The sequence below is a fragment of the Pteronotus mesoamericanus genome, unplaced genomic scaffold (genome assembly GCF_021234165.1).
Source record: "Pteronotus mesoamericanus isolate MK-2021 breed Mesoamerican mustached bat unplaced genomic scaffold, CSHL_Meso_final contig_20, whole genome shotgun sequence".
In the NCBI taxonomy this organism is placed as follows: domain Eukaryota; kingdom Metazoa; phylum Chordata; class Mammalia; order Chiroptera; family Mormoopidae; genus Pteronotus; species Pteronotus mesoamericanus.
Genome location: NW_026555085.1, coordinates 90,971,501 through 91,115,679, shown reverse-complemented (window position 1 = coordinate 91,115,679; position 144,179 = coordinate 90,971,501). Strand labels below are relative to the sequence as shown.

At 38.4% G+C, this 144,179-nt stretch overlaps 2 protein-coding genes across 3 annotated transcripts in view; both read left to right on the top strand.

The window, feature by feature from the left end:
* The window catches only part of FBXO30 (F-box protein 30), a 16,377-nt gene extending 7,025 nt beyond the window's left edge, over positions 1-9,352 (top strand). Inside the window, exons 2-3 of the mRNA XM_054570076.1 lie at positions 1,255-3,298; positions 7,208-9,352. Coding sequence (XP_054426051.1) covers positions 1,271-3,298; positions 7,208-7,411 — 2,232 coding nt within the window. The 5' untranslated portion in view covers positions 1,255-1,270 and the 3' untranslated portion in view covers positions 7,412-9,352. The remainder of the gene's footprint in view (positions 1-1,254; positions 3,299-7,207) is intronic.
* A 37,154-nt stretch (positions 9,353-46,506) lies between these two features.
* EPM2A (EPM2A glucan phosphatase, laforin) lies at positions 46,507-121,241 on the top strand. 2 transcript variants are annotated; one of them, XM_054570074.1, is made up of 4 exons: positions 46,507-46,892; positions 72,195-72,369; positions 111,459-111,700; positions 118,954-121,241. In XM_054570074.1, exons 1-4 carry the CDS (start codon positions 46,592-46,594, stop codon positions 119,229-119,231), a joined length of 996 nt encoding a protein of 331 aa, XP_054426049.1. In that variant the 5' UTR covers positions 46,507-46,591; the 3' UTR covers positions 119,232-121,241. The 2 variants fall into 2 exon arrangements, with proteins under 2 accessions (XP_054426049.1, XP_054426050.1); XM_054570075.1 differs by lacking the exon at positions 111,459-111,700 and having other exon boundaries at positions 118,954-119,152.
* The last annotated feature ends 22,938 nt before the right edge of the window (positions 121,242-144,179 follow it).

Below are 144,179 nucleotides of genomic sequence, written 5' to 3'. Positions count from 1 at the left end.
AATTTGATAAAAGCAGGACAGACCATTAGGTATCTGTAATCCCTTCATGCTATGTTATAGATACTATTCCTCTGTTTAAAATTCTCATTGACTTCAAATTAAAGTCTGAATTCCTTAGAGTAGCGTATAGTACAGCCTTCATGATTTGCCTTATTCCTGTCCAGCCTCATCTGTCACAGCTACCTTGCATTTCACCTTGTGAACCAGCAGCACTGGGAAACTTGAAGTTCCCTGGACATGTTTTGCCAGTTCTTGCTTTTCTGCATTTGCTTATGCTATTACTTCAGCATTGAATGGCTCCCTTCCTTACTGAATGTGTCCCCCACCCCCGCCTTAAGACTTCTTTTCTTTCAAGATTCCTGTGAATTCTTCTCTAGTCCCCACGATTACTGATTATTGTCTTCTCGTACTAACATTTCACTTCTGAAATACTTCTGTAATCACATAATAATGTAACATGGTTTTTACCCTCTCTTGTTACGAGGCACCGTGTCTTACTAATCTTTATATTGCCACACCGAACACAGTGTCTAGTGTTTGGTTATTAATAATAAATAAATGTTTATTTTAATGAATGAATGGAAACTATGGCCCTGAGAAGTAAGTGATTTGTCCACAGCCATAAAATGGAGCCAGGACTTACATTTCCTGGGTAAATTCTCTGAATGTCTTAATTAAGGCTTATTTATTGATTTGTTGTAGAATTTATTGAGACATGTAGAAAGAGATCAATAGATGAAATCTTTAATTAATTCATATATAGAGGGAATAAAAGGGAAAGTTCTTTCTCATAAAGTTCTAATTAAATATTTTCATGAAATTCAAATTATTCTTCTTTAGGAGAATGATGAGGTCTCTGCAATTTGGGGCATATCAGAATCAGTTTAGTTGAAACAAAAAAGGTAAAAGTTAAAGCATTCTCTGAAATTTAAGAGTTAAATATACCATAACTCATTTTTGACATTATTGACTACACAGTATACTAGAATTTAAGTATTTTGTTTTGTAACTTTTGGCCTTTTAAGCATATTATCCGGTATATAAAAATGAACTTTTATGACATTTTAGTTAAAGGCCTGAATTGTTACTTGAAGTGTAAGTTTCTACTTGGATTGATAATTTGTAAAATAAACTTTATATATTTCACTCTAAAATAAGCCAATACACCTTCATGATTTGATTTATATTATCAAACAATTTTAAAATTGACCATTTTTTGCCTAACTTCTATCTTCTTTCCGTCTTAACAACCAGAGCTGGACTGGCCATTATGGAGGAGGAGCTGCAGCATTCGCACTGTGTGAACTGTGTCAGTAGACGGTGTATGACCAGACCAGAGCCTGGGACTTCCTGTGACCTGATTGGTTGTCCATTGGTTTGTGGAGCAGTCTTCCATTCTTGTAAAGCTGATGAGCACCGACTTTTATGTCCGTTTGAACGAGTGCCTTGCTTAAATAGTGACTTTGGATGTCCATTCACAATGGCTCGTAACAAAGTTGCTGAACATCTAGAAACATGTCCTGCAAGTGTGGTGTGCTGTACTATGGAGTGGAACCGATGGCCAGTTAGTTATGCAGATCGGAAGTCATATGAAAATCTAAGCAGAGATGTGGATGAAGTAGCACAATTAGATATGGCCTTGGCCCTTCAAGACCAAAGGATGCTCTTAGAATCTCTCAAAGTAGCCACTATGATGTCAAAAGCAACTGATAAAGTATCAGAACCTAGAGAACAAATATCAGTTAAATCAACTGTTCCAGAGATACCACATGCTAATGGTTTGGTGTCTGTTGATGAAGAATCTTATGGTGCACTTTATCAAGCTACTGTAGAAACAACCAGAAGTTTGGCTGCTGCTTTAGATATCCTGAACACTGCCACAAGAGACATTGGCATGCTAAGTGCGAGTCTTTCTGCTTCTCCAAATGAAGTGAATGAAGAGCAAAATGCCAGAGAAAGCTTACAGAACAGGAGCTTGAAAGACCAAGACCATCTTTATGAGGATGAGACAGGAGCAGTAGGTGGAATTGACCATCGTGACACAAGTCAGAATGCCCAGTCTGAACAGAATGGTTCAAGTGATTTATTATGTGCCTTGAATACCAGCTCTCATGGCGCTTCTGCTCTTTGTAATGGCCTTCCTTTGGAAAATATATGTACACAGGTCATAGACCAGAATCAGAATGTACATGGCGATTCAAAAGAGAGTAGCTTAACAAATGGAGAATGTGTAGCACCAGAATCTTCCAGTTCACTTTCAGTAGCAGCACAACTTAAGGAAGTAATGCCATCTAATCCTTTGCCTAATGGCACCATTCAGCATATCCTCGTATCAGATGATGAGGATGAAGGAGAACTGTGTTGGAGAAAGGTAGACTTGGGGGACTTGAGGAATGTGGATGTCTTACCTCTCAGTCAACCCCCTTCATTCAAATTTCTTTCTAATTCATGTTGGTCTAAACCAAGGGAAGATAAAGCAGTGGATACATCGGATTTGGAAGTTGCAGAAGATCCAATGGGTCTCCAAGGAATAGATCTAATCACAGCAGCATTACTGTTTTGTCTAGGAGATTCTCCAGGTGGGAGGGGTATATCTGATAGTCGCATGGTTGATGTTTATCACATTGACTTTGGAACTCAGACTTTTTCACTTCCATCTGCAATATTAGCTACAAATACAATGGTTGGGGAAATAGCTTCAGCCTCAGCCTGTGATCATGCCAACCCACAGCTTTCAAATCCAAGTCCTTTTCAGACACTTGGGCTAGATTTAGTATTGGAGTGTGTCGCTAGGTACCAACCCAAGCAACGTTCAATGTTTACATTTGTTTGTGGACAGTTATTTAGAAGAAGAGAATTTTCTTCACATTTTAAGAATGTGCATGGTGACATTCATGCTGGACTCAATGGCTGGATGGAACAGAGGTGTCCTTTAGCATATTATGGTTGTACCTATTCTCAGCGTAGATTTTGTCCATCAACACAAGGAGCAAAGATTATACATGACCGCCACTTGAGGTCATTTGGAGTTCAGCCATGTGTATCTACAGTATTAGAAGAACCTGCTAGAAACTGTGTGTTGGGATTACATAGTGACCATCTAAGTAGCCTTCCCTTTGAGGTTCTGCAGCACATCGCAGGCTTTCTCGATGGCTTCAGTCTATGCCAGCTCTCATGTGTGTCCAAGCTGATGAGGGACGTGTGCGGCAGCCTGCTGCAGTCTCGTGGAATGGTCATACTGCAGTGGGGGAAAAGGAAGTATCCAGAAGGGAAGTCATCATGGCAGATAAAAGAAAAGGTTAGTTTAATTTTAATTGTATTATCTCCTTATTTGACATAATAGGCACTTAATAATGTTGCTGAATTAATAAAATTAATTTTTTGATACTGATCATCGTTAAAACTTAAGTCAGTATGTCAACATACTGGGTTTTTTTTCTTGTATAATGGTAATTAATGAAAAACTAGGATAGTTAGAATTGTTCGTCATGATCACATGTTTATTGCCACGCCCTGGAACGAGATTCTAATCTAATACGGTAGAGGCCACTGCTCTTTGTTTAGTTGCGCAGCTCTGTACCTGTTTAGCTCTCCTGTATCAATGCCATTTGTGGCTCCATAAACCATCTTCTAATTTGGGCACCATCTGAAACATTGTCACCATAGGACCATGGGGCAAGCAAGGAGGTTTTTTACTGCTTACAATTGGCATTTTCTTTTCATTCTTGGCAGTTTCTTTCTTAGGACTTGATTTTTCATAGAACTTAAATAGGGAGAGATGAGAAGAAGTTTTAACTACTGTTACTGGTAAGTGACCAGTGGAGTATTTGGGGGAAGGTGGACATAAAAATGGGCGGATGTGGATATGTATTATGTCAAAGTGAGGTAAGAATAAGGCAGTAGGATTTGATATTGTTAGTGGGGACTCTGGGATTCGTACAGTGAAAGAGAGTGTTGCGTTGCGTTGCGTATGGGAAGCTTGAGCTGGGGGTTTAGGCTGACCTGGGAACAGATCCTGGCTCCACCATTTTTTTCCTGTGATACCCTGCTTTGGCTTAGCTTCTGTTTGAGGCACTATCCGACAGAAACTAGAAGGTATTACAAATGTCTTTGATTGTAGGTATTTTCATTTCAGAACATTTATAATATGAACCTTTGCATTTTATTAAGCAGAGGAAAGTTTGATAAATTTCACATTGGTTGCATGAGGTTCATGTTTTTGGCTATTTTGTTTTTACCCTCTTCAGGTTTTCTCTTGCTTCCACTCATTGCTCCAGTTTTCAGAATTTTACCTCTACTTCTCTGCTCTCCTAAGGTTTTGGCCAATAAATGAACACACTAGTTATTTTACTATTTTTTTTTCCAAAAAGGTATTCTGGTGGCAGAAAGTGTCATACTTTTTATATGTGCTGTGTGTACGTGTGTATCTGTGTGCATTTTCCAGACGACTAGGCATCTTTCTCCCATTTGGGATGGAGCATTCTCAGTGGGCCTCTTGGCTTCTTTTTGTCTTTACCCACTACTGCTGACCTACAAAATGAAATGTCTCTGGGGTTCTAGTCCTGCAGAGTAACATATCTACTCTTGATGTTTAAATTGCCGTCATAAATACAGATTACTCATACATCTGTGTCCTGGCCATTTTAACTCCATCCAGACCATTATAAATTGTACAAACATTTACTGGACATCTGCACTTGATTATTTCACAGCTTCATTAAACTCGACGTGTCCAACCTATTCTACTTCTCTATCTTCCTTAATCTCAGAAAGTCGCATTATGTTCTATCAAATTACCTAAACTAGGAATTTGGGACTCCTGGTTGACTCCCATTTTCCCCCTTTATTTCCATATCTCGGTAATCACAAAGTGCTAGTGCATCTCCCTTCCTTACACCTCTGAGGTTTGTTTTACTGTTTCCACTGCTGTTTGCCTGGTTCAGTCTCTCCTGGATCCCTGCAGTAGCCTCCTGCTAACTGGGCTTCTGTTTGCAGTTCTGTTCCTCTTCAGCATAGTCTCTACCGAAGAGCTAGAAGGACAAGTATTTTCTTAAATACAATTCTTACACTGCAGTACTTAAAAACTTTTTACATGTCCATTGCCCTGGGATAGAGACATTCCTTAATGAACATTGAAGATTTTTTATAATCTTGTCCTTAGTTACCTCTTCAATTTCCTCTTGTCACTTTATATTTCACTCACATTTGTTTACTTACAGTTGCCTGAGGCCTTTGAGTATGCTGTCTCTAATACTTACATTTGAGTACTTACACTATGGTAGACAGTGGGCTAATTAATAAGCATTTTACTTTTGTTTATTTAACCCACTGACCCTATTTTGTGGAAGAAGAAATTGAGGTTGAGAGAGATTTCAGTAACTTACTCAACTCTTTATGGCTTCAGACCCAGGGAGCCTGCCTCTGAAGCTGTGAGCTTCATAGCCTTGCTATGTCCTGCTTACTCCTCAGCTCTTAACTTTCTCAAGTTAAGCCTTTCAGAATCTGTCTCTGAAATGTGCAGGGAGGCTCGCTGCTCTGCGTTCTCTTGGTGCCCCATTATGAACACCTCTGCTTTATATACCCCTGCAGAAGCACTCACCATGCTAGTTTGACATTCACTGATAAATTGTGATTTCCCTTCATCAGACTATAAGTTCCCTGGGAAGTAAGTCTCTGGGAACCAACTGTCTACTGCCTAGCATTGTGCCTGCCATATAGCAGGCAATATGTGAGTACTTGATGGATACTCAAATTAGAAATTGGCCCATTACCAAGGAACTTTTCCATCAGGAAATGGGAGCCATCCATTTTTTTCCTGAGTTTGTTTTACCAGACTCGCTGTGTGGAAGGAGGTAGGCTGTCTGCCACCATTGAATCTTTCAGCAAATTCACTCTGCTGAAGCTTAACAAAAACTCAAACTCTTCCCGCAGTTTCATGGGTGTGGGGCATTGTAATCTCTAATGCCTATTGGTAGCTACTCTCTTGACCTTCAGTGACTCCTGGGAACTGAATCTATTTGGGTACTTGATATAAACCCCCAGAAGCACACAAGTAAGTACCCCGTGTGTGAACAGTGGTGACTTCTATTGCCGACTGAAAAGTAATTCTGTTTACAGAGAATTTTGAACATATCTGGCCACTCTAGGAGTCATTAGTGTCATTTCTGGAGAAGCTCTAATGAGTACTGAGGGCTTCCCTCAAATCCACTGCTGCCTTCTAGAGTGACTGCTGTTTACCATGCATTCTGTGTTCTCTCTCTAACTAGACATTGCCTATTGGTGAGCTTCGCTAGGATGCTTAGACCTTGTCTTATTACATTCATGCTTGTTACCTAGGTCTGTCCTGCTCCATTCATCCTTCTCACCTGTGTCCAGGTAGCTTTATGTTTTGAATTGTAAAGATATGAGGGGGCCACAACAGTCATTGCTGGACAAATACGATGACAATGATTCAGGGCTTGGAGCTGCTGAGTGGCCACAAGGGGCAGCAACCTATGTTTTTACCAGCAGACCCAGCAACAGGGATGGCAGGTGAATGTTTGCCCAGAAATGCATTTTACAATGATTTGGAGTAAAATAAAATTCATTTTATAGATGTTCTTTCTATATAAATTTTCAGAAACATTTTGAACAAATTGAGCGCCTGAATTTAATATTACTAAGTACCTTTATAGTATATAAAGAATGGAAAGATAAGGTACCTTGGCACAGTATTCTATAGTATGTTTAAGTGTACTTTGTACAGCGTAATAGGAATGGGAGAAAATGGATAAAAAAAAATAATACTGTATTGTTTATTTCTCCAGACTACAAATGCCTCTATATAGCAATTGGATAGAATTGAAAGAACAGTGGGCAACATGTATTATTTTAGGAAATACTTCTGAATTCATGAAGTTATAATTTTCTAAAAATTGCTTAATAAGTCAGGTTGGATGTGATTTTTAATATTGGTTTTTTTGTCGTTTTCTCTTTGGTTATTACATTTATTGAAGTCATGATGTCATTGAAGTGATTGGTCTTATAAATATTTAATAAACAGATTTGTATCCACATGGATTTACTACTTTTCAATTTTGTAGCTAATTGCCTGAAACTTTACATTGCATATTTCTCTAACAGTAGAAATGTATGTAGTTAGAGCCAGAAGTACGTTTTGATACTTACAAATTGACTTGTTTAAATCTGAAGGAGAATTTTCTTTTAGGTATGGCGATTCAGTACTGCCTTCTGTTCTGTTAACGAGTGGAAATTTGCCGACACCCTCAGCATGGCCGACCACCTGAGGAAGTGCAGTTACAACATTGTGGAGAAACGGGAGGAAGCCATCCCACTGCCATGCATGTGTGTGACACGAGAACTCACGAAAGAAGGACGTTCACTTCGCTCGGTTTTAAAACCTGTACTTTAAGAACTAACTCCACTTGCACATACATGCAAGCACCCAACATAACTTCTTTGTAATATGTGATGCTTTATTAATGTATTAAAGATGACAACTAGCTAAATTTATTTTCACTATGTATATAATGTTTTGAAGTGACATATATTTTTATAAAGTACTGTTTAGTGGGGAAAAAGTTGCCTTAATGTTTGAAGTGTGTGAAATTTTTGGAACTTGCTGGACAGGGTGATTTAATTTTTTGCTACATAATTTTCAGGATTAGTATTTTTAATGGTGTGCATATTTTGGTTCTTAAATTTTTTTGCTTCTTAAACTAACAAGATCCTGACCAAACATATTTCCTCATGTTTTCTGTGGGCTGCAACCCATACATTCAAAAAGCAAAACTTTGATTCACATTCTTGCCGCATACATTTTTCAAATTTAAAAATTCAGTTCATAAGATCATTATAAAGATTTTATTTTCTAGTGCTCCCCTTATACGATTGTTGATGTGTAGATGATTTCTAATATAAACTTACATTATATTTAAAATCATGACTGTTTGGTAATGCCATTTATTATGGTTTAAAAATAATTTACAAAGGTGTTTTCACCTTAGGTATTTACAACTCTCATTCAGAGAGTGGTCCATATACAACTTTCTTTTTTGTTAGACGCCACATCCAAAGACTCATGGCAGTGTGTTATATGACAGGTCAAAGCAAAACAAACAAACAAACAAAAAAGCCTGTGAATTTATTTTAATTTGAAGTTCATGGTATTATTTGCTAGGTATCCGATATTAGTAAAGAAGAAAATATACCTCACTTAAAGTTTGAATTGAACATATTGTGTAAATAAATTTCAGATATTCAGAATGCAAAGGCCTTAACTTTTTTAATAAGCATTTAAAATTTTTGCTTTTTGATGTTCATAAAAATCACAATTATGTTGTTTTAAGACATTTAAAAATGTGAAATTTGGTATCTTTATAAGGTGACAATCATGAAATCCAGAAGCTTGTCGTGGCTGACAATCTCCTTAAAACAGTTCCAGGTTAATTTTCTGTAGACTTCTCTGTCAAAAGAATAAGAATTGGATCTTTGTGTAAAGATCAAGTTATAACAAAAATATTCAAGGACCTATTCTTGAACTATTTTATTATAGTTTTCAAGTTGATGAATATTATTAACCTGATGTGGTCAGTTTTAAAAATGAATATATCAGTATTTAGAAATAAATTGCAACGATGGGGACATGTGTTTAAATAATTTGTTTTAAGTCACTTCTGGCATTTGGTAGTCTGAAATGGTGACAAGTTACCTTGTTATAAAATGTCAAAACTTTATTGTGTGTTTTCTTCCTACATTTGTCCCTGAGAGTGCTCTATTGTTACTAGGTTCCTGATTCCCATATATGGCAATCCGGCTGGGCAGAGGCATTCCTTGGGCATTAGAAAAGAATTCTGAACTGTTTAAGACTTGTTTTGGTTGAATCAAGGCCTTATTACAGTTGGAAAATACAGCCCTAAAGACTGATCAGTTGTTTGGCCTCACCTGTCATTTTAATTAGTAGAATACTTATTCCTCAGTGCTTACACTTTCTTTTTCAACTGAGATTGAGTCACATAACTAGTCTCTTGTTTCTGTGAAAAAGTCAGAAATAAGATCTCAAATACTGTAAAATATAACTCTGCCTTTTAAAGTTTTGCTCGAGAATGTGTCTGGTGAGGATAGCACAGACATTAACTTTTTGTTCTATGGTTGTGCTTTTTAAAGTCCTCGGGTTTTAAGTTTAGACTCCTTGTTTCTGTACTGGATCATGAGACATTTAACATTTTTTTTTCCACCTTATATTTCTTTTACACACCTTTGGCTGTTTTATTTTTTGTTTGTTGTGCCACCATACTATTTTGTTAAAATGTGTTCTTTGTGCAACATTTGTTCAAATTCTAATAAAATTAATATTTCCCTTTATATGGCTCAGTAACTTAAAAAGAAAAACATTTATTTAAATAAAACTTTAATACTTGTTTGACAAATTCCAAGCACAGCCCCATTGTTTCTATAGAATGGGTTTCTGCATGTTATAGGAGCTGCTTGTCAATTGTTACTCACCCGTGTTTTACTGGTGAGCATTAACTTCTTTTTTAATATGGAAAATACACTAGTCAGTTCTCTGTGTTGCCTCAGTGTCTTCTTGAAAGTAATCCCACCTAGGGATATTCAATATCCCACCTAGGGGTATTGAAAGGCTAGAGAGTTTATGGCAATATTATTTTTCTAAAACTTGTTATGCTATTAAAGGGAACAAGTTAGCCTTTTAAGCATGAAAAGATTGTATGTCATCCAAGTAAATTCTCATTTGAAAAGTCTTTGTTGGTTTCTTAGTCTTTGCTATCCATCAAGATAAATGACAGGCATCAGGATGGAGGGAAATAATCTGAATTCACTTTTATCTGCTGCCTCCTTCCCTCGAATGGCCTATTATTTTTCAGTTCTCCCCCCAGCCCTTCTTTCCCTCCCTCCCCTCCTTTCCCTCCCTCCCCTCCCTCCCTCCGTGGGTCCCTCCCTCCCTCAGAAACTCTGGGGTGGGAGCCAGCAATCTGTTTTAACAAAGGCCTTCAAGTAATTGTGATTTGCAGCAAAGTACGAGAACTTAGAGCAGTGGTTTTCAACCTTTTTCCTCTCGTGGCACATATAAAGCAATTACCAAAATCCTGTAGCACACCAGAATACTTACCTTTGCCGATCTGATGAAAAGATAGGTATAATTTTGATTCGTTCACACTGGATGGCTAGTATGTTGGCTGTTGTCATTTTATTAAATTTGACAATCTAAGGGAATAAAGGTCAGTGTTGCCTAAATAGTCAGGCATTGCATGCTTTAAAAATTCTTGTGGCACACGGGCGGAAAATGGCTGAATTAGAAGAAAGACTAGAACGCGTCAGCTGTTCTGAATGATGTGTTATTGGAGCGAGTAACTATGTGTATGTACATACATGTATAACCCTTAGTTTTGAGTTAATGGTTAAGTTAAATGATATATATTGTGTTAATATTATAGCCATATGACAAAATACATTGGTACCGTGGTTGTTTGGACACTTTAAAAACTAGTATTTACTAGTATTTTAATGTACTGTTATTACTAGTGTTTCTTCTGTTCAAAGCAAATTGTAGTGACCTTGCAACTCATAGCTCATTAGCACTTACCATTTAGCCTAGTTATTGTTCTTTCTCTTGTTTAGTGGTTGCAGAGTGATGTGAACGTATTAGATTTCTAGGATAAGTAAAGGGAGTAGAAGTAGACAAATACTATTTGTAGGAATCCTTTCAACTCTTAATGAGAGAGATTAAAGGTTGAGTTGTTAGTTTATCAATAGCATAAAATCTTCTTTGGTCTTTGATACTGTGTTGCATACTCCATCAATATTGTTGCTATTATTCACTTTCCTTAACATTGGATATTGGGATCTTAGTAACACTGAAGATAATGGGGTTTTCAATACAATTTCCATATCCCTTGAAGACAGGGTAGTTTTATTATTATATTGATAACAGATTTTTTACCTCTGGTGATTTGAATGTAATATTTGGTGTTTAGAAGCAAAACACATTTAAGTTTTGCATTTCAACTTAAGAAGACATGGGGCTTATCAATTTTAAAATTTTTCTAAGGAATAGTTATGCAAACATTAAAAAGATGTGTTTGTTTCATGCGTGACACACCACATTGGAAGGTGATATAACTGGGACCTGCAGTGGTGGATGTTTAGAATTGTAGAAAGAAAGCAATTGGCCCTCATTTTTTCCAAAAAGCTGGACGAAGTCTAGGATGGAAAGAATGTGTTTGGCTGGTTAGCTAAATACTGTCCTAAGTAATTTTACTTAACATGCTCATGAAGCCTAGGAAGAGAACATGAGTTACGCCCGTAGAGAAAATCAACTCTTCAGTGACTTGGGCATTGTGTTGAAAACAATTTAATGTGGGTCCTGTTAGGATTTCATCTAAACCGGATTTAAAACAAAAACATTTGACATATGTAAGCAGAGGCCAGCTCTAACAGAGTAAACTTTAAATAAGGGAAGAGGAAGGATTGCTTCTTAAAGTCACCTTTTATGGAATTATTTTCTTTGATTTAAAAGATCAAAGTAAGTTCAAAAGATGTCCTTTCATGTTTCCATTTTATGGATGAAAAAGCTGCAGTTCTCCAAGTTCAGGTACTGATGAGTGTGTGGAGGTATTTGAAAGAAATATGTCCTAACATGGTTCACTTTTCTACCTTACAGAAAGGGAAGGGACATTTAGATACAAGAAAACTACTTTGGAAAATATTTTTGCCTAGAATATTTGGTTCCTAATAACTGTTTTAGAAAGAATTTTGAGTCATACCACAAAGAAAAATAGAAATTATGCATGGTATGTTGCTGTGAAAATCCTTTGCAAAAACTACGGTCTTTGCTGAATTTTTACAAGTATTTTATTGCATCTGTGAGTGGTAACAAATTCTATAAGTTCATTGTTTATATGTATATTTATTTGCATGTATAATCATAAATTGGCCAAGTAGGTTTTAATACATCTTGAGATGTATAATGGAGATACACATTGAGGTGCTTTTTTTTTTTTATCAATACCTTAGGACATTTCAAAACTGATATTTTGTATTCAGAATGATCCACTGTATTATGTGGGGAGTGACTTTTCATTAATTTACTGAACTACAAAGAAATAGGTTACATATATGATTCATGAAATGCTTTATAGAAATAAGGTGAAAACTCATTGATATTAATTTCTATTTTGTATAATTTTTTATCTTTTTGACTTGGGCTGAAGTATCTATTCTTCACTGTGAAGAAGAACGTTTCTAAAGCAAACTGAAAAGCAAGGGAAATATGTTTCTATTTCTTTAACACCAATAAAATCTTAAGCACCCCTCCAAGTAATTTATTAGCCCATTTGCATGCAAATACGGTGATAGGAAATGATTCTTCAATACATAGCTAGTTCTAGTGGTGGTAATAGTATATGTGTTTGAAAGTAATAAAACTGCATTTCTGTTGAACTTAAGATTGAGCAAATCATCAGGTCAAATTATCCTTTCCCAGTACAAGCAAATTCATCAAGTTTAACTTTTTACCTTTTTCTAATTTAAATTGGTAGAATTTTTTTTTCTCAGACAATAGCCTTAAATAGGTTGATATGTGTTGCTTCATTAGTTGGCAGGGGAACTGCCTGGAGTTAAGAGTTCTATACCCCTTCCAGTTAAAGAGTGACATTAATTGTTTCATTATTATTCAGTGGTCTCATATAAGAACAGTAACTCAAAAGACTGAAGTTGAAAAAAGGAGATCCTGCCCTTTGCTCTCCCCTAGTTGCTTTTTTCATTGAAACCCTCCTTTCCCTAATAATTGTCTTCATTGCTTATTTATCACATAAATTCAATTTTCTGACCAGGTGATCAAAAAACCTAAATTAAGTACATAGTTTTAAAAAACTTGTTTTGCTAATCAGCCTATGATAAGTAGCTTTAGTCAGTTAGTGTATATTTGAGTAAGTAAGTTCTTCAACTTTTAAAGTATCTCAGCTCAAAAATTTGTAGTCTTGAATAATTGAAATATCTTTCCATTTTAACCACATTATTTGGTTAAAATAAATCAAACCATAGAAATGGAAAACAAAATAGGTACTATATCCAGTCAGGAGTAGAATTTCCTAGCAAATATTTCATTAGGTCAACTCAATGGCTTTATATCAATTCATAACTTAAAAGGTTGTTACATGTGTTAGAAAGAAATTTGAAATAAAGTGGAAAATGGTATTGATTCCCTACAACATTCCAATAGGTTTGCAATGAAAACTCTGACCTATGAAAATAAATTGCTTTTGAATGATTAATAATTTGGAGGACATACATTCTAAATATTTTCATGCTGCTTTTAAAATGTTACAGATGTATTGTTCATTCGATCAGTGTTTTAAGCACCAATCATCCTGAAAACTTGAATTGCATTCTGAAACATAATTGCACTGACGCATTTACCTCAGATGTTACTGTATTTTTTTTCATGATTTACATTGTTTTCTCCTCAAATGGGAAAGGATATGGCTTTCCTTGAAAAACAGACTAAGTGACAAGCTAGACACAAAAGGCCACATACTGTATGGTTCCATTTATATGAAATATACAGAATAGGAAAATCCATGGAGACTAATCAGATTAATGGTAGCTAGGATCTGGGGAAGAGACTGCTTAATGGGTACTGGTTTCCTTTTGGTCATGAAAATATATCAGAACAAGATGCTGTTGATTGCACAACATTGTGAATGTACTGAATGCCACTGAATTGTACAACTGTGACAGTAATTGGCTTCAATGTCAATGTTCATTTTTCACCTTTTACGTTTCCTTATGATTCCTTGCTGCACGTCTCAATTGAAAGGTTCGTATTTAATATCATGCTTTGAAAAAATGATACAATTTTCAGGATTATTTTTTATAGTTTTATACTTTGTTTTCCTTTTAAAGAGCAAATGCAATGATGTGTTAGATAAGACTTAATAAATTGAACTAATGTATACATTTTGTATTCTTTTGTATTGTCTTGCGGGAAAAAACATTTGAATCTTGGGGTTCGTAGGTATTTCAATGGTCATTTATTTTCTCATTTTAAATGTGGAGAAATCGAAGCTTAGTTTGCGAGGGTGTTCACGCAATAATCACTTATGGAGCTTGTGCCCGGCACTGTGTAGGCTTGGTTCTGGAAGGCTGTGACATGCCTAAAGTTACACAGGAATTACCACTTCTGCCCCTTCCCCTTCCCCTACTCCTCCTGCTCCCCTGGCCTTCTCCGCCTCCGATTCCATTTCTGGTGACTATGCCACATACATGGACAGGTCCCAGAGAAGGGGGTGCTCTAAGCTGAGATTCACTTGAAATAGTTCTTCCCATAACTCTTCCCTAAACACTTCAAAGATATGTTTTTCAGTACAGTGAAATACACATGACCACAAATCTGTTACTTGAGGAATGCATTTATTAACAAGTGTATTTCCATGACTTTGGGAAAGATGACATTACTGGTTCCCCCCACTATTCAAAAGTAGTGTTCCTATGAAACCTTTTGCAAGCTGAAATGGTGTAAAGCAAAGAAGCAATTACCATTAAAAAGTAACTTACCAAATCATACCAAGTAATGCATAAAACCTTGAATAAGACTAACATATAGTGAAGGTAGGAATGATATGATAAACACAGGCTGTAAAAGTAGAAATAATTATGCACAGTGTAGTTTCACTTATTAAAAACACTAATTTCTCCTTCAGTGTAACTTACTGAAACACCATGCTTGATTCAACCAACCATCCATCCCCTTAAGCAACAGACTTTTCATTTTATCTATTCCTAGATGCTGTCTAAGAGACACTGCTACTAGCAGAATTGATAGTAACTTGGGCAGCTTTCAAGGTTTTCTCCTTTTTTCTGTGTGTAAATAGTATGGATAGCCAAATGCAGGTATGTTCAATGCACACACAGCGTTTTAATTTTGCTCACAATAATGGGAACGCTAATTATGTCTGGTTTTATACTAAGCATAACACCCTTACAAACTCTCTTAAGGCTTTTCTGATGCCTTAAGACACATCTTGCTAATGAATGTACGAAACCAATGGGGATAGAGCGCAGATGCAGCACAGATGCTCACAGATACAACGCTGAGGGCCACTGTCAGCTCCAGGTGCAGCTGCCTCTGTGACTGCTTGCTGCAAAACAAATGCTGGACACTGGGTACACAAAAGCGAAAATCTTCAGATTTCTGTTCATTAGCAGAAACAGGTACTGATGTAGGTCTTTCCTAAGAGTGAAGTGGGGTAACATGAACTTTTGAAAAGTGGGGTATACTTGTATTTTAAACCGATTACTTTCTACTGTGTTCTAAAGAGTTGACTTTGGAAAACTGTTGATTGAAATCAACATGAAAAAATGCTAAATTGCTTTGCAAATAACTGTGCCTCTGATATCATTGGGGGTATATATGTCAAACAAGGTGTTCCAACTTGAAAGACAGTAAGTGTAATTACATGAACTTAGAATGAGACTGATAGTGTAAACTATCAGAGTAAACATAAAGTAGATAAGAGGGGACTTGCACTCCAATAGCCTTACTGCCAGCAGCAGGGTCCAAAGAGAGCATGGGAGGGAGGAAAACAATTGTGATAATTCATACTCCAACAAGTTTGCTGTGATTTTTCACTTTAGTTATTTATTTCATTCTGTGGTATTTCTACTATAGTTAGGCCTTTTCCCAAATAGGCTATTTGAACCTATTTTTTTTCATCATCACTTCTCCATCCCCTTTCAGGCTGGAACATTTCCTGTCCTGTTATGTCTCTGAGCCTTGACAGAGGTTTTTTTCCTTTGCCTCAAATTCCCTCCCTAAGTATTTGCCTCATAAACCTTAGTTATTGGTGAGGATCTAATTCTGATGTCACATTTGTTTTTTCCCTGAATCACCCCAAACCAATGAGTCAGGCTTGTCTGTACCCCCATGTCTTTTTTCTTTTTTTTTTGATCATAGCTTTTTTTGTTATTCATCACATTGCACTGCCATTATCTATTTGCTGGTATCTGTATACTATTACTCAGTTGGGGACCCCTCTAGGTACAAACCACATCTTTTTTGTCTTTGGATCCCGTGCCTAGAAGAGGACCTAACACACAGAAGGCATTCAGTAGGTGTCTGTTAACTAATAACATACATGATTGGATAATTTTAATGCTGTTTCAGGTAGCTTTTGCTGCATAACATGCTACTCCAAAACTGTGGCTTGAACCAAATTTAATGAACTCATGATTACTTGGCCGAGCTATTCTCGTCTGGCCTGACTTGACTGATCTCTGCCTGATTGGCTCACACGTCTATGGTCAGCAGATGGGTCAGCTGGAGGTCAGATAATCTAAGACAGGCTGACTGGCACATTGGGTAGCTGGCAGGCTGTGGGCTGGGGGGATGGGCACGAACAGGTCACGTTTCTCATCACCCGTAAGGCTAGCCCGGGCTATTTAAATGGCAGCAGGGAGGACAGCAAGTGAGTGCGCCCCAAGGTGCAAGTCCTTTCCGACCCACTTGTCCCATTTGATAACACCCCATTTTCCCAAGCAGTTATATGGCCAACGTCAGACTTGGGAGTTGGAAAAATAGACTCTACCTTTCAATAGCAGGGAAAGTAAAGTCATCTTGCAAATGAGTGTGTGTGTGTGTGTGTGTGTGTGTGTATAAAAATAAATAAAGAATGGGAAAATCATGTCCATTTAAACACCACAAATGCCTGGGCAATTTCCACATTTGATAGCCCTTCCTCCCTTCTTTAGATTTTTGTGACTATAATCTCTGAATGTTAAACACTAGGGCCAATTCAAAATTATCTTCTGGGTTTTTTTTTTTTTCTTTTTCAAATGGACAAGAGTAAAAAAGCAATGGATTTTATTCTCTAGAAAATTTTCATGGGAATTTCTTGAGAGAAATTAGTCAGAATTAAAAGAATCACATTCTTGAAAGGCCTCTATGTTGAACTCTCTTGGGCTCAAGGGAGGACCAGGAGGTTATCAGACCCTGTAGCTTTTCCACAGTGGTCCCGTGTGATGCAGAAGTGGTGGTGAGATTTTCCCTCAAGGATGTTCACTGGAGCAATATGAGGTGAAAAATGCAAGGCTTGAAGGAAAGATACCAGAGCAGGAGAGTGGGGAAAGGTTTAGGAAAACTTAGGGTCCAGGGTATCTGAAAGGTAGAAGGGGACTGGGAAGGAGACAGACACGGGTTGTTTTGAGCAATGTTGATATAGCTTATGGTGTGGAATCCTTTGATGTTTTTTTGGAGAGAAATCAAGGTTGGAGCTCTTGTTCTGAAACCACTTGTCTCCTGACCTATGCTTCCTTGGATGTAACTCAGTGTAGGGACTGAGCCCCATAGAATGCAAAATATGTTCAGTTTCAAATTAGGGTAATAGTTCTGAAGGTATAACGTCGCTGAATTTGGAGGCTTTGAAGGTGTGTGCGGAGCTGGAGCATTACAGGGCCCGCATTTATGCACACTCTATTTCTCAGTAGCTGCTTTAGCAGTTGGAAGGGTGCGGCACATCATTTTGTGTGAGGACAGCAGGGAAGAGAGGCTCATTGTGGTAGGAAAGTGACTCATTATCCTTTCATGTTTATGGGATCTGTAGTCAAGGTCCATTTTATTGCTGACAGTAGTCTATTCTTTTTCTGTTTCTACTACTTTTGGTAGGCGTTTTGCACTTTTAAATTCTTTTAAGAATCAGCTTTGGCTTTGTTCATTTTCTTCTTGTTTGTCTGTTAAATGCTGTTGGATTTTTTGCCCCTTAGCTTTACTGTTTCCTTTGTTTCTGCCTTGTGTTTAATTTGCTCTTTGTTTACCAGCTTCTTACTGCGGAAACTTAAAACATTGATTTCAAACCATTTCTTTTATAATATGTGCATTTAAAGATATGAATTTCCCTCTAATCATTGCCTCAGTTGTACAGATTTTGGTATGTTGTATATCGTTATCATTCAGTTCAAAAATATTATCTGATTTCCCCTCTGATTCCCTCTCTTATTTATTTAGAAGTATGTTATTAAATTTCCAAATTGGGGGAATTTTATAGGTAGTAGTTGTTACTGATTTTTAATTCCATTGTGTTCAAAGAATATACTCTGCATGATTTCAACTTTTTGAAATTTTTCATGACTTTTATTTTGGGGGCCGGCCTGTGGCCAGTCTTGATGAAAAATCCTTGTATACTTGGGCAGAATGTGGATTCTGCGTTTGGGGCTATGTCATTTGCTAAATGTCACTCACATGTTATATACTTTCACTGACTTCCTTTGTACTTGCTCTGTCAATGACTGAGAAGGGGGTTTAAATCTCCATCTATAATTGTGGATTTATTTCTGTTTTTAGGTCTGTTAGTTTTTGCTTCAGATATTTAGAAGCTCATAATAAGTGTATACTCCTCTATTATTATGTCTTCCAGAGGAATTAATCCTTTTATCATTATGAACTGTGCTTTATTTCTGGTAAAAGGTAAGCTGTGGAAAGGAAATGACATGGAAAATAAAAACTAGGAGAAAGAGGCGTCAGGAAGGAGGGGATGAGTGGCAGCTTGCTAGTTTTAAAAGTGATCTTTCAAAAGCGAAAGCCTCCTTAAGAATATAGCCTTCAGACAAAGGCTTGGAGACGTTAGCCAAGGGGCAGTCTAAGGGAAGAGGGTTCCAGGCAGGGAGCAGCAGAAAGCGTGAATGCTCCCAGACAAGAACGTACTGAGTATTTTCAAGAAATAGCGAGAAAGCCCGTGTGGCTGGAGAGGAGTGAGTGAAGGGGAAACGGGAAGAGAAATGATGAGGAAGCTAATGGGAGACCAGATCGTGTGGAGCCTGGTAAGTTTTTGTCAGACTTCGGCTTTTACTTTTAGTGAAATGGGGAGTCATTATGTGGCTTTGAGCATGACTTACTCCATGCTCTGTGCTGAGTATAGGTGTAGTGGGGCAAGGGTTAGAAGCACCAAAACCTATTTGCAGACCACCGCAGTAAGTAATCCAGGCACAGGAAGGGGTTGCTTTGAGCCCAGGGTTAACAGTGAGTGAATCAGCAACGAGTAAGGAAAAGAGTCAGGGATGATGCCAGGTCTTTTGGGCTGCAGAAATAGAACTTTTATTCCCGTCTTACAACTGGGAAGTGAAGATCTAGCTCAGTAACTTCCCAGAAGATAAATAACTGGGAAGTTAACATTCAGGGAGGCTTCTGTTAAGATTTGTGTCTGCCTGTGGCTGTCAGCTGGAACGGCCACTGTGAGTCTTTGGTCAAAAGGGTGGCAGGCCTGAGCGACAGGCTCCAAATGAAACATTTTGTGGGGTGGGCAAAGGTGGGCAAAACTGCTTACAAAGTAAGCAAATTCTTTAATTAGTAACAAAAGCGCCTGAAGTTTTTGGAAATACTGCTTTAAAATCCATACAGATTATATTACCAAAGGTGATAATGGAATTTTTATAGTCAGCCTCACTGATGTGCTACAGAGAAGATAGATCATGAATCATCTAAGAATATTCACGGGGAGTTTTGAAAGTGAACATCATCAAAAATGTTCTTAATGCAGAAACATGAGATTATAATGCTCTTTCTAAGAAGTGGGTGTTTTAAGATGTTAAAAAGGAAAATAGATAATACAGATAAAATATTGGCATCAAATTCTTCTCACTCAATGGTAATCGCACTTAATATTTAAATTTTTATGTTTCTAGGTGTTTTTTATAAACTTTTTTTGCCCACATGACACTATACAGTAAATATTGTTTTGTGAGTTGCTTTTTTCCAATCAATAATTTCTATTTTTCGTTTCAGGAAATTTTTATTTCACCACTGCCCAGGACATATTCAATTTTTTCCCAATTATTCTGCAAAATGTTCTTTACAGATGATTTGTTCAATGAAGTATCTAATTCTAGCCCACATATTGCGTCTGGTTGTTAAGGATTATAAGTGCATTTTAAACCAGGACAATTCTTTTTTATGACACCAACTTATTGAACAGTCCCGATCAGGCTTCTGCGAGAACCATCTCCTGCTTTTGCCTGATTGCTTCCTTAATCTGTTTTTTCCTGCATCCCTGATACTATCTAAAAGCAAAGTTAAATTGAATTAATCATTTTTGAGTAGACTACATCGTAGTAGATATTGCACTTAGGAGTATTGTTAATATTTTTAAAAAACATGATGACAGTGGATACAATTAACATGAAAAATTATACATCAAGTTATTTCAAATCTCTCATTAGGCATCAGACTCAACTTGATCTTCATGAATTTTTTTTTTTTAAATCAAAGCACCTCAAGAAAAATGAAAGGTCAAACTGAGTTTTCTAATCTTTGTCTTTTTTCTCTTTCTAGTAAAGGTGCACATGAGCAATGAAATAGTAAAATGAAGAGGATCAGGAAAAAGGAGAAAAGCAAGAAAACTTGTTGTTCACAAATTAGATAAAACCTCTGAGAAACATGTATTAGAGTAAAAAGCACAGATACATTTATTTCATTATTTCAAATTTCAATGTATGGGTGTGACATTATTGAGTGTGTCAGAATAAAAACATCAAATAACCTTTCTTCTATGAAAGCAGTGAAAATACTGGCAAATATAGTCAAAATTAACATTTTTATAACTCAGGAAATTAACCAAAAATGCAGGGAACATTTATTCAAGAAAATGGCTGCATCTCAGTAAGAACAGCAAGCTTTGGGACTTTTTTTTGTGATTTAATCTTTATTGTATTTTTTTCCATTACCCGTTAGTCATCTCATACTCTCCTCCCTCCAGCAGTCACCGCACTGTTGTCCATGAGCCCTCTTTCCTTTTTGCTCAATCCTTCCACCCCTCTAACTTCCCCCACCCTTAGCTGCCATTCTGCTTTCTGTCTATGGCTGTCTCTATTTTGCTTGTTAGTTGAGTTTGTTCATTAGATTCCACACATAAGTGAAATCATATGGTATCTGTTTTTCTCTGCAGCTTATTTCACTTAACATAATGTTCTCTGTGTCCATCCATACTGTTGCAAAGGGTAAAATTTTCTCCTCCTTTATAGCAGAGTAGTATTCCATTGTGTAAATATCCCCTAGTTGTTTTATCGACTCATCTATTGAGGGACTCTTGGGCTGTGTCCATATCTTGGCGATTGTAAATGACACTGCAATGCACATAGGGCTGCCTATGTTCTTTCAAATCAGTGTTTTGGGTTCCTTTGGGTATATTGCCTGAAGTGGGATCTCTGGGTCAAAAGGCAGATCCATTTTTAATTTTTTGAGGGATCTCCACACTGCTTTCCACAGTGGCTGCACCAGTCTGCATTCCTACCAGCAGTGCACAAGGGTTCCTCTTTCTCCACATCCTCGCCAGCACTTGTTGTTTGTTGATTTATCGATGATAGTCACTCTGACAGGTGTGAGGTGATATCTCATTGTGGTTTCAATTTGCATTTCTCTGATGATTAGTGATGTTGAGATCTTTTAACATGTCTATGGCCATCTGTATGTCCTCTTTGGAGAACTGTCTGTTTGAGTCCTTTGCCCATTTTTTAATTGGGTTGTTTGTGTTTCCTTGGTGTTGAATTTTGTAGGTACTTTATAAATTTGGGATATTAACCCCTTATCAGATGTTATCAGTGAATACGTTCTCCCATTCTGTAGGCTGTTTTTTAATTTCATAGATGTTTTCCTTTGCTGTGCAAAGCCTTTTTAGTTTGATATAGTTCCATTTATTTATTTTTTTTCTTTTGTTTCCCTTGCCTTGGGAGATATATCCAGTAAAATATTGCTATGAGCAATGTCCGAGAGTTTGCTGCCTATGTTTTCTTCTATGACTTCTATGGTTTCATGTCTAACATTTAAGTCTTTGATAGATTTTGAATTTATTCTTGTGTGTGGTATAAGAAGGTGGTCTAGTTTCTCTTCTCTTCACATACCTGTCCAATTTTCGCTTTAGGACATTTTAAATTTACCCCGATCCTATCTCCCTTCCCCAAGGCCCATGGAAACTAGAAAACCAGCAGCTGGCAATCATGGTGAAAACCAGCAGCCGTGCAGTGACCGGAGGGTCAGGGTGGGTTTGAAGAGAATTCAAAGTCCTCTTCTCAGAGAAATGTAATTATTTAAGCTCTCTGGCAGCTTTCTAGCAAACTGCACTTGTAATGCATGTCTTCGTTTGACCTGATTCAGACCTCACCAGATGTAGCGTGCCTTTCTCCAGGGACATTTATTGAAAATGACCAGTGACAATTGTTTAACTTTGCAGCTATGTGAGGCAGTGAGGATGGGTGGGGCAAATATAGTCTAATGAAAAACTGAAAAGGAAGAGCTGAGGAATGCTATCTATGTCCATAGGGGACTTTGTAAAGCTCTGACATATTATTGGAATCTATAAGTCTACGTGCATACGCAGGGTTGTATGCACACTGGGACAGATCTGAGAAGGCTGTAAGCCCTGTCTGACCTTGAGGCTTTATGCAGGAAGGCTACAATGAAAGTCATGTTCCCCCACACACAGAGGAACATTTGAGAAAGAATGAATCTTTCAGAAAGAACCTAGACAGTAAATCAAATCCACAAGAGGGAAGAGTGCTAGTAAGAATAACTACAAAGATAAATATAAAAGACAGTGTAAGTGTAATTCTTGCTTGTAGCTTCTTTTGCCTCCTAGGAGATAACTCCATAAAACAATCATTAGAAATATGTGTTCATGGCCATACAATGTATAAAGATATAATTTATATAAAATAACAACACAATGGAAAGGGGAGTGAAAGGAGACATATAGGGGCATAGTTCTTATATATGCTTGATATTAAGTTAGTATGAACCTGAACCAGATTGTTATAAATTAAGATGTTGTATTTTTTTACCCAGGACATTCCCTATCAAATTGCCATAAGCTGAGTGGCTTAAAACAATAGGAATTTATTCTCTCAAAGTTCTGCGGCACTGAAGTTTGAAATCAAGGTGTTATAGAAAGACCATGCTCCCTCTGAAGTCTCTAGAAGAGAGTGCTTTCTTGCTTCTTCATAGCTTCTGGTGACTTTTGACAATCCTTGTAATTCCTTGGCTTGTGGCTGCATCACTCCAGTTCCTGCCTCTGTATCACATGGTCTTTTTCTCTGTGTCCATTGGACAGGTCCTCTCCTCTTCATATAAAGATACTAGTCATTGATGTTAGGACGCACCCTCATCCAGTCTGACATCACCTTTGCTTATCAATGGGTAAACATAATTTGGTAAATCCATACAATGGAACATTATTTGCCAGTAAAAACAATGAAGGGCTGATACATTGTATGGTGGTTGAACCTTGAAACGTTATGCTATGAAAAGGAAGCCAAACACAAAAAGCCACATTTTGCATTATTCCGTTTATATGAAATGTCCAGAACAGGCAAATCCACTGAGAAGGAAAAGTTGATTGTGGTTTCCAAGGGCTGAGGTAAAAGGAAAATGAGGAGTTACTACTTATGGGTATGGAATTTCTTTTTGGGGTGGTGAAAATATTTTGTGAATGCACTAAAAAGCCATGAATTTTATGACATATATAAGCTACATCTCAGTTCAAAATGGGGATACACAAAATTCCCAGAGTTTAGTATCAGTAACCTAAATAGGGTTTTGAAATTTTCCCTTGTGCTTTGTTTAGTCTTCTCTTCAGTTGATCATCAATGTTGTATTCTTACAGACAGAAATATTCAGGGCATTAATCTCCTTCATGTTCTGCAGAGTAGCTCTGCCAGTAATTTCCTCATTTATCTTTGCTTTCTCCTGCATTAAAAATTTATCCATGTGTAAAATTAAAAATATACAAAACTGATTACAACATCACAACTCGTAAGCACTTTTAATAATTCATAATCATGCAACAGTAAATGGTTTGGCAATGATAGTCACCCATTAATGAGTGGGGCACAGAAATAGACTTGGGTTATTTGCCATTCTCTTCGTGTTGACTCTAACATCTCCTTTCTGTCCCACTCAATTAAGCATTTCTGGAAAGCCTGGGAATAGAAATGATGTTTGCATAAGGATGAACTTTAAATGGCGCGTTTTTGTCAATCTTTGGATGTTGGACACTAATAGCAAATTAGTTATAAGAGACACAGGAACTGAGAACTTGAAAACAATGCAAGTCTTAGGTTACTGAAATGCTTACCTCCTAAAACCACCTCCTGAACACAGTATCTTTTTATTGTATTTGCATTGCTGCATTGTCTACCATTATTCAGCTCTGCTTTCACCTTTAATCAGTGCTTTCTTGGAGCTGCAGGTGTCACCTTAGGGAAGTGGGTATGATGTGGGCCCCTGGGAACTCCTGGTACCAAAGGTTGTGCAGGGACTTTTAGCTCATTGTTCTCATTGAGGGCCATCCAGGTGGTGATAAGACTGAATGCCAAAAAAGTAGTTTCTAGACAAAACACTAACGGGGATGCAGAGCTACTCAGCTACTCTGTATTCCCTAACTTCTCACCAGGGAGGCTTGCTTCTAATGTCACAGAAAACAGAGGCCTCAGCAAGACAACCTGGCAGTTTTCTAACTACAATTATTCCAGATATTTCTGCATCTGTCCTCATCTTTATTCCCTTTTTCTTTTTTAAAATACTTATTCCTACTTGACTACAAAGTTAGTCTCTTGCATCAGATCTTTGGAGTCCATCTTTATCTCCTACCCTTTAGGGGAAATAAGCTTCATCAATCAGTATTCATTGCTTTGCACATTTAAATTCTACCTCCATACTAGATTTCTCTCAGCATGCACAATAAAAATAATTATATTCTACCTCTTCAAATACCAGAAACTGTCCAATGTGCTTCATTGCCATCTCTCACTGCTGTCCTCACTTGCCTTCATCCCACGATGCCTCTTGGGTCTTCATGCCAAGGCTCTTGAAAAAGTAGCTTACTCTCACTCTATTGCTCATGTCTCATTCACCAGCAACCTTGAGCATTTTGATGTGCCCTGCAACAATGGCAAAGAAGCCACTCTCAGAAGGAGAAGAGAAAGAGCAAAAAATTGGAAATCATGTGAAAAAATAAATAATGAAAGAAAACTTCCTTAATTTAGTGAAGGAAATAGAGATGCAAATCCAGGAAGCACTGAGAGTCCCAATCAAGATGGATGCAAAGAGGCCCACTGCAAGACACACCACAGTTAAAATGGCAAAGGTTAAAGATAAAGAGAGAATCTTAAAAACAGCAACAGAAAAGCAGTTAGTTACCTGCAGGGGAGTTCCCAAGAGACTGTCAGCTGATTTCTCAAAAGAAACTTTGCAGGCTAGAAGGGATCGGGAAGAAATATTCAAAGTCATGAAAAGCAGGGACCTACAGCCAAGATTACTCTACCCAACAATGATATCATTTAGAATCGAAGGGCAGATAAAAAGCTTCCCAGACAAGAACAACAACAACAGAAAAACAAAACCTAAAGGAATTCATCATCACCAAGCCATTATCATGTGAAATGTTGAAGGGACTTATTTAAGAAAGAGAAGATCAAAACTATGAACAATAAAATGGCAGTAAATACATATCTATCAACAATTGATAGTAAAAAACCAAACTAAGCAAACAAGAAGAACAGAGACAGAACCATGAATACAGAAGGCTTTTTGATGGTTGCCAGGTAGCAGAGTGGTGCAGGGGAATAGGTGAAGAGGTGAGGGGATTAAGAAGTATAAATAGGTAGTTACAGAATAGCCGCGGGGATATAAGGTTCAGTAAAGGAAATAGAGTAGCCACAGAACTTTAAACATGGCCCATGGACATGAACAACGGTGACAGGATTGCCTGAGGGAGTGGGGGGTGCTGGGTGGAGGGAGCAAAGGGGGGAAAAATGGGATAACCATAATAGCACAATCAATAAAATATAGTTTTAAAAAAAATCTAAACTTCTTTTAAATTCCACAGTGACTGGGCCAATTGTCTTCCAGTTAACATCTCCTGGGTGGTCTGCAAGTACTACAGTTTAACATGGACAAAGATTTCCTCTTTGTCCAAAGCTTTCCTTTCTGTCTATAAGAATGTTGTTATTGATCAGTTGTTAGCAACACAGATGCTGAGGCTACACCCGTACTCTTCCCATTGAGTTGCCCCTTTGAAGGAATCAAGTTTGGGGGGTGTTTTATTTCCTTTGGTTCTCGAAGAGAGACATTCATGAGACAGACAAAACTTTTTCTTACTAGTAGACTTCTTTTTATAGCACAGTCTGACTCCTTTCTCTGCTTTGCCGAAACCTGAGATTTCTTCTTCGAATATTCTAGTTTGTCATGGGCCGGAGTGCTGAAGGGATCAGTGAGAAAAGGGGGCATGCGCAAGTGCATGTGTGAATACCATTAAATGAAAAATTTGAGGAGAATGGAAAAAATTTTTTATCTTGCCACATACATAACATACAGGTACTTATTTAAATATTTATCTAGAGGTGCAGAGACCTATTGAGCATCAAAACATTTTAAACTTGTCAAGCAGTTTACATTACAGCCACATTGCTGGCTCCTGACAATTAACAGTTGCTAAATAATTTTATTTTATTTATTGAACTGTTTGTCATCAGCCTGTCTGCTTGTCTAGAATTGCCACAGATATTGATTATAAATGACCACTGGTTTAATAGTAATAAATCCAAAGTTTTTACCCCTTATATGTGTAAGGAAAAAGTAAAATTGCTCACAATTTACAGGTTTGTACAAGGAACAGTTCAAATATATCTTTGATTCTAGAATATTTTACTAGTTACAGCATTTTTGTTTATTCAATGGCTTTTTTGTTTTGATACTGAACTATCAAGGTGTTAAAGAGGAAAAGATTAGCAACTATATTACCACATTTATTTGATGTCATATACACTTATCACAATGCAAAATGAGATTATGTGCTTAGGAATTCAAGATGAACCAAGAACAAATTTAGCCTTATGACACCGAGAAGGGGAATTACTATCTATTCATTGCCCTGTGAGGTAAGCAGGACAAGTCCTGTTGTCACTGTCCCTATTTTAAAGATGATGCAACTGAATCAACACCACAAGAGGAGAGAATTCTTCAGTAGGAGGGCTCAGTAACAAGTACTCCCCAAAGGACCTCAGTGATACTCAGCCATTTTCTGGCTTTAGTTTTTCTATAAGAAGTCAGCTGTCAGTCTAGTTCTCTTCCTTTTTGGATTACCTTCTTCTTTTGTCCTGCCTGCTTCTAAGATAAACTCCTTGTCATCGGCGCTCTTTGTTTTCATTGTTCCAGATCTAGGTATGGATTTCTTACTTACCTAGTTTGGGATTCATCATAATTCTTGAATCTGCAGATCTCTCCAGAAGATATGCTGCGCATGGGATCCAAGAAATGTCAATGATAAAGAGGAGATGTAAAAAAGAAAGAGGTTTAATTTATTGTAAGATAGGAGACATAGTAGCGCAAGTCATCCAGTAAAGAAAGCAAATTTGCGATGCCATGGTGGGGAGGGGAGAATGGTGGCAGTGATGACCTTGGGTAGATGAGGGGAGGTGAGATCTCCGGGGGGCGGGGGGAGTTGGCCCGCAGAGGAGAGCTGTCGCCTCACGCAAGAGACGGAAGGCCGAGTGTCCGAGTCCGTGTGGGGTAGGGTAGAGGTAGAGGCAAGAGCTTGTAGAAGTTCCTTTATGATTATTTTTATATGTTCAATAACAATTTCTTCAAGCTTCTCCATATGATGCTAGGTAGGTTGCCATGAAAAAGCAATTTTTGTCGTTACCCCCCAGGGGACATTGGTGACAGCTGGCGACATACTGCTCAGCCCAACTGCAGGAGTACAACTGGTATCTAGTAGGCAGAGGTCTATGATGCTGCAGAACATCCTACAATGCACAGGACAGCCCTGCAAAATAAAGAATGAGTGGCCCAAAATGTCAGAGCTGCTGAGGTTGAGAGACCCTGGTCTAGAGTAGTGATAAGTCAATTTTATCCTAAACGGTAAGATGGTCGGCGTCTCAGGCTTGGAGGCCTTTTGGTTTCGGTGGCACCTACTCAGCTCTGCTGTTGCAGTTGAAAGCAGCCACAGACGCTACACAAACGAGGGGACCTGCCTGCATTCCAACAAACAGCATTTACAAAAACAGGTGGGTGGACCTGTTTGCTGGCCCCAGATCTAGAGGAGTCCTTTCCTTTTTCTGGGAACACCTGAGAAACAGAAGCAGGATTTGGACTAAATATGGTGGAAACCATGATTAAAACCTCTGCATTCCTGATGAATATTGATTGGTGGTCTGTACCTGGCGGGTACTTAGTGAATGCTTTTAAACCCAGACTTAACCTAACTTGTTCGTTCAAACATTAAATATCCTCCAGTCATTTTTTTCCTCTGGGGCGATCTAGTAGCCATGGCACTTATCCGCACCCTTCTCATCTGGGGCTGCTCATCTCTGCTTTTTCCAGTGACTGGAGTGACCTCTCCCCTATCCTCAGGCTTATTGGTGTCCACACACACACACACACACACACACACACACACACACACAGCCAAAGTACATTGAGAGATCATTATTTGTTATCTTTGGTTTATTCTTCTTCTATTATTATTAATCAGCACATACACATACTAAACAGAGCAATTTTTTTGCCATTTTATTGAAAAAAAAAACCTTCACTAATTCTACTTAGGATATGCCAATCCCAAACCTTTTGATATTATAATTTAATCAAATTTATAAGTCATTCAAAATCAAATCTTCACTGATCAGGCAATGATATAATATTCCTTTTGAAGAACTATATAATTAAGTTTATGTTATTACTTTGCAGTTTTCAGAAATTAGAAAAATGCTATCTAGCATCTCTTTTTAAAAGTAATATAAGTTTCTCAGAAACCTGTCATTCTTGATTTTGAGACATGAAGTAATATTGTTTAGAGTTTTCTTCATATGTTATCTTTAGCTTTGCTGGCAATAAAAGAATCATATCTAGGGTCACCAGGAAGTTTTTCTTGACGTTTTTAATATTTTCTCCTGGAAGATGTGGCTTGTATTCCATTTGGGAATTTATATATGAATTCACTACTGAAAAAAATGTCCTTATACCACAGTAATTAATTTTGTCTTTATTTTTAGCAAGGCTAAAGTTCAACAAATGTGGATCCTTATAGCATTACCCTTTTCCCCAGTAAAGAATCATTTTAATATGCTATGAAGGAAGAAAAACAACTAACACAGTTCAACCATTTTCAAAAGAATTATTTAGGAGTTGAAAACTCAGAAAACTAAAAAAAAAATTAAAGGTAGGCCAGAGGATATGAAGATCAGAGAAAATGGTGATTAGCTTATGGAAACAGAAAGGAAAAAAATGGAAAAGAAAAAATTCCTCTGCATGGTAGACAATGAGAAGAACAATGAGAAATAATTTTTAAAACTTCTACTTTCAATGTATCTTGAAAAGGTTAGGTTCACAGGAGTATTATTTCTATGATTTCAAGTTTTCTGCTTCAAAATAATATCAAACTCATACAAGCTGAGCTAAAAATTCATTTGCCAAAGTGAACTTTTGTTATAGCAAAAGGAGAATGGACTTGAGAAGCAACAGAAAAGAAAAATCTTCCATCTGTGGATCTGGAAGTTAAATTCCTCCTCCTTAATTATGATCATCTACATTGTTATACTAATTGATACATATTTTTCTAGATTAATATTGTTTAAATTGACTTCCCAACAATGTGAAATGCAATATTTATTTTCAAATCGTATTTTTTTCCTGCTTCTTAGATTAAATCAACTCCTTGGGTACTTAGATATTAATAATTTAAATTTTTTTAGTTTAATAATATATTTTCAAGAAAAATAAAGCTTCTGTTTTTTAAAGTGGACCCCCAAGTCTCTATTTACATCCTTTTGAATTGTTTTGATAACCTAACATTCCCAAATCTCAGTGCTGTATTTGCTGTATTGATTAATTTAACATCATTTAAACTGAAGCATCTTTTATGAGGTAACAAATAAAATTGAAGTCTTTTCTTTCTTTCTTTTTATTGAATTTATGGGGTGACACTAGTTAACGATATTATACAGGCTTCAGTTGCACAATTCCATAACACATCATTGGTGTCCTGGGTTGTGTGTTCACCACTCCCAATCAATTTCTCCTTCCATTACCATTTATCCCCCTTATACCCTGCTTCACTTCCCCCAATTCCCTCTCCCCCACCCCCGGCCCCTGGAATCACCACACTGTTTTCAGTGTCCGTAAGTTTTCTATGAATATTTTGTACAAAAGTAAAAGGGCATTTGAATCAAATAACCTTGAGTTCAAATATTGGTTCAACTGCTTACTAGCTTGGAACATAAAAAGAATTTACTTAACCACTTAAACTTCAGTAGGTTAACCAGTAAAATGAAATTATAATTTCTAGTTGCCAAAACTTAAGGGGTTTTATTAGGTACTATAACCAAAGCTTGAAGCTCGGTGACCACCATCATTAAATGGTCTCTTCTATTATTATTATCAAACTATTTGAGAAAATCCAACTATTTCTGAGGTAGCTAAACTTTTCCCCAAACATTTTTGCTTTTTTAGTCAGGTATTTTGCTTGTCTAAACACTGAGATGTATTGTAGACTGTTCTATATAAACAAATACTAACCCTGTGAAATTGCTTTGTGCCTAAAATAGTTTTGTTCTGCATATTTCTGCTTGTAGAAAAATTTCACGCTTTCAGTTTTCCAAGTACAAATTGTGAAACAGGTTCTATGGAAAAGAGAATTGTTTTCTGAAGGCAGTAAATATAAGGGAAGTTAGTAAAATTTTTCCTATTTCATCTTTTTCTCCCATGGTTACTTAGCAACCAGCTAAATCTCCTTGGAATACGAAATTACAGTTGAGGTTTGTGTCTTTTGCTAAGTTGAAGATCAAATAGCAGTCACAGTTTTCCAAAAGGGCACCGTGCAAATCTAGTTCATATTACCTCATTGCCACTAAGAGACCAATGTGTTCCCCTTCCTGTTTAGGAATATCATTACGTGCTGTTAGTTATGCATAATACATTCATAATGAAGCCTCTGAGACTGGGATTGTAAGTGGGAGTATGTCTTGTAGCCAACCACCTTTCTATAATACTTAATATGAGCCAGTCCTCCAGAACATTCCTGCATGCTTTCAGAACACACACGCAGACTGTGACACAAATAAGGTAACAGCACATTCTGGTTTGCTGGGATGGATCTAGTTTACATCTCTTGTAAACTAATTAAGGCATAATGATTTTAACCTGTCTTTTCATTCTTAAAATTGACCTGCTTTGAACCATAAATTACATGGTCACTCTGGAATTGAAAAATGTGGAGGCAAGTCCTGAGAAGATTCAAGAAAACTAGAGGCATCCGAAACAGCCTCTGTGAAGAAATGACTAAAGGAACTGGTTTGTTTATTTGTTGCAGAAAAGAGAATACTGAGGGAGATACTTCAATACAGGGGATACTCTAAAAAGAAAAAAATGTCTGACTTCTTCCCTATACAGAGCTGCATAGAACAAAATTCTTACAGTGCAGATGTGCTCTGTAGAAAGTAGAGATTAAGGAAGATGTACACATTGGATTGTTCCCCTGGTAAGCGTTATTGTTTCCTATTTTAAATATTCATTAAAAAACAAATGGAATATGAACATATTATGTGTTCAGTAATTCTACTTCTAGGTATACGAGGTCTGTCAGGAAAAAGTCTAGCCATTGTTAATATAACAAGAATGGTTTGCATGGCACTGATATAATCTGGCAGCCAGAAGTATGAACTGGAATGCACATATGTGAACAATGATGACTTCGCTGTACTAGTCAGTGGGGCCAGGGGATGCCACTGAGTGAGCATGTGCACTGTGTGGCCATCACATTCAAAATAACTGAGTGAGTAGAGCAACGAATCTGCATCAGATTTTGTGTTAAGCTTGACTATCCCTCCACAGCTGTGGTGATTGGCAGCTTCATCACCACAATGCACCCTCTCATTCACCATGCCTCATGCAGAGTTTTTTGGCAAAACATCAAATCACCCAGGTGACTTAGCCCCGCTACAGCCCAGATTTGGCACTCTGCAACTTCTGGCTTTTCCCCAAACTGAAATCACTTTTGAAGGGGAAGAGATTTCAGACCATTGATGAGATTCAGGAAAATATGATGGGGCAGCTGATGGCGACCAGGAGAACTGTGGGAGGTTCTAAGGTGCTTACTTTGATGGGGACTGAGACATCATTGTCCTATGGGCAATGTTTCTTTTATCTCGTATCTTCTTCAGTAAATGTCTCTATTTTTAATATTATGTGGCCAGATACCTTCTGGACAGACCTTGTATACCCTAGAAAACTTGTGCAAATGTACATCAATATATACATTTATTAACCAGGCTATTAATAGCTTTGCTGTTTGTAATGGGACCTAGTGAAAAGAACTCATGTGCCTATTAACAGTAAAAGTTATGGGATACTCAAGTGATGAAACATGCTATAAATAAAAATAATTGACCCATATATTGTTACATACCACCACATGTATGTGTTTCAAAAATGCAATGTTGAGCAAAAGACATATTACAAAAGAATACAGGCGTAAGGTTTCATTTATATAAAATTCAAAAACTAGATGAAACTTATCTTCTTAGCATGAGTGCCCCAAAAGAAAATCGTAAATGAAGGATTCAAGCTCAAGTATTAAGTTGAAACCTGAAGTTACTGATATTGAATCACATTTGATCTACAAAAAAAAAAAAAAATGGTAAGTATGGTTCAATCAAATAGTTTATTTGGAAGGGGAAGAAAAACACTAGGAGACCTGGGGAAAGAGATAAGGATGGAAGCAAATAACACCGGTGCATTTTCAGGCTGATTACCATTGTGAATAACTACAACTTAATCCCTTTTGGGAGACTCAAGGGACCCAGTAAAACACACGCACCATAATTAATTTATGTAGGACAAAGAAACTGAGATATGTATGCACCAGTTCCTGTTAATTTTTGTTGGAGGGATGGGCCAGGGTTTACACAGACTCCACACAGTGTCTCGGCCTACCTCCAATATCTCTAGCTTGATGAGATCAGCTAGACGTATGTCCCCAAAAGCATTGTCATTTGTACCTCAGGCTGGAGCTGCTACAAGCCCCTTTTTTGTTCTGGAGCCAGTCCCAACTGGTAGTCTTCCAAGTTGCCCAATGAAGGGGTTTGAGGCAATATTCCCAAGTGTAGTATATGTTCTACAAAATCCAAAGAGGCTAACTAATGCTCGTGCTTCTTTTTTGGTTTTAAGAATTGCAAGGTACACTAACTTGTCCTTTACTCTCAAGGGGATACGCTGGCATCCCCTGGCCACTGAATCTTTAAATATTCTGTTAGTGTTCCCTGCCCCCAAATCATTGAAGGGATCATTTGAATGCCTCTGGTATGTATTTGCCTTACTAGGACATCCACAGTATTGCAACTTCTTCAAACTCAGTGACAACTATTATGCTATCAAGCATAATGGCTTGGTGGATGTTCTGAGAAATATCAGATGATTGAGGTTCCTATGGGTTATATTGTGCTCAAGAGCAGAAAAGTTATCATAATCCTGGGAAGACTGTGACGTAGTCTGCTGTCAGTCTATCATGATCCCCATGGTTTTTGCAAGGGCTGGACTAGTGAATTAAATGGAGATACAATGGGAACATCATACTGTTGCCATTTCATATGAAACATGAACTTGGTTATTACTCTATGTGTTGAGTTTTCCATCCAAAATATCTTCAAAAAGATCACAGCATGATCCACTCTCAAATTTGAAAACTTGTGTACAAAGAAAGCAAGGAATCACTGGAGTGTAAATTTTATACTATTGAAGCAAATGTTTATCTTTGGTGGAACGTCTACAATTTCACATTTTTTTCCTTTTTTTAAAAATTGGGGTAACATTGGTTAATAACAAGTTTCTTGCAAAGCTATATTCAAGTGCTTTATGTGACCTGACTAAGATTAACAGGTAGATGAAGCAGAGCCGTTTTTTTCCCCCCTAAAATACATGAAAAGCCTTGTTTATCGCATGCCAAATGATGCAACAAAAAGCATGAGAATCAATTGAGAGTGGATATATGAGATGATTTCTGGACTTCCAGTTCTATTTCATTGGTCTAGACGTCTGTCTTTATGCCAGTACCCCACTGTCTTAATTGAAGTTTTGTATTAAGTCTTGAAATTGGAAGGTGTGTATCCTACAACTTTGTTATTTTTCAAGATTATTTTGGTTATTTTGAACACCTTGCATTTCCATATGAATTTTAGAATCAGCTTGTCTATTTTGCAGAAATGGCAAATTAAAGATTTGATAAAGATTGGATTAAATCTCTCAATCACTTTGGGGACTATTGCCATCTTAACGATATTAAATCTTCTAACCCTGGAACATAGGACTTCTTTCCCTTTATATAGTTTAATTTCTTTCAACAATGTTTTATAGTTTTCAGTGTACAAGTCTTACACTGCTTTGGTTAAGTTGATGTTTAGAAACAAAAATGATTTTGTAGGTTGATCTCACATCCTGAAAACTTAATGAATTCATTTATAAGCTCTAAATTGTGTTTGTGTGAATGTGTAAAGATATATTACTTTACAGAAAAATTAGGGCCACATTGTCTGATTTTCTTTCTCCCACAAAATTTCAGATAAAGGCTTATACTCATCTAAGTCATTCAGGGGACATGATGTAGAGCAGAGATACAGCCAACCAAATAAGGACATGTGATATGAGTGAGATATAAACTCTGGGGCTTTTAAGTCATGGATATTTTAGGGATGTTTGTTACCAAAGCATAACCTAATTTTAATTGATACACCTAGTGTTTCAGCCTCTCCCAAAAGGCTACTTGAAGGGAATGTAGAGACAGAGAATATGATAGGGTATGTTTTACAGGCTGGAAGTTGAGAGGAAGGATCCCTCTCAAGCCAAGGGACTGACATGTGTAGCCACCCCCTGGCTAGAGAGGCAAAGAATAGCATCAAGATCAATAGGTTCTTGTTGAGGTGTACGTGTGAGGTATGTGACTGTCTACCTAGAAGGTGAAATAACATATAATGAGATTAAGATTGCTTTTGAACACATTCCAGGCCATACAACTCCTTGGGAAATTCCAAGGTGGGGAGGATGAGGTTTAATATGCCGATAATATATGGAACCCATTACCTTCAAAGAGTAGTAGAAGATATTCTGAAAAAGCTTGCTAGTATATTGTTCATAAAGCCAAAATATCACTGACATTTATTTTCTTGAGACAAATCACTCTTATCGATCATGAATCATATGTATTCCCGTGGGTGTATTAATGACACTTGAGGTTTCCGCACAGCTAGTCCTTCAAGAAAACGATTGAAGGAGGAAACCACAGAAACAAGGGAAAATATGTCTCTGATAATTCTTCATGTTATAGGAATCTAGATTTATAGATGAAAAAATAGATGAGAATCTTAAAAAATGGTTTTATAAAAGCAGTAGTTTCCTTGTGTAACAAAGAATCTGCAACATAGAGATACTTCTGACTCTTAAAAACCTGGAGGTCCAAATACAATGGTTTAAAAAAAAATTCTAACTTGGGATAAAGTGGTAAACTATGTTAAGTTCACTGAATATTAAAGGTATTGATCTGGTGAAATAAACTATGTTTTCATTTATTCTATGCAGGAATTTCTAAACTGAATCATAGAGCCAATTGCTATTCCACGTGAGACATTCAAACTTAATTAAATCACAAAATTATTTTTAGGTGAACTTAGTGGCCCTACAGTGACTATATCAGAGCTGGACATTTATCAAAAATTAAAGATTCTGGAAAAACAATCTTTTCCTCAAAGTGATAATAAGTTACACTTTCTAAACAGAATGTTTTTCATCTCAAAGACATTTACTTAACAAAGCAATCTCATATACTTAACCTGTACTTCAAGAAATTTAGATAATTGAGTGAGATGATTAAATGCTCATTAGTCTTGCCATGATTAATACTGTTTTTCTTGTTAAAGTTTGTGTGGTGCACTTGGATAGTCACTGCCAAATTGATTGTAACAATTTACAATGTTATACTAATTTCTACTGTTGTGGAATAGCATGATTGAACTCATATCTTCATATTGATCCTAAGGTGTATGAAATAGTTCATCTCTTGATTTTAAGTTTGATGTTAATAAGTTGATTAAAGACCCAAGACATTTTTTCTTCTTTATAGAATTACTTCCAACTGTAATATGTGACACTAAGCTAAAGTGCATAGTCTAGAATGTAATTAAGTAAAGCAAAATGTGTTTGTAGTCTAATTGTGTTAGAAGACCAATTTTTGGGGTCCTTATCCCTTGTTACGCTGCAATTACTTTATCGTAAATGTGCTCGGAGATGCCCTGCAGCTGCTTTTGTCGACGCAGTTCCCCAACTTGGAACACCAGTGTCCCCTCCCCTCCCCCTCTTTGTTTTTATCTACTCCAAGTTCTGGCTGCAAGTCTTTCACGACCTGATATCAGAGCCAATCTATCCAGGTTTGGTGCTCAGTCCTCTTCTGACCTTCATGGTGCTTGTCTCTAGCTGTCAGCCATTGCTCTGCGACAATTTAGTGTTGTTAAATTAAAAAAAAAAAAAGACTTTTTTTCTGTGCTGTAACCTAACTTTTCATGTGTATTTATCTCCAGCAACTATACCACAGACTCCCTGTGGGCAAGGATCAAGTAATTGGTGAGTCCTGAGTCACCTAACCCAACACTGCGTACTTCAAAAGTATTTGTATATTATTTGTCAGATGTGAACTAGTTACCTTTTTTTGGAAAGATTTGAAAACCGGTGAAAAGGTTATTCTTCCCATCCACAATTGCCAAGCGCAAATCAGTATCCTAGTGTATTAGGCTAAAGGGAGAAAATTCTTTTCTAGATTCTTACGAATCAGGCTTTATTATCTGCAAGCAGAAATCAATTCCTGCTGAAAAGCAGGGGTTTGAAACTCACATGGCTTATAGGGGTCGCACAAGCTGGTGTATAGTTCATTTGCCTTGTTTTGAAACAACTTTTTGTTTGGTAATTTATACACCACAGATGTCATCCATTCTAAGTGTATGAGACAATGGTTGTTAGTATGTTCACAGATCTGTGCAGCCATCACGATCACTTTTAGGTCATTTTCAACACCCCACCCCCCAAATCCCAGACCTTTCCAGTCACTATCCATTTCCCCTCAGTTTCCTTCTCCCATTCAACTTGAGGCAAACACTAGTCTACTTCTGGTCGTCATAGGTTTGCCTATTCTGGATATTTTATACAAATGGAATAAAAGAATATGTGTTCTTTTGTGACTGGCTTCTTTCTCTTAGCATGCATTCAAGGTTCAGCCATATTGGAGCAGGTATCAGTACCTCGTTCTTCTTTCAGGATGACCAACACGCCCTTGCATGGATATACTACATTTTATCGATCCAATCATTAGTTGGATAGACATTTGGGTTGTTTCCAATTTTTGCTATTATAAATAATGTTGTTTTGAATGTTCAAGTATAAGTTTTTATAAGGACGAATGTTTTCAGTTCTCATGGAAGAGTGGAATTCCTGGGTCACGTGGTAACTCTATGTTTAACCTTTTTAAGGAACTGTCAAATTGCTTTCCAAAGTGGCTGCACTATTTCACATTCTTAGCAACAAAAAATGAGGTTTCCAGTATCTCCACATTCTAGCTATTTTCTTTTGAATGCTTTTATGAAAAACTGGCAAACAAACGAGAACTCTTCGAGTATCAGGATCAACAGCAACTTGGCCACAATTTCCGGGAGAGGATTTGGGCACGGTGGAGCCTGGAGGGTCGGAGTTCAAGTCCATCCCGGGGGAGGCAGCCCCCAGCTTCAGACTGCTGCGACTTAGAAGGCTGTGGCCCTCCTTGCCAAGTCTGTATTTTTTAAGAGAGGACAAAAAATGTGTATATTTGTGTGAAATTATCCAATTCTTCTATTTTCAGCAATTATTTAAACAAAAGTGCACATATACCTGTCAGGCGTGGGCTGCCGTTTTGTGCCCTCTGACACAGAGAAGAGCAGTGGTTCCTAAGGTCACAGACTAGTGATGTTAAGTCCCGGTGGTTACTTCCCTCAGAGCGAATGACAGTTGTTGTTACAATGTCATCACCGGTGTGACCCCTCCCTCTTCTTACCCCCACGTTCCCCACAGGGTGGCTTTGTAAATGCTGCCAGCCTGTGCGTGCGATTGTGTGCGGTGTGGCGGAGGATAGCAGCTCAGTCCGTGGGGTCTTATTTCTAGCTGAAATTGAAGTGAAATGTGTTGTCCGGTTCAGAAACCTATTTCCCTCATCGTAGCCTTCTCTGGCCTCTCTTCAAGGCCGGAAGCATTAGAATTTTTGTTTCCTGTTTCACCCGTCATTCAGTTTCCTGAGCTGCAGGAGGGCTCTGCCATTTCTGGTCAAGTTCCTGCATAACTAGGTCACGGCAGAGAGAGCACAGAATCCTCCCCATGGCTGACCCCCAAAGGCTCTCACTGCCATCATAGTGAATGTTGCAAAGTCTAGGCCACCGCTCTAAATCTATTAATAGTTAGATGCATTCATATTTGTGTATGGAGATGCAGATGTATGATCTCCTAACAGCAGTCATTTTGTTCAGGATCTGTCCCTATGAGTAAAAATATTGAGATTTGCCAAATTGTGTCTAAACAGTTATTCATTTAAAAAAATACATTTGGAGTCAGGGTTTTAGTTTATATAATGCCTTTGTGGGGCTTGGAGTAGTGAAATATGTCACCCGTGGGCACTCTGCACCTGCATGGCTTTATATAGATTTTCCTTGGGACACTAGCCTTACCAAAAAGCAAGTATTTCATGGGAAGAAAGAGGCACTGAGAGTAAAAGGCTTTGTGAATGGAGCGAGGGCTCCCTCCAGCCCAGTGCTTCTGTGCAGTGCTGAGCTGCACCGTCACAGGCCGAGCCCCTGGCTGGATGGAGAGGCTGTTGGGTCAGACACTCCTGCGTGCAAACCCTGGCTCTGTCGCTGATTAGCTGCATGGCCTTAGGCAAATCAATTCATGCTTCAAAAACTCAGGTCCTTTTTCTGTTTAAAAGAGATTGTAACTATGAAATGAGAACAGGGAGAGAATCAAAGAAGATAAGGAAACCAGCACAGAGCCTAGACCATGGTAGACAGAAGTTGAATAAATGGTAAGCTTTTGTTGTTTTTATACATTTTTAAAAAAAAAGTATCCAAAAGTTATAACTAAGGGGTAAGATTGACTGCTCCTTCTATAGGCTGGAGCAGTGTATACCAGGTCCATGTGAAAATTGTTTCAGTATCTATATGATTACATATGCCTTGGCTTATTTAACAGTTTTACTATTGATTAGGACCTTATCCTCAAAGTTACATATTAAATCTCATAGGTGTTTATTTGTTACACAGGCAAGTGATTTCTGTCTGGCTGAGGATATAAAACCCACAGGCTACAATTTTATGGCCCAGTGGGAAATTAATCAATTTTGCATTTAATCTAGTAATCTATTATTCTTTCAGTGTCTATATACACTACATTTTGAATTCTTTTTGACCCATCTTCACCATCCTGCTGCTTCTCTCGTTCATTTACATGAGAGTCATTTTGGAAAATTACACCTTGACAATATTCATAGTACATGCTTGAACAAGTGCATATCTTTGAATAAGTGGCTGGTTGCACTAATTAAAATAGGAGTACAGCTCTTCCTCTTCAAGTATTTCTGCATTTCCAGAGACCCCCTGGGTTCCCAGTAGAACCTCACGATTGGGGGCAAGCCTCTTTACTCAGCTCTGAGTTGTCCTTTCTCTCCTGTTGGAGGTCAGCAGGGCTTTGTTGCAGGTTCTCCTTCCCAGTTACCACCAACCTGCACCTTCCTCTCTGGGAGCCTCTTCTTCATACAGATGATGAAGTAAAAGAATGTTTCCAACCAACCTTTGGCCTGCCTTCCTCTCCCCTTCTCAGAACGAAGCACCCATAACAGTTTATGTGTAAAATACTTTTAATATAAACACATTCAGTGGTTAGGAAGCGTAAGCAAAGGCAAATTACTGAGTGCTCAAAGGCTTTAAAAACACCTGTCAGGTTTGCGCCTCCTGCGCCCCTCCCCCACCCGAGTCTTCATTCTTCATTTGAGTATAAATGGGCCAGCTCTGCTTTCACCTAACCTCTTTTCCTTTTATCAAACTCTTTGATAGTTCCCGTGGGAGTCTCAAATCATCCTTTCCAGCCACCACTCCTTTTTTCCTAGGGGTTGAGTTATCAAGCCCTCTACCCATTTTGAGAAAGATGTTAATTAGCCTGCTGTTCAAGTTACCCCAGACCTAGGAGGATCTTGTTACATCTGAAGGAAGCTCTAAGCTGGCGTCTCTAACCTTGAGGTCCGGCCACCTGGCTTGGCCCTCTCCTTTTCCTAGGAAAAGTCAGTGGAGGTCGTTGACTAACAGGGCACAGGAGTGATGGACCCATTGAGTAGAGGCTCTCAGCTGAAGTGTGGGAGGAGGTGTGGGTGGGTTTTACAATGCTGACAGTGCATTGGGGTGTGTGAGGGAAGGGACAGGTCACTGCTTTTGAAAAGGCATATGGTATGCATCAGGGTAATTTTATACTTGGGGCATTTAAAAAAATATGTTTTATTGATTATGCTTTTACAGTTGTCCCTAATTTCCCCCATTTTGCCCCCTCTGCCCCATAATCCCCTTCCCAGCAACATTTCCTCCCCCTCCCCCCTTAGTTCACATCCATGGTCATGCATATAAGTTTGGCTTCTCCATTTCCTATACTATTCTTAACCTCCCCCTGTCTATTTTGTACCTACCAATTTATGTTTCTTAGTCTCTGCACCTTTTCTGCCATTCTCCTCCTTTTCCTTCCCAGCTGATAACCCACCATGTGATCTCCATGCCTATGATTCTGTTCCTGTTCTGGCTGTTTGCTTAGTTTGTTTTTGTTTTTGTTTTTTAGGCCCAGTTGTTGACAGTTGTGAGTTTGTTGTCATTTTAACAGTCATAGTTTTGATTTTTTTTTCTTAACTAACTCTCTTTAACATTTCATGTAATAATGTCTTGGTGATGATGAACTCCTTTCACTTTACCTTGTCTGGGAAGCACTTTGCCCTTCCATTCTAAATGATGGCTTTGTTGGGTAGAGTAAACAAGGTTGTAGGTCCTTGCTTTTCATCATTTCAAATACTTCTTGCCAGTCCTTCCTTGCCTGCAAAGTTTCTTTTGAGAAATCAGTTGATAGTCTTATGGGTACTTCTTTGTAGGTAATTTTCTGTTTTTCTCTTGCTGCTTTTAAGATTCTCTTTTTATCTTTAACCTTTGGCATTTTAATTATGATGTGTCTTGATGTGGTCCTCTTTGAGTCCAACTTGCATGGGACTCTCTGTGCTTGCTGGACTTGTATGTCTATTTCCTTCACCAAATTAGGGAAGTTTTCTTTCATTATTTTTTCAAATAAGGTTTCAATTTCTTGCTCTTCCTCTTCTCCTTCTGGCACCCTTATTATTCAAATGTTCGTTCTTTTGGAGATGTCCCAGAGTCTTTTATAGTCTCCTTTTTTTTTTTTTTTTTTTGTATTCTTGTTCCTTCATTCTGTTCTGGTTGAAGGATTATTTCTTCTTTATGTTCCAAATTGTTGATTTGAACCCTGGCTTCCTTCCTTTCATTGTTGGTTCCCTGTCAATTTTGCTTTATTCACTTAGTGTAGCCTTCGTTTCTTCCCTCGTGCTTTTGCCATACTCAGTAAGTTCTCTGAGCATCCTTATCACTAGTGTTTTGACCTCAGCACCTAATATTTTTGTTTCATTTAGTTCTCTTTCTGGGGTTTTGTTCTGTTCTTTCATTTGGGCTGTATATCTTTTTCTCCTCAATTTGGCAGCCTACCTGTGTTTGTTTCTGTGTATTAGGTAGAGCTACTTTGGTTCTCTGTCTTAGCACACATGTTAAGTTGTATGGGGTGAATCCTTAGGTATTTGCAAGGGCAGGGCAACCCACTTCACCACTTTGTGGCTCTGTATGTGGGGGAGGGGTCGGACAGTCTACAATGCTGCTGACTGGCTGCTGGAGGCTTGCTTGGCACTTGCCCATTTCCGGTAATTTCCCCCACTTCCCACATGCATCTGCACCCTTCTAGCTGATGCCCTGGTGGTGGTTCCTAGAGGGTGTGGGTTTGCCTACATTCTAGGACCACTGGGGCTCTTTAAATGGACTCTACTGAGAGATGGGCAGTTTCTTCCACCACCCCAATTCCCATTGGTGTTTACGGCTGGAAGTCACGATGCTTTATTTTCCCAGAGCTGGAATCCTGGGCTGTGTGGTCTGGTCTGGGGCTGGGATTACTTGCTCCCAAGATATCCCTCCTGGTTTTGATCCAGCACAGTCGAATGTGGGACTGCCCGGTCCACTGGCCACATATTGCCACTGTCTTGCTGCTGCTAACTTGCTGAGGCCACATCGTATCCTCTCTGCCTCAGCTCCCTGTCTCCACCCCTCCTACCTGTCTGGATGAATACAGCTTCTTTAAACCCTTGGCTGTTGGACTTCTATACAGTTTGATTTTCTGGCAGTTTTGGGTGTTTTTTTGTTTTGAAGTTAGTTGTGATCCTTCTTGTGGTTATGCAAGGAAGCAAAGCATATCTACCTATGTATCCATCTTGACCATAGGTTCCCTATACTTGGAGCATTTAAAAAATTAACACTTTAATATTACAGGAATTACAAAGAAGACGCATAACAAAACTGGCTGTTGGTGAGGCACTGACGATTCATTGCTTCTCTCTGTCAGGATGGAATGGGAAGTGGAACCACTGGCATCTTCTGGAGATGGGAGGTTTTTATATGTACGAAAAGGACATGAATTGTTTACATAGTTGAGAAATGTGGGATTTTTGGATAAAGCCTTGGTACAGCTCAAATCTTTCTATTGCTTCAGATTCTCAAAGGGATTTCAAATAGTGTAGCCTACAATTTTCCAACCCCAAAAAGTCAGTCACAGTGTGCAAACATTGCTAAGCTGTAGTCAAATCTCTCTGGAAGGTTTTGTTTGTTCAGTTTTGTTTTTATTTTTTTAAGTTATAAAATTTGAAATAGTGTATTTGACACATTAAACTCTTAGATATGTTCTGATAAGTAATAAATGAATAGTTATAAGGGTCCCTGAACTATTTGGATGAAATGTGGCTTACATCAGTGAGTGTGTATATGCATACACAATATTATAAGGACAAATTTATGACAACCCACTGACTAGTCAAAGATTGCTTCCGAAAACATAAATCTCAAGAGAGCCAAGTAATATCTTTCCCTAAGGGGTCTTTGAAAGAATTAACATTTGAATTGGATCACGAAACTCTAAATTTGAATTTATCACCCATTCTTCAAGAAATATTGTAGTTATATATAAGATAGCACTATAGAAAAGAAATTCAGTAAAATAAGTGGGTCTGGTTTTAAAAAGAATTACCAGAATTATGTTATTCTACTGAGCTGCTTCTTGCTTTAAATTCAGCTTTTCCTCATAGCATCAAGAATCTGACCTCAAATCAATTTCATAAATAGTCCTTTTTACTAAATATCATAATTCTTTGAAATGTAAAAAAAGTCCCATGGGGAACACAACTAGGAAAAAGAGCTGGGCATAACACAACTTAATGACTAGAAAAATTCTTCATCTTGGTTTCTTAAATCTGTGTTTCCATCACCAACAAGATAGGCATAGAAAGGCATCAAATGACCATTTTCTAGGACCTGACATCAAATCCACTCTAAATACCAAGATATTTATGTCTTTATAGACTTACTGATCAGTTTAGATTGCTGCTTATGCAATTATTCTGTTCCATCATTCCTAAGGATGAAGTTAAAGGAAATAATTACAGGAAATTTATTATTTATTAAGAGCTAATAAAGAATAACTCATTTAAATATACTGGGATTTAACTATGTTCTGTAATGATTTTCCATGTCAGATATCAAATTATGCACATTACATGTAATATAATTTTATGTATTATATTTATTTTTAACTACAGGCTGAATGAGTGACTTTTAGCACTGGCTCTATCCCTTCCTTGTTGTGGCCTATTTATTGGACTTTTCTGTGACTGTTTCTTCACATAAAAAAATGAGGAAAACAACAGTAGTTACCTCGTAGAACTAGGGAAAGAATTATATAAGATAATATGAGTATGAAAACCACGTGCTTGGCATATAAGGCTGTCGTAATTTTCATGATTAACAAATTCAAATGATGCATGTAAAGTATGATTGAAGCTTTGCCATATATTCTTTAACCTGTATTTTAGTCTCTTTCTTCTTTCTAGCTGTGTTTTACTTGATGTACAACGTAGCCATCACAGTTGCGCTATCTATAAATCCATGTCACATATTTTGTTTAGGGATACTTCCAACTTAAAATTACTTAACCTCTTTATAATGCAAGAGGAAGAATAATGTCTGTTGAATAAATACATTGTTTTCTTTCTTTTTTGTTATTGTTTTATCTATACAATGGTGTGACAGAGTTTTAATCTAAAAGAGAACTGGAGGATATAAAACAGAAAATTCAAGGACACAAAACATCAGGACTGAGGGATTGATTTCCTGTAAATTCCTGATTTATCACAAACTGATAATTTGGACTTATCATAAATGATAGGGAGTTGGTCAGTGGTTACCTCATATTAAACTTGGGAAATTTTGCTTATGGTTTCCTGAGACATAAACAAAAAATGACCCAGATTGGTTTATCTTGCAAAATAAGCTGAATTGAGTTTTGTTGGTATGACTGGACTGTATTTGTCTGCTCAGGAAATTTTCAAAGTTGGTTTTTGTTTTTGATTTTAAGACTATCTAACTGAACTTTCCCCTCTTTACATTCCCTGCCCATAAATACAGCCTACTCCCAACCCTCAACAGACTTGCCTATAGCTTGCTATAATTTGTGTTTCCCTATTGCAATTCCTCTATTACTGAAGAAAAACCCTCCTATTTTGACAATTTTGAACTTGACTCAGTTTATCTTTTTATCGAGGTTGATAATGGACAGTATTCGTTTTGGAAGAGATGGTGGGAATAATGTCATTTGGAAAGTACGCAATAGAGGCAGCAGACTTTCAACAAGAAAGTCCTAAACTGTCAGCTCCTAGTGTTCTTGCGTGGCCAGCTGACTTTTAATTTCCTAAAATTAGTCTAAGAATATTCTGTAAGAGCAATTTGAATAAATGGACTCACATGCCACTGTGATTTAACGTCTGCTTTGCTAATGAATCAGCCATGTTTGGCCCGCCTTGCTGTCTTCACATTTTTCCTTTGTGTTTATCCTTCAGCTTAGCAACCAAGCAAACACTGAGTGGAATATCAATATTGAAGAAGAGTAAAACATATTATTAATTTACTAATTGTTCTACAGAGAGACTGAGGTTGTATGGTTTACATTTTTGTATTTTCTGTTTTACTTATGATATTGTAAATGCATGACATTTTGGTTTTCTTTCACTAGTCCCAAGCTTTCAAGTAGGAGGTTGCTAAGTGTTTGTGAATATACAAATGTAAGAACAGTTTTAATAAACAATCATAACGTAACAAATATGTAAACAGGACATTTGGTTACCTTATAGCAGTGACAAAAATAAAGCCCTGCCTCCCCTGTGAATAGTTTTCTTTTGACCGAATAGCTATAAACCTGTTTCTTGACATAAAACTGTTTTGAGTTGAAAAAAAAAATGCTTTTACTGAAAGGCAATCTTCAACAAAAGGCTCTATTTTTTATGTCATTTAAAAATTATGAGTGTCACACATTTATAATCACAGAATATTTGTTTTGTTTTACCTTGGAAAGGTAAAACAACCCATTTTACACATACTAAAATGGTACAGTTTTTTTTGAAAAAAGAGATTGTGTTTTATTTCAGGCATCGAATTGGACTAGGCAAGGGAAAAAAATACTGTTTTTCCATCAGCTCTGGGTTCCGAAGGATGCCTCTTCCACCAATGAGAAAAGCTTTGGGATTGGCAGGGTCTTTTAAGATCATTATTTTATATCCACACATTCCAGATAAAGAGCCTGAGGCCCAGAGAGAGCGAGAGAGCCACTGACCTGTTCAAGGCCCGAGCTCTCCAGATACCCAGTCCAGGATCCTTTGCTAACTTCACTATTATGGAGGCTGCTTTCTACATGCCAAATTCTCTTTTTCTTTAGGAACCTCATACAGCTAATTTCCTGTCATTTCGAAAGAAGACTGCAAAACCGCAGGCCTTATTAGTGGTTTTCTTTCCTTTTTCGTTCTTTCTCCGCGTCCCCATCCCCCGCGGAGCCGGGATGGAAAGAAGGGCGGCAGGGTAGGAAGAGGCGGCTGGTTAGGGGCCGCCCTGTTTCTACGCGACAGGCGGGTGGTGGCTCCCGCCGACCCTTTTCCGCGGCCTCAGGTCCTGGCCTGGGCGAGGCCCGGCCTCCTGGGCCGCGTGATGCAGCCCAAAAAAGGTGCAGCCTCGCACGTGTCCCCGCCAGCGCCAGGGCCTCTCGCGTCCAGGCCCAGCGCGCACCGCCCAATCGCCGCGACCGCCTTGCGCTCCGGCCGCGTCTGCCTCCCGGGGACGCCGGGCATCGGGAGTCAAGCCGCCCGCCGCCATGCGGTTCCGGTTCGGGGTGGTGGTGCCGCCCGCTGTGGCCGGGGACCGGCCGGAGCTTCTGGTCGTGGGGTCGCGGCCGGAGCTGGGGCGTTGGGAGCCGCGAGGGGCGGTGCGCCTGAGGCCCGCGGGCACCGCGGCAGGCGCGGGGGCGCTGGCGCTGCAGGAGCCGGGCCTGTGGCTCGGGGAGGTGGAGCTGACGCCCGAGGAGGCGGTGCAGGACGGGGCGGAGCCGGGCCGCGTGGACACGTTCTGGTACAAGTTCCTGAAGAGGGAGCCCGGAGGCGAGCTCTCCTGGGAAGGTACGGGGAGCTGGCACCTGCCCCGAGAGCGGAGCAGGGACCCCGGCCCACACCTGGCCTCGGCCGCCGGCCGGCCCAGAGTTCCCGGCTGCAGTCCTCACGGGCGCTTGGCCTGTCCCTTGACTTTCGAAAGCCGTCCTCCTCTCCGCTGGCCAAAGTCCCACCGCCAGCCGCGAATCCGGCTCCCAAGTCCCTAGACTTTTGCTGTGTCCTCACCCGCCCTCGGCCTCTTAGGTCTTAGAGCTTCTGATCTCTTTCCCGCACACCCGGTACCTAGTTCATTTCCAGTTCATTACCCAGGTCATGCCAGCGTCGCGGGCTGGTTCCCTCCGCCCCGGACACCAGGGCCCGCTTCACCCTCAGTGTCTTTCCCTGCGCCTAGACTGCCCGATCTGCCCCGACGCTCCTGGGTTCACCCCTCAGCTCTGCCTTAATTGTTTTTGTGCCTTCATTTTCTTACCTTATTTACCTAAAAAAATGACCCACTCATTGACCTATGAGAAGCCTGCCTATTCGCTAATCCTCTACTGCAACCTGCCAGTTACTGCATGGTTTTTTTCCTTCTTAGAGAGTGAACTGATCTAACGGCGTTGAGTTTTTCTCTTTTTGGATTTTTTTTTAATCCCAAATATATGACAGTTAGAGCATACCCTGATTTCTTAAAATGTAAAAACAATAATGCTTGTTGTAAAAATAAAATGAAGTAAATGCACAAGGTAAAAAACTGTTTCCTCCACAGATGTTAAGCCCACTCATTGTCCAATATATATATGCGTGTATATACATCATCCTTTACTGTCACTCGACATAGATGTATCTCATTTTTTAAATGGCACCACAATATTCTGCATCTACCAATGTGCATTGAATTTAGGTTGTTTTTGTTTTCCTCTGTTATAAACAGTAACAGCTCCGTTGAAAATCTGTATATAGGGTTACCTTTGAGCATTTGGGTAGGGTAGGTTCTGGGAAATGAAATCGTTAGGTCAGAGTGTAGCCCTAGTTGACATTTCAAGGAAGAGTGCCAGTTTATACCCTAAAACGGTTATGCCAGTGTGGACGCCTGCCAGAGATGTGAATTTAGACAGACCTTTCTTTAAGTGAAATGTGTGCAGTGAAAGATTGGAATGTGTGACATTCAATGGTTGTCAAAACCCAGTGAAATGAAGGTCTCTTTAGAAGTTTATATGACAAAGATAGGCCATTTAGTCCATAATGATGTGGAAACAAAGAATCAGTAAAGAAGATGAGCATTCTGTGATGTGCTATATATCATCCCTGTGCCTCTTTCTGTATCCCACTGGGTTACACGGTCTGGTAGCACTGAACGTCCTTTGGTATTTCCATGCCAGAAATGAAAGTCACCCTTTTCAGCTTTTTTGCCCTTCATTATAGTGTCCTACTATTATTGATAGTATATTATTAATAGTACTATATACTTACTTTTTAATAATAAAATAATCTGATACTTTAAATGAAAAAATTAAAATGGTTAAAAACAAAGATCTTCCCAGTTCTGCTCATTTTCTATTTTTAGCTTTTCTGGTATTCCTTAACTTTGAATAATTTGCTTATATTGTTATTTCTTAATGTAGCAACTTTAACTTTTCTGTATTTAGATTTTTCTGAGTTACCATATAAATAATATATTTTATTAAAATTAGACAATACCTATTTAAACAGGAGAAGCACACCAATCCTCAAAATTTCCTAACTCATTTCACTGTTTGATGAGTAGAAATTGCTTACTTTTTGAAAACTTTTTTTTTTTTTTTTAAAGAATGGGGAATTCCTCTTTTAATTTTCACTGATCTATAGCTTTCTGAGCACAGCTACCTGGGACCTTTTTTTTTTTAATTGAACTCGTATGTTAGTTGCATTGTTTTATATTCCTCTTTCTTGTATATCTGAATCATTTTGTTGGATAGTATCCTCAACTAATTTTCAAGAAACAGTAAATGGAAGATAAACTATCTGAGTTCTTAAATGCCTGAAAATGTCTCTTCTTTGTCCTCACCCTTGATCATTTGGTAGAATATTCTAATCTCAGAATAATTTCCCCCTGGATGGCTTTGCCTTTGTGACTTTCTAACACCCATTGTAGCTAATAATTCTGATGTCAAAATAAGCCCTTTTCTTGTAGTCAATGTTTTTCTTTCTTCTTTTGAAACTTTTAAACTTCTCCTTATAGTAATTTACAATGATGTATCTGAGGGTTATGTGTGTGTGGCTTATTAAGCTCATTTATTTTTATTGCTGAGTAATATTTTATTATATGGATACACCACAGTTTGTTTATTCACTTACCTGTTGAAGAACATCTTGGTTGCTTCCAGGTTTTGACAATTATGAATGAAGCTGCTATAAACATTGGTGTGCAAGTTTTTTTGTATACGTATGTCTTTCCTTTAAAAAGGGTGCCGTAGCCTTTTTTAATCCATTCTTACCAGCTATGGTTAAAGGTTCCTGTTGCTCCATAGTCACACCAACAATTGGTATTGTTTGTTTTTTGGATATTAACTATTTTAATAGGATGTGAAGTGATATTTCATTGTTTTAATTTGCAATTCCCTAATGATAAATAATGTTGAACATCTTTTCATATGCTTATTTGTCATAAGTATATCTTCTTTAATATATTAATGTTATATCTGAGTGTCTACTCAGGTCTTTTCTCCATTTTTAAATTGGGTTGTTTGTTTTCTTATTGCTGACTTAAGAGTTCTTTGTATATTTTGGATACAAATTCTTAACAGATATGTGATTTGCAAATATGTTCTCCTAGTCTGTGACTTGCCTTTTCATTCTCTTAAGAGTGTCTTTCTAGATGTAAATCTTTTAATAAAGTCCAGCTTATTAATTTTTCTTTCATAGAGTGTGCTTTTGGTTTTGAATAAAAAAATTATCTCCAAATCCAAGGTCACTTGAAGTTTCTCCTATGCTATTTTGTAGAAGTTTTTCTTTTTCTTTATTATTGAATTTATTGGGGTGACATTGGTTAATAGAATTATGTGAGTTTCAGATGTACAATCCTATAATACGTCATCTGTATAACGTATTGTGTTTACCACTCTCTAGAAGTTTTGTAGTTTTATATTTTATATTTAGGTTTATAATAAGTTTTGTGTTAATTTTTTATGTATGGTGTAAGATGTGTCTAGTTTATTTTTTATTTTTTTGTCTACAGACATCCAGTTGTTCTAGTACCATTTATAAAAAAATGTTTAATTGCCTTTATCAAAAATGAGTCAACTGCGTTTGCAGTGCATGGGTCTATTTCTGGTCTCTCCATTTAGTTCCACTGATTTTTGTGTCTGTTTTTTTCACCAATCACACTGTGTTGATTACTGTAGTTTTATACTAATCTTGAAATAGTGGAATGTAATGAGTTCTCCAATTTTGTTCTCCTTCATTATTATATTGGCTCTTCTTGGTTCTTTGCCTTTTCATATACATTTTAGAATCAGTTTGTTGGTATCTACAAAATAGCTTGCTGTGATATTTTTTGGAATTGTATTGACTATATAGATCAAATTCAGAAGAATTTACATCTTATGCATATTGACTCTTTCAATCCATGGACATGGGATATATCTATTTAATTAGGTCTTTTATTATTATTTTTTCATTATGGTTTTATACTTTTCCGCCTACAAATCCAGTACGTACATTGTTAGATTTATACATAAGGGTTTTTAAATCTTATTTTAAGCATATATATTTTTTAATTTCAGTTTTAAATTTCAGTTGTTCATTGCTCATATATAGGAAAGAAATTGACTTTTGTGTCTACTGATTTTTGGTTTGGATGCTAGACATTTTAGCTTTACATTGTGTCAAAGTTTGGCTTTTTTTTTTCCCCTAGCAGTTCTTTGTGGATTTGCTTGTTCCTCTTGAGGTTTATCTTGAAGGCTTATATTGCAGCCTCCAGATAACTGCTTGTGTTACCTATTCCTACTTGTGATTCGACTTTGTATTATACCTTGGTGTTGGGTTAGAGAAGAGGGTAGATGGACACATACTGCATGACGGATTTCATCCACATTCCAGCCAAAGTTTGTGAATACAGTGCACTCAATGTGAATTAGATAAACTGAATAGAAGGTCTTCTGAATATGACCTTGGCCCTTTGTTCAGTCTATTAATGAAATGAGTGTGTTTCAAGAGCATAGCTATGCTTACTACACTTGAATCAACCATCAAAGGAATCGTTGAAGAGATGAGTTGAGACTATGCCAACTGGTCTCATAATGCCCCTTCCCACTTTGTTTTCTTCATAACATCCATTTAATGCGTTGTTTCAGTCAAAATGACAAAGTTTTGAGACCATCATCAGGAAGGGCATTCAAATAAAAATGAAAAGCATTATTTTCCCACTCTTGGATTCCAACCACAGTCTACCACATGTACAACCATGTTGTGCTGGACCAAAACAATCCAGGAGTAGATACTGTTGGAGTTTCTCATACCATCTTCCCTGCTACTGATCCTAGTCCTCTGCCAGAAAGTAAATGGGGGCTGAAATGAAAATTTTCCTGCTTTTAAATGACTTGTTCATGTCCCCTAGAAGCAGAATGAGGTTCTAATTTTAGGGAAAATTAAAATATTGTTGCATAATCACAAAGAGGGGAGGGAGACAAGTTATGAAACTCTTTTTTCCCCCCAAACGGTGGTAGAGCAAGTGCAATATTAAAAATGTGTCTTGGCACTTCTATGGAGACAAAAATAATAATCTAGATAAGGCATTAGTGTAAACCAGTGTAACATAGTCTGTGGTGTTTGGGGAAATATAAACCCATATGGTGGAGATTTTGTACTTCATTAAGTATGTTTCTGCGTGTGAAGGTAATGTTCATGGATGTTTGGGATTTGAAAATGAATGAGAAAAAGATTTACCAGTGAGATATGTAGAAAGCCAGAGAATGGATCACTTAATGAGGTGAAGGAAGGTGGAAGCAACGCCAGCTTTCTGGCAAAGAGACGAGCTCAATGGGCCGGGCACGTCTGCCCAACTGGGCCTCCACTGGGCGTGAGAGGTGGCCTCGGTCTCGGCTCTGGCGCGGGTGCCAGGGCTTCTGTTACAGTAAGCTCCTTAAAGTGTTCTCTAAAACCAGCACCAGCAAAAATTGGAATTTTGTTACCTCGAAATTTTCTCAGTTTTCTGCTCTGATGGTGGGGTCCCGGGCCATGTCCGGCCAGCTCAGGTCTGTAGAAGAGCCAGTACACACTGGGGTGAAGTGCTTAACGTTGTCATTCCATGACCTTCATGCTTTTAAATGTTAAGTCCTAATGTCACATTAACAGCGAGCTTTATCCTGAATTGTAGCTAATTAAATCATAGGGAATCAGAGGAATGGCTATTCTAAAATCATTTTCTTTTTCAGTTTAGTTGCAGAACTGTTCCAATGAGCAAAGATAATTTTTATCATTATTTGATCTCTTTTGCCATCATTTCTGGATGTTATATTTGTAGATCTTATGAATTATTTGTAACTTTGGGAAAAGTTAATATTAACATTGACATTCATGTCTTTTGCTATAGATTACCAACATATTACCTTCTTTACTGATTGAAATCACTAAAAATCTATCTATTTGGTGAGTGTGGCAACAGTCGTATAGACCAGTTCCAGAACCAGAGTAATTTGGACTCCCACACACAGACTGTTTAGGGTTACACTGTAATTTCTATGATTTTAGATTCAGAACTATTGTAAATATTATCAGTTGAATTCTGAGGTTGTGTAAATTCTGAATGTTGTATAAAAAGACATCGGTTCAAAGTGTACCCTTTAACACTTCCTAGTTCTGAATAATTGTGAGAAAAAATTGAGTTGATATATGAGATCTATCCAGAAGGTATCCAGCCATTAATATGAAAAATAGGGACATTTATTGAAGAAGATACAAGATACAAGAAACATTGTATATAGGACAGTGATGTCCCAGTTCCCTGCAAAGTAGGCACCTTGGGACCTCACACAGTTCTCCCAATTGCCATTAGCTGCCCATTGCATTTTCCTGAATTTACAGTCTGAAATCTCATCCCTTTCAAAGGTGATTTTAGTTTTGGGAAAAGCCAGAAGTCACAGGGTGCCAAATCTTGGCTGTAGCGGGGCTGAATCACCTGGGTGATTTGATATTTTGCCAAAAAACCTCTGTATGAGATGTGATGCATGACTGGGTGCATTGTTGTGATGAAGTTGCCAATCACCAGGTGCCCATAGCTATGGCCTGCTGAATCATCTGAATAGTTTGCACAGAGAAATGTTCAAGCTTAATGCAAAATTTCATGCAGATTCCTTTGCTTTACTTGTTCAGTCATTTTGAATGCAGTGGCCACATGGTATGCATGCTCAGTCAATGACATCTACCACCCCGACTGATGAGTACAGTGAAGTTGTTATTGTTCATGCATGTGCATTGCAATCCACTCTTCTTGGTTGTCAGGTTACATGGATGTTGCACAAACCATTATCATATTAACAATGGTTGGACTTTTTCCAAACAGACCTTGTATATGAACACTCTTTGTAAATGGGAATAATAAATATTTGTATTAATAATGTTGAATGAAAATTTGTAATTGAATTTTTATGTTTATTATTTTTGGTTATTTCTCACATTTTATTTGCAATGAAAGGGTATCCCATAAAAAATACTGTTTGTCACAGCATGGATGGATCTAGAGGGTATTAATACTAGTGAAATAAGTCAGACCAAGACTTTTTACATGTTTGGATTCTTGGGTCAATCCCAGACTAAGAGAATCTCTAAGGACAGAGTCCGGAAATTCATGTGGTTTTTAAAAACAGTTTTATTGAGAGACAATTCACATATCATAACATTCACTCCTTTAAAACATACAATTTAGTGGTTTTTATTATATTCACAAATTGTGTAATCACGAACACTAACTCTGCAACATTTTAATCACTCCAAAAAGAGACCCTGTCCTCATTACTAATCAATCTCCAAAACTCACTTCCCCATTCTCTGGCAAAACAAATGCACTTTGTGTCTCTGGACTTGCCTATTCTAGATATTTTTTATAAATGGAACCACATAATACGTGGCCCTCTGTAACTGACTTTTTTTACTTAGCATAATATTATCAACGTTCATATGTGATTGTAGCATAGGTCAATACTTCATGCACTTTTAGTGCTGAGTAATATTGCATTGTATAGATATACTGCATTTTGTTCATTTATCAATTGATGTACATATGGGTTTTTCACATCTTGATAATGCGGCTATGCATATATGTGCATTGTGTAGATATACATTTTCACTTCTTTTTAGTATATTCTCAGAAGTTGAATTGCTGAGTCATAGGGCAACTACATGGTATGTTTACCTTTTGAGGAAGTGCCAAACAGTTTTTAAAAAGTGACAGCACCATTTTGCATTCCCAGCAACACTGTGTGAGAGCTTCAGTTTTTCTGCATCCTTGACAACACTTGTTATTGTCTGTATTTTTTATTTTAGCCATCCTAGGGGGTGTTAAGTGGTATTCATTTTTGATTGGTGTTTCAGAATGACTGGTGATGTGGACTATTTTTTTTCATGTGCTTATTGGCCGTATGTTAGTCAGACGATACACACGTCCATGCACCTTCTTGGAGAAATGCTTATTTGGGTCCATTGCCCAATTTTTAATTGTGTTATTTATTTCTCAGTTATTGAGTTTTAAGAGCTCATGTTTTCTAAAAATCATGGACAGGTGACATTGATACAGATAACCCCTTTATGGGCATAGGAAGACGTAGGGTAGGCAGCTAACACACCTAATTGGATTGAACATTGAAGCTTTTTCTTTGAAGTGCATGAACTGGTTTTGTATGGAGCTTCACTTTGTTGTGGATAAGACAATATGGGTCAATGCTGATTTAATGGGGTTAGCTGTTGGTAGATTTATCCTCCCTTGGCCAGACCTACTACTACCAAGTTCATCTCTCTGTGCACTACCGTTAAGTATAAGTGCTCTTTGAGCTTTTCCCCTCAGATCACCTCTTATCTCAAGCTGCATTGCTTCTTGGGAACATCTCCTTCAATCCTATGATACAGCTTTAGCTCTAATCTCTTTTCTCGGCTCCAGACTTATACATCCTTTTGTCTGAAAGACTTTTTCTTCTTGATTTCCTGTTAAGTACTTTAAACTCAATATAGCTAAATCTCAACCCAAGAACAGCCGCAGCTCAATCGCTCAAGTACATGGAAACATAAGAGCATCTTAGGTTGGGCTGCTTGCATCAGGGGTAGGAGACAAGCATTTCCTAAACCACATCTATAAAGATTTTGATTTAACAGTTCCGGGAATGGCCAAGGAATAAGACTTTTGCAGTTTCCCCTGTTGTTTTTGATTTGCGAGACCACTGTAGGAAATTCTGCTGTGGAAATATTTCAGTTCTCCCTACCTCCCTCCTGCCCACAATCATGCCTTTTTGTTTTCATCCTGTTGCTACTGTTGTAGGTTGGTTCCTTGGCATTTCAGCGGACTTCTGCATGATCTAACTCCTTTGTGTCCCTTGCCTATTCAACTCTCCATCCAGACTGCTACCAGAACTACCTGCCTAAAACACAGATTGGATATATCACGTGATTAAAAATTATTTGATGGTTTCCTAGTTCCTGTAAAGACAGTCTGAACTTCTTAGTATGACCTTTCAGGTGCCTGATAGTTAACTTTTGTCTGCCTTTCTCCTGCCACTTCCTAAAAGCAATCTAAATTCTAGCCACCTAGAGTCTTATTCTCCCCCAACATATAATGCAACTCTTTGCTAGTGCTCTCCCTTTTCTTGGATTTCCGTCAAAACTGTGGCAGTCATAAATCTGCATGAAGCATGCTACATTATCCCATTGGCTTTGGTGCGGTACTATGGAACCCAATCAGAGGTAGCCACTCAGATCTACACAAAACGTTATGATTAATCCACAGCTCTCACACGTGCATATTTGCATGTCTTCAGATTAGGGAACGGGATTAGTATCTTAATCTCTATGGTGAATCTGCCATGGACCATGAGTGGCATTGTCGTTAACGTTGCTTTCTTCTTCCCTGGTAGCTGCCTACGCCATGAGAATTGATTGGATTCGGCACAGAGGCTTTCATTGGAGCTTCTGGTCAGAGACTTACCCTTCCAGCTTTAACAGAGGGAAGGAATAGCATGCACTTCTCCAGCTGGAGCAAGTGTTACTGAGCTATGAAAAATGGGACACCGTTTAGTGAACTCACATATTTTGGGCATGGATAGGATTGATGCATATGCTGGCTCTGTGGTCCCCACTCAACTGGTTGTGGGTTTTACATATATAAATTAGGCAACTGAATGTGTCGATCCTAGGTATAATTTGTGTACACCTGGCTCTGACGCTTCCACCCACCTGGCTATAGTTTTGTGTCTATGCACAATAAGCAAGCCTGCCATGTTGCTTCTGATAAGATGGGCATCCTTCACTGGACATAGGCAGCTCCCACCAGTTTGTGCTGACACACTGCTGTGTCCAGAATGGCACTTAGAGTCATGACTCATATATACAAATATTCTAAATACCTTTCTCTGCCTACTTGTCTTGCATGTACTCATTTTTATCTCACATATCTGAAGCCTAGATATTACAAATCCTTTAGTCTTCCAGATACACCTGTCTTCTGATATTGAAGCAAACTTGCTTGAATTCCCACCCCATGTGCTGACAGATCTGACCTCTTTCCTCTGAACTGAGAACCACCTTTCCTCGGTATACATGGGAAAGCTGGGGTGTGGCAGACTATCCCTGTACCAATATCCATATCCTCTCCCCATGGAGGATTATTCTTTGTTGAAGAAGTATAACTTTGTCATGCGGCCAGCTTTGGTCAAGAAAATGTGATGGGCGATGATGTATGTCGCTTCCTGTTGCTTTGCCTCGCTCTTTTCTCTCTGCTGTTCCAATAGTGATTGCTTTATCTGATGGGCCCCAAATGAAGATGATGCCAATGTGAAAAGAGCCCTTAGCCATCTGCGGGAAACTTCAGCACAGGAGGGAGGTAAACCTTTGTTCTTCTGTGCCACTGATAATTTGGGGTTGTTTGTGATCACAGTGTGCCTCAGGACTTAAAAGCAATGCCTGGCATTTGGCAGGTGTTCATTCCGTAGTTTGTAAATGAATGAACTTGAGCTATGCACTTTCTAGGGCTCTCAAACTCTTCAACTTCCCATCTTCAGTGTGGTCCTGAGCAAGTGAATTTGTAGCACAGGATGGAGGTGCACCATTGTATTAAAGCAATGATTTTCTTAAAAGATATTTGAAGAAAAAAAAAAAGCATTTTATAATTAAAATAGACACACATATGATATGGAATAAAACACAAATATTACACAAAACTTTTAAAAGAAAAGTACATGTCATAAAATTTTCTGTAACAATAGGGTACTACTGCTTTAAGCTGTGTCCCCAAGACCCCTGGAAGTGTTTGATAAGCCTTGATAGTCTCTGAGTCTGTTTTTCCCTGTGTGAAATACAGCATTTGGACTAGACTAGCGAGGTCACAGCCCGTTAGGAGGGGATCCACGGTGCGAGCAGCAGTGAGAGGGGACCCGCGGCCTTGGGCTCCAGGCTTGCTGAGTAAACACGGAACCCACCAAGCCATTTAATCTACTAGAACCTCAGATTCAGGAAAAGATGTACTCATGCCTGTGCTATCCGTCCCACTGGATTGTTTTTTAAGGAATATTTTTGGAAGTATTTGGAAAATTATTAAGCTCTATTATTCCAATTGAAAAGTTACGTGAAATTCTTTCAGTCATTCCAAATTTGAAGATTTTATTTATATCGTAACTCCACTGGGTGGCAGTATTTCATTGTACTCTACTATAATTTTACAGTTTGTATATAATCCCAAAGAATTTAATCATCACATTCTTTCTCAGTGTTTCCTTTCCCCTTTGCTCTCACATGCTCCCTCTATCTCCCAAAACAGTATTGAGAAAGTTATCATTAATTTAAAACAGAGTTAATGACTCTTTTTAAATTACTTTTAGGGACAGTCTCCCTAAGTCTTAGCAATTCAGCCAGAATTTCTGCTTCATTTGGGAAGAAGTGTTACATAGCTTACTTTTACTCAGATGTGAGCAAATTACTTAGCAGTAGGTAATTAAAATTAGTTAAAAATCATATACAAAAATCTTGCCATGGATTTCTTTTGTGAACACTTTAACAATTATTTTTTCCAATAGACTCATATTGACATTTTTGACTGATAATACCAGTGATACCTGTTTTATTTTACAGGCTGAATCCTTTGAAGCCTATGATATGTTTGAGAAGTATTTTATCTTGGTTCCATATCAGTTTACTTTGTGTCAGAATTTCTTAGAGAATAAATTTCATAAATTGGGAAATAAGAAAAGTTCACTTGTAAAGCTTTATAAGTGATTCCTTACTAACTTCTGCTGATACTGAGGTTTCAATGTAAGTGATGGCCTACGTCTGTTAGAATAGTATTGTCCTGTAGTGTGGAGAAAAATTAAACTCTTCAGCAATGCAATGGATTACTTGTTTTCGCTTGTCAGGAGATTACCGGTGCAATTTTTAAACCTCCAAAGTCCCCTGCATTCCACACAAGGGAAAGTAGCTACTTTGAAAAACTAGGCTGTTGGGAAGTTATTTATAAAACCTGGTGTACGTAGAGAAGTCTTTGTTTTTAAATGGCCAACACTTGGTAGAAAATTTTAATCGTTTTGGGCCAAATAAATCTTTTGCTGTTTTCAAGGAACAAAAAAAGAAAAAGTTGTAAATAAAATGATGTCTAAACTTTAATTGGTATGTTAATGAACATTTTATAGCTTTCTCTTATGGTCATAATTTTGAACCACATTTCCTCTCCTAATTTATAGAATAATGATTGGATGTATGCACTGTGTATGTGAGCATTAACTTTTTTGGGGGGTGGTGGTGAAGATGGGACTCATAGCTTTTCACGGATTCTTAAAGGGACTTGTGACCCACATAAAGTAAAAAGAAAAGTGCTGATATTTCATCATCATGACATATTTTTTAATTTGCTTTAACATTGCTTTAGAAGTGTAGCCTCATCAAATATCAACCCTTATTTTTTACAAGGGGAAAAGGAAGAACAGTGTATCTTAGTTTCAGCAAAGGATTTTAGAAAAATATCCCAATTTCTTTGTATACAAATTAAAAAGCAACTGGGGGGCTAGCAGATTAGGTAAGAGGGCGCATTGCAAGTTGCACAGCTGAACCTGAAGTGCTCTGATTAGTAAGTCAGGAAGAACATGAGGGTGAATACAAGTGGCAGATTCTCTGCTGAATCTTTTTATTAGTGATTTAGGAAGCTTATCAAGTTTGCTGATAAAAGAAAACTGGAAGAGATAGTTGTTATTTTGTTTGAGAGAAGTAGTATTCAAAATGCCTAAGTATTCAAAGTAGTCCCAAAGATTGGAATAAACTGCAAAAAGAAATGAATAAAAGTTAAGTCTTATATTTGCATCAATAAATTATCTTATAAAAATTGAGAACTAGAGAAATCTGCCTTGAGAACAATTCAGAGGGAGAAGATTTTGGAGTTTCAATTAGTTTTGGTTTTAGGGAGAAGCTAGCAGATTTTGGGCAGAGATTGGTCAGAATTCGTAGACTAGGTGAATTACTGGAAAAATCAGTGGCTTTGTCTTTGGAACACATGAGCCCATGTGAAGTAACTGTTTTGCAGTCTTGTCTTGAAACATATAGGCCCGAACAAAGCTGTTGTTAAAAACAATTTGACCGTGTTTAGTAGTTCACTTGTTTTGCAAGTCAGTGTACAGATTTGCAAGTGGGCTGGAAGGACTGGAAGAAATAGAAGAGAAGAATAGTAGCTAAGAGTTGTTATTGAACACCAACCATCGTAGGTCCTGTGTTTAATCTTTTAAATGGATTAACTAAATGAATTCACTAACAGTTCTATGAGGCAGATAGCAGTGCTGTGATTCCTTGGTCACAAATGAGAAAACAGAGGCATGTGTTGCTGAAATGACTTTCTCACTACTACTTACAAGCAGTAAGAAGTATAACCTGGCCTGGAGTCCGTGCCTGAATGTTGAGCCCATGCACTTAACTGCTATAATACACTGCCTTTCAGGACAAGAGAATTATGGAACCAGCAGAGAGGAGAGTTTCAACAGAGTGGTCTCTATCACTAAATGCTGCAGGCAGGTAAGGAAACATGAAAAACGAACCTGACAGTTAGGAGATGAGTTCATTTCAAGCGTTTTTTTTTCAGTGGAGTGTTGAGGGCAGATGCCATATTGTAGTGCATTGAAGAACGAATAATAAGGAAGTGAGGTGGTTCGGTGAGGACAGGGCTAGCTAGAGGAAGAATGAGGTTATAAGACATGATGGTGGAGCAGAGGCTACAGGAAAGCTGGACCAGGCGGGGATTTGTGCAGGTTTAAGGCTGAGGATAGAGGAGATGCTGTGTTACAGCACAGAGGTTGCACAAGCCAAATGCAATCAGGTGCTAGACAAATCTCTCTGGCTAATTTTTAACTTTTTAAAAAAAGTACATTAAAATGCCTTTTGTTTTACTGTTGCTTTTTTTACAAATAATTTGCAATTAACAATTTGGTATGTTGGATACATTTGAATTAAATCAGTTAGGGACAGGTGATATCTGAAGAAATGTGGTTTATCTGCCCTGGAGAAAGGAGATGTGTTCAGACCCAGCCCAGTTGCCATCAGTAGCCTAATTAACATTTGTTTCTCCCCACTTGCCCTGGCTAACAGAATCCTGATTTGCTTTGGTAGAGGTGGGTGAATCACTATTGCTCTAACTACAAGGGCAGTCTTTACTCCTTCCTTGGCTGGCAGTTGGTCTAAGGATGTCTGTGTCACTTAGTTCTGGCTGACCAGAGGTAAGAAGTCTTTTGGGTGAGGCTTTCAGGACAGTTTTTTCTTTTCTCATGAAAAGGAACAGGGTCTCTTCACTCTTCTTCACCTTTCCTGATGGCTAGGGCTCCAGACATGATGTCTGGAGGTTACCCTCTGAAGGTGAGGTGACTGCATGACAACAAAGGCAAGGTAGGAAGGATGGCAAAGCCGACATTTAGAAAGCACTTAGCATGTCGCCAGTCCTGTGCTTCCTGGCTTTGCACCTGTTGTTATGTGAGAGCTAGACCTGTATTTGTTAAATCACTGTTAGCTTTTCTGTTGCTTGCAGCCAGACATAATTCTAAGAGAAGCAAAATTCTTCTTCAGATCTTACACATGAAGTTTGTGGCTACGTAAATTTTAAGATAATCTCCTTAATTGACCCTCATTATTGTTACAGCTTATAATGCCTCATTAAAAGTCTTTAAAACAATCGATCTTATCAGTTTCTTAAAAAATTAATCTTTAAAAATTATATTTGACCACTCTATTTTCTCAATCAGCTGGACATTTCTAGTTTCTTTCCAGTAACTAGAGCAGTGCCTACGTGATGCTCACGTGAGCTGGGTCTCTATCATGTCAATAAAATATTCTTGTCATGGAGGAAACCAAAGCATAGAGCCCTCTGAGATGGATTTTACATCATAACTAGACCAGCTCAAAGGAATATTTTATACAACAATTTAGTCCACATTTTAACAAATCTTAATAGAAGAGAGATTTCATGCAAAACATTTACTTACTTTAAAAAAATTATTTATTGAGGAGAGGGGGAGAGGGGGAGAGAGAGAGAGATCAGTCTGTTGTTCCACTTAGTTATGCACTCATTGGTTGATTCTTCTACGTGCCCTGACCAGGGATCCAACTGCAACCTTGGCGTATAGGGACGACATTCGAACCACCCAGGCTACCCAACCAGGGCCTTACTGTGAAGCTGCTAACATACATGTCTGCTGGGGTAGTCAGGCATAGGATGGACTTAAATGTAAAATAATCCTCAATGTTCATCAGAGTCTCTTGGGATGAATAGGATTTTTCTGTTCTTTGGATCTAACATATTTTGCTGTGTATAATGTGCATTTTTTTGCTCAAATTTTTGAGGGTTAAATAAGGATGTGTATTATACATGGGTAGTACTAATTCTATCTATATAAATGTTACTTCTTTTATTTACGTTTATGTGTTAAAAGTATAACCCTAGAAAGCAATAACAACATCCATATGCAAAATAATACCCTGGAATACGACCATCAGTTTTGTTTTTAAATATAGGTAAATAAATAAATTGAATTAAAAAATTAAGACGAAAGATTTTTTTCCTGAAAGTTTGGACCAAAAATGTGTGTGCTCATTACACATGGGGGCACATATACACTGCAAAATGTGGTGAATGCTGGACACCCTGGGGATGTGGGGAAGGTGCGGTCTTCTGCCTCGGCATCGTTTGACTGAAAATATACAAAGACAGGTGTCGTGGGGGCTTTTGCCCTGAGATCCAAAGTCTGTCAAAGGAAGTAAATCTGATTAGAGGCATTTGCTTTATACAGTGAGCCTAATGCTAATATAAATACGTCACCTGTTATTATAGCGGGATGTGGATTTTTGTTTGGATGATGAAACACAATAAAATTTCTAGTCAATTCTGGGAGTGCTGAGGAGAGAAAAAGTGACCCCTCAATTTAACAATAACAAAAGTCTAGACAGTACTATAAAAACTAAGTGACAATATCAACATTAAGATTCTTCAGGGAATTAAATAAGACTTATTGAATGCATGAATCAACGTCTCTGCATGGGCCACAGAAAGTAAATGTGGTATCCAGCAACTATGTCCAATTATGCGTTGATGGAGCATTTTATTATGCTGATCTTCCTATTTAATCCCTTCAGTCATGGCATAATTAGCTACCAAAGGATTTGATCATTTCAAATCAGGTGGTCAAATCTTTTGCCTCACTCTAAATTATCACACTGAATGAATTATTAATAATTCAGTCTTGGTGCTTTGAATCAAGACTATTAAGAACAATCTAAGTTTCAGATTTTGTCTGAAAATCGTATAAGAAGGAGAGCTCTTTTATTGTATTCAATTTTAAATGGAAGCATAATTGCCTGGTAATGCCATTGTTTGGGATGTTTTTAAAGAGAATCTTCAATCTTTGAGATGCTTCCCATGAATCACTAATCAATGTAAATCTTCTTTATTAAAAGAAAGAAACTGACTGCTTACATCATGGTTAGAGAAGTGTTAATTCTGCTTTCTGCTTTTCCAGCTTATGAATCCAGTTGTTGTACAGCGCTTGCTTTAGAATTTGTAAATTATGTGGATCTCCTATGAGTTCATGCTGTTGTCACTCTACCCACCAAAATAAACATATTTGTTCTTATTATCTATTTCCTGCTTTGAATCACATTCACACATTGCTGTGCTCTTTGTTATGTATCTAAAACACCCTGTTGTCAGTCACAAACCCTCTCAGTAATTCTAACTCACACCGATACAGCCGTCTCCACTGTCAGTCTTCTATGTTTGTGTACATACCACAAATCGATCCATTTTCTTTCCAAGGGAGCCAGTTGCTCCTGAAAATACATCTCCACATAGCATTGTCCATTAAAAATGGCATTGAAGATGAGGCCTATGTGCCATCTTTGAATAATCTGTTAATGTATCAGTGTTTTGCCCCATAGTTTTAAAGTTATGTTCATCATTTAGTTTAGTTTTGTTTTATGCACTAATTGATTTGTGTCACCTTTGTCTAAGTAACAACGGTCCATTCATTGTTGGAATCCAGTTTTCTTTTCTTTTTGTTGTTCAGTTACAGTTGTCCCCATCCCCCCCACCCCACTTTCCCCGGCGCCATCCAACCCCCTTTGGGGGCAGGGGTTGGACAGGGAATCAGGTTTTAAATTCCATTTGTCTACCTCAGTTACCACAGGACTGGGCACATAACAAACTCAATAATATTGGGTTATTAACTGGATTAAACTCTCACACATGTCACATGTGTGAGTATATTAGTGTCCTTGGGCTGCTATAACAACATACCATGGTCTAGGGTGGCTTACGTGACAGGAATTAATTTTCTCACGGTTCAGGACGGGCAGTCCCAGATCAGGGGGCCGGCGGGTTTGGTTTCCGGCGAGGCCGCTCGTCCTGGCTTTGTGGACGGCCGCGCTCTCCCTGTGTCTTCACAGGGCCCGCCCGCCGGTGTGTCTTCCCATTCTTATAAGGATGCCAGTCCCGTGAGCCCCACTCCTATGGTCTCGTTTAACCTTAGTTGCCTGATTCCCTAACGGCCCTATCTCCAAACACAGTTACATTGGGAGTGAGAGCTTCAACATGGAAGTTTGGGGGAAAACAATTTAGTTTGTAAGCACGGATACTAAATTATTAGTAAGTCTTTGAGAACAACAGCTATTGAATTTTGCTTTTCCCACATTGTTTCCCCCCATTATACTTCCTCAACATTGCTTGTTCTAAGCCTCCATTTCTTCCCTATCTTTCTCTAGTCATGAAAGCGTTCCCTCCTCGTATTTCCTGCTCTGTCTGGTGTGGCAGGTGTTAACGAAGTCTCCTTAAAATTGTTAGCCAGAACTGATCAAGGCGCTTCTGGGAGTTGAACCTGAAAGATCCCCGCTGGAGAAATGGCCGAGAGCGGCTCCGGGGCTAAGCGCTCCCTTAGCGGCTCCCGCCGCTCTCCCTGCCTGCACCCCTCCCGCTCACCTCTGAGAGAGGGCGGCGCGCCGCACTGGCTGCCGAACGTCCGTCCGCCTGGAGCGCTTCTGCTGATTACGTCACAGATTCTGCAGCGTCTGTGAATGGTCTGAAGTCTGACTGTTCGTGAGAATCGACGAGGGCCTCCTCCTTATGTCGCCATCGCTATCCCCGAACGTAGCTATTTCCTAGGGTTGCGTATTACACTTTATCAAAGTGTTCAGCCCGAACAGGGTCCACCCCTCCCGAAGAGGCAGTTGGTTGGACAAAAATATTTTTTGTTTTGTTTCGTTTCGGCCATTAGAACAGAATATCAAAATGCCAAAGAGTTTGTAATAATTATAGCGTATTTGTACGCCTTTAGGCACCACAAGCTTCTGAGGTAATAACAGATGGAGCTTGAGAGGGATCCAGTTTGGATGAACTATTAGCTAAAATTTGAGATTAAGGTGTTCGGTTCAGATTTTATGTTTATGTGCTAGAAATAAAAACTGTGCAATAATTAAACTCCAAAGAGGATTGATTAAAATAAAATAGCATTTGAATAATAGTTAGAATTTTAGTTTTAAGTCAACTTGACTATTCAGTAAATACGGCTTGTCCAATATAATTTCAAAGCTTCTGATGTTATAAAAAATCATTTTCGCCTTACCTTTCAGACTTATAGAACTACTTAATGTAATGCATTAGTTTTAATTGTTTTGCATTCTGAGGTTTTTTTACTTTTCTGGCTTGAATTGGAATTCCAGAAAGAAAGCCTTATATCCCATGTACTTACTTTGTTTTAACTTACCTAACTTGCCTTTCTTTTTTTATTGTTTGAGGTCTTTGAGGTTCTTGAGATAATGAGTGACTTTGTGTTGTCACCTGCACATTCTGAGTATTATACAATGAGACTCTGGGTCTTATTGACACCCTCTGTTTTCCCTGGATTCCTCTGACCTCACACCCTCAGGCAAGTGGGGGTGCCACCCCGTCCCCAGATTCCCCTCCCAGTCTCCACTGCCAACTGAAGGGACTCGCTCCTTCTGACTACTGCCGGGGTGCGGGTTCTCTACGAGGCCCCCGCTGGTGCCCCCTGGCTGAGAGAGACTGATGTCCTCATTGCTCCTCCCCACGTGGCTTCCACGGATGGTGGGGGCTGGCAGGGAAACGAAAGGCCTGGCTTTCTCCTAGGCCTCCCGTGACCCCCCATCTGTGGTCGGGAGAGCATCTTGTTATTTCTTTGCGGAGGTTGAATTCCGTCTCCCCACCTGGCCTGTATGGCACTGCCAAGGGTGGTGCTAAAAGCCTTGTCTTCTTTGACACCTAGTGAGCAGGTGTTTATTACGGCCTGGTGAGGGCGGGAGTCTTGGTTCCCTATAGGCTTTGCTTGTGTGTGAGGCCAAAAAATTTTAAGCGGCACTTGGCTGGGGTAGAGCAGTTATTGTCTAAAAGTTTTCTGCCTTGCTACGCTGACTCTTTCCTTTTTCTTTGGCTAGAAAGAGCTGCCTGTTGGGTTTTTCTTTTGTCTGCTCTCATTGGTGTTACTTCATTGTTGGCTTCTTCAGATCCAGGTCTGGGATGTATAAGGCAAAACACAGAAACATACAAACAACTCAGGGGACTTTGCTATGCATTTCCTTGTTTCCAGTGTCCCTGGGTGGTCTCCCTTCTTCTCCTTGCCTCTTGGAGTCTCTTTGTTTGTGCTTATTTACAGGGGAGAGCAAAAATAGGTTTACAGTTCACATGGAAAATAATACAATAATTAATAAATAATAGTACAAGAATAAACTCTGTGTTTTGTGTACTCACAACTGTAAACCTACTTTTGACCCACCCTGTATAATGTCCAGTGATTTTAATTGTACTTAGTAGGAAGACTAGGGAAAAGTACATTTACTCCATAGTCACTGTCACGTGTGTATATTTGTGATACAGTCTTTCCTGTAAGTCAGCCCAGCACCAAGGAATAGACACACACATTAACCATGTTATTGACTCAGCTTTCACTGAATACAGGTTCACTCTAAGTAGAACATCAAACATACGTTAATATCCTACTCACACTCTAACAGCCTAAGAGGAATGTAACATACACACACAGAGCAATCGATGGGGAACAATGAACTGGAGTCCTAGTGTCGGTCTGCATGTCCCAGAGACAGCATGATTGGCAAGAGAGTTGTCAGCCTCTTGCAAGGAAGGATCTCTGGAGCCAGGTGGGCAGCAGGGCAGGCAAAATCCTCAGTCCAGCAGGGCAGAGCCTCCGGCGGCCAATGCCGAGGGAGATCAGCGTGGCGTGGAGCGGCGTTCTGGGGCGTGGGGCTCGGCTGTCTCAGCAGGGGTCTGGAGCCTGCCTCAGTTATACCTTGAAAGTGGTGTATGCCCCCCCGCTTCTGGGTCTTTTCGATAAATGTCTTGGCTCCCCTGATGGCAAGTGGGGAATTTCTCCAGGAGCCTATCTATGGGTGGTCCTGCTTTCCAGGCAAGGCTGTTCTGATCACGTGTGCAGGTATCTTTGGTGTGTCTCCTTGCCAGATGTGTCTGCTCTGACTTAAGTAGTTTCTCTCTTGACCAAAGTGTCATGGCTGACAGGCAGCCATCTTGGTTGACATGAGTAACTCCGCTTTGTTCTATATACTTTATGCTATCTTGACTGGACCAATGCCATTTTATTGGTCCTGCTCTCCACAGTCACTGATATAAAAATCCTCAAAAACAAGATTTATTTTATTGTTCACTTTTGCTATTTTTAAAAACTAAGTTCAAAAGACAATGACTAACCCTCTAAAAACACTTACTGTAGGACAATTTGCATTTCCCAGGTTACTATATATGAAAGATCCTTTTAAAAGTTACCTAAAAACATGTGTGTATAAAAATAAGTGACTAAATAAATCAATTCTAGGGATGAAGAATTCTTAGGAAGCTGATGTTACATAAACAATTTTTCTTGAACATTGTAATTTGTATATATTTGACATCCTCAATAATTCCATTTATTTAAGTCATATCATTTAAATTGTTCTAAGTCTATTGTATTGAACAGTGGGAGACATAGATATTATTCTTCTATTAAACTAAAAAGTAATACCCACTTTTTTTGTAGCAAATTCAATGAATTCAGAATAGTTTAAAGGAAAATTGTAGCCCATCCCAATTCCATTCTCCTCATATAACTACCGTTAACCATCAGACATGCATCCGTCCAGCCTTTAGTCTGCATTTCCAGCTTTAATCATGCTCCCCTACCACACTTACTCCTAGCTTTCCTCTCCAGCTTCTCCTTCTGCACCTCCTTTGTAAGCTCATCCTTCTCCATCCAGTTGCTAAATGTTGGGATGCTATTAGACTTGGTTCTAGAATGCTTTTCTTCTCAATCTATATTTTGATTCTTTGTGATTTATCTATATCCTTGTTTCAATTGCCATTTGCATTCAAATGAGTCATACATTTATTTTCCTAGTTCAGGTCTCTAGTCTAAGTGTCAAATCAGAAACGCAAACTCTCTATTTGAAATCCGGTTTTGGATATCCAGACAATACTCCAAGCCAAACATGCCAAGCCAGACTAATGAGCTTCCCTTCCAACCTTTTCCAGATTTCACCTATCAGTGAATGAAACCACTATATATTGAGTTATACTTGCTAGAAGCATATTGATTCCCTTTCTCTTTCGCCTCCTATATCTAATGTGTCACCAAGTTGTGTGGCTTTTTCCTACTGAGTCTGCCCACTCCTTTCTGTTTCTACCTCTAGGCTTTCTTCATCTCCTCCCATGGATTTTCTGCTTCCAGTCTCATTGCCCTTGAATTAATGTTTTACTCTGTAACCAGAGAGACCTTTTCAAAGTACAAATTTGGCCATGTCACCTGCCTGCTTAAAGTATTTCAATTGTTTAATTGCTTTTGTGGTAAATACCTAAATCCTTAACATGACTTAGCACAGTGCTTGTCATATAGTTGGCATGCAAATATTTGTGGAAGAATGTACAAATACACTTATATAGGTTACAGTATTTGCTATTAAAATACTATTGCCACATACATATATCTCTGTATGTATATTCCTTTACTCTTGTTAGTATTTTAGGTATATTTCTAGAAGTGGGATTGCTAGTATAGTTTGGTTTTCATGTATTAAATATCAAGGTTAATAGGGCAGCTAGCTGGTGTAGTGTCTTGTAGCTATCAAGAGCAAAAGAGGAGTATGATCCAGGAAGATCAGTGATGATTTATAAAGGAAGCCATCCTGTACCTTCTATCTGGTGGAGGGGAGTTATATCCTTCAAGAACTGACCAATGACCTAAGGATTTTTTTTCGAAATTTTATGCCAAATAACTTTAAGTTAAATATTTTGCAAGACAGAGTAAGGCAAAAATGAGTCAAAATTTTATATTCATAACAAATGTGACTTATTCCTATTTTTATTTTGCTTATTCTTTTATTAATGACAATTATGGAAATTCAGTAATTTAAAAAAAGGAATAATGGGAAATGGGGTAGTGACATGAGAATTGCTAATAAAAATAATGTATGATTTATATTTCATAGAAGTAAAGTGGAGTCGATACTGGGCATGGTGTGTGAAGTGCTTGTGAGAAAGGCCGAAAACAGCATGAAGGTACCAGGTTTCGGAAAGGCGGGGACTAGGGGCATCAGGTTACCACCAGCTCTGCACTTACTAGTTCTGCGACCTTGGACAAGCTATTTAATCTCTGTGATTCTTAGTTTCCCATCTGAAAATGATACTAACCACTGATTCACTTGCCAACTAGACAGGATGCAATCACTTTTTTATTTATTTAATAATGTATTCATTTAAAAAATGTGTTTACTTTTGAGCTGATACAAAAACACTTTATAACTGATTGTATTTTTAGTTGAATTTATTTTTTATTTTTTTAAATTCTATTTTATTGTTTACACTATTACAGTGGTTGCAAAATTTCCCCCTTTGTCCCCCTCCACCCAGTGCCCCCACTCCCTCAGGCAGTCCCCACACAATTGTCCATGTCCATGGGTCCTACGTAAATGTTCTTTGACAACTCTGTTCTCTGTGCTGGACTTTACATCCACAGGATTATTCTGTAACTGTCAAATAGTACTTGTTAATCCCTTCGCCTTTTTCTTCAGTCCCCCCACATGGCTACCATTAAAATGTTCTCTGTATCTATGATTCTGTTTCTGTTCTGCTTGTTTATTTTGATTTTTAGATTCAGTTGTTGATAGATATGTCATTTATTGCCATTTTCTGTTCATATTTTTGATATGTTTCTTCTTCTTAAAGAAGTCCCTTTAACATTTTTTTTTAATACTGGGTTGGTGATGATGAACTCTTAGCTTTTTCTTGTTTGGGAATCCCTTTATCTGTCCTGAGATTCTAAATGATAGCTTTGTTGGGAATAGTGTTCTTGGTTGTAGGTGCTTGCTTTTTATCACTTTGAATATTTCTTGCCAGTTCCTCCTAACCTGCAAAGTTTCTTTTGAGAAATCAGCTGACTATCTTATGGGGGCACCCTTGTATGCTTTGAAGTTTCTCTCTTTGTGTTTAACCTTTGGCATTTTAATTTTGATGTTTCTTGGAGTGGCCCTCTTTGGGTCCGTTTTGTTTGGGACTCACTAAGCTTCCTGGACTTGTATGTCTATTTCCTTTACCAACTTAAGGAAGTTTTGTTTCATTCCTTTTTCAGATAGGTTTCCAATTTCTTGCTCCTTCCCTTCTCCTTCTGGCCCCCTTATGATGCAAATGTTGGTTTGCTTAAAGTTGTCTCAGAGGCTCCTTACACTATCCTCATTTAAAATTTTTTTTTTCTTCTTGCTGTTCTGATTGGTTGTTTTTTTGCTTATGTTTGAAAGTGCTGATTCAGTTCTCGGCTTCATCCACTCTACTGTTGATACCCTGTAAACTGTTTTTTATTTCAATTAGTGTATCCTTCATTTCTGACTGGATCTTTTTTATGCTGTCGAAGTCCTCACTAAGTTCCTTGAGCATCCTTATAACCAGTGTTTTGAATTCTGCATTTGATAGATTGCTTTTCTTCATTTTGTTTAGGTCTTTTTCTGGAGTTTTGTTCTGTTCTTTCATTTGGGTTACATTTCTTTGTCTCCTCATTTTGGCTGCCTGCCTGTGTTTGTTTCTATGTATTGAGTAGAGCTACTACATCTCCCAGGCTTGATAGAGTGGCTTAACCTAATAGGTGTCCTGTAGGGCCCGGTGGCACAGGCCTTCCCTATCACCCAAGCTGGGTACGTAAGGTGTGTCCACTGTACGGGCTGTGTACATGCTCCTATTTTAGTTGAGCCTTGATTGCTTTTGGCATGTCCAAGGTCAGCCACTGCCCGCTTTCTGTTCGGGGTAATAAAGCATTAACTACAAAGTGATCAGCAAATGGCTGCTACTTTGTGCTGGACTTAGAGGTGCCAGGAGAGGCCTAGCTATGAACCAAGGCTGGCTGCTGTAGTGCTGGGCCTGGGGCAACTTAGCAAGAGGCATTTGAGAGCAATTTTGGAAAATCTGAAACGTGGGCCAAAGCAAGGCATTCAGAGGAAAGAGCCACTGGAAACAGCTTGGGTGGGCCTGACAGTTGGGTGGACCTGATAGATAGTTGGGTGGGGCAGGGCCACAGAGAATCACCAGGGTGGAGCAAACAGTGTGAATAGGGTTGATGGAATCTCGTATATGGCCCCCACCTGCTGACTCTGTGCAAGGAGGGCTCGGAAAAGGAACAGTGGCCTCTGTCAGCAGTTCTGACCGGGGGAATGCCGCCCCCCAGCTCTCACCCTGACGCCAGACAATTCAGTTCCTCCCCATATATTTCTGATGCCTTTCAATCTGCTGCACTGGCACTGGAGCTCCAAGGGAGTGAGTCTAAGTAAGTCTTTGCATTGGCTCTTCAAGAGGAACTGCCTTGGATGCCAGCAGTTTCTGTCTTCCACAGATTCAATCCCTGCCAGTCCTTACAGCCAGAAGTTATGGAGACTTAGCTTCCTGGCACTGGAACCCGAGGCTGTGAGGCCTGGTGTGGGGCTGGGACTCCTTCCCTCTGAGATATCCCTCCTGACTTTTGTCTGCCACATGTGCGTGTGGGACCAGGCTGTTCTGAGTCTCCAACCCCCCTACCAGTCCCGATGTGGTTTCTTCTTTTATTCCATGTAGGACTGTCATTCAACTTGATTTTTGACAGTTCTGAATGATGGATATTCTGTAGTCTAGTTGTAATTTTGATGTGGTTGTGTGAGGAAGCAGGATGTGTTTACCTACGCTGCCATCTTGACCGGAAGACCTATTGCTGACTTTAATCATGAATTTACATACCAGAAAATTAAAAGTATGTAAGACAGCGACATTAATTGCTTTAAGGACCCTTTTCAGCAGCTTATTAGGCTGTAAAATAATCCACAAGAGGCTCTTAAGGCACTGAGAAGTACCATGAAATTCTGAGAGTTAATATGCTTTTGGAAATGTCCATGTACTCAAAAGAACAGAATTCTATGACATTCATAACTACCATTTTACAAATTTCTACTGTTTCCCCCCTCAGTCTAGTCTATTTTTTAACATTGAAATGTGTAGATTATGCAGTTTTATGTTTATTATCATCTTACTATTAATTTTGTGTCAGTGACTTTGTGACTGTTTATGCAAAACTTTGATTTAATTGCTCTGTTTCTTATTTTTTCTTGTTCCAGGCAGTGGGCCTCACCATGACCGTTGCTGTACTTATAATGAAAACAACTTGGTGGATGGTGTTTATTGTCTCCCAATAGGCCACTGGATCGAGGCCAGTGGGCACACAAATGAGATGAAGCACACAACAGACTTCTATTTTAATATTGCAGGTCACCAAGCCATGCATTACTCAAGGTAAAAATAGTGCCATGTTTATAAACATAGAAATAGGACAAGAGGTAGCATTAGGACAGTGGGAATATTTACTGCATTTAAAATTGCTGCGTCCCCTTCAGAGGGGTCCATAGTCCTGCAGTTCTTTGAGGGGATAAATTACAGTGAATCACTGTTTGAGCTTTTCTAGTTCTAGATGTAAAGGATCATTTTAATGAATTTGTTTCATTAAATTCATATCTTGGTATCCATATATGTTGACTAGACAGTAGTTAAACAATCTTTGTACTCAGTGAATTAAAAATAAAAACTGGATTAAAATATCCTAAACCAGTATTTGTATCTTCTATGCTTTTGATAAAAAATGGGTGCTTTCTTATAAAATCTTACTCAGATAAACATGGGTGAAAATTTAGACATAAAACTAGATTGGATGTGATAATTTGCTCTATTATTTATTCATACATTCGCTCATATATATTTTTATTCAATTATTATAGCAGCAATATGTGTAGCAATAGTAACTCCCTATTAAAAATTCAAATGCAGAGGGGATGCTAAATGAAAAGTAATGTTTACTACATTTTCCTTTATTCCCACTCATCAGAAATAACTATACTTACCCATTTATCATTAGTTTTTCTGGAGGTTAAATCCAAGTCTTAAATAACATGCATGTACTGTATTTGATAGTGTATCAATTTTAAAAAAGCTATTGATTCCTTCTATGAAACGAGAAAAATTTAACTCTGATATACTTGTTATCTTGTCACCTTCCCCGTTCCTATCAGACTCATTTAAAACATCCTTTTGTTACTTAATTTCATAAAAAATTCTGTTTCTTGATCCATAAATTTTCAACAGTGCCTCTTGATTTTCTATTGCGTAAGATTAGCGATATATTGCTTTTTATATTTCTCCACATCTATTTTCACCTATTAACTCCTCTTTTCTATTACTTTTACATTTTTAGGCTTATAGAATTTACATTTAATTTAGTAAATATAAATAACTATTTCATACTTTGATGATTTCAATTTTCAAATGAATATCCAAAATATAAAAATACTGTATTTTTTTGTGTGTATTTATTGCAGAACATGCAGTGTTCGTACCATAGACAAAGGCATGTATTCTCATGTTCTCAAATTGGTGTTGCTTTGAATGAGAGAGAGAATTAATACTAACTGAGTGGTGAGGAATAAAAGAGAGAGGGAATGCAACTTCATCATAGTGTTAGGGAATCAATAACCTTCTCAGATGTACCTTTTCCATAAATTCATGCTAGATCTTGGTCTTGCAGGTAGATAGGAAGCAGATCATGAGGGATCAAATAGTTAAGCATGACTCATGGTTTCATGGTCTGAACAACTGGATTGATGGTGTTGCTGTTCGATGAGATGGGGAAGACGAGGGTATGAGTAATTTGGAGTAGGGGTTGAGATAAAAATTCTATTTTAGATGTTACCTTTGAAATGTATGTTAGGTTGCAGAAAGGAAATCAATTTGATCTGTGAAGCTTTGGGGAGAGGCTGGAAATGGAGAGATACAGTAGATAACATTCAAAGTGTCGAGAGTAGCTGAGATCATTTAGCAACTGAGTATAAATGTGTAAGAGAAGTGAAAATACAGGTTCTTGGGGCCACATCATTTAGAGACCAAGGAGAAGAAGAGGATCCAGAGAAAAGAACGAGAAGGACCATCCATTGAGATGCTTGGACATTCAATGAGGATGTGTTTATGGATTATTTTTCATTTATCCTGAACCACATTTTCTGAACCCTTTTATCTGAAAAGCCATGTCTTAGGGTCTAGGGATTTCTTCTATTTGATTATTTCTCCCTTTTATTTTCTTTATTCTGTCAATAAAGACACTTCTGAGATGGATGTTACACTTCATGGATTTATATCCTACTATGGACTTTTAAAAAATGAATTTTACCTTCTGGTTTTATTGCTTTCCATTTTGGGGTTACTTCATTTTTTTCCCAACTCAACTATTTTTTTTCAATTTTTATAATTGAATTCTTATTTTTTATGGACTCTGACTTATTCTGTTATTCCCTTTTTGCATACCACTTTGTTTTAGCTTATAAAGCAATATATTCTTTAATCTGTTTTAGAATAGTATTGAAAATTATCAAAAAATTCTCCTCTCTTACTGGGTCTACCTTGTTTCCTCCTGGATCAGTTGTTTTCTGTTTATTTGATCTATTTCTTTTGTGGCAATAGTTTTTCAAATAAGTGGTTATACTTAGCTGTTCATGTTTATTGTATGAAGGAGTAGGTTGATTACTAAATGTGGCTGTCATTACCATTAGTAACTTCTTTACCTATGAGAGTGTTGGTGTAAGCTGGGTGCCTATGGGCAGGTCATGTCTCCCTGCATAGACAGGAAACAGTCGGTCAGCTTGGGCACCCCCGCCACCCCGCCCGGAGTGAAAAGAGGAGGACCTGCGTGGGGCACATCTCTTACTCTGACAGCCTTTGTTCCTTAAGTAGGTGTTCTTAAGGAAAGTATTTCTTCAGCTTCACAGTCAGTCTCATAGCTGTATGTGAGGCAGGAATCATAGTTCATGTACTCAACTACGCAAAAAGGTTACATTTCTTTATTTTCTTTAATGCAACTTAGTTTTATACCAAGTCTCTATCCCACTGAAATATCAGGTAATTTAACCTGTTATTATCCTCCCTGAGGATGTAAATATATATTTAATATAAATATATATGTATGTGTCTATGTGTATCATATATTACATATATATTATACACCAAGTATAAATATATATAATATGTAACATGTAAATAGAATATAGTGTACAGTATATAATATATACTAAAGTAATAGATATGTATGATATAAATCTATATCATATTATATATATAATATATAATACACAAAGACACACACATATGCATGGAACAGAATCTCAGACTCATTGCGGTTTTGGAGTTAACTGTACTGTTTGTTCCTTTATTTATTTATTTCTATAAAAGAGATAACTGGGGATCTTGTAATAAATAATAATTGTTTATAGCGGACCTGGTGCCGTATCTTTGCTTTTAAGAAGTCCCATTAATTTCCAGTGTTTCTCACTGTTCAATCTCAAAGTCCCCAACTGAAAATCAGTTGGGTGGTATAATTTTTAAAAATAAAAACCAATTGAATGTTGGATTTAAAAAAATACGGATTTTTGGGCCTCACCAAGTAGTCCTGGGAATCTTTATTTTCCAACCTGTTCATGTGATTCTTATGGGCATACATGTTTGAGAACTACAGTGATTAGTCCAATAAATACAGGAATTTAGAATAAAAAGGGGGAAGATTTTTGAGTACTTCCAGTCATTTTCGTCTAACTCCTCTTAGAGGTCCCAGCCACAATTCATCCTCCCTTGAAACTGGGCAAGATAACACTGTGAATTCAGTTTAAAAGAGCTGAAAAGATATTCCTATATGTTATTATTAAATTGAAAACATTTCATTGCTATCTGGCATTTTCATCTGATTATGTCTAAAGTTAAAATAATTTGTATATTTATCTTAGCTGCCGAAATAGGTACACATGTGTTAGGTTACCCATGTTCGAGTACATATGACGATAGAGATACTCAAACTCACCTAACAGTTTGCAACCCCAAACTTTCACTCTTTAGTCAGAACATGGGAATGGAATTATGCCTGTGGGTGTTTTTGTGTGTGTGTGTGTGTGTGGTTTTGTTGTGTGGGTTGCGTTGTGTAGCCGCTGTGTTCAGTGCAGGAGAACCAGAGGTGGGGAGACTGATCCCCACCCTCAGGAACTCACGTTCTTGGGGGAGACAAGCATGTAAACAGCTGCAGCCGAGTGAGGTAACTGCTGTGGTGAAATTGTGTGTGGAGTGTTGTGAGGCAGAGGAGAAATAGCCTTTAGTTCAAGACAATTTTTATGACTAGAACTTGTACAGAAATGTGAAGGATTTTTTGCTCCAGAAGGACAGTTGCGAAAGGAAAGTCAAGATAAGGAGAATAACAAGGGCAAGTGCATGGAGGTGTGAGAGAGCAATATTAAGGTGACCAAATAATGTCCAATGAGGATAATTTTGAGAGTCAAAAGAAGTATTTTTAATAGTTTATTTTTTATTGTAGTTTTTCATTACCAGTCATCTCCCAACCCCTGCTCCCCTCCCAGTCCCCACACTGTCCTTTCCATTAGCTCTTTTTCTTTTTGGCTCCATCCCTCCACCCGCCACCTCCCCCACCCCAGAACTGTCAGCCAGCTCTCTATCTAGCAGTCGTCTCTATTTTGCGTATTCGTGCAATTTGTTCTTTATATTCCACATATGAGTGAAATCATACGGTATTTGTCTTTCTCTGACTGGCTTATTTCACTTAGAATAATGTTCTCCAGGTCCATCCATGCTGTTGCAAAGGGTAAAGTTTTGAGAGTAAAAAGGTATTTTTAACAATTAGCCTGCATGACAGGTATAATATGACTATATCGGTACTTCTTGGATTTAGTTTTAGGTATTATCTATTCATTTCACACAAGGAAATATGAAGATTTACCTCTTTTTTTCTTTACCTCTCCCCCTCAAAATCTCAGTCATATCCCTTCTAGAGTTCAATCCCCCCAATTTAGTGATCCCACAGTTTTGAGGTCAGTCTATCACTTGTCTATTCATACGCCCAGGTACATGCTATTTATCACCCCTACGCTGGCCACAGATGTCCAGGTCTTTGAAGACTGTAGAGCTGTCAGGGTGGCTATTGAGATGTGGAAGCCGTGATGCCTCCTGATCCTTTATGTTTGAATTGTCCCCAGCCCCCAAGCTTGTAGGGTCTTTCCTTTCTGGTATTACAAAATTTCATGATGTTATGTCTGGATGTGGTTCTATTTTTATCCATTTTGCTAAGGTCTCAGTGAGTAGACTTCAATTCTGCAAACTCAGGTATTTGTTTGAAAGTAAATTTCTTTTTTTATTACTTTTTTTTAATTAAAGGAGACATAGAAAGTATATTTCTTGAATTATTTCTTTGATGATTTCCTCCCCTTTCTTTTTGGAACACCTATTTTTTTCAGATACTGGAACTCTAGCCTGTGTATTTTTTATTTTACATATCTTTGTCTATTTTGTTTTTCTCTTTTTTTTCTGACAGATTTTCTCAATTTACTTTATCATCCAACTCTGCTATTTAGTTTTTTATTTCGAATATTGTTCTTTATATTCTAGGAGCTCATTTAATTCTGAATGTCCCCCAGTCCAGACACTTGTTTAACCTTCACCAGAATATAAACCGCTAGCCTTTGTCAGGACTGGAGAGGGAGAATTTCCCAGGGGAGGGGACTGGGAGGAGGGCTCTGCAGGTCTAGCTGCTTCTTGCACCAGCGTCCAACCAGTTCTCCCATCCCTTTCTCCCACATGCAGGAGCGTGTGGTGATACGGATTTCGGGGCCTGGCGGGGATTCTGCACTGTAATTCCTGTCTGTTCTTAGCTTTTTTTTACTACGGGCTTTACAATTTAGTTTTTTACTGTCTACTAAATTATTCAGCAGTCTTTCTTCCTATTCTTTCTTGTGGCTTTATATGTATAATTTTTTAAATTGCTCTGTTCTTGTTTTAACGGGACTTAATGTAGCCGAACTAGATGTGTGAAATCAATTTATCTGCAATAAAAGCAAAATAAAACATTCAAAGTGCCTAACATAACACCTGGTCATAGTAGCTCAGTAAACATTAAGTCTGTTCTTCATTTCTCTCATTTAACTTGTAAGATTCCACCATGCTAGCATGAGATTTTTAAAAATCAAAGTGGAAAAAATGGGGACTACTCTAATAGAATAACAATAAAAAATTAAAAAAAAATAAAAGAGAGAATGAAAAATAGTGCACTTTCATATTCAGGCTGGGGAGGGAAAGTTTGTACTTGGTACCAAACTACATGGCCCTTGTCAATAGAGTCCTCTTTATGCAGAAGGACAAACGTTTTTGCATAAAGGACACAGGTAACTAATTTAATGAGACTTTAGTGGAAAGGGACTGTAATTTCTTTATCTTGAAAAGACTTATTGCCAATTAAACTCATTTCAAGAAACAATTAGACTTGCCAATTAAACTCATTTCAAGAAACAATTAGACTTTATAAACATCACATTTTATGCTGTTTAAAAATATGACAGTTTAGAAAATGTATTATAAAAGCATGCTTATACTTTGCAGACCCTTTGGCTCGTAAAGAAAAGTTATATGGTAGTTTTCAACGCTAAAAGATATTTTAAACAGTAGAACAATAATTTTGCACATTTTAAAATACTGTTTTACCTAGCACATTTTCCAAAATGAATGAAACTAACCATTTTGGAGTGTGAATGAGGAACTTGGGTGCCGGCCCAGCTTTTTACCCCTTTGCTGCTGGGTAACCTTGGGACAATCCTGTAATAGTTCCAGTTTTCAGTTTCCTGATTTGCAAAGTGATCTGGTTGAACTACTCAAGGCCATTCTGGAAATAATCAAGGATTAAAACTAATTTAAAAACCTGAAGCTTATGTAATATTTTACAAATATGTAATATCTTGGCTTATAAGCAACTATACTTCACATTGGCTTCTCTGGTTTCTGATCCAGGGACCAAATGCCTGCAATCTATCCCTGTCTCTAGATGGTACTTTCCCTCATTTTTTCTGTAGCCCAGGATGTACATTCAGTTCAACTCAGCTTTTTTAAAAAGCTGTGTTTGGAAATACATATAGCCAGGGTACAAATAATCTTTAATAAGTATGTGTGTGCTTCTCACATAATGATATTTTTATATTGCTCATATTATAATCAAATTTTGATTTCTTTTACAGGAAATCTCTTTTGGAGCAAATAGAGAATAGCCATAAAATTCTGTGTGCAGCAGCATCTTATTAAATTTTATACTTCTATAGTTCACAGTCATGACGCTATTTGCCAAAGGAAGAACCTACTTTCAATTGGTGATTACATCTGATTGAATGATTTAAGATTTTTGTAAACATTAAAACTAAGATTATAATTGTTCATGCTTATGTAGGAAAGGAAAACAGCACAATCCTTCTTTTTGAGTTCTGATTAGGCAGTGATTTTTATTATTAACTTAGTGTAAGAGATCCCTTGAAGAATGTAAATACTTTCCCTGTGTAAATACTTTTTCTTTTTTTTATCCTCACCCGAGGACATTTTTTCTTTGCTTCTAGAGAGAGAGGAATGTTGATGTGAGAAACATTGATTGGTTGTCTTCTCGTACATGCCCTGACTGGGGATCAAACCCACAACCTGGGTAGGTGCCCTGACTAGGAATTAAACCAGCAACCTTTCGGTCTATGGGATGACACTCCAACCAACTGAGACACCCCTGCCAAGGCCTCTTTTTCGTATGATTAAACTACATGTCATTATAGGAAACATTTAACTATATTAAATAAAATAGATTATATATTTCATATTATGTGTAATTATATGGAGGTGATTTATTTTAAATATCATACCAAAAATACCAGTGATAGATATTAGTATTCTAACAGTAATATGGGTTAATGCAAACATATCTTTAATTCTTATTTCTTAGGAATCATTTAAAACATATCTGCTCAAGTTCATGGAGAAAACAGTTTTTCCTGATAGTGCTGTTGTGGAATCAATACAGATATAAAGGGAGTAGCTGGAGTCTATGCTGCCTTGTATATTATCAACAGCATTATTATTTAAATGATGACTGAAGTATCCTGGTCACTGCTGAATGAGAGAGAAGCTTGATAGAAGGAGAGAGATTGATTGTTAGATTTCAGGTTATGTCTATAAGACTGGAAGTAAAAAGGAAATATATTATAAATTAAGCAAATTGGATTTCTAAGTCATTAAGTGGGTAGAATATGGCAATTTACTATAAAAATTTGGATTTTTTTTTTACTACAAAAGAGAGCAGACAAATGAGGAAACATGAAGTCGTGGAAGGTAATTTATAAGATGGGCGCTATTAGAGAATATTTTGATGTTAATGAAACTTATCCTATGCAGTTGAGACAAATTAATGCTTAACAAGAGAACGGGGAGAGGTGTAGGAGAAAAATCTTTGTATAAGCAAGAGTGAACTGAGGCCAGGAGGAAACAGGCCATCCACGGTCAAGGGAGGAAGGGAGAGTATTTGGGGCTTGGATGCAGGTCGGTCGGTGTAGTAATGAGAACATGTGGATGTCCATTTTTTGATTTATGCCTCAGAGAAATAGGAAGCAAAGCCATTAGATGAGAGTAAGAAGAAAAAGGACCTTACAGTGTGAATGAGATATCTAGATTGGGTAACTAATGGAGCATAAATATACTGACTCACAAATTTTAATTTTTATAAGACTCTTCCAATTCCAATATTATAGTGGCCATGGCAATGAAAGAAGAGTTATTCTCTCCTTGTATTACATAAATACAGGAAACAGACTATTTTTTGACAAGCTGAGATCGACTTTTTCTTCAGTTTTCTGTGTCATCAGTCAGATCATCAAGAAGTCTAAGTAACACACTAAAACAGAGTCTTAGGAATTATAGAGCATGTTTTTCTAGTCATTATGTTTTTCTAGTCACTGTGGTGCAAGGTCCACTTCGGGAAGACCAGGGGATCTATTTAGTTTATTAGAGTCAGCGAGTAAATGGGGGAATGCTTCCATCTTATTTTCAGAGGGCTAGTATTTTTATCCCTCTTTGTCAGTCATTGACTGTGGCCATGTAAGTTGACTTACAATAACTGATTTCTTAGATCATGGTGTTATCTTTGGCCGGACAAACTGGAAGGAATCAATTAGGAAATAGTAGTCAAAATATTTATGTTCCTTGTTATGTATGAGAATCAATTTTGCTGTTGGCTATTTCCATATCATGAAGGTCCTATTTTGACTTTTCTGTTTATAGAATTGTTTTGGAAAAGCAAGATCTTTATTTTCATGCTTTGATATTTTGAAAATGCCTTTCCCATTCTTTTTATCTCAAGTCCTTTTAGTTTTTCCCCTTGAATGTTATGTGGACTTTTGTTCCTGATTAATGAGTCAGTAGAGATGAAAATATTAACTGAATTGATTAGCATGTGTAAATTTACTTTGAAGAAGTACTGGGTATATCCACACACATATGCAGAAGCTTATACACAGAAACACATGCATACAGACCCACAGATAACATCTACTCATACAGCCACTCCACTTTGTAATAAAAGGGTTGTTTTTCACTCACAGGCCACATGATGTATTTGACAGAGTGCTGGTCTGGGACTCTAGGCTCAGGGCTAATGAAAGCAGGGAGTGGATTTTAGGTGTTGTACAGTGATATATTGGGCAAGTTAAACCAAAATATTGCCTTATAGCCCTCAGCTACTTCTGAATATGAGGGAAAAGGAATCTTACACAGAATTTCCTCATGTTATGGAGGAGCAAAGTGGGAAGCAAAGCTACCAAGATACTGCCCTGAGGTCATAACAACTGACAAGGACAAGAGCTGCCATTCCCAGTTCTGCACGTGCCTCTATTTTCTCCTCATGAGACAGGACTCCATTTTCTTTTACCAGAACATTCTACCATCAACCTCTGATCGAAACACACATATGGACACAAATAAGTGACAAAAAGAATCCTACTTATTTTCTCCAATCAGAATTTCAAGTTTGTGTAGTCCATGTGAGTCTAGTTAAATTGAATTAATTATAAGAAAGACCAGAAACCTTTTTCTCTCTCCCAGCTCTTCTGTGCCGTTTTTTGAAACATGATATTTATTCAAGCTTTTACCTTGTAGTTTATCTTGCCTGGTTCTTCTTCCCACCTAGTGATCTCGAACTATTGTATTGATTGCTTGTCTCACTTCCCCTTTCCCTCGACTACAGATCTTGTCCAAACACCCCTTTCTTCCATCAGACTCCCCTGTTTGGCTGTTTTGCTTTTCTGAGACAATTACTATTAATCTTCTTAATTTAGTTGCTGGCTCTTAGATTGCTATGCGCTCGCCTCAGACATGTTTACTACATTTATCATTATGAATAGGTGTATTGATGTGAGAGGAAGGCGTCCTATGAGAGGATCTTTCAGTACAAACCGCATTACATTGTTTTTCTACTGCTATTGCAGCTTAATTATACCAGGTGTGACTCCTCATGCTAAATCTTGTGGAACGAATATATAAAGTCCTAAAGCTCAAAGGACATATTTACGCTATTTGAAAGTCACCAGAGAATTTGAATGGTGACTTCCTCAATGATTTAAGAGTTTATTTCAGACTTTGTTTTAGTCTAGTGTCAGGAGGGAAGGGAAACCTAAAGCTTAAATTAATGATCAATCAAGATTGAAAATTAAGTTTCTCAAAATGATAAACTGATGAGAAGCATGATCAAGTTGTTATGAACATAATAGGTTTATATAAATTATCAGGAACCATTTTGCTGTTCATAGTGAAATATCTATAAAGCTACTTGTATGTGTACAGTTGGTTCTTAGTCATAACCTAGAAAAGTTAGAAAGGAGTACAAAAGGAGGAAAGACAGAGAAGAAAGTGGGAAGAATGAAGGAACATAGACTTCTTTTCTGGACTTGGCCAGTTTTTGTTCAGCTATTCTGTGATAGCACATGGTCACGTGGATTATGTTTTTAATCCCATTTCCTTCTGAAGCATGCTCTGTCACTTGAAATTTCACTCTGAACAATCTCTTATTCTGATGCTACCAGAGGTGTAGCAATAGGGCCTCTTGTGTATCTCATTGCTTATAGGTGATGAGTTTTTATTACTTCAGATCTTTTCAAAGAAAACAAAGACCATAGATGCAGTGAAAGTGAGCATTCAGAGAGAGAGATCAGCAATGCATTGATCAATGGTCCTAGCAAGAATAATAGCTGTTTACAGTTGATGTGGTTTCGAGAGCAAATCCTTTAATTAAAGATATTTAACTCAGATATTTTTACTAGTCAAGGCAGAGTAAAAAGAATGAAAAAAAATGGTATCATAGAAGCAGGAAATATGTGTAGTTGATTGAATATAGAAGTAGATTTCAACATCAATACACCAAATTTCAAAACACCCTTTTTACAAGATTGTTTAATATTATTCTCTACTTTAAAAAAACCCTAAAAAACAGAATTTAGAGGTATGTATCATTTTGATTATATACCATGTGCCCAGTACTGTTCTAGGTACTGTCAAAACTTCTCAACCTAAATACTAATGAAATTATATGGTATTTATCTATATCACAAAAGTGCTCTTCACTTTATGAAAGAATTTAGACGGGTAGGCATTCTCAGGGAAGAAGCCCTCCCTTGCCTGAATCGATAACACCTGAGGAATGTTTCTGTCCTGGCCACTGCCATTATGACAAGGACAAATTAAGAATAGGGGGAAAAAACATCCAAAACTGCGAACAGTAATTAACCAGCTAATTCACATTTCAAAGATGAGTAATGAGAAGTTTAAACCTTGAAATTCATGAACTAGAGATTGCACCATCACCTGCATAGAACTTTATCTGCAAATGCACCTTTATATATCAGGTTGCCCTTATTCTCTGCCACTTTTTCTATTTTTCTACCCTTTTCTCTATTTCCAGGCTGCTTCTTTCTGCGACCCCCACCCCACGTTGTTTTACATTGCCTTTTTCGTTGTGCCTCTGTTTCCCTGCCTATCTCTTACTTTTCCTTTGGCTTTTCCTCTCCCCTTTTTCCTATCTTAATGTCCTTAACAGCTTTCTTTTCTGCTTGATACTTTATTAACTGGCCATGATATAAGATTGAAGTCCATATCTAAACAAAAATTGAAAATATTTTGTGCTTTCTGTTTTAAAATTTTTTTTTTTTGTTCAAGTACAGTTTTCTCCATTTTCCTGCCACCAACTTTCCTGTGCCCCACCCTCAACCCTTCCCCACTTTGGCTTTGTCCATGGGTCCTCTATACATGTTCCTTGATTTGAGCTTTCCCCTTTTTTCCCGTTACCCTCCTCCCTTCTTCCCTCTCATTACTGTCGGTTTGTTTTTTCTTTCAATGTTGCTGGTTATATTTTTCTTGCTTGTTTGTTTTGTTGATTAGGTTCCACTTATAGGTGAAATCATATGGTATTTGTTTTTCACTCTCTGGCTTATTTCACTTAGCGTAATGCTCTCCAGTTCCATCCATGCTGTCATGAAGGGTAGTAGCTCTAGCTTTCTTTTTTTCTGCTGCGTAGTATTCCATTGTGTAAATGTACCATAGTTTTTTGATCCACTCATTTATTGATGGGCACTTAGGTTGCTTCCAGGACTTGGCTATTGTAAATTGTGCTGCTGTGGACACTGGGGTACATAGGTTCTTCTGAATTGGTGATTCAGGATTCTTAGGATATACTCCCAGCAGTAGAATTGCCAGGTCAAAAGGCAGTTCCATTTTTAGTTTTTTGAGGAAATTCCATACTGTTTTCCACAGCAGCTGCACCAGTCTGCATTCCCACCAGCAGTGCACTAGGGTTCCCTTCTCTCCACAGCCTCACCAGCGCTTGTTTGTTGATTTATTTGATTGGCGTTTTGGGATTCTTAGGGTATAATTCCAGTAGTGGAATTGCTGGGTCAAAAGGCAGTTTCTGTTCTTAATATGATAATCAGGTGAGTTTGCTGTGTGTTCATTCCATTCATTGATTCATTCCTTTACTCAACTGTTTTGAGTGCTTCCTTCTTGCCAGAAACTAGGTAAACATGACCTAGTGTCTCTGCTTCAGAAGCTAATGGTACCACCACAGAGGCAAATAAAAAAATATGTGTTGTCATGATAATCTTAATCCAATTAATTATGTTTTACTTCTCTGTGATTTTTCAACTTATTTTTTCTTAAGTGGCTTTGAGTGAATTAAAATCTTGAATTCCTGTTGAAATTCCTCTACATTTAAAATGTGACTTTGCTTACCAAATTTGAGTTATTTAATTTTTAGGAACTTTTTTTTTACATAAAAAGAAAGACCATGGTACTTAAAAATTTCATGAAGTGAAGAAATATATGAAAGTTTTATTTACCTGACATTCTTATATTCTCATCCTAACAAAATAATTGTATTTCTGAAGTACAGAAAAAAACATTCTGGGTAAAGTACAATGCTGTCTAAAACTGTGTTTTAGATATTTATCATTATTAAACATAAAATTTCCTAGAGGGTTGGGTGCAGGATCATTGCCTTGCATAGTCCAGAGCAGACGATGCATCGGGTGATTTATGGGACAGCCCTCTTCTCCACCCCACTCACTCTCTGAGGTGTAAAGCCTGCCTTGTGTATGTTGGGCGTGTGGTTGGCTAATAATTTTAGACACCATACAGAAATATAGTTGGTAGGCATTATTATCTTTTGGGTTAACATATACTTAAAAATTTTATAGTAGATTTTTGACCCAAGACATAATAAGTCTAGGAAATTACCTATGTTAACCTTTTCAGTTTGTAAGTCAAGTGACTGATATTCTAATATGTTCCTTTTGGGACTCTTACGTTAAGGGCAGTCATGATTTTTAATCTTCAAGCACATCCAATTTCACAGTGATGGACTGTAGGATTTACTACCCCAAAATATGGCACCTTGGGATGCTGAATATTTTAAGCTGAAGGAATTTGAGAGACAACATGCAGAGGAAGGACGTTGTGACCTTCCCCTAGAGCAGGTAATAGACCTTCATTTGAGAGGTGCCCTCACTATACCCAGAGGACAGCAGCATCCTTTTCTCCGAAGACTGAGAGGAACTCAAATGCTCAGGACTTGATAAGTTTCTCCCAGTTTACTCCTGCTAGTTCCTACCCTTTTGTCCTATCTTGTATTTTCACTAATTTTCCACTTTTCATCAAACCTGCTATAAAAATCCTCAGATTTAACTAACTGTGTCAGGTGCTCATTTCCTTATGAAGCCTTTCATGCCATGTAAAATTTATATTAGAAAAATATATTAATATAAATAAATTTGTAGGCTTTTTCACTTGTTAATCTGTGTTTTGTCTAATGTACCAAGCCCCAACTGGAGAACATGGAAGGCTAGTAGGGAAAACGATCTCCTGCACCAAACATTCTGGAACTTGTAAAGGGAAATGTATCTAAGCCTGGAAAAAAATATTTCTAAACACAGTAGGAAAGTAGAGATTAAAAATTTATATGAAAGATTTGAATCCATTGGCAATATTGAGTTGGCATTTAATTCATTAAAAATCAAGGCCGTTTGGGATTTTGAATTCAGAAAACTGCTGTGGCTTCTCACTCCTTTAATTTACACAAGGCAAAATAGATTTTTCTACATATTTAGGTTTTTAAAATTGCCTTATAAGGTATGTGCCATCCCAGAGTAGATTTTTTGTTGCTTAATTATGAATGGCAAGTTTTTCCCTTTATTTTTATTATTGACACTCTTGCAGATGTCCTCACTCCCCCCACCCCCGCCTTTGCCCGCCCCCACCCATCTCCCACGCCCTTCCCTCTGCCTGTCACCGCCCAGTTGTCCCTTTCTGTGACTTATGCACGTAAGTTTTTTTGATAATTCTCACCTGAAATTCAGTGAACCTGTGCCGTTACAGAATAAGATGGAAATAAGACCTCGTAGTTGTGCTTTAAATAGAAAGAGAAGGAAAGGCACCTGCTGGGGTTTCTGCTTTTAGAACTAAAGTAAGAAACCACTAACTCTTTGAAACTCTCTCAGAGTTCTAGCAACTGTAATGAGGTGAAATAATGAGGTTAGAAGCAAAAGTCATCTACTCTGTTGTAAATGGTAAATCCAAACTGCGGATCTTCATTAAAAACAGGCGTGTAAATTTAAAAAATGCTATAGAGTGCAGAACAGGTCAGTCATTTAATGGAACCTATCTGTAAATAAAATGCAAAATAAAGAGAGGGTAAGACATGATTGCATGCTTGGACAGATGCAGACAGTATTAATATCCAGCTTTGGCGTAAAGTATCTCGTGTTGTTTACTCAACTAATTTCTTCAACTTATTTAAAGTTGTTTGTCTTGGGCTGCTGTCTTGCTAATGCAGAAAGCTTTTTTGGGGAAAATCAAAATAGTAAATATAGAATGCTCATAAAGGTAGCTAGTGTACTGAGGACAAATAAGGAAATGAAATTTCATTCCGGAGAGTTGAGGGAACAGGCACAGTCTTAGACTGCTGTAGGCTGATGGGGTTTGGCGATCGGCTTAGGACAGGGTCGGAGGGCAGCCAGACAAGCTGCATCGCCCAAGTGTCTACCCTTCTGAGCTCAGAAGACTCTGGCAACAGAGATTGCAAATCTGCAGTTTTAGGAGTGAAATGACCGTTTTGATTAGTGCAAGAAATTGGTCTTTAAAATGAACTTGAAAATCTTAACCAGCGTCTGCTCCATGTTCCTAAAGTTATAGTAAAAACTTGTCCCGTAGCAGCCTGAGACCTCAACTGACCAAACAAGTTGTTACAAAAATGCCCCTTATTATTGGAAGTGGGATCCGTGATTATGAAGGAAGCACTTAAGAGAAACTTGCATAGAAGGAGAAGGAGCAAAAGAAGAAAGGGAATAAGGAAGGATATAAATGAGAAAAAGCAGGTCAGAAAGGAAAACTAAATACAATCTAATGACACAAATAAATCCTGTCAGATAGGAAGCATAGCTTTTGTGAAAAATTACAATGTGTGCCTGGAAAAAAGAATCCCAGAGATTAAATTTCTCAAATAAAAGATGATGGAGAATTTTTTTTTGCATATTGTAGTATGTCATTCTTCAAATTTATTGTTGCTTCTTAACCTGTTATGGAATTTCTCTAAAATAAATCTACCTTGTTTTAGTAGTGGACACTGAAAACAATTTCTAGCATTTCCTAAACGGTAGGCTAATAAACATAAGACCCAAGGGAATATTTTACCTTTAGAAGTACAACACAGAATTGGGTCCATTTTTTAAAATTTATTGATTTGAAAGAGAAAGAGAGGAAAAGGGGAAATAGAGATAGAGACAGAGGGAGAGAAAGAAAGAGATATCAATTTGTTCCAATTATTTGTGCATTCATTGGTCAATTCTTTTATGTGTCCTAATGGAGGATCAAACTTGCAACCTTGGCATATTGGAACAGACGCTCTAATGAACTGAGCTACCAGGCCAGGGTCTGTGTCCATGTTTATCAGAAAGATTGGATACATTTTTTTGCTGCCAGGCTTTAAAGTAGCATTCCAGAGTCTTGTAGAGCAGGGATTTTTTTTTTTTTAGACTTCAAATACTGTGCATGGCATTCTGTGAATAAGAGCATAGTTACAACGCATCAGGAAATTATCCCATCCAGCTTCATAGAGTTTCTGCAGCTATAGCACTGTGACATGATGTTGCTATCATGTTGACATATCTGGATATTGATCAAGCTCCTTCTCCCATGGATTCTAGTCTTCTCTGGCAATGAGGGTAGAGACCTTGTCAGTTTCATTCACAGTTGCATTCGCAGGTTGGTGCCTACATGTTGCTTATGTAATTGATCATTTCTTACTGTATATGAAAGTTATTAAATGAGATAGCTTAATTTTCCTATAAGAAGACTATAAACTTCAGTGCAGAATATATGTCTGAATTGAGCTCATATTCATTCACGGGTTTTAACACAATGCCTGTGCATATCTGATGGTTTTCTGTGCACATTGAATGATGAACTTCATAACCTATAATGGCTAGTTATCATTTGCCATTTAGGAACTTAGTCAAACCTTTTGCAACTCATGGGCTGGCCTTGTGCGGTGGTGCCAAGGGGTGAGGAGGAGGAGATTACTACTGGATTACTACAAAGGCCTAGCTTGGCCACCCTCAGGCACAATGCTTCTCCTCTCTTTGATTCTCTAGAGTGCCCGAGTCTGACCATTCATTGTTGGCAATCACAGGGAATGTTCTTCAAAAGTAACTAATTGTGGTGAGTATAATTTTCAGTTGGTATAGTGAGTGGGCAAGTGGGAATAGAGAAAGGTGAAGAAATCTAAATTATAAAAAATTAGAAATATAGAATGGTAGGATATTATAGGGTCAATCAATCTCAAGTCACAAAGAGGAACTTAGAACAAGGTGGTTGAGTGTTTTGTGTGCACTGTCCAGAAAAAAGTAGAGCAGGCCTAAGTTGCCTCTTCTTAGACAAGCCTTTTTTGCGAGATTGGCCTTTTTGCTATTTGGAAATTTGGCTAGGAAATGGTCCCCTGTGCTCATAAAAAACTATCCAAAAATAGTAATGGTTGCTCACTGTGCCTAAAGTGTGGAAATAATGCGCCTACAATTAACACCTGCCTTCCTTCTTGAATTTTGGTACGTCCTGGGCACAGGGTGCATGCATACCAGCCTTCCATAAAAACAGTGTCTCTCATGAACTAACCTGGTAGACAACACTTTCCATGTATTGTCACAACTTGCTAGAGGAATTAAACACATCCTGTGCAAATTTACTGGGAGGGGACCCTTGGAAGCTTGCAACGGGCTTCATCTGGACTTCTCTCATGCACCTTTTCTGGTTGCTGATTTTGCTTTGCATCCTTTCATTGTTTTACATCTCAACTGTGATTTTCAACTATATGGTGAATCCTATGAGATGTATAGCAAATCACCAAAAGTAGGCTTGAGGACCCCTGGCATATCCACTTTTTAGACGCCAGTCTAGCCAATGTCTTGAGCTAACCCTGCCCAAGACTACAGGCCCTCAGAGGGCTCATCACCACCGATCAGCAGCGTGCAGGTAGTCTTCTAGTCCTTTTGCCTTAAACCAGGATCTGGTCAGCCTGATATGACTCCAGAGGACGTGTGTGCCTATTTTTTGTGGGTGGGTTTTTTTGATGCGTTTTTTATATTAATTTCAGTTTCTATAATGCAGTCATTAAAAGTACGGGCTCTGAGTTGGGCTGCCAAAATTTTAATCCCAGCTTTATCACTTCCCAGCAGTAGGTTTTGGGTACATTACTTCACTGCCGTGAAACATCTGTAAGCTAAGTATAGCAAAAAAACTTACTTGACTTGGCTATTGCCATGATTAAACGAGATCAGGTAGTGTGCTGATTTTTTTGATTTGGTTTTACATTTGACCATGTTTTGAGGTTAGTAGTGTAAGGTTGGGCTTTTCTATTAGTTGCAGACCTGGTGATACATTCTTCACTCTCTTGATTTTGTGTGTGTTTGTTTGGTTTTGGGAGGCTGGTTTTGCAAGCCTGTGTCTAACCTGTGGTTTTTTCTGGAAGTGAACTTACTTTTAGATGTTCAAAATTTTTATCACAAATGGAACTATAAGATGCTGATATTTGATAAATGTTCTATTGTTTATGTATTTTTCTTAGATCATGAATAGCAGAAAAACACTTGAAAACAGTAGAAAACACCAACATTGTAAGAAAGTGAATAAATCTTGTCGAGCACCTACTAGCTCCTAGGTAATTGCTTGCACTAATTCATGTTATTCTTACCGCACTCTGCAATGGGGTGTTAATAGCCCCATTTTTATGATGAGGAAAATGAACCACAGAGAAGTTAAATCCATTAACCAGACTAATGTAACCAGTAAGTTGCAGAACTGGGATTTAAATGCAGGACTGATGTTCAGGATTGTTGTCCAAGTATTTAGCTGTCTCATTATAAAAAAGAAAACATAATGAAAATAAACACTATTTATCAAAAATAAAAATTAGGGGGTGGAGAAGAGGACTCCTATATTTACTACATATATGTCTTTGAAAGCGTATTTGGCCACAAGCATGGCCAACTTAATCATACTTTTTGAGATTTCTGCAGCAGAATTTACTGAGTTTTCTGTGGCTCCATTTTAATCAACATTATAGACTCTTGAAATTTAACACTTTAATGATAAGTTTCCTACCTTTTTGATGTTAGTAGATTTCTGGATTTGCTCTGAACATTTCCTTTTCCAATATTGCAGAAAAAATAGGTCTTAGCTGAACCCTCAGACGGCATTTTAGAGCCCAAACCTAAAAATATCCACTGATAACATCTCTTCAAAACACCTTCTTGACACTAAGGACTAAACTCATTTCCTGTTTTGTGACATAGTAATTAATTTTAATGTCATAAATTTATGTATTTGTAACTTAAAAATAACTTTTGAATCAGCAAATGCCCATTTTTTTCTCTTTACTTTTTTTAGTAGGGGTTTTTTTTTTTTTTTTTAGTTTCATCAGAAGGGTCAAGACACATGTATAAAGGACCCAGTGACAAAGACAACGGGGGAGGATTGAATGTGGGAGTTGGGGGTGGGTGGGTAGGGCAAGAGAGAGTAATGGGGGAAAATGAGGACAACTGTAATTGAGCAACAATAAAAAATTTTAAAAATTAGAAAAATAAATATCAATCATAAAAAAGAAATATTTCAATAGAAATACCAACCCAAAGATTTTTACTTATGTGAACCCCTAATGATATTTTCTTTCAAAGCTTTAGTGGGATCTAATGCCTAAGAAGAAACATCCTCATCAAGTACCATATTTTTTTTTAAATTTAGGCCCTTAGATCTTAAATTATTATTATTACTGAAGTCATTTTGTTTTGTGAATTTGAAAATAAATTGTGACTTTAACCTTTCAAATATTGAGTACTATTGTCACTGTTTTCTGAGTTTTTGATATTAGGAACCACATTTTATTTACCTTTTGTACCCTTATAACCTGATTCAATTCCTGGGCTGCTGAGTACATAGTCCAAAATTACTGAAGAAGCCCTTGGATTGGTTTTTCCTTGATCACAGAAACTATACATGAGTAACTTCTACATACTTTACATACTTTTTATATTTTTACATACTTTAATGGCTATTTTGCACTCTTCTAGCTACTTTGGACAGTTTGTAAGATGTGTAATAATACATCTTAATGTAATGACAGGCACTTAAATGTATATTATATGGTGGAATATAATGGTAATCAACCACTAGGGAAGCCAATCCTGCTTTCCTTTCACAGTAAAATAGTGCTGCTAGGATTTCCAGCTTCCTGGAACTTGCAGAATTCTAGATTTGCTCACATGTCAACACAATGTGCACGTGTGTGTTTGCTTGTATGTGTGCATATGTACACACAGACACACATACACACACCCAAACCAAATAAACCAAACAATCTGTACAACCTTGGATAATGACTAATAACTCTTACACAAGCAAAGTAAGGGAATCTGAAGACAGGAAAATTGTCCCAAACTTCAGGAACCTTAAAAAACAATTCTGTTGACTTACAGGACTCAGACTGTTTTAATATCTGCAATTCAGTAGGCAGTTATCAAACTGTAAGCCAAACATTTCACTTTATTCTTAAACTTTAACCAGGAAGTTATCTCATGCAATTACAAACATTAAGATTTCTCATATCTTCTGTTGCTGGAGAAACAAAGAAGTGAGTTAGAATCTAGGTCACATTGTAATAAACTTGACAGACATTGTAAAGCTCTGAAGGAATCTTTGAATTTCTGTTGGACTTCAAGTATGGCAGATCAAAACCTGTTTTGTAATTTTTGCAATCAAGAAAAGTTTCAGTGGCAGGGAAGTTAAAGTATTATTTTTTTAGTTTCTGCTTCCTGGTCTTGAAATAATTTTCTTCTGTCTTTGCTTTTATACAGTATTAATATTGAATAACCTGTGCAAAAAATGGTAAAATTGACACTTTAAAAATACATTGCTTGATCAACAAATATAGTTAGTTCTGTGGTCAGGACAGTGGAGGAGTAAAAAAGTTCAGGAAAACCTCCCTGATGCCCTGAAACTTACTTGGTCGTCTGGAATGATATGGCATTAATACCCAGACATTTTATTAGCACTATATAAATTAAACAAGTCAGGAATAGAAGGGCCTCTAGAGGCAGTGTGTGATACATATCTGTGAATGTTAATCTTATATGTCAACTTGGCTGGGCCACGGTACCTGGGCATCTGGTCAGTCATTATCCTTGCTATGCTCAGCATTGCTATGCCTTTTTGATGTTTCTGTGAAGGTATATTTTTTAGATGAGATTCATATTTCAATTGGTAGTCTTTGGGTAAAAGATATTACCCCCATAATATGGGTGGGTCTCATCCAATCAGCTGAAGGTCTCAATTGTAAAAGACTGGACTCCCTGGAGGAAGATGAAGTTTTGCCAGTAGATGGCCTTTGGACTTGAACTGTATATTGGCTCCTCCCTGGATCCCTGGCCTGCTGGCCTACCCTGCAGTGTTTAGAATTGCCAGCCTCTGTAATTACATGAGCCATTTCCCTAAAATAAATCTGTTTGTTATCTATATACACATCCTATTAGTTCTGTTTTTATGGAGAATGCTGCCTAATGCAATATCATATCAGTAACAGTTGAGTGCTATGGCTTGGGTGGAAAGAAATCAGCTGAAAGATTGTTGTGTATCTCTTAGTGCCTTTTCCTGCACTTAATCCGCCTTCCTAGATGAGGAGCTCTGAGAGATCAGTGGAAACAATATCAAAGGCCTAGTTTGAACAAAGACTTTCGGGGGGGGGGGGGCATCCTTTAATTCTTAGGTTTAAAGCTGTCAGAAAGTACTTTAATATGCAAAATTTGCAGGCTTATCATATGCATTTCTCTTTTCACTGGTTATTAGAAAGCTTTTAGAGATAACAGGCAAGGCTATGGGAAGCACATTAGCTGAAATGTCTAGACCTTGTTCTTCCGGAGTTACATGGCATTGTACAAATTGTCCCATGTCTCCACACCTCTGTCTCTGCTTGTAGATTAAGCAAGATAACAGAAGTTCATGAACCCTCCAAAACAGGCAAAACAAACCTATGTGTTTTAAGTCCAGATAGTGGTTGTCTTTGTAATGATGAAAAAGGAGTAGGGGGAGAAGTTCTGTTTCTGGATATTTGGATGCTGGCTATATGGATATGTTCAGTTTATAAAATATACATTGATCAGTACATCATGTGTATTATGTTTTAATGTATATTGTTTTAGTAGAAAGATTTTAGAAGTTAATGCCTTGCAAATACTTTTAAAAATTGATAGGGCACAAAAATTGTAATGTGTTACAAAGATAAACAACCAAAATAACTTGTTACAGCATTTCCCTTCAATAGACTGCACCAGAAAATTAGGAAAGTCAAACAAAAAGGGATGGTAAAGTATAGACAAAGAAAGACAAATTGCTTTGAAGGCCACCAACTGGTTTTCAATAGATCCACCTAAATTGCATTTAGATCTCTGGCAATATACTGATTTTCCTTGTTGATGTTCATCTCGAGACTGCAGTGAGCCCAAACGGTTGTATTTGTGAAAGTGCTTTTTGATGTCTGTTAAAACATGATGGCAAAGCCAAAGTGATAGCAATATAAAATGAATAAATAAAGCCTCTTACAAGTATATGTGAAGCTTCATGGATCCTAAAGTCAGAAAATGAAATTACTTAGCGTTTCAATAAAGCCCCAGGACCATCCTCCTTTTGTGAGTCCTAAGTGTCCTGCCAGCCGCCTGCTTTTAATATCAGTGAGGAGCAGATGGATAGGATTTTCACACACATGGTGTGTGCGGGAAACAATCAAATATCCTCAACATTTTCTGCAGATCCCCTTTGACCTGTTAAAAAAACATAACAGCGTCCCAAATTATGAGATTTCTCTTTAAAGCATCTGAGCAGCCGAGGGACATCCTTACTGCAGGTGTGTTGGGGAGCAGAACGGACATCCTGCTGGGAGGAGTACGGCTCAGCTCTACTGCCACCCTCCTTCTTCCCTTTTGGCCATTTTGTATTCATGACCTTATTTAAATATAAAAATATACTATTCAAGTTCCTAATTCTGTTGGCTGGATGGAGAAGGCAATCCATTAAAACATCCCTCAATATTTCTGGTGCAGAAATGCTATGCATTGCTCAGCAGAGGCGAAGGAAAGCGTCCTTTACATTGATAGAAACAGGTGTTCTCTTTGAGTTGTGAAGTCAGCTCCCTTCTGAGAATCTCAGATAAGTGGTCCAAATCATATCTAAGAAGAAAATTCGCCAAAGCATAATTACTTTTCATCAGGGTGCCACAAATAATGAGAAGAAAAGAACATTGGATGTATATTGTAGTCTACTTAATCACTATCATTTTAAAAAGCTGATGTAGAATTCCTTACTTCAAGACAAATTGTATAGCTTTGGTGGTAAATTAGGCATATTTTCTAAACACTAAATTATATTTCTTCTAATTCACATTTGGCTAAGAAAAGCTGATTAGACTAGTGTTTGTAGCAATGGAATATAAGAGATAAGGTTTGCAGCTGCCTTTTCAAATAGTGCATTTGTCTCTTCTTCAATAGCTTCCTGTGTTTCTATTCATATTGAATGAATCCCCTTCTTTATCTTTCTTAGTGAGATAAATTCCATCAATGTTGCTATCTATGCAGGATGTAGGCAGATTACTCACATCACCTTGCCTGTCTATCCCCCTCCGTCACCCAAGAGCTAAACTTGTAGAGAGCGTTAGATTATTAGTGTGGGTAGAAATAGTAAAGCTTTTCCCAATGATAAACAATTATCTTGCACAGTGCATAGGAAACTCTGGTCAGAATATCATGTAACATTTCTCTGCATCTAAGAAAAGCTCTAGAACTGCAAAACTTCAGTAAAGGCATAATGGAAAATCTGAGATGGATAAAACTAGGTTTGACTACAAGCTCAACCAACCATTGATTAGATATGGGGAAGTTGTTTAAACTTTGCCTGTCTTGATTAACTCATCAGTGAAATTTGGGTAGTAATACTTATCCTGTGAGAATCAAATGTCATAAAAAAACAAAATTTCAATAATTATATTTAATTAATAGTAGTCATTATAAAGGAAATCTATTTTTGGGAGGGTGTGTAGACTTTTCAGGAGGTGATTGGAGAAAGTGTCCATCCCACATCAACACCTTGAATGGGGGTCAAGGCTTTCAAGTCACTTTCTGGTTTTGCCCATCAGCTGCTCTTCCCCTGCCGTCCTCACTGGTTACCCTTCCCAGCCCGTATTATGGGAACCTCCCACCACCACAGCCACTTTGTCTTTGCACCCCACATGGGTGACTATTTCCTTTCTCCCTCCAGCCGTCTGGGTTAGTGGAATAGACATGCCCACTCATAAAATGAAATTTGTCTTCGATGACCAGGTTACTATGGGAAGAGCTACGGACTTCCTAGTACATTACACATCCAAAGCAGGGATGGGCAAACTGGTTCGGTAAGGGCTTGGAAAATGTATATTTGAGGCTTTGTGGGCCACATGCTTTCCATTGCAGCTCTTCACCCTTTTGTTGTAATGTGAGAGTAGATATAGACAACACATAACCAAAGGAGCATGGCTGTGTTTTGTGAAGACTTTACTTACAGAAGCAGGTGGCAAGCTGGCTTTGGCCCATGGGTCACAGTTTTCTGAGTCTGAGACATTGAGATGACTCGTACCACTACTAGATCTTAAAGGGACGTAGCAGCCATGTCATCCAGTTTTCCCCAGTGTATACTCTCCTGCAACCAAGGGGTAACTGGTTCAGTGTATTTTTGAAATGCTACGCAATGTCTCCCCTTCTTAGAAGCTCACCCACACATTAGCATACTCAAGGCCCTGAAAACTTTTTTCAAGGGTATAATATTAGTAATAGGAATAATAACTAATGCTAACTTAATAGTCTTTACTGTGTGCTTGGAAATGTTCTAACTACTTTTATATAGTTTCACTTAATCTCACAACCCTACGTGGTATGTAGTCTTGTTAATGTCATCTTGGAGTCAGGTTATTTAACCTGCCCAAGGTAAGATGATTGGTGGATCCAACATTCAAATTTAGGCAGCTCAGCTCCAGAGTCTGTGTCCTCAGCCACCCATCCATCTAGAGGTCACAACATCCAGACACCTCTATGAAACAGTGTGAGTTGAGAAAGTGCTTCTTTAATCCAGTTCTCTCTGTTTACACATTAGAAGTGAAGTCTAGAGAGATTCCAGTAACTTTACAAAGGTCACAAGACTAATTAGTAACTGAAATAAGTCTACGAATCAATTAAATCACTACCTGGTACTTGAAGTAATGCTTAAATTAATCTATAAAGATAGAAAATCCTTTTAAAAATGAGTACTCACTTGTAATTTCCCCCTTTTAATTCAGGTTTTATAACCAGTTTTCATTTAATGGGGATATACACAGTTTGATTTTTAGAAGGTAGAATTATTTTCACTTTATTATGAGGCAGTAGTATGAGTCAATCTGCTGTCAAGAGAAAGATGACAAAGTTTTACCTCTAACTCTGACCTCTCTCTCAGGCCCCATATCAGCTATCTCCAGGCCTCGCTGTACATTAAATCACTTGAGATGCTTGAAAAAATGACCTTGCCCCCCCACCCACTGCCTCAGAATTCTGTTTTAATTGAGGATCTGGTATAAGTATTTCTAAGGAGATCTCCAAGGGATTCTAGTATGTAGCCAAGATTGTGAATCACTGCTCTCAAATCACATTTGTTATTGTTTGCTAAATTTGTCCACTTGCCATAGCACCCAACATTGAAAATACTACATGTCATGAAATGAAACGTATGGCTATGGTCCATGGTTTATAATTAATAAAAATGTGACCATATTCCAAGCATGAGTGGAACTTTATTATTGCAGATGATTGAACTAGTGGCTGTAATATTCAATCAGTTTTATGTGAGCAGGACCATCAGATTGACATGCATAGCTGCAGAAGATTAACCAAAACACTCAGGATGTCGGACAGGTTTCTGCAGGTCTGTAGGTCTCAGACAGAGCCTCAACTCTGCCTTTTGTGTGGCTGGGTAATGCCTGGGACCTTCAGTGGAAGAAACAAGTACTTTGGAGGATTAGGTTTTGGCACCATCCCCCACCTAATTACAGATATTATAATCATTCATAATAGGATAATTTAGAAAAGAAATCATGTATCATATAAGAATTTAGCATAGAAATATACCACCTATGAGAGTGAATGTGATAGAAATTACTAGGGACTTGAGATGGTCTAATTACTACTATTGAACATCAAATTTGTCTCCAAGCTTTCAGGAAGTTAAGGCAAAAAAGGCAACATGTTGAATTATGTAATTTGTATTATGGCTGAAAACAGTTTTCACATTTGTCTGCAGAGAAAATTGGTATGTGGAACTAATTTTAACTAGTAATTTAATACACGTACCCTTGGGATAACACAGTTGAAAATATCTTCACCACAGTTTTGCAAATGTCATAGTCTGTAGTTGTTCATCCACTTGTTCATTTATTCATTTAATTACCTATTTGCTTTTAGGTGCTAACTATATGTTGGATATGATGTTAAGTGCTAGGAATGTGATGATCAATAAGACATCATTTTTCTTCTCAAGGAGCTGAGGGTAAAGAAGAGGAAATGCTCAGGAAAACGAGCATTGCAGAGTGAGAGGCCAGAGTGAGATAAAGGTGTGTGATCATTTGTACATGCTATAGGAACACGCGCACTTAGGAGCTAAGTGAGCCATGGGGATCAAGGAAGATTGAGTAGGCTCGATCAGAGAGATGAGCAGTGAAAAATGCATTCCAAGAGGAAGAACCGTGGGATAAGAGGCAGGGAAGGGGGAGTGCGTGGCACTTCAAGAGACAAATATCTCCTCTAAATTGGAGGGTGAGGTTTATTTGGGGTTACTAGGTTAGAGACGTACATAGGGATCAGATTCTGAAGGGTCAGGCCAAAAACTTGCGACTGCATATGAAAGTGGTGGGTAGTCACTGCTGTATTTTAGGCGATGGAGTCACATGATTAGATCTGTGTTTTAGAAAGATCACTCTCGCTACCTGGTGGAAGGGCGACAGACTGTGGGGTCACTTAGGCTGTTGGTGGAACTCAGTTCTTAAGTGTTGAGAATCTAAGGAGAGCAATGATAATGGGAGAAAGAGGACAGATTCTATAGCTGTTTAGTAGATTGGCTTATATGAGTAGATTAATGACTATAGGGAAGGAGAAGAGGAAAGAACTAAGAAAAGTTTCTTGGCTTAGGTGGCCAGGTGGCTTATAGTGCAATCCATCTCCATGATTGCACCAAGATTCTCCTCAAGAACCATAGAGGAGAATCGTGTTTGTGAGTGGGAGCCGAGAGCGGAAAGCGGTGAAGGGGAGTTCAGGTGATACTTACAGGGCATTGCATGGAGAATTGCAGTGGAGCATTGCGGCCTGCCCCGAAGCAATAGATTTGTAACTTACCAGCATGTAGGTGGCCGTTATAGACGGCAATGTATATTAATTTGTGAGATAACTTAAGAGTATATAAATTGGAGAGAGACCACAGTATGGAGCTCTTGAGAAACACTCATACTAAAAAGGCTTGTAAAAGACACAGAACATGTGAAGGAAACAGAAGTATAGTAAGAGTAAACTAGGAGTATGTAGGGTAATGGAAGTGATCAATAGGGTAATACTAGCACCTAGTCTCATAATTTGGGAAACAGATGGAAAGCGAACATCAAACTGTTTCTGTGAAATATAAATGTGTCAGATGGGACTTGATAGGTGCTGGGTCTTTGGCTCCTGGACTGAATTCTCTTAATAGGAGCCTATGGATATTATTTAAGGGACAAATGATTTAGATATCCGATATGTTTAAAAAGTTTGACATCCAAACATTTTTCCACACACTTAAGCCCAGTTATGAGTGTGGAATAACTTCCCTGAAAAAATCTTGAAAATATCTAAGTACTTGCATAACACAAGATGGAGTTGTCAACATCCTAGACTATGAAACATGGGACTGGCAGTTTTAGCTTAAAAAATTTAAGCCCAATTTGTACCAATTAAATACTTTAATGACTAGAAACTAAGTATGCTTAGTGGAATGGATGATCTTAAATAAAATAATTGTGAAGGACTTTCCAGAATGAATTAACCAAATATGAGAGCACCATATAGCTGAATGCAGTCTCATGATGATTAGGGTTATTTGATATTTACCTATTTAAACATGGCCATAGTAGTTATCATATGATTCGTACCTAATTTTCCTTGTGAATTATATTGGAGTACATGTCCGACTATTTATTTAAGACATTTCCTAGTTAAAAATAACATAAGTAGATCAAGTTTCACCAAACCTATCCTGTTCTCCCATATCTATGGGTCCTCAGGATCTGTGGTAACTTAAAGAAAACAGTGGCCTTTTTGATGTGCACGTCCTTAGGAGGGTTTATTGGTGATAATGACTTCTCTCTGGACAAGATAAAATACACTGTGTGTGCCCCGGTTGAATGAAACAAGCAGAACTTCCCCAGGGATTTTGTAGGTCTCAAAATCACTATATTTTTAGTTACGCATCTCTCTTTGTCCCTACAATATTAACTACTCACATCTCTGAGGGGAGAGGAGCTGTTTATTTTTTGTCTTTCTGGAACCTTATTTAATTTCTGACTCCCCTGAATGCAACACTGTCAATTGCATCAGAGTCCTCAGTCATTTAAATTCCTTGGTGTCCCATAAATTTCAAGTCTTGTGTGTATTTTTCCCAGCTTTCAGCATCCCTATGTAAAATCTCAAACTCCACATTTTAAAATATAACACTAATGGGAATTTCAGTCTCCTGCTGAGAGGCGAATGAGCACTGTAAACAGGGAGAAAAGAGGAATGTTTTAGAACCAAGGAAGGCCATTTGTATATGCAGCCATGTGGCTTCCTGCAGATGGGAAATCAAGAAAGAGGGCTAAAGGGATTTTCCAGCTTTTTTTTGTAATTAGTAGAATTAAAAGAGAAAAAATAGGTAGGCTCCCTGCATGGTTAACATTAGGCCTCTCATAATTAGCATCAGAAGTAGAGATCAAACCCTTTTCTTTTTGTTTGCTCTAGCAGGAGATCTTATTTTGTTTACTTCTCAGTGCACCTGAGCATTATGAATTGTATTGAACTATTATAATGTGTAATAACATAATGATAGTATTTCGATTAAATGTCGTTATTAGAGTACTTCTTGCTGCTCTAAGTGTGTTCCAGGGCCGGCAGCATTGGTATTACAGGGGAGCTTGTGAAAGCGTGGAATCTTGGGCTCCAATCCAGATCTGTTGAATGACTGACTATTTGCGTCTTACCACCACCCCCGGATGATTTGCCTGCACATTAATACCCAAGAAGGACAGGTTTAAATGCATGATAACCATAGGTCTGTCTAAAATGATTTTTTTTGTCAATAAAATTACAATGAAAACAGCTATTGTGGCTCAAAGCATTTAATAGAATCCTCTTTCACACCAGGAATTCCTTGTACTTCAATAAATGAAATGATTGATTGGCAATGATGAAGGAAATTAACATAAAATAGGAGAAAAATCATTTTTTTCACTTTTCAACTGTCTTCTTTTTCTAAATTTATTTTTGTTTTGGAGCTGAAATAGACCCACTGGTTAAAAGAATAAATTTTTAAAAATCTCTTTAGTGAATTGATTAAATAAATAAACAAGTTCCATTGTGTACTACTTTGTCTGTAATAGATATTTCCCCAATATGAGTTACATCTAAATCATGGGCATCATATCCTGTGTACGAAGTTCTCACATTAATAAAAAAAAACTCTACCTTATTAATATTTGCATAACAGAAATAGAGGTTTGAGTGGAAAATTGAAAGGAAGTTTGAATAGTTTGATATTATCAAGAATTTAAGCATATGGATGTCATTAGTGTGATGGCTAGCAAAGTGTTTGTCTGAAACATAAAAATATATAGCAAAGAAACCTACAGATATAAGCTTCATTGAGGGCAGGCCTGGTTAAGGAATTGTAGATTATAATATCACATTAGTAAATTTGTAGTCATTTTTGAATATTTCCTTTCCCTCAGCCCTTTCATTTAATTAATATGCAAGTGCTGTTAGCTCCACCTCTAAAGTACATTTGTTTTACCCCACTTCTATCTCTATCAGTAGCGGTATTCCAAGCCATCAGTATCCAAAAAGTCTTCCCTCTTCCCCATAGCAGCCAGTCACCTTTAAAAATCTAAAATATGTCCATGTCGCTCCTTCATTGCTTTTATATTATTACACAAATTTCCTAGCACATCAGTAAGGCCTAGTATGGTCTTCTCAATCTACCCCATGCCATATTCCTTCCTTGGGCAACTCACTCCCTGTCTCTGGGTTTCTCAGTTTTTAAAGTCTAACTCTCTTCTCACCAAAGACGTGGTATGTCTCATTTTCCTAAATCAGGTTTCAGCTCTACTGTCATCTTTTCAGAAAAAACTTTCCCGATTGTTACACTGGGAAGTCTAGCTCCCCAGTGGTTCTCTGTTTTAACTCGCTGTTTATATCCTTGAGAACACATTACAATTAATTTTCTACATTTACTCATTTTGTACGTTTATTTGCTTATTGCCTGTCTCCCTCACAGTTCGTAGGTTCAGGCCTTGGCTGTCTCCTTCACTGCTGATGGCCGAGTGCCTGGCTCAAGGCAGGCTTCACTACATATTTGTTGACTAGAGAGTGGCTTTAAAGCAAATACAGAAATTGCACGGTTAATTTTTTTTTAATCACTCCCTTGATCATCTGTACTTCCCAATTCATTATGCGAGTGTTTAATTTTAAACAAGTCCTTCTAAGTTTATTAGTAGAAAAAAATATTAAACATAACATTTTACTCCTTCAAGGAATGCTCAGCATTGGAAACAAAATTGCCATGTCAAGAGGATATTTTATTGAAACTTTTTGTTGAAATTTGTGTCAGGGAAACCAAATAGGGCTGCTGCCCTTTTGTTTGTCTCAATCTTTGCACTAGCTTGTGATTGACTTTAAGAAAGTGAAGTGTGCTAGTTGCCTTATTTATCACTAATGATCTGTCAATGTGGCACAACCATGTTTCAGGGCAACAAACACAGAACAATGAGAAGGCCAAACTCGCTAAAAGTCATAAGAAGTTACGAGTCTGAGAGACTGTGCTCTTACACATTTCAGGTAATTCTCCATTGAGATCCATTCTGCGAAAGCCAAGCAAAGGGACCCAGGGTTCTGCTGTGTTTATCAACACTAGACACCTCAGAACCATAGAGCTGAGTTATAAGACTATGAAGGAAGCCACATAGTCCAGCCAGACACCTGATGACCTCTTCCGCAGTGCTGGAGGTGCTCAGGTGATGGACTGAAGGGCACACGAGAAGGGAGGAGATCGGGTAGTACTGTGTGTAAGAGGGCAGTTTGGGCACCACAATCAAATGTTAGTCGTATTTGTAGGATTCCAAACATCAGAAGGAAAGGTGAAAACCTTTTAAAATGCTTTACTTTAAGGACCTCTGATGTATAGATATCTGAAGAGTCTGGATGATTGAATGTGTATGTTTTAAGTCTGAGTATTTAGATCTTGTATTCATCTCTTGGGATTGCCATAATGAAGTGTCACAAACTGGGTAGCCTAAACAAGAGAAACTGTGTCATAGTTCTGGAGGCTAAAGCTTGAGATTAGTTTATCTGTGGGGTGGATTCATTCTGAGGGCTGTAAGGGAAGGATCTGCTCCAGGCCTCTCTCCTGCTTTATAGACGGTCATTTTCTTCCTTTATCTTCATATCATCTTCCTTCTGTACATGTCTGCGTCCAAATTTCAATTTCTGAGAAGGGCACAAGTCATACTAGGTTGGAGTCTACCCTAATGGCTTTATCTTAACTTGATTACCTCTCTAGAGACCTTATCTCTGAATAAGGTCACCTTCTTAGATGCTTAGGGCTTAGGGCTTCAACATAGAAATTTTGGGAGAACACAATTCAACCCACAACAGACCTTTATAATTATTTCAATATATGGCATTTTATAATATAGAAAATAAAAGGACATACATCAAAAATAGTTGCTTCACATGGTTATAAACTACATAGCACATCTATAAAAGTCTAAGAAAGTGACTGTATATGTAGAAATTAGCATGTGCTCTATATATGCAATAGTTTATGACCCATAAGCAAACTACAATAAAACTATTTTTTAATAAAGAAGTTAATTAGTATCACTCTCTAAACTGGAATTTGCCTTTGATTAGTTATTCAGCCTTAGCTAGAGTCTATAACAAGCACCATTTTGGGTTAGAAGTTTGGCATTATTTACTTAAAACTTAACACCAGAGGACAAATTTTCTGCAAGAGTTATATGTGCTAATGAAGGTTGGAGCTTACTAGGGGTTGCTTTTAATGTTTCTCTTGCTTTCTCACTAATGAGGTCTACATTATAAGACTGATAGACTTTTTTCTCTACCCATTATTTAAAAACCAAATCACATTTTAATTTCACATCAAATTGCCCATAAAATATTAAGTAAGGTAAATGTAGCACAATTATTCATCTTAGGAAATGTGCTTTTTCTTTCTTTCTTTCATTTTTTTTTTTTTGCTCCTAAATTCTTAGCTGGATTTTGTGAAGAACCTCTACTAAATCGATTTTCTCCATCTTTGAAATGGTGCTGTGCTTGTATGGCTAAAAAGAGGGCACTGCTGTTTAATAACTGTAGTCGCTTGGTGTGATAAATAAACAAAGACCTATGTTCATACACCAATCTCATCATTCCTGTGGTTTTCCTATGGACAAAAAATAATGCTAATTTTCACCTTCAGGAAAAGGTTATTCTGCCATTTCTCTTTGGCCATCAGTGATGGACCCCGTGAGGTGGAGTCTTATTCCTGACATCTCTCATCTTTTTGTGCTCCTCCTGCCAATAACCCTGTGTGTTTCTGTTTTTCCCCAAAGTGCGTAGACGCATATTCTGCCTGATGTACTGATTATTGCCAGCGAGGGCCCCTGTGACCGGTCGCTGAGATGTAGCACGCTGGCGCTGACTCACATGCTTCAGTGGCCATTGTACCACCAGCCCCGGCCTGACAGGTGAAGCGAATGGTGTAGCATTGTGATGTGATTACTTGGAACCACAAATCCAGATTCACTCCAATGGATGAAATTGATTTTGATTTGCAGTCCAAGATGGTAAGGTTCCAGAAACGTCAGCCATGCATTTCTTTTCCCTGGTCATTAGCTACATTGTAATATTATGAGGATGGATTTTTACCTAAATCCAGTCTCGTCGAATCAGAGTGGCAATGGTCAAAACCCCAGTTAAATTTTTTTCTACAAAAGTACATTATTAATGGTTATAAATATATTAAATATTTGTCATGGCCCAGAAGTCAATTTAATTTTGACTTGTTTGAAGAAATGACACATGAAACACATGGACCCGTGCTCTCAGAACTGGTCTTTCATAGCGGATGTTCCCATTCCTCATACTCTGCACTCTTTGAAACTATTTTGGGAGAAAGGCAAAGACTGAATTTTCAAGGTACATGTGTAGAGTTGAGCAAGTTTGTGTCCTCTTACTTCCATATTTTTTCCTTCTACTAAAAGGTGTTGAGATCCACATACTAAGTTTCTCCTGCATGTTTTTTTTGGGGGGATCTGCTAAGCTACTAGTATTCAAAATCTGGTTAATTTCTAAGGGACAATAATTCACAGAACCTTAGACCTCACTCCAGAGCCATTTTATGAGTATCTGTGGGGTAGATCCTGGCCATGGAATTTTTATAAAAGCACTGCATGGGACTTGAAGCAAAGCTGGATTTGGGAGCTTCGGTCCTGGGTTGGCTGAGTATCAGTTCTCGTTTGGTACCGTGGTTTCTTTTTGACTTTCCAAATATCTATAGTGAAGTTGTCAGAAAGCTGTGATGTTACTCAACATTGATAGTGAGTTACTTATAAAATAATTCTTTGGAAGGCTTACGATGTAATTGACAATATAAGCTATATATTTTATTTCATTATGATACCTTAGAAGTTTGGTATGTCTTGCATTAAATCTTTACAGAAGATTTTAATTCCCTAAATCCCATATTTCAATGAGTTTCTTTTCACCTTTAAAAATTTGATTTTTAAATTGTTTAAAGTATCATTAACTCCAAGAGAAGATTAAAACTAAGATGGAATGAGTAAAAATTGATTTTTCATGGTGTCAAGGTATTCTCTTTTGAATGGCTAAGTAAGAGTTTAATTACTATTTGGAAAGTAAATCATACATCTTGTTACTTCTAGTGTATTATACAACCAGAAGTATATCACCTGCTGTGAGAGACAACAGACTGAAATAGGATGAGCGTAAAGGCCACTTCAGCTGTCTGATTAAGCGGAATCCACTGATTTGTGTGTTTCTAACAAGCCTGGTATTGTGTCTCTATGTCCCATATAATGGTTCAGTAAATTTACTTTATAACTTTAATTCTCTACCCTTCAATACAGTGCTTGTTTTCAGAATTTATCTCTACTTCTCTATCTCCTAGGTTCAGAACATCGTCCTTAAAAAGTCAGGAATTGTTTTATATTCATTTCTTAAATACAGACCCTGACTTCAGGCATTTCTAGAGGAAGAATTAATTATGTTACTAACAAGTTGGAAATAATCTGAGATAGAAACTAGTGTTTATATGTGTGTGAGAATGTGTGGGTGTGTATTTCAAGGGCTTATTTCCATTAGAAAGTTAATGTGGGAAATATATATGTTAAGGTACCAAGTTTGTTCATTTTTGGCTTATTCTTCATTTCCTGAGGTTTCCAGTTAGTTTAAATATATTTGAAGACCATGGATGAATGAGATGAGAGGATAATACCTTTTTTTCTGGGCAACACAATGTGATTCTATATACTGACTCTGGTTTGGGATTCTAATTTCTTATTTTGTAGACTCAGATGCCCTGATTTACCCTGTGCATATCTCTATGAATTATTCTTTGGTCTTTATGCAAATCTTGCATGCTTGTCACTTTATTTTGGAATTTATTTACTAGCTAAATACTCAGTGCTACCCACTCAAAGGATACAGTATTTAAGTGAACTTTGGATAATGTTTGGAATTCAGCTTGCCTGTCATGAATATTTGTTTTTAATATTTTACCCGTCCACTTCAAGATTTGCCAACAACAATGCATTGTTGTTCAAAAAGCTGTATTTCTTGGTTGTGTAACTGAGGTGTCCACATCTCTCTTTTCCAGCTAAGGGTACTTCAGTGTGCTCGGTTGAACCCCAAAGCATAAGAATGGCAGCCCAGCACTACTAGCTACTAGGCATCCAACAGGTTATTGGAGAAGAAGTTTTTAAGGGAGGATGGAACATATAGACAGAATTAGATTTCTATTCTCACTTAACAGCCAGAGGGATGGGGCAATGACCCAGGGGTTAGGAAGCTTCCATTCCTGCAAATACTAAACACTCAGACAGCAATGTCCTAGTCAAGCGCGGGTCTGGGGCACTCTGAGGTGGCCCAGGCAGTGGTCTTTCTCTCAACCCACTGGGCCCAGGGGCATATCCGAGAATTTTTTAGGGTTAGGATTTAAAGTGAAAAAGCCTTTGGATCCTTTGTCCTTCTTTGCAGTACCATTAAGTCTTTCCAGGGTTTCTCACTTTTCTCTTTATTTTAAATTGCATTCCCTTTATTTTCCCACAATAATTCACAAGGAAATTCCTAATAACCCATTAGACTTAGAACCCAAGCAACAAAGAAAAATTGGTTTATTCTCTCCTGGAGGATAAATAGGATGCAAGCTTTGGAAAGACAGTGCTTGCTCTAGTAAGATAGTCATTGAGGATGGAATGAAAATACCCACATTTGAGGTTTAATCAGTTGGTTTTCCATGTTCCCATCAACAATGACAACAACAGCCAAACGGCAAAAAACAAGCTGGATTTCATAAAACAAATAGGGTGAATATTCTGTCCTCTGCAACATTTACATAAAGGATACACAGAGCAAGGCAAAATTATCTGAATGACCATTAGAATATAAAATAAATTACTACAATAAATACATTGTAATAACTAGACATAAAGCCCACTTACATGTATTGTGAAGTCACTAGTGTCCTATTCAAATCACTTACTTCTTTCACTCCTTACAAAAGTTCTGTCGCTTGGTTTATTTTGTTTTAGACCCACTTTAAAGATGTCCACACCCAGAGCTCAGAGATGATACTTAAGTGAGCCCTCATGGCAGACTGTTACTACCAAGTGACTTTCCATTTCAACTCAGTTTTTCTGGCTTGTGTTCACTGCCCCTTCCATTTTACCACACAAAAAATGTTATTGTGCTTTTCAATTCTCTAATATTAGATTTTGCTTTACTCTCTAGATCCCTTGTTTTTATATACATACATTCATATTTTTAAATGACATGAAATATTATATTATAACCAGAATAACATAACTGATGAGCCACAAACTGTCAGATATGTTGGGCTTACTCCTGCTTCACATTCTCTTTCTTGCTACAAAGAGTAAGAAGTTGGACTTCACTTTTATTCTCCAAAATCACAGCTTCCTAACCTCAGCATCGTTGATGTTTTGGACTAGATGATCCTCTGTTGTGGGAAGCTGTCCGGTGCATCACAGAATGCTTACCAACATCCCTAGCCTCAAACTAATAGATGCTGGTAGCAAAACCAGCTCCATAATCATTGCCAAATACCCTCTGGGGAGCGAATGTTCCCCATTGAGAATCATTGCTCGAAACTCAAAATGGAAGTAGTTAAATAAAGTTCATTCCCTCTGCTCAGTGTCTTTCCTGCATGTTTTAAAGGCTTCAAGCAACTGACTCTGTACTCGTCAGAACAAGTCAGGCTGTGCGGTGGGGACAAACAAGGCCGGGTCGAGCTCTGCAGGGCGGCAGGCCTCTTCGGGGGGAGCTCACCGTTCCGCGTTCCTTCAGTCGCCTGGCAGCTCGGCATCCACGTGTGCTTTCGTGGTCATTGCCACAGGGAAAGACAGACAGTGGAGACAGAGGCACAAGGTCTTAAAAATGCCCCTGTGGAAGTGACACATGTCACTTCAGCTCACATTTTATTGACAAAAGCAAGTCGTGCGGCCGTGTCTCACACTGAGGCGGGGAGAAAGTGTAGCCCTCCGTGCTTGAAGGAGGATACCTGGGCACACGGCCAGCATCAGCGCTGTCATCCTCCATCATCAGTACCTGGTCTGCGTGTCCTGTAATGAGCCTGGTAAAGTACGAGGGGACATGATTCAAGTAGATTGGAATAGAGAGTTCACCCTTTAGCTCTGGAGAGAATGAATGTCTACATATAAAGTACTCAGTGAACAAGACAATATATACCATATACAATAGATTGTAATAGCATGCATTACATTTATGTAATAATTTGGAAAATATTTACATTTTTATGATAAGTGCATTTTATAATTTTACCTCTTCCAGATGAAGAGCATGGTATACCTTTTGGGTTCTGGGGCCCAATTCCAGTGTGTGAGGGGAAGGCGTGTCCTCATGCATCCGAGCAGTTCTGCAGACGCCAGCTTTGTGTCCCACAGTTCAGCTCAGGTTTGACACTGCCTACCCGGAGACAGCACTGGATTCCACACAGCTTCACAGCTCCCTTCTGCACAGCTTCAGATGCCACCTGCAAACCCAGGTGGTCACCAGTGCTTCCGACTGACTGGCTACAGATTGGAGGTTCCCAAGACCCCCTCCTTCCTTGAGTTCTATTCATTTTCTGGAGTAGCTCACAGAACTCAGGGAAACGAATTACTTACCAGGGCACCAGTTTATTATAAAAGGATATATTAGAACTCAGGAGCAAGGAGATGGAAGAGATGCACAGGGCGAGGCGCGGGGAAGGGGCACAGAGCTTCCGTGACCTTCCCAGGCGGCCACGCTCCCCAAGCCCCATGTGTTCACCAACCCAGAGTCTCTGTACGCCCTCCTCTTGGGCTTTTGTGGAGGCTTTGCCACAGAGGTGTGAGTAGTTAAATCATTAGCCATTGGTAATTGATTCAACCTGCATTCCTTCTCCCCTACAGGAGGTCAGGAGGTCTGGGTGAAAGTACCAGCCCTCTAATCACGTGGTTGGGTCTCCTAGCAATGAACCTGCATCCTTAAATGCTGTCCAAAAGTCGCCTCGTTAACATAACAAAAGATACCTTTGTGACTCTCAACACTTGGGATAGGGAAATTTCAAGAGTTTTAGGTATTTTGTGTTGGAACAGGGGAGGAAGGCCAAATATATATATATATATTGTATTATAAACGACAGTATCACTGTATATCTTTCTATTTATTGGTGGTTGTTTATTTAATGTCCTCCAATACAATTTTGTAGTTCTTTCTGGTTAAGTGTATTCCTAGATGTTCTTGAATTTTTGATTATTTTTGAGAAAGATTCCCTCTGCCCTCACCCCACTGCATTTCTATCTGACTATTGCTAGTACAGAGACAAGCTGTTTGGTTTTCTATATTTCCCCTCATCCAGATACCTTAATGCTAATATTTTTAATATTTACATAGTTTTTGTGTTTGAATCTCTTAGGGGCTGGTTCTCCAGATTTGACCACTGAATTAGGATATTTAGATAATCATACTTAAAAAACTAATGATATTTTCTTTTTTATAGGTAGTTACAATTCCTTCTACTTGTAGCATTAAATGAAACATAGAACTCTGTTGGGTACTAATGGAAGTAATCTTTACTTTGATTTTGGTTAAAAGAAGATTGTTGTTTATTTCTTGTATTCAGCATGTTTAAAAGGTCTCATACTATTTGAAATTTTTATATAGAGTTTTAAATAAGAATGATGGCTGAATTTTAGCAAATGGTTTCCAGAATTTATTAATATAATTATAAGAGTTTTGCTTTTCATTTGTTGGTATTTGAAACACACTGATGGGTTTCCTAATATTGAACCACATACACATTTATGGAATAAGTATAACTTGGTAGACTTGTTTTTATACAGGGTCCAGCACAAATGAAATCCCTTTTTATTATAAAATCTTTTATTACAAAATCATAAGCATATAATTCCGTAACATAACAATATCACACTCATACTATATGAGATTGTAGATGAAATGTTCAAATTAAAACTATAAATTTTTACACCCATGTCATTACCCTACCAACGATGCTGAAGCACGCGTTTTCTGCCGGCCCCTGTATATTACTAGATTTAGTTTGCTAATGCCCATTTTCTGACATTCTAGCTAATTGAGTTATTTGTTTCCCCCAAAATTACATGACGAGTATTTATTTCTTTCAATGATAATACTGGTTCTCATATCCTTATATCTATTCCTGTGTCAGATTTAAAGGTTATTTGCATTTTAATACTATGTTTTATGCAGCTCCTCTGATCTCAAATCATAACAACATTAGTAATAGCGGACTCCATATGTTCTCATTAGAATCCTACCAAATATCTGGCTGGGGAGCTGCCCTCGTCAAGTGGAACACGTAACCATCAAACTAAAGCATGAATTGGGTATTACAGCTGTAATGAATTTCCAGACTGAGTGGGATATTGTACAGAATTCCTCAGGCTGTAACCGCTACCCAGAACCCATGACTCCAGACACTATGATTAAGCTGTACAAGGAAGAAGGCCTGGCCTACATCTGGATGCCGACGCCAGATATGAGCACCGAAGGTGAGCATCCGAATCTCTCTGGCTTCCTGTGAGATGTGTTTCAGAGAAGCCCTCACCTGTTTGCTTGGTTGTCTATCTGCCTTTCAACTGCCTGCCTGTCTGCCCACCTACCTAGTTTTCTGTCTATAATTGATTGACCTGAATATGAATGACAGAAGTGGAATAAAGAAAAGGATTTAGGTTTAATACGTGTCTTTTGACAACTTAGCTAAGTTTCTGTTTAGCAGGGGCCCTTTGATTTGTTGATTCATTCAACATGTATTTATTGTGTAGCTATTTTGTATGTAGCATTATGCTGGTGGCTGGGAATAGAGTGGTGAAGAGAAGCAGGACAACTCCTGTCCTCATGGAGTTTATAATCCCATAGGCAAGACAAACAGTACATGACTACAAATAGAAATTAAAAACCAGGATGAGTTTTGTTGTTGTTGTTGTTGTTAGAAAGATACATAGATATGGTATGAGAGTGTGCAGACAATCAGATCGAGGAAGGGGGCCAGGGAAAGTGTCCTGGGGAGACAGTGTTTGCACTGAGGGCTGGAGAGCAGGTTGGGGTTGGGGGTGAGGCTTGCAGGCAGAGGGAGGAAGCTACAGAGGAATCTGCCTTGCAGGAGAGCGTGGAGACTTGCAGGAACTGAAGGCAGGCCCATGTGGCTGCGGATCAGAGGATCAGGGAAGTGAGTTCTGCAGGATTTGGGCACAGTAAGGACTGCAGACTTTACCCTAACGTGATGAGAAACAGTTGAAAGAGCTGGGGGCTGAGAGATGCCAAAGTAACCCTTTTATTTTCCTCTAGATAGAGAACGGATCAGGGTGGGCCCAGAGTGGGTCCGGGGATGCCAGTTAGGAGGTCAGTGCAGTGACGTTCAAGTGAGAGGTAGTGAGAGAGAGAATGTAGTTCAGGGAAGGGTGTGGTAGAGAGGCTGCACTTATGGACTTGGGTGCTGCCGGGGAAACAGACAAATGGGATGTAGTTTTGATCTAATGGTAAAGGGCAACAGCAAGTTCAAAACTAGTGGCAGCACAGAAAGGAGTGTAATAGGAGCAATGCATCCTGTGCTCCGGGAGAGTTACGGCTTGGGAGGAACACTTTCTACGAAGAGCAGGCAGGTGGCACCAGTGTCTTGGCATTTGAGGTGGGCACGACAGGTCAATTCCAGGTGTGAGAAAGCCTAGCCCAAGGCACCGAGGCGTGGGATTTTAGAGGAATGATCTATATTTCAGCCTGGTTGTGTTGTAGAATAGGGTTCTTGTAGAACAGGAATGGAGCTATTTAGAGCCGAGAGAACAAAGTTACACCAGTAGTATGAACTAGATGTCAGCAGGGGGCAGCAGAGAGCTGTGAAAATGGTACAGGCTAAGGGAGTTTGGTCAACATTATTTTGGGGGAAAAAAGAAAGGTCGTGATGTGTGTGGGAAGGAAATGTTTCTATCATCAACCCTTTTCTCCCAAAAGTACATTATGTATCAAACACTCTTTTAAGCAGTTGCATGCATTGACTCATTTAATTCTCACAAGAGTCTGGACAGGTGTTGTTATCTGCATTTTGCAGGGGAGGAGACTGAGGTACAAAAATCTTCAGTAACCTGGCCAGGGTAAGTAAGAGACCCAGCCTGGAATTCACCGCAGGCAGTCTGACTCAGAACATTGCTCCTGACACGGTACATGCTCACACAGACTCTTCATGCACATTCTACAGACCACTGCACTTCCAGCCTGTCATTTTCATCTTTAGCTGTAATTAGGCAAAGTCATGAGTTGCCAGGGAAGTAGCTAAGTCTCCCCGGAGTCAATAAAATCAACGCATGGGTGGGGACAGAAGACCTCAAGAAGCACAGGTTGCCTGGACCTTGTCCACATTGGCTCTGTATGAATCTCAGGTGGTCCTCCTGCCCAGGCTGGACCCCAGGGGGATCTGTGTGTGAGCTGAACTATCACTGGGGATGAGGAATAACCTTTGTTCCTTAAGGAGAGTTTGGGCACTCCTCTTAGTAATGCTCATCCAAAGGAGCTTGATTGAGCAACACAGACTGTCTGTTTTCCAAGGAAGGGAAAAAAAATACTTCATTTGCACAGAAGAGCACTGGTTGAATCTAGGTCATATTTCTCCTGTTCAGCTAGTGTCTCTGGTTTCAAAACAGAGAAACTTGTTAGGGAGTGTTTCTCTATAGCTTCCAGAGAGTGCTTGGATTTTTGCTTCTTTGAGTCTGGTTTGTTAGCATTGTTATCCCATTGGAGAATTATGGGAGGCTCGGCTTGGAGAAGTTGAAATACATTTGGCACGCATCGCGTGCCACCCCGTGCTGACTAACCAGGAATTTGCATGCTCATTCCTAACACCCACTGTCATTGTATTAAAACCTTTTTTTGGGGGGATGGGTCCTGTTTTTGTGAAGAGAGAACTATGAACTGACATGGGTGCTGCCAGGGAAACAGAGGCAAATAAGGTCATTCCTCAATGACTGGGGGTCCCAGTCACAACAGGGGAACATCTTCCACACTGCCTACCCGAAATGACGGCAAAATGAAAGCTTTCCCTTGAAAAAGGCTAAACCCCAAGTCTACATAAAGTGTTTCTTTGGTTCAGCCTAACCTAGGGAGTAATGAAAGAGTTAATGACCATTTCGGAGTCCCTGAGGAATTTTTGACCAATAGATCCATCTTTGCGGCTCACAATATTAGCACAGTAAACATATAGATTAATTCTGCCGGGTATTTTTAGAACGCTAGAGAAAAATCCATCTGGAAATGTTTAGAGCCACATAATGCTGTCAGCTAACGTCTGAGAGAGAAGACTGTGAGGACTGACTGTCACCACTGGCTGACACATACCTGTTTCAGTCAATTGTGCCATCGAGCCTCAGTTTGTACATTTTGTCATATGCACAGGGCTTGGTTAGGTTGTTTTTTTCTTTTTCTAAAGAAATATTTTGTTTTGTGTGTCTCACCTAAGAACGAAAAAGCTCCCAAATCTGGCATTCACTCGAGAAAAACACACGTGCTCACTGCGATTCAGCTTCCCTTCATGCGGAAGGGCCCTGGCGGTGTTCCGGCCCTGTCGGGGCGGAGCTGGGAGGACAGGCAGGTCAGCGTGCGCCCCGTCCTCGGCCCCCCTTTTGTTGTCTCCAGCTGAGTTCTCTTCTCTGACTCGGCCCCTGGGTGCAGCTCCTCTGTGAGGCAGCACCGAGGCGTGAGCCTTGCAGCCGCTGGGCAGCTGTGTGAGACTGGGCAGACCGGTCCTGGCCTTTGGAAAATGGGGGTGATAATTTCTGCTTTCCAGGATGATAACAGTAGAATAAGATGATGGATATGGATATGCTTTGAAAATTACAAAGCTGGGGCTGTATTCTTAGTCCCAAGTCCTTATGATCCTACCAAACGATATCGTAGATAATATGAACCATATGTACATTACATTGCAAAGGTGGAAAAGGGGATACACTGAAATAAAATAATAATATATTCAGCCATAAAGCTGCTCCTAGATTAAGAAAGGAAAGATACGTGTGTACGTGGGCTTCTGTGTGCACGTGTTGGAAAGGCTGGAAGCCGGGCCAGGAAAGATTTCCTTCGGCGCCAGCCTTCAGTGGGGCTTGGCTGGCGCTAGGCCCCCTGCCTGTTTCAGGCCCAGTGTCTCAGGCCACCCCGCCATGCCCTGGAGCCCCCTTGTCCCCTGTGCTTGTTCATCGTTCCAGGAGGCTTCTAGGCATTTCAGAGTGGGATTAGCCCTGAGGAGGTGGGGCCGGAAGTTAGAGTGGCGGGGTCTAGCAGTGTCTCAGATCGAATGGGTATTATTGGGCTTTGTTTTATTTTGTTTTAATTCATGCCTTTTGAGCATCTACTGAGAGCCAGGGCCTGCTGTGCCTTCCAAAGGAAGAATCATAGGTGGCGGAGTGTTTTGTTGGACTGCATAGGTCTCAGATTTTCGACTTTAGTGGCCAACATTAAAATTTGGAATGTTTTACATTAAAAAATATGCATTTCTCTCTTGCCTTTAGATATAGTTTTTAAGAGTAAAAACTTTTTACCAAATTAAATTCTATATGGAGCCAAAATATATAAAACAAACATTAGGGACTCTGGTTGTCACTGGCTTATTTGTGTGAGCCTGATCCTGGGGACCGCTTTCTATCCGTCTATGGGTTACATATTAGCAAAGGCTCCTTAGGATGGTTTTCAAGCAGCGGGACGCACACATGTTGGGCACAGATGGCCCTTGTAGGCTAGGGGCAGAGGTGCGCAATCCCTGGCCAGATGTGGCCCTTCCCCAGCGGCGAGAGCAAAGCATGACTGGGCAGGCAGGGTGCAGGGACTGACGGAGACTTCAGTTGGCAGCAAGGGGCCAGCCAGTGCCATCGATCAGGCAGCTGAGGGAAAGGACTGGCACAGAGGCTAAGACCAGATGCTGTGGCATCTGGTTGGCTGGGGTTTGAGTGGCCATGAGGGAATAACCTGGAGAAGACCTCTGTGCCTCAGTTTTCTCAGACATAACTGAGGATGATAATAGTATGATCCTCAGCTCCTTGTTGCTGAGAGGTGGTTGTACAGGAGCTGTTGCACACGCAGTGCTTAGAACAGCACGTGGCTGGTCGTCCAAGCAGGTGATTTGTCATCCCTGGAGATCATGATGAGCAAGGTCTGAGGTCTCCAGTGGAGGCCAGGCTGAGGATGGGCAGCCTGGACCTGCTTCTTCTCTGGTGCTTCTTTTTATTATTTGTCCATTCTTTATACCATTTCAATATTTGCTTGACAGATCTTAAGTGGGATGGCTGAGTGATTTTAGGAGACCAATGGTGTGTGAAACCTTCTGTTGAAACTGGAAGCCTTACAGAGCTCCCACGTGGTTGCTGACATTCAACTTCCAGGATTACGTGTCTGAGATCATAGAGCCTCAAAGTAACGTGTATCTGCTTTCAACTTCTAAACACATATCCATTTTCAACAGTTTCAACAGTTGGCATGCACATTGAAGAATCTTTCACAGATAGAAAGGAAAAGGGGCTGTATCGCATCATTTGGCCATTTGGTGCAGACCCTTCCTCGGGGAACCTCCGGCCACAGGAGTGCCGGGCACAGACCCTGACAGGTCCGTGCAGTCCCGGGTTCAGGCTGGCCAGCCGCCCTGATGGCCCTGAGGCTGAGCGCCCGGGCCTGGGACTCCGACTTCAGCAGCTCCTCCTGCAAATGGCCACTGTGTTCTATTTGCATATTTGGCCTTTAATAAAGACTCCCCTTAAACATATTTTATTTATTTCCTGGCAGTGTACAGGGCAGCCGGAGAGGTTGTAAATGGGGAACTTGTCAACTGGTTGATTAGTGGGGAGCAGGGAGAACCCAAGCTTCCTGGATCCATCACCAACAGTTCCCTTCCCCTCGGTATCACGCGGGGTAAGCCTCTGACACCCGCTCAGCGCAACAAAAGCCCTGAACTTGAACCAGCCTCACCCTCTCAGGAGGCCATTCAGACATACCTTGGAGGTTTTGCTTCCCTTTGTCCCCCAGCTCAAATAGTGGGCCAACTGCACAGTGCTCTCTGGAGACACCCAGTGAGATGTCTCCCTGGTATGTACAATGTTCTCTCCTCATTGTATCTCGAGCGACATTTTCCCGCCTCTGGGAGAGTGCCCTAAACGGCTGACTGTGTGGCAGGCCCATCCAGGGCTCACCTCGGTGTGCCTTGAAACCAAACACAGAGGTGTCAGCCAGTCAAAGTTATGACTGCGTGTGGGCTCTGAGAAATTATGCAGCACATAGAAGCTGGTGTGTCTCCAATTCAGATGCCCTCTGGGACGAGGCAGACCACAGTAAGCTGGGGCCCAGGGAGTGCAAAGTGGGTCCTGCCTAAAGGAATCCCAGCTACAAACATCTCTAAACCGCTCTTTAGATCCCATACTAAGAGTGATTCGTAGAGTTCCAGCAGGAAAATTAGAATATTGTCTTGGTTCCCTGTAGACTTTCTGCTGCAGCCTGAGAGCAGGGTGCGTCTGCAGCTGGATGCAGTGGGAACTGAGAGGGCCCCCAGGCTGTGATGAGGTCATTGGTAACATCTGTCCTTCTCAGGTGCTGACGCCTGACCACAGTGTATTGTGTTGGCCCCTTCAGGGCCACTTGCATTGTAAAAGAGGACAGCTAAAGAGGGAAGTCTAAACTTACCTGCTGCTTCTGGGAGAATTCTGGGCCCAGTGCAACCTGCAGAGAAATCACTCGAGGGAGGGGCTTTCCAGTCCTCCAATGGGCGGGGAGTCTGGCCCTCAGACGGAGGACACCACACGTTGCTTCTCTGTGTGGTGGAGGACACGGGATAGCTCCAGATCGTCAAATCATAGCTTCAGTCCAGGACGCTGTGTAGTTTCCCTGTTTCATCTGTTTTTGAAGTAATTTACACTCACCATTCTCTGACTCTCTCTCAAATATGCTAAATATCTTTGACGGAGAACCAATAGGCAGAACAATGTCCAGGCATCCAGGAGTTTGATGATTTTAGGGAGAGTCTCTCACACCAGGATCTCTAACACCAGGCCTCAGCAGAGCCTGCACGCATATCCTTTCTCGGTGTGTTGAAGAGATACTTTAATCATCTCATAATCGAAAAAGTAACCACAAAGCTGCAATAACTGTAATCATAACTGCCCAGTAAAGGAGGAACTGAATCAGTTTTAATACCCACTGCATTGTGAGGGAATGAATGAACAATGTATCAAATTTCCTACTTCTATCAATAAGTTAGCATTGGACAAATGAAAACTAGCATCATATGTGGAATGAATGAGGTTCCCTTCTTTCAACAAGGCTGACTGATTCTGTTGCACGTTTACCTGAAGACCCTTTTGGATTAAAGGAAATTGAGGTGACAGGACCTGTCAAGTTCTCTTTGAAATCCTCTAAACCTCTGCCTGATCTGTGTGCATGGATGGATATAAAAATCTGCTCGCCTGACTACAGGCAACAGCGAACTTTTCTTTGAAGGGAAACTGGAGGCAGAAGTCCCTCAAAGGAGCAGCCAAATCAGTGACAGTTCAGAGCAGACCCATTGCCTCTGGGTCTTTCCACTCTATTATTAGCAGGAGTTGATACTGTCTTCCCTTCCCCTTCAAGGCAGAGAATGGAGCAGGCTGTATTATCCCTGCCCCACCCCCCGACCCCCCGGCCCCATGTGGTGCTATGACTTCACAGGGCACTGGAGGGGTTGTTATTAGCGGTGATATTGGGGTGTCACTACTCATGTGTCTGTGCTGTGCTTTCTCAACCCTAGGCCGGGTGCAGATGCTGCCCCAGGCGGTCTGTCTCCTGCACGCGCTGCTCGAGAATGGACACACCGTGTACGTCCACTGCAACGCGGGGGTCGGCCGGTCCACCGCGGCCGTGTGCGGCTGGCTGCACTACGTGATGGGCTGGAAGCTGAGGAAGGTACAGTACTTCCTCATGGCCAAAAGGCCAGCGGTGTACATTGATGAAGACGCCTTAGCCCGGGCACAAGAAGACTTTTTTCAGAAATTTGGGAAGGTGCGTTCTTCCATATGCAGTGTGTAGGCAGCCAACCTGCCCCTCCCCCCAGTTTCCTTTGGAAGCCTGGAGTGATGGTAGTACAATGGCTGAGAAACAAAGATTCCACCTGAAAAGACAGGTGGCTGGCTTCTCCCCAGACCCGCCTTCTTTAGTCTGGGGCTGACTTTCTGTTATGCTTTGGTTGAGCTGTATAGTCTTTGAAATATTTTACAAAGGAAGGTGTGACCGACACATGAGAAAAAGCCACAAGCGGTTGGGCTGTGCAGTGCAGTTGTAGCGTCAGACAGAAAGGGAGTGCACGGAGCTTCTGCTGCCAGAAAGCAGACCGGCCTTTACTTTACAGACACGGCGTTTGTTGTATTGTGAATTCGCGGCTGCACTTTCCTTTTTTCCTTGTTACATGGCACTCAGAAAAAAAAGGTAGGGCATTCTATAGATTTCATCACTTGGGTGTGTGTTTGCACACACCTGAAGCCCCTCCCCCCACAATTTCTAGTGAAATTATAACATGAGGGGTGGTCAATTGCCAAAGAAGGCCATAAGGGTAGAAGCCTGGTCTATGACAAAGTAAGAGCTCAATATAACCAAAATTGATGGCTTTCTAGACCTTGCTTTTTCATCCTGCTTCAAAGTATGTTCCCAGGTGTCACCTTCCCGATCCACCCACAACCCTATGCAACACCCAAAGTAAAGTTATTATCTCTCTGTTTGTTTTAATTGAGGCTCAATGAACATGGATAGCTTGCTCAAGGGCTCATGGCTCAGTCAGGGATGAGCTGAAGTTTATTTGACTCAGTGCTTTTCAACACAACGTGTTCTGCCAGCAAACGCGAGTGAATACAGCTTCTCTGTCGCCGAGTAAGGTTGATGTTTCTGCAGCAGTTGCTACCATGAGAAATGGAACAGCATTCTGATCAGTTGCCAAAGAATTTGAGAGCATACTTACTTACGTTCTGTATGACCTATTTTAAAGCAAAGGTGGGCTGTCTTAAAGCCAAAGTGGCCTGGGCCATAGCTCACAAGAGGGTCTATATGGGTAGGGCAAAAGGAGGTTTATAGTGTAAGTACGTGAAATGACGTTTATTCTTGTTTTCTTATTTATTCATTATTGTATTGTTTTCCATACAAACAACTGTAAACCTACTTGTGCCCCACCCTGTATTACCAAAAGAGCTCAAAGAGCCCAGCCGTAGATCGCTGTTCCACAGCTTGGGAACCATCCTGGGCCACACTCAGTTTCATACAATAACACAGTTACTGTGCCACCAGAACGTGCCCCTCACTGCCTCGCCCTAGACTGCTGGAAAGACAAAGACGAGCAAAACTTTGCCTTCAAAAGCTCACAGCCGAGGAATAGCCTTGTGTTCATTTAAGTATAATGCATGATTGAACCGTGAATGCCATGCTTGACAGGGGAAAGGGAAGTAGCTTTTGTTGGGTGCCTCTTATGTGCTGGGCGCTTCACCGTCTTATCCCTTTTCATCTTCACAGGACACTATGAGAGAGGTTTTGTCGTCCTCACTATACAGACTAGGCAACTAAGGCCCAGAGAGGTTAAAGCAACTGGATAGGATAATGAGGTAAATAAATGAGATGAAATGATATACAAACCCACGTTTGTCTGACTCAAAGCCCGTACTTTTCCTGTTAAACTATGATGCTTACTTACTTTTGTTTCATAAATATTTATTGATAGATATGAGAGAGTCTGGTTTAGGAGGGATAGGGAATAAGAAGGATGGCAGGCAAGTCCCAGTGGCAGTCAGAGGAGAGAAAGATGCTTTATCGTTGTGGGCCACAGGGGAGATGGCATTTGATTTGGGCAGGGAAGGCTAGACAAGACACATTTCTCCTACAGTTTTACCAAGTCAGATTTATAAGCCAAGATGGAATAATATGAAGTCCAGCTCCCTTGCTAAGAAAGAACTGGAGATAACTGTTGTGTTAAAGTAACTCCTTTATTGTCATAATGTATTGTGTAAAATTTAATCTTAAAAATGAAATATTTCTAACTAATTGTGTATGTGTGTGTGAATTTCCTTAATGTCTACAAAGTCCAGTTACATGATTTTCACTAAAGGAAAATCCTTTTTTTGGATGCATTTTTTTTTTTTTTGCTCTGATAGGCAAAATTATTTTAGGGCTATTAAAAAATGTTTTGGAATAACCTCTTTTGTCCTAAGTGAGTGGAATGTCAAATGTATTTCAAAATCACCTGTAATTTTTCCTAAATAAAAGCATTAAAAATGACCTTTGTGTATAGAATTTTTTTAAAAAAGTTATTAGTTTTTGTCTGCAGTTCAAAAGAACAAATTGTCTTTTCTTATTTGTCATCTAGTTTATTCCTTTATTTTTCAGAGGAACAAACTGAGACCCAGAGACATCAAATGACTGTTGTACCGCAGAGTTTCAGATGAGGGTCAGAGGGAAGGGAGAAGCTGGGGGGACTTGTCGGAGATTTATTTTGTTGTTGGTGAGTCACTGGAGAACTCATGGGAATGAGAGGAGACAGTGTCATTAGTGGGAAAGAATTGGTGGAAAGATTAATGGAAATTGGAGTAAGTGGAAGAAAAATGGCTAAAATGAGAAAAAGCAAAGAAAAATGAAATTTCCAAAAGAAGAAGAAGGAGGTATTTTCTTCCTTTTATGAATATACTATAGGAAGGACCGAGAAGGAAGGTGTGACTGTAGGAGCAGAGGGTAGAGAGAGCCAAGGCTCTAACTCTGGGACAGAAGGTCATGAGAAATATTCCCGGCAGCAGGAGAGGACAGCTAGGTGCAATGTGCTGACCAAACAGGAGGGTGTACTGTGCATTAGCTTATTACCTGCTAGGAAAAAAGAGAAAATCTCATAGGAGATGGACCAAGAATAAAGACTGATGAAGTTACCTTTCATTAAAATAATAATAATGCCAAGATAATAAGGGGAAGAGGAGGAACAACCACAACAGTCACTCCTTTCTTTCTTTAATCCGTTTCTCCCCAAGTCTTTCCCAGTTCTGGTAATGGACACGTGCTTCTGGTTGCTCCGGTTCCAAACCTCAGCATTGTTTTTAACTCCTTCCTTTCTTTCAGACATCACATCTAATCTATGTGGAAAACCTGTCACCTCTCCTGTCACAATATCTGTAGTCTGTGTTTTGCCTCCTCCACAGAACACCCCTGGTAAGAGCCTGGTTAGTGATCTCTACCTGGAACTTAGACATAGCCCCCTAACTGGTCTCCCTGCTGCTGTCCTTCCCCCTCCCTCACCCCTGCCACTCTCCTGTCTGCTCTCACACTCCAGCCAGGGGCATGCTACAGAAATGTATGGATCGTGGCACTCCTGTGCTCAAAGCCTCCAGTGAAGTGCCATGTCTCTCTGAATGAAAGCCAAAGCCCTTCAAGGACCTATACTACCCGGTCCTCTCGGTCTCTGCCCTCTGACTCACTCTGCTCCTTCTTGTGCCTTGAGGATTCCAGGCAGGCTCCCCCATCAGGGCAGCAGCACTAGCTGCTCTCTCTGCCTGGAGGGCTCCTTTCTAGGTCTGCACATGGCTCACTCCCGTGCCCCCTTCACAGATGCCTTTCTGGACCACCCACTGAGGTTCGCCATAGCCAACCTTAGCCCTCCCTTTTCCCATTTTTTGCTTTATTTCCCTTCATGGAAATTATTACTGGCCAATATGTTACATAATTTGTTTATCATCTGCGTTCTCTCTTTATAATGCAAACTTCATAAAGGTAAAAATTTGTATCTATTTTGTTTGGTTATGCACCTAGAGTGCCTATCACAGAGTTTGGAGTATAGCTCACTGAGTGAAGGTCAAGAATAGCTAACAACTATTGACAGCATACACATTCCATGAGCTGTTCTCTAAGGGCTTTCCATGTATCAGCTGATTTTATTTTCCCTAGAATGCTAAGAGGTAGATATTAGTATTATCCCTATTGTACAGGTAAGAAAACTAAAGGCATAAAAGAAATGTGAACTTATTTAAGGCAAGTAAGAGTTTCTTTTGCTCTTGGTTTGGTACAATAAGGTCCTCATGAACCACTCTGTCTAAACTCTGGCCACCCGACAAGTACTAGTTTGCTAGGGCAGCTGTAAAAATGCACCACAAACTGCCTGGCTTAAACAACAGGAATTTATTGTTTCACAGTTCTGGAAGCAAGATCAATGTGTCAGCAGGGCTGATTCCTTCTGAGGGATGTAGGGGAATCTGCCTAGGCCTCTCACCTAGTTTCTGGTGGTTGGTTGGCAATCTTTGGCGTTCCTTGGTTTGTAGAAGCATCACTGACCTCTATATTCATCTTCTCATGGCGTTCTCCCCATGAGTGTGTGTTTGTGTGTGTGTGTGGTGGGGAAGGGTCCAAATTTCCCCTTTTTATAAGGATACCAGTCACATTGGACTAGTGGGCCACCCTATCCCAGAATGACCTCATCTTAACTAATTACATCTGCAAAGACCCATTTCTGAGGAAGGTCACATCTAAGATACTGGAGGTTAGGATGTCAACATACAAATTTTGGGAGACACAATTCAAATCATACCATTACAGAAAACAACTACCTGAAGAAAACTGTGGAGAGTGAAAAATGCAGGCAGGTGGGAGGAGAGCAGAAGTTAGGAAGAAGGGACTAGACTGGGCTGAGTTTCCCATTTCTACAGATTTAGCCTGATGTCAGGCCACGGTCATGGTGTCGCTGAGACAGGTACAATGTTGTCAGAAAATTCTCTCATCCTTGGTTCAGGAACCCAGAGTTGAGCAAAATCAAGCATTTCCCTTGTGATAGAGATTAGTTCAGGAAACATGTGACATAATATGGGCCCCTGAGATACCTGAAGAGTTTCTAGGGGCTTCTGAGTAGTGTTTTCATGCCTTTTTCCCCTCCTTGGGAAATCCTTATTTATTTTATTAAAAAAATCTTTATTGTATTTTTTTCCCATTACCATTTAGTCCCCTTATACCTCCATCTACCCAACAATCACCACACTGTTGTGCATGTCCTTGAGTTCTTTTTGTTTGTTCCATCCTTCTACCCCATCTCCCCGACCCTGCCACTAGCTGTCACCTTGCTTTATATCTATGAGTCTGTCCCCATTCACTCTTAATAAAGAACAACAGGAAGTGATGTTCTTTCTTCCTGTGGTTACTCTTTTGTGTGGATATGTGATCCAGACTAGTGGAACCATCTTCCTACCAGCCTGAGAATAAAGTCAGCATGAAATGATAGAGAAAAGAGAACTCCTGAAGTTGTGGCCACTAGATAAGTTAGCCCTGAAGTCTGTTCAATTTGTTGACTTCCAGTTGTGTATGATGACAAACTCATTTGTGTTCAAGCCAATTAGAGTTGCATTTTCTATTGCTTACAGTTGAAGGCAAAGCAGCTGGCATACGAGCAATATGTTTTAGTAATAAAACAATAGTATTTATTTTGTCATAATTTGTGGCATTAAAATATATTCTTATGTCATTTAAGGAACTTATGTTTTATATTCTCTTCTACTGGGACAGTGCCAGTAGTGGTTTCTCTGTTGCTGGGCTTCAGGGGATAGTTCTTAAAAGGGAGATGGAAGCTCTAGAGTGATGATTTACAAATTAAAATTTTGTGACAGAGAAGGTAGCTTGTAGTGGATCTATTAGGCTTCAGAACAGTTATGTGTTTATGATTTCTAGTTATTGTCCTTTGAGCAGTGGCTCTTACCTAGTTAAGTGAAAGCCAATCCAAAGTGGGGATATTAAGCACTTTCAATTTTCCTTGGCAATAAGCAAGCACACTTCAAAGAATTATACCTTCAGGTAATCTCATGCCTTATGTGAGCAAGGTAATCTTAATATGTAGCCAAATAGCTAGTGAAAATAAATGGATTGGGCTGATTTGAAGTATATTATCTCTTTTTCCTACCTTTAGACAGAAATTGTACTGAGTATTATTAAAGATTTTCTTTTTAAAGAAAAGAAACATAAGAAAAAAGGCACTTGAAGCAGAAGCAGCAGTAAAAACAATGAACTTCTCACAAATGGAATCTTTGGCCCTAAATATATGAATTGGGATTTTACATTTTAAAAGTAGAATTCTCAAGTAGAAATTTAAAGGAGAGGGATTTTAAAAGCTGATTCATATGACAATGTTCAGTGTTTCTAGCTGTGTACTTAATAGACTTGGACCAAGTTTTTATCTAATAAAACTTTTATTCAAAACTCTAACACAAAACATTTAAAAACATGCTTTGGTTTAAAATTAGCTATTTTCTCTCATGTGGCAATTTAGAATTTGGTACAAATGTATATTTTATATTATTTGCCTTCTACTCAGCAGCTTTTTATCATATGGGAAAGATGTCCCTTTAATCTTTTTTGTTTGTTTAACTTTGATTCCTTAGTATAAATTTAATGCTGACATGAAATATGTGGGTAGTATACATTATAGTAGGCATCAGATAGTTAAACAGCTAAGATCTGAGATCCTGTAGCTAGAGGATATAGTAGGATATCCAAGAATCTGTTCAATGTGGGAAAAGCTTTAAGCTCAAATACAATCTGGGAGTGATCATTTGGCCCAAAGGATGGACAGAAACCCAAGAGCAAGGTCCAGAGACAGCTGAAAGAATAGTCTGAGACAGAAAATGTGGGGCCATTCAAATAAAAGACAGGAGGAATTCCTATAGTGTAATTTTATCAGGCATTATTACACCAATATAACTAAAGGAAATACTGCTTAGCACTCAGTGAATCAGATTGCTGTCATTTAAAACCTGAACTATAAACCATCCGTATTAAATGATCTGGCGCAGTATCAGAATGGTACAGATCACAGAGGAGAAAGAAGAAACTGGACAGGGAGAAAACAAAGAGCTGGACCTAGAACAGAACAAAACAGGTAATTGTCATTGTCACATCTACAAGGCTTTCATCAATTCCTAGTGAGAGAAAACTCAGAACTCACTGAATATAATGTAGTTTTTTAAATTTTATTTTTAGTTACACTTTACATTAAATATCACTTTGTATTAGTTTCAGGTGTACAGCATAGTGATTAGACAGTTATATAATTTAGAGTATTCCTCCCTTGATATTTTCAGTACCCACCTGGCCCCATATATAGTAATTACAACTATATTTACTATATTCCCTATTCTGTACTTTATATCTCCATGATAATTTTGTACCTACCAATTTGTACTTATTAATCCCTTCATCTTTTTTGCCCAGTCCCCCAACTCCCCCTACTCTGGCAGCCATCAACCAGTTCTCATATCTTTGACTCTGTTTCTGTTTTGTTTCTTCATTTATATTGTTCTTTAGATTTTACATATAAGTGAAAATATATGCTATTTGTCTTTCTCTGACTGACTTATTTCACTTAGCATAATACCTTCTACATCCATCAATGCTGTCACAAGTGGTAAGATTTAATTCTTTTTTTATGGCCAAGTAGTATTTTTGTACATGTGTACCAAGACTTTTTTATCTACTAGTTTATTGATGGGCACTTGTGCTGCTTCCATATCTTGTCTATTGTAAATAACAATGCAATGAACATAGGAGTGCATTTATTCTGAATTAGTGTTTTGGACTTCTTTGGATAATACCCAGAAGTGGAATCACTGGGTCATAAAGCAGTTCCATTTTTAATTTTTTGAGGACCTTCCATACTGTTTTCCATAAGAGTTGCACCAATCTACATTCCTACCAACAGTTCATGAGGGTTCCCCTTTCTCCACATCTTTGCTTGTTTGTTGATTTATTGGTGATGGCCATTCTGACAGGTGTGAGGTGATATCTCATTGTGATTTTAATTTGCACTTCTCATGATTAGTGACATTGAGCATCTTTTAATATGTTTGTTGACCATTTGTATGTCCTCTTTAAAGAAGTGTCTCTTCAGGTCCTATGCTCATTTATTAATTGGACCTTTTTTTTTGGTATTGAGTTGTATGATTCTTTATAAATTTTGAATACTAACCCTTTATCAGATATATTTTTGGTGACTATCTTCTTCTAGTTGGTAGGTTGTCTTTTTGTTTCGTTGATGGTTTCCTTTGCTATGCAAAAACATTTTTGAATTTAGTTTGCTGGATATATTTAAGAACATAGGATATATTTATTCTTCAAAAATATTTATTCTTTGCCTTGTTAAAATGTTTTAAAAAGCCAAAGATGGATTCATTTCCCAGAAAATTTTAGTGAAGATTTTGCACCCATTGAGGTCAATTGAGTTAAGCGTCCCCCATGTTTCACAGAATGATGTTCAAATAATGCATACGGCTACCTGGCACCTCACATGTTTTCGGGGCTTAAGCCATTTCTGTTTATTGTGATTACTTATATATTTGAACTTTTTTTCTATTTCTTTAGTTTTTTTATTTCAAAAAATTTCTGCCATCTCCATTTTTTAAAATTTTTTCTTGATTTTATTTTTGACTTCAATTATTACTTCTTAAAAATGAAAGAATTTTAACACTGACTTATATCCTTTGGTCTTTATCCCACCTTCATTTTGACAGTTTACCATTATAATTTTGAGTTGTGTCAGATATAATTTCTCTTTTTCTTTTTGTGCTCCTAACTGTTTTTTTAAGTTGTTGGGATGGCAAAAAAATTGTTGGTGAGGACATATCTTCATTGTCAGACTTATAATTACCAGCCCATCCCATCTTTGCTTCCTTATCTCTCTCAGCTTGCATTGTAATTGAACTGTAAGCCCAGTGACTCTCAAGATTCCACTGAGCATATTGTTGTTCACTCCCCTGCAGAACTGCACCTCCTCATCAGATGCTCTGAGCTACAGCTTTCTTTCTTTTGGTTCATCCATCAACACATTCGTTTATGCTGAACTATCTTTTTCTTGCTTTCCTTTATTTCATTCGTCAACACATTCTTTCATGTTGAAATATCATCTTATGTGCAGGTAATTTTTCTTACCTCTCTCTTCATTGTTGTAGGTGGATTTCTGGCTTCAAATTGTAGAGTATAATTTTCATTCAGCTGTCAGGAGGAATAATGTGTTTGCATTTTAAAACAACATTTTTTTTGATCATCATCTTTATCAGTGACACCCAAATCTCAATCTCAATTCTCAAGCTTGCTCTTGAGGGCCAGGCCCATATATAGACATTTTTCTGAATATTTTTTATAGACATATATTCTCAATATTTTTTATTTTATTTTCTGAATAATATTTATTTGGGAGTCTCTCAAACTCAATTTGCCATGAACTAAGTTTTTTTTTCTTTTGACAAATTTCCCATATTTTCTCTGCTGGGCAGGCAGTCACAACACCTTCCCTTGGCTGCTCGAGTCAGAAACCTGGATGGCACGTTTGCCGTCTTCTTTCCATACCACCCTCCTAATTACCTCACAAGTTCTTTCAGTTCCACTTTCTAAATATTTCATAGGTGTCTACTTTCAACTCTCAGCTCTGCCACAGGCTACTAAAGCATCCTAACTTACTTTCCTGTCGTTTTTCTTTACCTCTTTCCAGACCATTCTTTACATTGTTACCAGGAAAACTTTCTAAAATCCAAGTATCGTACTATCTCTTTCTTGCTCAACACTTTTCCATGGCTTTCATTGTTCTTGGGGGTCAAGTTCTTATTATGACATATTGGGACTTTATGACCTAACAGCTATTTTCAACTGGGGTGCCAAAAATTGTGAAAACATGTAATACCTAGGGGGAGAAATTGGAACAACTGTAGTAGCATGAACAATAAAATATTAAAATAAATAAAGAAAACATGAAATACCTATTTAGTCGGTGGCACTGACCTCTTTTCCTAAGGGGTCAACTTAACCCTTAGGTTTCGTTGTCAACTGAAAAAATGACAACAGCCAACACAACAATAGCTACCCTGTATCAACGCCCTGTCTTGTCTTGAACAATAAATATATAGGTCATATAATAGAGTTGCATCTTATTGGTCATGTCACATAATAAGGTTGTGTCTGATTAGTTAATTCTTGGTACCCAAAATCCTTATATATGAGTATAGCCACTTAATTTTTAAAATGTCCCTTTGGGGTAAAAAGGGTAGGTAATTACAATTATTATTTTTTTGTAAATCAATTAAAATTATACCTGTATTTTGTCAGATCAGCCAAAAAACTATATTTTTTGGTGTGCTGCAGAATTTTAGTAGTTAGTATATATGTGTCTTGAGATCAAAAGGTTGAAAAACACTGGTCTAGACCATGCCTTTCTCTCCAGTCTCTCTTGCCATTCCTGTAGCCTCCCCAGGAGTACCCTTCAGTCACAGAGTTACTTAAATAAGTAGTTCAGTTTTGGTTGGTCAGCCTATGTCATTGCTTCTCCGCCGTTCCATAAACTGTCTTCTTCCTCCTCTGGTAGTCACCGTGTTGTCCCTGTCTGTGAGTTTTTTGTTTTTTTGTTTTGCTTAACCCCTTCACCTTTTTCACCCAGCCCCCCAAGCTCCCTCTCCTCTGACAGCTGTCAGTCTGTTCTCTGTGTCTGTGAGCACATGGCCTTTTCTGGCTGGCTCACTTCACTTAGCATAAAGCTCTCCACATCCATCCATGCTGTGGCAAAAGGTAAGACTTCCTTCTTTTTCCAGGCCAAGTAGCATACCATTGTATAAATGTACGGCAGCTTTTTAATCCACTCATCTACTGATGGACACTTGGGCTGCTTCCAAATATTGGCTATTGTAAATAATGCTGCAATGAACATAGAAGTGTATATATTCTTTCAAATCAGTGTTTCCAGTTTCTTTTGCCCTCTGCCTTTTGCTCACACTCTTTCCCCTGCGTGGAATCCTCTTGTCTCCTATCTGTGTATGGCCAGCATTAAGTCATCTTATGGGTTTCCAAGGTCACCCTCCCTGAAATATCTTTGTAAATCCTCAAGGTTGCTCCACCCAGACATTTTCATAAGACCTCACAGTTGCTACTTTTGAAGCACTTAACACCCAGCATTACAGCATTTTTAAGTAGGATGGTAAATGGTGCTTAGCAACCTAGGTTCTTGCACATTCTCGGATATTACTTAAGCCGAATATTTCTTTGGATCCTGTGCTCAGATCTAATGTATATTTTAATTTAAGAGAAATGTGAAGAAGACATTTTGTGAGAACCTTTTTCATGTAAGTTAATTATTGGGTACTTTATTAATGTCAGTACTATCAAAGACTTCCTTTTTTGGTTTGTTTTAAGCATTTTAACAACTTTATACACATACTATCAGATTGTAACACATATCATGTACCATCAGAAAACCATGATCTTATAAAATGCTACATTGCATTTTCAACCCAGTCTCTTTCTGAAAATTGCATTTATTAAATCTCCCTTTGGTTTGCCATTATAGGCTAATACTGATGGCCTTCAAAAAAGAGCCGCCTTCTGAAATGCATTGCTATGTGTATTAAGAATATTGGTCATTGAATTATATTGCACAGTATTTTCCCAGTGAGTGAGCTCAGGGAAGAAATTACTTTCTGGCTAAGGAATTAAGCACAGCTGTTATTTTTCTGAGCAATTAAAATACTTTATGCAACTGTAAAGCTTATAAATAATTGTTTTACTCTCCCCAGTAACAGGATTATATAGTACTAATTTCTTGAACTAACTTTCCTCCTTGGTCTACTTTTTATTTTACCCTATGGCCTCATCTTCTGTAGTTATTTTTAATTTTATTTTAATATTGCTATATTGTTTTATCTATCATAAAATGTCATATTTAATTCTTGTTGGAGAAAGAGAGGTATAAGTAAACACAAAATATTGCCATGTTGAAGTTTTTGCGCAGTCTAGAGGCTGACATTGTGAATGCTATTGGTGTAAAGGTCACAAAAAGGTGAACTGTCATGAAATGTCATATATATTTCAGGGTAAAATTCTATCTTTTGGGTATTAAAGTTACTATCATCCTTCACCTCATAGACACAAATATCAGAAGACTGTGTCAAACCTACAGAAGAATGCCTTCATGCCATTGTGTTGATTTGATTGATAGATGCATCGTCATGGTTCAGCAAGGATGAACTAGAATTCAAGTCATCAGCATAAGTTTCCTGTACATCTAAAACTTTACAGATAGAGGAGTGTGTTTTTCTTTTCTTTTCTTTTCTTTTCTTTTCTTTTCTGATTAATCCAACAATTTGCTTCATCTCCAATAACTTATAAACAGCGGAGTTAATAATCAGATGTGACTGCCTGTCCTTCCATATATTCTGTTGAGCATATAAACAGCCATAGTCTTCAGAAAGTCATAAATAAAACTCACAACTAAAAAATTAGGCAAACCTACTGGCCTGTCAGTTACATTTCAGGTTTCTGAGTAGTGGAGTTCTCTGTTCCAGCACAAATTGCAGACTTGATAGTCAATGTTGTTATTACATGGGCAATATTCCCTTTTGAGGTTAACGCTGAGTTTTAACTTTTTCCTACTTAAAGTATATTGTTTTTTTCTAAATATAATAAAAATTTAATTCAGTACTTCAAAAGAATCACATTTCTGTAAACAGAAAATTTTTGAGCATTTAAATATATTAAGCTGATAATTTTAACAAATTAAGCTGATTAGAAAATGGAGGTGATACTATTTGGAAGAACATTACACATATAAACCAATTAGATACAAGGGCCTTGTATATATGTCACTGGCAAGCAATAATTGGAGTTCTTTAAAGAAAATTTATTTTATTTTTGGTATTTAAATAGTTTTCGATATACATGATAAATAACAATTGATATAAAACAATTTTGTAAGGTGATTTTAAAGTGTCTATAAGCATATTTCTAGATTAAACTGAAACATTAGCCAATATTATTCCTCTAGGAATCATTTGCATGAAAATGTTAAAAAAAAAGAAAAAAAGGAGAAAACTTTATATCCTATAAAACAAACAAACCCACAAAAGGAAAAAAGAAAGGAAGATAAGCCAAACAAAAAAAAAAAAAAAAAAAAAGAAGGAAAAAAAAAAAGAGGGGAGAGAGGGGAAAGGGGGGAAGAGAAAAAGGCAAGGGTCACAAAATAAGCCAAGGGAAGAAAGAAGGCAAAAAGGGGGGGGGGGGGGGAGGGGGGGGGAAAGGGGAAAAGAAATAAAAAAAAAAAAAAAAAAAAAAAAAAAAAAAAAAAAAAAAAAAAAAAAAAAAAAAAAAAAAAAAAAAAGAAATGTTTCCTGTTTGTATAGAATATATTTTATTTCTCAGTGGTTTATTTTCTTTTGAATAAAAGAGAAGAATTCTTTAAACTATGATATATAATTTTTGATTGTTATTTTTAATGACAGAAATAGAGGATAAAGGACATTTACACTTTAGTAAGGAGTAAATATTTCCATAGCTCCTAACTGAAGTGTTATCAATAAGATATTTTTCAAAAAGTTATAAAAAAGAGAGGCCTGGTTTAGCAATAGTTCAAGTGAAAACAATCTAGGGTATTTAAATGAGCCAACCACTTGCTGTTGCTGCTAAAAAGGCTAACAAAATGATGGGGTGGTTTATTACACCCCAAAACATACAAACAAACATGGAGAGCCCAAGTCGTGACCCCACAAAGTATAATGCAAAACTTTTGATTTGACCACTAGTCTATCAAAAGTTTATATTTATTTCTGTCAACAAGTTTGAAGTAGCATATTGACTTTTATAGATTAGACAGTTTTCTGAAAGACCTTCTAATTTTTCTTGAAGTATAGGTGGAGGAAAAAAGATCCAGAGACCTTTGTGTACTAGTGATTGCATCTTGAACAATTGCACTCGTGCTCACTACCGTCCAGGCAGTGTATTGGACTTTCATTCATTTAGTGCTCACAATGGCCTTGTTGGTTGGATGTAAGTATCCAAATATATATAAAAGAACTTAGGAAGATTTGCTTGAAGGAAAGAAGATTATAGAAAGAAACAGAGCTCTTTAACTATTCAAAGGATTGATTTATAAATAAGACAATTACCTGGCACGTGGTTAGGCATTATACGGTGGTAGCATATAGTGCCCTTTAAGAAAGAACTTTCTAAGTAGACCTGGAAAATGGTAACACAGATTGCTTTTTGAGATAGTGATCTTCCTGCCACTAAATGATTTTAAAACAGAAGTTGAAAAAACTCCAAAAATGTTTTAAAGAGGATTAATTACTGGATGTAAAATTTGATCATACAACTTCTGAGGTCCCTTCCAAAGTGTTGCTAATTAATAATCTATGCTTCTAATTATTGATTTATGTTAACTTTCCATTTCTCCTTTCCCTTTGAACATTAACAGCTACAAATTAGCATTTACCAAGGCATCCAAAGGATATTGGAGGGGAGTCCAAAGTGTTATTACAGTGCGCACAGAGAAAACAGAATGCTCAACCGGCTCTCACCACTTCCAAGTGATGTTGGAAAAGATAGGGCAAAGAAAAGGCGCAGCCACGATAAATAAGTGTAAACCTTCTGTAGCTATTCAGGGAGCCTCACACCATGTGCAGGGAATTCTGGAATAACTTATCTAGGCCAAATGGCGTGAGCTGTGGAGAGCTTCCCAATGGAAGAACTTTAAAGGAGAAAGTGGGTCACAGAGTGTAGGAGAGAAGAGGCCATCTCTGCCACAGGAATCAGCCCTGAAATCATTTCGAGTCCATTCCCTAATCGGGAATTCTCCATGTACTTTCCATATAAGATATTTATTCAGAATGCTCCATGAAGATTTCACTTTAAAACATCTCTGACCAAAATTGAATCTGATGTCAGTAAAAGAAATTTAAATTTGGTGACTCCTCGACTCAGTTCTAGTTTTTGGCTGACAGTTCTAAGAGCCATATTAGATTAGATAGATTGACTGGTCAAGTCCTGCTCAATTATTTATTTATTTTTATTTTAACTTTGATCCAAACATAGAGTCAGATCAGATTAACTGAATCAGAGCACTACTTAAGACAAGTATATAGACATACTATACCGGGATCTTATTAATTACCTTCTGGGTGAATACCACCCTTTCCCTCCCACTGGAAGAACTTCCCTTTACTGTTTCACGGGACAAGAACTCTTTTCTGTGAGGATGTCTTAACCACATACATTGAAGAGAAGGGTACTTATGAATATGATCACGTTTCTTAAATAATCTCCTGAGTAATTTTCTTCCTATTTTCACTGCTGTTTAATTTCTTTCCTTTGACATAATTTGCTGCCTGTTCAGTTAGCAGTTACATGTTTTTGTTAATTAGATATTTTGTTGTCTATCCTGAAGTGGCGGTACTTAGCTAGTGATGGGAGCTGGCATTACATACTCTTTCTGAGAGCAGTCCTTTGTTTCACTGTCTTCTCCATGACACACTTGTATCTATTTCTTCAGACTGTGTATGATTCTTTTAAAATACATCACACTTCAATGGGCCCTGAAAGAAGCACTTCTTTTGTAGTCTGCTGTTTAAAAAAGTGGGTTGATCATGTTTTTTCTTCTTTAATACCACTGGAGAAGAGAGATGACCAACTAAAGAGGTAATATGAATATTTCCTTTCATTTTATCAAAATCTTGAGCTGCTTATGAGGTGGTGTGTGTGAAATAAATGTAAGGGGTAACAAAGAGATTTTTCATATGAGTGCAAAAGTCATTTTACAAAAGAAAACAACTTGAAAAAGGCATTAATGATATCGTTTCTTAAGTGTATTTCTGATATGTCTAGCTTTGGACAGTGTATGTCTGTGCATGCCAGCTTCAGTAAATATGTATATACAACTGTTTTTGAGTCCTATGTCCTGGTTTCCCCATGTTGCACTCAGAAACAGTGGGCTGAGTGCTCAGCCACTAGGCAATCGGTAGTGACAAAGTTAGGGACAGGGCAGGTTCTGCAAAAGGTTAGAATTGTGAGTGTTGACCCCACATGATAGTAAACACTTTAAAATACCAATGTAATTTTTCTTTTACTTGCTCACCCTCTTGATTTACATTACCTTGAGCATAGGACAAGTTGGGATGGAGATCCCATATCAGCTGAAGATGCAAGGACAGCAATATGTCTCCCTCCATAGTCCCTGCGCTGCTCCCTTCTCAATCTAGGCAGCTGTGTCCTCACCTCCCTTCCAGTACAAGCCACAGACTAGTTTTATTTTCACCTCCTCTGCAGTCTTCATTCTGCCCATCCACCTTACTGCTAAACTCGACTTCATGTGTTTCATGTTTTCCCCTCCTATCTGTCTCTGTCCCACCCCAAGTTACAGCCTGTCTCAGGTACTTTTCATTTTGTATCTTGATCAACTTTAATCCATAAAACATAAAGTTGGTCTCCTGCATAGTTGATTTTTGCCATCCCCCTGTTCCTTTAAGCATTGATTACCATTCTCCATTCCTTCCTTCCCTCTCCCCACCCCAGAGATGTCAATGTCAAGGAAGCCTCACTCTGATCCCCAGTCCTGTGCTACTCAGGTATAAGCCATCTCTTCTCCTCTCCTCAGTCTATGTGATTTTTCCTCCTGCTTGTAACTTTCGTGGTTGGGCAATGTCTATATTCTAAGTTCTAGAGGCAACATGATTGAATAATAAAAGTTTGGTATATTTAGTACTTCCCCCAAAATTAGGCACCAAAAAGGACCTGCTTACACTCTGCAAAGATCTCCAGAGAATGAATCTCAAGCAGAGAAATGTCTCACTTTATGATGGTTTAGATCATTAGAGGCCAGTGGTCCACATCAGTGTGTTTCAAAGGGAGATCTTTTAACAAGTCATCTACATACTTTTATGTAAATCTTCAGTGATTATTTGAAGGAAGAGGTTGAAAGGCATTGGAGGTAATATGCTTTATTCTATTCTTCCAAAAGGAAGTAATGTTGTTCATTAAGGGACATATTTTGCATGAGGATATGAGAAATAAAACAGCTATTCTCTTGTACTCATTTTTCTCAAATTGCCTTCTTTTTCTCATATGTTTCTTTGGAGCATCTTGGTGAACTATTTGATTTATAAAAATTATTCTCAGGCTTTGGAGCAAATGACACTAAATACTGTACTTTCTCAGGAAATCAATGGTCATTAATGATTTATTCTGAAGATTGTAATAAAACTAAATGGGGAAAGTTTTCCACATGGGTAAAACATTATTTCATGTTGAGTAGATTTTTTTCCAAGATATTCTTCTGTGTCTGGGTTAGATTTTCCAATAGTTGCATTTTGTAGGTTCAATTTAAAATTTACATTTGTAAGAGTAGGGTGAAAGCTAAGCCTGAATCATTCAAATATACATATATTTTATTCTTTACCAAGAATCAAATTTGTTAAAAGGGGATTTCCTAGATGGTCCAATATTCCCAAATATATATATATTTTGAGTCTGATAGTAAATTCCTAAAGGAAAATTTCAACTCTTTGTATACAGTAATATTATCCAGTAGGCATAATAACATTTCTTAAATTTCTAAGTATAAACTCTGTTATTTCCTAAAATAAGTTTTAAAAAATGCACACACGTTGTAGGCATTTATCTTCATGGCCCCCAAAAGAGCATAAACTCTTTATGGTTATCTAATTTAGCCTCTGCAAATAAATATTTTATTTTTTTATAGTTCTGTTGGGTAAAAATCAAATAGTTAACAAATTTCCATTCTACGTATTTTAATGAAATTTCTCTGCACATCCTCAAAATTGCCCTGAAGGCCTTTTTTATTCATTTAAATTGCTTAATAGACATTGTTAGTGGTTTGAAATATGACGATGTGTTTTGTATTTAGAATCATATAACTTTTAGTTTCTAACTGGAAAGGGTCCTGAGAGATCATTTCTAGAATGACTACTTCATTTTGCAGATATAAAAAATTTGGATTTCAAAGAAGCTATGTAAGCCATCTGAGATACATGGCAGAAATACTAATTCACAGTTTAGGGCCCAGATAAGTTCAACAAACATATATTGAATACTTAATGGGTATTTTTAATTAATTGAGAAATAATGTTGACCTTCTAGAAGCTTATATAATCTAATGGGGTGTAGATGTATAAATAGAACATATAAATAGAATGTGTTAAATATGGCAATAAAGGTAAGTGCAGGATAAAAATATAAAGAGGAAGAATTGATTTATTTGATAAGTGCTTTTATTTTTCATCAAGTATCAGGTGATAAGTACTGGTGAACTAAAATAGACATAGTCCATGGTATCAGGATATTTAGTCTTTTGGGGGATAGATAATGAATTAATCACATAAAATGATACTAAAAATTAAAATAAATGCTTTGACTGCAGGTATCAAAAGCACACAACCAAAGAAGCTGACGGGACTAGGAGGTCCAAGAAAGAATTCCCTCTTGTCCTGTCTCTGGGACCACCCACGAGTGGAAGGGGTCAGCCATACTGACTTTAACAGTCAAGTTAAACAATTTTTTAGATTTAGTAATGGCAGATTCTCTTCTAGATGGTTTTGTCTGTGAAGAAAAAGAAATTTATTAAGGGGTATTTGGCAGCATCCCAGGGTTGGGGGACTCAGAGCCAGAAGTGATGCCTGAGTTGCAGAGAGGCTGTTGTCTCTGCAGTCAAGAGCAGACGCCACAGAGAGCCCTGCCGACACGAGGTGTGGATGCCAGTGTGAAGGCTTCTGTCACTCTGTCTCTGGACCAAGGCCACTGGATATCTCTGGCCACTCTCCTGAACCAAATTTCAGGAAGAGCCTATTTCTTTATGCTGTCGCCTTCCAAAAATGAGGTCTCAGGAGCAGAGGCAGAGCTATTATGAAGCTCCTGAAGCTCAGGATCCCTCACTAGCACAGTCACTTCCATAACCCTGGGTAGGACCCTTGTAACATGTTGATGTGGTTCCCATGTGTTTGCTCCTGTAGGACACTGGCATTGTCCTACACTGGCGTTGATACTCTTGAGGACCCTGGGGTTTTTACTGTGCCAGATCACAAATGGTTTCAATTTGCAGCCTGCAACATTGTCCCCAAACAAGACTGTTATCCGGTCCTTAAAAATCTTGAAAACTGGCATTGACTTAGCCTCCTTAAGGATGAAAGTCTTTTCAGACATCCGTTTCCAGAAGAGGGAGGTTTCCATCCATATTGAATATTTGCTCTGGCAAGTAAATTTTCTCCACCATCAGCATATCTAGAGTTTGCAAAAATTCTTCAATTGCTTTCACATCAGCACTCACAGACTCACCATTCACCTTCATATTGTAAAATGAATAACAATTCTTGAATTGCTAAACCACCCAGAGCTGGCAGTAAATTCAACATCATAGCTGAGCCTAGTCTTTTCTTGCCCAGTAGGTTTGTTTATACCAGCATCAGCACAAAGGCATGAATAATGCATTGAGCTACAACGCTAGGTGGGCTATAATGTCAGTAGACAATAGGAATTTTCCAGCTCCATTAGGATTTTAGGAGACCACCGTCATATATGTGGTCTATTGTTGACTGAAATGTCATTATGCGGCACATGACTGTAACCCACTATTCTTGTATTGAAGCCCTGTTGATGTGGTATTTTGATGTGGCTGAGAAGTGTTCTATAATCTCATGATTAAATCTGAGCCTTATTGTAGGCCTGGGTCCTAGTGCTGTGAACTTCACGTGTTTACAGTTTTTCCCTCCACGTGGGTGAAACAGGAAGGCCAGAGGTATGTCAGGCTCCGGTAAAGATTTTTACCTTTGTTATGGAGAACATTCTGGGCTTATTTCAATGATTAGTCTCCCTTCCTTCTGCCAGAACCATGAGGATCTTTCTGGGCTCTTCACCATGAGAAGGGTATGAGATTCCTGTATTTAAACCCACAAATATGTGAGGGTTTCCCTGCGACTGTGGCCTGCAGGAGTTTCTCCTTCTCATTCTAGTCCACACTCAGACTCCAGCAATTTGTCAGAATTACCGTGCAGGTGTTTCCGCAGTGCATGTTTCCTGCAGCATCTGCTCTGGGCAAACAGATCTTGACTGTGGTTTTTTGTATTTTTCTGTCTCTATATTTCAGCGTTCCATTGTGCCTTATGACCTCAATTCTCTGATAGAGGCCATGGATTATTAGTTCGTTCATCTTTTTTTTTTTCTTACTTTAAGAAAGGCAGTGACATTTTCCAAGCTCTTTACATACCAGAACTGAAACTGGAAGTTGGGATAATTGTTTTTAAGTTGCAGCGTGCTTGTCTTGTTTCTTTCTTTCTAAGATTTGAATTGTACACGTATTGCTTAAATAACCCAGATATTAGTTGTCTTAGTTGTCTTCTCATCCATTCAAGTTGATTCTCTTTTGGTGTAACATCAGTCAGGACATGAAACTCAGACCCTTCACTAGTTTACAGGAAATCCACTTCATTTACCATCCATCTTCATTATTTTTCTTAGTTTTGCAGTCCCTACTTAAGATTTATAGAGGCACTGGAAAGGGTGACAGTCACACACTGTGCACCTTGCCCCTAGATGAAGTCTCATTAAACACATCTGTACAAAGCCACTCTGTCCTGTTGTTCTTTCAGACATTCTCCTTCCCCATCCCCTAGACACCCATGTCTCCTCCCCAGCAGAGATACTTAGCTGGCATTTGTCCTGTAAAAGCTGGATTCTATACATAAAGCTCCTCTTATTTTGCCGAGGTAAGCACATATGTAAATGAGAAGTGAAATAATGAAATGCTTTGTGCAGTTGCACCCTAGACTCTCCTTTCCTCACTGACAGCCACTTCCAAGTAGCCCTGATCCCTCCACACTCTCACAATGCAAGGCTGCTTCTGTGAACCAAGTCCCAACTGCCTGCACATTCCAGGAACCTGGGCTCTTCCTACAGAACAGTGCTGTCCTGTTCTCTCTGGCAGGTGTCTGTTGCCAGCAGATTTTGTGCTCCTGTTACAGCATCCCCTTTTTGAAGAAGTTTAGATCATGGTCTTGGTTGGGGAGAAGGTTCTCTTCTAGTCATTAGTTCCCTTATTTTCCACTCTTCTTTAGTCTGGGGAGAGTAGCTTTTCCATCTGCTACCTCCATACCCCTTCATCTCTCTTAGTAATTATCTACTTTCTAAAAATAAATGGTTTCTTAGAGTCCCATTTCCCTGTTCAAATAGCAGTGTGGTTTCTGTATCATGATAGAATTGACCCGTTCTTGCCACAGTGCATTGTTCTTGAGTCTTCACTTGTCTATTTCCTTCTGATACTACAAGTTTAAGTTTATAGACTATACAACATAAGTCATAGACTATATTTTAGTCATCTTTTACCCTTTAACATCTTGTGTTATTCCTGGCATGCAATGAGAGCTCCAAAAGAGTTCAGTGAATGAATGAAGAATGGTGATGATTTTTTAAATCAACAAAATGGAAATGTTTCTATACTTTTGTGATACAGGAAAAACTGCTTAGAACAATAAATGCCAATTAATATGGTATTTCCTAAATTTTGATACTTTAAAATTTTTCTTAACACTTTCCCCAAATTTGAATCACTTTTGAACTAACTTTGGGATTAGTAATGAAAACTGGAATAAAGTTTCCAGAATAACATTTCTCAAAGAAATCTTTTGAATTAGTTTTGGGATTAGTAACAAACACTGTAAGTTTTCTGAAGGACAATTTTCAAAAATAGCTCAATTCTCCAAGTTAAGTATGTTCCACATGAGGAATTTTAATTCTGTTCTCTAAGGAATTAATTCATGAAATGCATGGTTTGTCCATTCTTGTTAGATAAAGCATAAATAGGCCTGTAAAGTAAAACTAATTTATTTTTCTACATCACTCATGGTTTTTATTGGGTTCTTTCCAATAAACTGTGATATTATTTTTTCCCCAAAATATAAACATGTCAGTATTACACTCAATGAGGTCTAGTTCTAAAATCCTGTATTTGGCAATGGAGACACATTATTAAGGTATTCCAGTTGTCTATGTAAATCATTACAGTTCAGCAGAGAAACTTATCCTGAGATTATTGGTATTCACTGTCAGCAATTGATAAACATTCTTTTCATACATTTTACAACAGAATAAATGACAGCTAAATCTGTAAGTGGTTTTCCAAACAGAATGCTACCTGATTTGTGCATGTATAACCTTTTGTTTAAATTCAGAAGTTTTATTTATGAGATTCATCAACATTAAATTTTTACTTTTAAATCTCTTGAAAAATTGAATTATAGAGAATAGGATGGAATAGGAAAAACGGCATATCATTTAAGGATTTAGATTTTTTTTTTTGTTTTATGCCTCATCCAAAGTTCCTTTACCCCAAATTCTTGTGATTTTCCCCCCTTGGGAATGATATGAGTGGGTTAAGTGAGAATGATATTTGGTAATGACAATTAAAATGTATGAATTGCATACTCTATGTGTGGGATGCATTGCAAGGATTTATAAACTATGTTCTGGCCCTAGCTTCACCTGTTTAAAAAAAATGAGTCTCTTCTCTTCCCAAATTTCTGTAAAGAAAGAATTCTTATCTTACAGAAGTCAGGGAACAGCTGTTTACTAATGGATCGCAGCAGGAGAATAAACACAGCGGTCTGGGCAGAGGATATTTTTCACTCTTGTGCAACTTGTTTCTCAATATTTTGTCCTCTGTTGTGGATTATAAAGTGTGTATGTGAGGGTAAACATCAGGCAATCCCTCTTCCTCTCCCCACATGAGGAGTAACACTTTGAGGCATATTAGTAATTCATATATTCTGAACCATGTGCAATGCAGTTCTTTATTGAGTAAAATGAGTACAAAAGAAACACAAGTTTGGTTTACTTTTCTCATTAATCATAAGAACAACATGTTAAGATGGGACTATTTCTTTCAAATGGGGCACCCCTGATTTGGCTGATGCTATATTCTGCTAACTTATTACAAAGTACTGCATACCTTCCATAATTACATGGCTGTTGTTGTAAGATAGGTGTGATATTAAGTATTTGGAAAAATTAATTAATTAATTTAAAAAAGAGAGTGAACCAGAGGAGAAGTGATTAGAATAAGAACATGTCAAGAAGATGAGAGTTTTCAAGGGTTTCAAATGCTTGAAGGAGGTCATTTATAAAAGAAAATGGGGAAAAAACTCAACACCCATTGGATTTGGCAATTGGAGGTTTTGGTAATGTTGCCATCAGGGTGGGAGCCATGGTCCAAGGGATAAGGATAGATGATTGATTACTCTTTCTAGAAGATTGGCAGTAGGGACCATCAGAGTTCATGTGGAAGTTTTATTAGGTAAACTAAGCAGTAAGCATCTCTTTAGGTTGGGGATGTATCTGGAACTATTTTTACTATCTTAATTTCTAAAATTTTCTGTTTGGAGGTTGGGTTAGGGTTGTGAAGATTAGAAGATTAGAAGAATAGTAATAGAAATTACTATTAAATAAATAGGTAAGATCATTTTAGGGGGCACATGATTGTCTCCACATTATACAAAGATCTAAATAAAGGCATGCTTCTTTGACTATGTGTCACTTTTAGCCACCATATCACTTTACCTTTGAATATGGTAGCATTCACTGTTCTCTTCTTTCACATTAATGCCGTTCAAAAAATAGCTGCCTGGGCTTTAGACTCAGTGACACAGAGAGTTAATAATGTAATTTCAAAGCATTCACAGTTCTGAAGAGACGTTTTGGTATTTGACAGCACCCTGCTCTTACACCCATGTGCTGCTTCCTACTTCCTCAAGGACAAGCCCTGACTCTGAGTGCCACAGTGTAGCTCAGAAAACTAGCGGAAAGAATAAAGATTTCTATCGTAAAAAAAAGACTGTAAAATTAAAGAAAGATTGTGAAGATGCCGTAACAGGGAAAAGATTTACCATTCCACATTGAAACAAGCAAAACACTAAACAAAATATATGAAAAAAATGTTTTTTTATACATTCATAGCAGCTTTGTTTGTAATGGCTCAAAACCATAAATTATTCAAATAACCATGAACAGGTAAATGAATAAAATGTGGGATATCCATACAATGGAATACTGTTCAACAATAGAAAGAATAAATTATTGATATACACGATGTAACAATTCAAAATATTAATCCTGCCCCGGCCGAGTAGCTCAGTTGGTTACAGCGTCATCCTGATAAGCTAGGGTTGCAGGTTCAATTCCTGGTCAGAACACATACAATAATCAACCAGTGGGTGCATAAATAAGCGGAACAACAAATGGATGTTTCTCTCTTGCGCTCTCTCTCAAATCAATAAATAAAAAGGAAGAATTAAAAACTAAGAATTTTTAGCAAATGAGGCCAGACAAAAAAAGCACATATGTATGATTGATCTATTTACATAAATCTTTACTAAATGCAAATAGAAAACAGATAGTGGGAGAGAGAGAGTATAAAGGGGGAAGAGGAAACTTTGGGGGAGGATGGATACAAACGCCACCTTGATTGTGGTAGCGGTTTCATGGAAGTTACGTGTATCAAAACTTATCAAATTGTACAATTTAAACATGTGCAGTTTATTATATATCAATTATAGCTCAATAAAATTTTAAAAAAAGAATTGCTATTTATTCCCATTTATTGGCTTTTGAACAATGAAATTTGTACTTTTGGATATTGCGTATATTAAGGTCAATTGCTGCTGAGTCTTACTGATATTCCTTATCCCTCATATCTGACCCCTAGTCTCCCCCCAATCAATCAATTAATTAATCAGTTTAATAATTTGGGCAAGAAAGAGTGAAGGAAGTGCTGAACCAAAGAATGCGCCATTCCCCAGAAACCCTTAATTTTCAGGGACTAAGCTTTCCAATTCCTATCTAGCAGTGCTTCTGGGGCCTGGAGCAGTCGCTTTAACCATCCCGGGGAGACGGTCTTCCAGGGCAGTTGTGCGTGGGGTTGGGAGGAGTGGGGGAGGAATGGAAAGCAGGAGCACATTAGAATCTTTGGAGGGTGGGATGATGTGTGCAGTTAAAACGCAAAGCAAATCTTTGCCCCATTTCTGATTTCTTTTTGAGTGTGTGATCCTTAATTTATTTTGATTTTTAAATAACTCTAAAGAAGGGCATTGGATTTTTATGTTCATGAAAGAGAGGAAAGCTTATGAAGATTGAGATATTCCTATTTTAGGGTATTACTGTTACTTTCGAGTTAGTGGTTTGTCA

Coding starts and splice junctions, on each gene's coding strand:
- EPM2A (XM_054570074.1), top strand. CDS start 46,592: ATGCGGTTCCGGTTCGGGGTGGTGGTGCCGCCCGCTGTGGCCGGGGAC. Junction 46,893..72,194: donor AGGCGAGCTCTCCTGGGAAG/GTACGGGGAGCT, acceptor TTCTTGTTCCAG/GCAGTGGGCCTCACCATGAC. Junction 72,370..111,458: donor CAAGCCATGCATTACTCAAG/GTAAAAATAGTG, acceptor TGTTCTCATTAG/AATCCTACCAAATATCTGGC.